This window comes from Scyliorhinus canicula, chromosome 9, assembly GCF_902713615.1.
Source record: "Scyliorhinus canicula chromosome 9, sScyCan1.1, whole genome shotgun sequence".
Lineage (NCBI taxonomy): Eukaryota > Metazoa > Chordata > Chondrichthyes > Carcharhiniformes > Scyliorhinidae > Scyliorhinus > Scyliorhinus canicula.
The window spans coordinates 5,133,051-5,265,317 of NC_052154.1; the positions used below are offsets into that span (position 1 = coordinate 5,133,051).

The following is a 132,267-nucleotide window of genomic DNA, read 5'->3' on the forward strand; positions in this document are numbered from 1 at the left end:
AGGTGGATCGGACATGCTAAATTGCCCCTTAGTGTCCAAAGACGTGTGGGTTAGGTGGCGTTACGGGGATAGGGTGGGGCAGTGGGTGCTGTTTCAGAGGGTTGGTGCAGACTAGATGGGCTGAAAGGCCACCTTTTGCACTGTAGGGATTCTATTGATGATTATGGTATTTAATTGCTCCCCGGTATTTAGTATTAATGGGAAGTTTAAAATATCTTCCACCGTGAAGACTGATGCAAAATATCTTTAACTCCTCTGCCATTTCCTTGTCCCCATAACCATCTCCCCAGATTCATTTTCTATGGGGTCTATGCTTCTCTCTTCCTCTTTATATATTTAAAGAAGCTTATATTGTCCATTTTAGTATTCCTTGCTATTTTACCCTCGTAGTTTATTTTCTTTCTTTATTATCTTTATAGCCCTCCTATGCTGGATACTGAATTCATCCCAATCTTCGAGGCTATCACTAACTTTTGCCTTCTTATTTGCTTTTTGTTTCATATTAATACTCTCCTGAACTTCCTTGGTTAGCCATGTTTGGTTCATCCCTCTGAGAATCTTTCCTCTATACTGGGTTATATTTTTGCTGAGAGTCATGAATTACCTCCTTAAATCTCTACCACTCCTTGTTTACTGTCTTTCCTGCACATTTATCCGCCCAGTCCACTTGTAGAAGCCAGGTATTTCTAATACACATAATATAGGTAAAAGATAGATGTTTAAGCGTAAATATTAAGCCCCAGTTTTAAATTAAGGATTAAAAAACACATATCCTGCCGACTACGCTAGTTGTAGGATTCGTCTGTGTCGAATTGAGGGATTTTGAAAAACCATTGGGGGTTACCAGGTGCACTTGTGATTACTGGAACTCAGTAGAAATTTAAGTTAAAACTTGTCTGGTGCAAATAAGAATTGTTTTATTTGTCTTCTATTGATTACAATTTGAAAGTCATTTAAAAGGCAACTCGTAGACAATTTGAAGCTTTCAAAGAATCACAGAAATGATCTTGCTTAGGCAAAACTTTAAAAGTCAAAGTCTGAAAATGAAATATGAATACAGAGAGACAGTGAATAGTTCCGATCAAAGTATTGATGATTCTAACCTACCAACAAAACGGACCAAAAACTAACTGAAGCTACCTACCCACCTAACCTGAAAACTAACCGCCAAAAAGCTAAAACTAAAACTAACCCTAAAAATGGCAGAACAAAAACTCTTCAGTTATACTGTTTGATATCTGTCTTAAGTCATCTAATCACACCCCAATATAATCCTAATTGGTTTGGGTTAGACTCAAACACATTTGATTTGACGGCAAGCTGTCCATCTTCAATATGTAACATTATTTCTAATTGTTGCGTATCTGCATACTTGTGCAGTTTAAAGAATGCGATATTGTGCTCTATCAAAGCCAGCAAAAACTGGTTTTATGCTGACTTGACTATTGTAACAATGGAGACTTCATGTTATCTCGTCATGCCATGCTGGACAATGACTTGAAAAATGTAAATCAAACTGTTTTAATCTAGTAAAGTGAATTAAGCGGCTTCTATGAAATTGTTATGTTTTGAGAATGTTGCAATCAAATATATTTGATTCAATGTTCCAACTGTCCATTTATTAAAAACAAAGCAACATAGTCTAAAATGTTTCAGCCTGTATAAGTTATGGAATGTGGTTCACGAGCTGTAATCACGAGTGGCGTGAAATCAGAACAATAGAGCCTTTGCTCCTGCCACCTCGTTGCCATGGATTCAGCCCCTGTCCTTGGAGAAATGTAATGAAAAGTGTTTGTCTTATCAGACTTCTGTGTTACTTTAAAACTATGTCAATGAATTTGCAGAATATGTGTTTTTTAATCCTTAATTTAAAACTGGGGCTCAATATTTACGCTTAAACATCTATCTTTTACCAATATTAGGTGTATTAGAAATACCTGGCTTCTACGCCACTTTAGCTAACTCTATCATTTCATTGTAATTCCCTTTATTTAGGTTTAACACAGTTGTTTCTGACCCACATTTCTCACACTCAAACTGGACATTAAATTCTAGCATGTTATGATCACTACTGCCTGGGAGATATTTTACTCTGAGGTAATTTATTAGACCTGTCTCATTACCCATTACCAGATCCAAGATAGCCTGTTCCCAAGTTGGCACTATGACATATTGCTCTTGGAAACTATTCCTAATGTACTCCAGAATTTGTTGTAGTAGCAACCCTTTCCAATTTGATTAACCCAATCAACATGGAGATTAAAGTCACCCATAATTATTGCTCGAGTCTTTTCACATGCTCCTGTTATTTGTTGATTTATACCCTTTCCTGAAGTGTGGCTATTGTTTGGGGGTATGTACACTACTTCTACCAATGTCTTCTTTCCCTTGCTGATTTTTACCTCCACCCAAATGGACTCTACATCATCCGAGTCTAGATTGTCTCTCACAACTGTTCTCATTTCAACGCTTATTGACAGTGCTACCCCACCACCTTTTCCTTTTCTCCTGTCCTTCCGCAAGGTCAAATATCCCTGAATATTACGTTCCCAGTTTGGAGCTCCATGTTTCCGTAATGGTTCTGAGATCATATCCATTTACCTTGATTTGCACCGTCAGTTCGTCTACCTCATTCCGAATGCTTTGTGCATTAAGATGCAAAGCCTTTTGCCATTTTTAATCATCCTAATTTTTCTATGTACTGTGCCCCTCCACTCAGTAGAACACAAGAATGTTGAATACCAAAAGATCACAACTTAAACTGTAGAAATAAAAGGTGCTGAATGGTCAGCCAATTCTGACCATTGCACAGCCAGCCCTGGGGAGATGTCCGGTGCACCAGCTGTTTGTTCCAGTGATTGGCTAATAGATCAGCGGGTTCGTTTGTAACGGGCAGCGTACAGACCGTGCTCAGTCAGCCCGCGCTGGCAAAACCCAAAACAAAGCAACTTCTGGTAGTTGCGATTCTGCAGCACTTGCTGAACACTCATGAGTGTGCTAACAGCTATGCTATTTGAGATAATCAGTCGAGCTTTTAATGCCATTGAGGCTTGTTTACCCTTGCTAAAAGTGGCACATTTTCATACACAGGCACCCGTTGCGCCCTTTTTTATTGAATTATGGGGGAGCTTGTGCAGCCTTTAGTTCTCCGTTGCTTTCTCCATGTCAACACCATGGCCAATCAGAGTCAACTTACCATCGACTTGCCTTCTCAATAATTTTTGGAAATTTAGAATTCTTGTGTTTGCCCTGATGAGTGCGCGGTGAAAAGTTTCGGCAACGCTCACGTTAGCGAGATTCAAATTATGTACGGCCAAGCTGTTATCTGATTGCTATCCTGTTGATCGTGGGATCTTGCTGTGCACAGATTGGCAGCCGCGTTTCCTTCATTGCAATGGTGACTACATTCCAAAAGGCTCATCATTGGTTTAAAGGGCTTCGGGATGTTCTGGGGCGGTGAAAGGCGCCACAGAAATGAAAGTCTTTATTTCTGCATTCGCCAACCGTTTCAAACAATGAGGTCATTAATATTTGTGAATCAAATTGGAACAAGATCAGATTTTTTGTTCCCCATGTTCCATTGCTCACATCAAAACTGAAAGAGCAGAACTTTCTCATTCCTGCCCCACAAGAGCCTCACTATCTGTTGAAGTAATTTCCTCCTCCTGCCTGCTCCAATGGATAATTTTAGCAACTTATGTGTTTGTTTCTGTTCCGTCTGATGTTCGTGCTTTTTTTTTCAGCCTTTCGATTCCGAAAAATTCAAAGAGGCATATCACATCATTCACCAAACTCAATATGCTGGGGTCATGCTAATTAAACAACACTTCAAGGCAAGAGTGTTACATTGTCAAAGGTCAGCAGTAAAGGAGTGCGTCACTGTCTGAGCGTCAGTACTGAGGGAGTGCCGCACTGTCAGAGGGTCAGTACTGAGGGAGTGCCGCACTGTCAGAGGGTCAGTACTGAGGGAGTGCTGCACTGTCAGAGGGTCAGTACTGAGGGAGTGTTGCACTGTCAGAGGGTCAGTACTGAGGGAGTGCTGCACTGTCAGAGGGTCAGTACTGAGGGAGTGCTGCACTGTCAGAGGGTCAGTACTGAGGGAGTGCTGCATTGTCAGAGGGTCAGTACTGAGGGAGTGCTGCACTGTCAGAGGGTCAGTACTGAGGGAGTGCCGCACTGTCAGAGGGTCAGTACTGAGGGAGTGCCGCACTGTCAGAAGGTCAGTGCTGAGGGAGTGCTGCACTGTCAGAGGGTCAGTACTGAGGGAGTGCCGCACTGTCAGAGGGTCAGTACTGAAGGAATGCTGAATTGTCAAAGGGTCAGTACTGAGGGAGTGCTGCATTGTCAGAGGGTCAGTACTGAGGGAGTGCTGCACTGTCAGAGGGTCAGTACTGAGGGAGTGCCGCACAGTCAGAAGGTCAGTGCTGAGGGAGTGCTGCACTGTCAGAGGGTCAGTACTGAGGGAGTGCTGCACTGTCAGAAGGTCAGTGCTAAAGGAATGCTGAATTGTCAGAGGGTCAGTAGTGATGATTTATTACATTGCCAGGTGCTGTATATCTGATCTGATGCTAAATTCGGGCCCTCTCGCAGGTAGATAAAAAAGATCCCACAACTGCTCCTTTGAAGCAGAGCCAGGGTAGTTTGCCTGGGTGTTCTCGCCAATATCTATCCCAGAACAATCATAATTTTTGAAAAATGGTTTATTCAGTCATTTTATCACTTTACAATTGATGTGATCTTGCTGTGCACAAACTGATTGTCATGTTTCCAATATTACAACAGTGACTACATGTCAAAAAAAATACCTCATTAGCTTTAAACCATGCTGAGGTGGAGAGAGATGCCAAATAAATGCAGGTCCTTTCTACCTTCTTGAAGAGAGCAAACTGTGGGACTCAACAGGGGCAGGGTGTGGGGTGGGGAGGACGTGTGGCAATAAAATGTATGCCTCACCTGGAGTTCCCTTCCTGTTCCTCTCCAAATCTCCATCCTCCTTCATGCGGCATCTTCAAATTCCCTCTTTGTGCGAGGTTCTGGTCACCTGTCCTAGTGTCTGTCCAGGTGACTCAGTGTCATGTTTTTAGCATATTGCCATAAAGAATCTTGGGATCTTTGACTATGTTAAGTGTGCTATACCAAAGGCAGGTGATTGTATATTCACAATATTTTGCTTTTTGCGTGATTTGTTCAAAGTTGCGTAGACTCAGATAGAGAGCAGGTCTGGAGACGGGAGTGAAATTTGCATTGACATTCGATCAACAATTTAACGAGAACGTTCCCTGTTTAAAAATGGGATAACGGTCCGCTTCCCAGGTGCGAAGAGAGCTTGGTTCCCGTCGAAAAGGGGTCTGTGCAGCGGGAGTAAAACTCCGCGGGGAAAGGATCAAAATGCAGGATGCTGGGTTGGGGAGCGCAGGTTCTTGAACTCCGGGAGCAGGCGGCGGGAATGTCCCACAGCGATCGATCCGACAGCGCAAAGGTCGCGGTCAAAGCTCTGGAGTCGAGAGCAAAGTTGACTTTTCAGGTCGACGACCTTTCATGAGGAACTGGGAAAACTTCACGAGATGGAACAGGTTTCTTTAGGAAGCGCGGAGGCAGGGAAATGAGATGGGGGCGGCAAGTCCAAAAGGGGAAGTTGACGTTGGGCTGTCATTTTAATTCTCAGCCGCACTGACTGTAAAACGAAACCCAAGTACCTCGGAGATTGGAAATAAAAGCAGAGAATGCTCGAAAAACTCAGTGGGTTGGAGGCACCTGTGGAGAGAGAAACAGAGTTAACATTTCGAGTCTAATATGATGGAAGAAGTCATATTGGGCTCGCCGTTAACTATTTTTAGTTCAGCATCCACAGTATTTTTGCTTTGGGATAAATACCTGGCCTGCGTTCACTGTGGGTGGGATCTCTCTCTCTCTGTCTCTTCTTTTACAAAGCGGTGTTGAGCTTACATCACAAAGCATTAATACAGGCCAGTGCAAAAGTGCTTCAAATTTAATACAAAGAAATGAATGGGTGGCTAGCTGAAAAGCACTGTGTAAAGTTCTTCACCTTCTTTACACCGTGCTTCATTCGGAATCAGAATCTGCCACTTCCTCTTCACCTTGAGAGACAGGGAAAGAAACAACGGTTAGAAACATTAAGGAAAATGCTTAATTCATTCTACCTTGTAAGAGTTTGGGACGGTCAGTTAGTGAGTGAGGAAATCGTAGGACCAGGTCCTGATCTGGAGATGTGAACTCTGCTGTGATTCTCCCATGGCAGCACTGAGGGAGCCCTGCACTGACAGGGGTTCCGTCTTTCTGGTCAGATTTTAAAACCATGCCCTGCCGTCTATCCTTTCAGCACTCTACTGTTCTCTCGAGTAATAAAACCGCGGCATCTCTTGCATCTGTTGGAAGGCAGTCGGGACTTTGACTCAATGTCTCATTTTGAAAGACAGTGCCTCTGACAGTGCAGCATTCCTTCAGGACCGCACTGGGTTAGATAGAACATAGAATAGTACAGCACAGAACAGGCCCTTCGGCCCTCAATGTTGTGCCGAGCTTTGTCCGAAACCAAGATCAAACTATCCCACTCCCTGTCATTCTGGTGTGCTCCATGTGCCTATCCAATAACCGCTTGAAGGTTCCTCAAGTGTCCGACTCCACTATCACAGTAGGCAGTCCATTCCACACCCTAACCACGCTCTGAGTAAAAGAACCTACCTCGGACATCACTCCTATATCTCCCACCCTGAACCTTATAGTTATGCCCCCTTGTAACAGCTACATCCACCCGAGGAAATAGTCTCTGAACGTCCACTCTATCTATCCCCCTCATCATCTTATAAACCTCTATTAAGTCACCCCTCATCCTCCTCCGCTCCAAAGAGAAAAGCCCTAGCTCCCTCAATCTTTCCTCATAAGACCTATCCTGCAAACCAGGCAGCATCCTGGTAAATCTCCTTTGCACCTTTTCCAATGCTTCCACATCCTTCCTATAGTGAGGTGACCAGAACTGCACACAATACTCCAAATGTGGTCTTACCAGGGTCATGTACAGTTGCAGCATAACCCCGCGGCTCTTAAACTCAAGCCCCCTGTTAATAAACGCTAACACACTAGAGGCCTTCTTCACGGCTCTATCCACTTGAGTGGCAACCTTGCGAGATCTATGGACATGAACCCCAAGATCTCTCTGTTCCTCCACATTCCTCAGAACCCTGCCGTTTACCCTGTAATCCGCATTCAAATTTTTTCTACCAAAATGAATCACCTCGCACTTATCAGGGTTAAACCCCATCTGCCATTTTTCAGCCCAGCTGTGCATCCTATCAATGTCTCTTTGCAGCCTACAACAGCCCTCCACCTCATCCACTACTCCCACCAATCTTGGTGTCATCAGCAAATTTACTGACCCACCCTTCAGCCCCCTCCTCCAAGTCATTGATAAAAATCACACTTGGGGGTCTCTGGAGCGAAACTTAAAACGTCTAAATGTTTGTGACTGAATCCAACAACATAACCTCGGCAATATTGGGCTGGTAGGTGGCAAATAACATTTGAACCACATGATAAATTTAGAGTACCCAATTCATTTTTTCCAATTAAGGGGCAATTTAGCGTGGCCAATCCACCTAGCCTGCACATCTTTGGGTTGTGGGGGTGAAACCCACGCAGACACGGAGAGAATGTGCAAATTCCACACAGATAGTGACCAGGGGCCGGGATCGAACCCCGGTCCTTGGTGCCGTGAGGCAGCAGTGCTAACCACTGTGCTATCTTACCGCCCTTGTTAATGAGCATCTCTAACAAGAGAAAATCTAACCATCTTCCAAAGATGATCAACTGCATTACCATTATCGAATCTCCTACAGCTGTAGGTGTGATTATTGATCAGAAACTGAACTCGACTAGCCATGTAAGTACAGCGGCTATGAGAGCAGGTCAGAGCCTGGGACGTTTGACTCCCCAAAGCTTGTCCACTAATTTAGACGTGATGGAGTACTCTTGCCTGGATGAGTGCACTTCCAACAACACTCACGAACCACTGTGCACTGTTGCTCCACAGCTCCAGGGTTCGATTCCCGGCTTGGGTCACTGTCTGTGTTGAGTCAGCACGTTCTCCCCGTGTCTGCCTGGGCTCCCTCCGGGTGCTCCGGTTTCCTCCCACAAGTCCCGAAAGACGTGCTGTTAGTTGAATTGGACATTCTGAATTCTCCCTCCGTGTACCCGAACAGACGCCGGAGTGTAGTGACTAGGGGCTTTTCACAGTAACTTCACTGCAGTGTTAATGTAAGCCTACTTGTGACACGAATAAAGATTATTATTATCCTCCGGCATATCTGCACTCCTCCAATTCTGGCTTCTTAGACGTACTCCAGTTTTTAAATTTCTGCACAGTTGGCAGCTATGCCTTCAGCTGACATAAGAACATAAGAACTAGGAGCAGGAGTAGGCCATCTGGCCCCTCGAGCCTGCTCCGCCATTCAATGAGATCATGGCTGATCTTTTGTGGACTCAGCTCCACTTTCCGGCCCGAACACCATAACCCTTAATCCCTTTATTCTTCAAAAAACTATCTATCTTTACCTTAAAAACATGTAATGAAGGAGCCTCAACTGCTTCACTGGGCAAGGAATTCCATAGGAATTCCTGACGTTCCTGACGTTTGTCCTCAGCTCTGGAAGTCCTTCCTGAAACTCCTCCACTGTGCTCGCATCCTCTCAAAGCTTGATCAAGCTCAAGGGCACCAAACCCCTGTTGTGGCTTAGTATCAACATTTGTTTGATAATCACACCTCTGGGGCACCGTGAGATGTTTTACTTTGTTAAAGGGACTTAGCTACGTGGAAGCTGTCGGGTTGCACTAAGAGGTAGGAGGGGGAACTAACGATGAGGAGGTGCATTTGCTCTTTCCTTACCTGTGGATTTTTTGATGGTTGCAGTGTGGGTGGGCAGATCCTGGGGATTGATGAGGCTGATCAGGTGGTTGCAGATGTAGTAGAAATCGAAGGCAAACACAACAGTTGCAACGAAACCAAAGACCTTTTATTAGTAAAAGGAACACAGTAAGGTATTACCTATTTGAGACCATAGTGGGTGAAGATAAAATCTAATCTGAGTCTAACTCAAGAGGTGAAGATACTCACTCCAGCTGTTTTCGAAGATGCTGAGTTCTTTGTAATGGCGTAAATCGAGATCGCAAAGAAAACGACAGCAGCAGTTACGCATCGCAGGAAATCCTGAAGGGTTTTTTTTTGCAAAATAAAATAATTGAAGTATGTTTAAGGAAATTGCACATGAAAACAGAGTTAGAAAAATTTGACAAATGAATTTACTACGACAGTTAGTGCCAGGAATTAAACCGGGGGTCACAGGGAAGAGCATGTTAAGGTAGTGCAGTGAATGTGGAAGGTCTGGAATAGAATCATCGAAGAATCATAGATCCCTACAGTGCAGAAGGCCATTCAGCCCAACGAGTCTGCACCGACCCTCTGAAAGAGCCTACCCAGGCCCACTCCCCCACCCTATCCCTGTTACCACACCTCACCTTTAGACACGATAGGGCAATTTAGCATGGCCAATCCACCTAACCTGCACATCTTTGGACTGTGGGAGGAAACCGGAGCACCCGGAGGAAACTCGGGCAGACATGGGGAGAAAGTACAAACTCCACACAGACAGTGACCCGAGGCCAGGAATCGAACCCGGGTCCCTGACGCTGTGAGGCAGCAGAGCTAACCACTTGGTCACCGTGCCGCCCTGGCCTGTTACAATGACGATGGAGACAATATTTCTGTACTTTCACACTCTCAGGATGTTGCAAAGAACTTCACAGCCATTAAAGTAATTTTTGAAATGCAGTCCTCGTCATAATGTAGGAAACGCAAAAGCTAATTTGTGCACAGCAAGCTCCCACACACAGCAATGTGATAATGACCAGGTAATCTGTTTTAAACTGGGTGAAAGGATAAATCGTGGCTAAGACACATGAGAGAACTCCCTTGTTGGTCCAAACAGTGAGGCTCAAACAGGGCCATGATTTGAACATCTCTCCGAAAGACAGTACCTCCAGGAGTGCTGCCCTCCCTCGGTACTGCGCTGGGAGTGTCAGTCCACACCATCTGCACAAGTCTCTGGACTGGGAACTGAACCCATTGACCTTTTCAAGATTCTTGGGGGATTAGGGGATGATCTAATCGAGGTGTTTGAGATGATCCAAGGATTTGATCGGGTCGATAGATCGAAACTATTTCTTCCTGTGGGGGGAGTCCAGAGCAAAGGGGCTGGACCTGAAACTGAGAGCCAGGCCGTTCCTGGGGTGATGTCAGGGGAAGGGGAAATCTGGAACTTCCCCCCCCCCCCCCCAAAAAAACATTAAGGCTGGCGATCAACTGGACGTTTCAGAACTCAACCTGCCGGTTTTCCATTAGGTGGACACATCAAGAGTTATGGAAGCCAGGTGGAGGGCAGCACGGTGGCACAGTGGGTTAGCCCTGCTGCCTCACGGTGTTGAGGTTCAATCCCGGCTCTGGGTCACTGTCCCTGTGGAGTTTGCAGATTCTCCCCGTGTCTGCGTGGGTTTCGCCCCCACAACCCAAAAATGTGCAGAGTAGGTGGATTGGCCACGCTAAATTGCCCCTTAATTAGAAAAAATGAATTGGGCACTCTAAATTTAAAAAAATGGAAGCAAGGTGGGTGAATGGGAGTTAAGAACAGTCATGATCTCACTGATAGAATGGCCTCTCCCTCCTGTCCCTATTCTGCATTCCGGAGAGAGGATTTGAACCTATTCCGAGACGGGAGTGGTATTGGCTGAGCCAAGCTGTCATGTAGAACGTGTCCCAACGCGGAGGGTTCAGATGCGAACTGTGCCGTTACCTAATGCTAGCAGTGACTGACCAACGTTGTACATCTAGGGCTACAGAGATGTCTTACTTACGATCAATGGGCCATGGAAGCCTGGGAAATAGTCGATGTATTTTGTCACATACACGTAATAGGCGCAAAGGGCCAGCAGGAACTCGATGAGTGGAGCGGTCATGAAAGCTGCCATGGGTGATGCCAAATAACAAATGAAAATGATGAAGCTCAGAACCTGAGACGAGAGAAAGCGGAGTGAGAACGGGCTGAGGGCGCACAGGTCGCTGGCGAGTGAAATCAGTCAGTGAACATTGTCCTTAGAGTTGTCAATCAAAGTCACAACCCTCCCCAGCCCTCACTCTGCACCTGGTTAGTTATAGGATCTTGCAGCACAGAAGGAGACAATTCAGCCTATTGTGTCTGTGCTAGCTCTTTGAAAGAGCTACCCGATTAGTCCCAGCCTCTCGGTCTGTACTCTACCCAATACAAACAACCGAAGGGAAATGCTGTTTGATTCAATCAACCAATCAGGATACACCTGGGATCGCAATGGCACGTGTAAATTGTTGTGACTGTTTGAAATTTGGCATTCTTGTATTTGTCCGGATAAGGGCAGGATCAAAAGCTTCAGCAACCTGTCTCTTTTTTAGCAGTGTTCACATTCTGTATGATCAAGCAATCTTCCAGTGTTCCCGCACCCCCTTTGCATCTCTCCTCTGGCTGATCTGAACTGGGGCAGTGGTTCTATGGTGGTGGGGGGTCTTGGAGTTACAATTGTCCCGGTTCCCCAGGTGGGGGAAAGGGAGCGTTCCGCGTGCGTCCCTGCCCAGGGTTGGGAGGACAGGCTTGCGATGCCCTCTGTGGAACAACAGCCCGACGAGGACAGCCCATCCATGCTCAGACGTGAGGGGGGGGGATTGGCATTTTTTGGTGTTGAGTCAAACTGGGCGGCACGGCAGCACAATGGTTAGCTTTGTTGCTTCACAGCGCCGGGGTCCCAGGTTCGATTCCCGGCTTGGGTCACTGTCTGTGACTGTCTGCACGTTCTCCCCGTGTCTGCGTGGGTTTCCTCCGGGCGCTCCGGTTTCCTCCCACAAGGTCTGAAAGACGTGCTTGTTAGGTGAATTGGACATTCTGAATTCTCCCTCTGTGTACCCGAACAGGCGCCGGAATGTGGCGACTAGGGGATTTTCACAGTAACTTAATTGCAGTGTTAACGTAAAGCTACTTGTGACAATAATAAAGATTATTAGTAAATGGAGCTCTCTTTATATATGAAGCCTGGCCCCAGCCCAAGCAGATACCCCACCCCACCCCTTTCAATGTCTTGCTGTCAAAAGATATTCAGCTCTGGCTCCTGCCAAAATAATCTCGGTGCTCAGTGTGTTTTGTTTTGATATGGTCAGTGAAAATGCAATTACAGCAGAATGATGCAGATTACAGCAATTGCACAGGACTTACCAGCTCAGCTGCCAACAGCAACCCTTTCCGGGAAGTTAGGAAAGTTTTATCCGGGATGAGAGCGCTCAGTCCCCGCGAGGGCGATGCAGCAGCTTCCGACACCTCTGACTCCCCCATGGCTGCAGCAGATGTGGAGGAGGGAGGGAGGGAGGGAGAGAGGGGGGAAGGAGGTGTGGGTCGAGGGAAAGGAAATTAACTATTTCAGGGTTCTGTTTTTTTTTAGGGTAAAATATAAGCACTTTTTTTGAAAAAAAAGGGGGGAGCTTCAGCGGGAAACGGAAATCAGTAAGTTTGCGGAAACTTGGGATCCTCCAATCTGAGACAATGGGGCCACTGCAGCGAGAGAGAGAAAATCCTCCGGACAGACAGGAAATAAAATGAACCAACACAATGAGAGAGATTCTCAAAACCCCGGGCAATTGTTTTTCAACTTTGCATCCAAAAATAATGTAGAAAAAAAAGTTCTTGAAACTTTGCAACAAAGCCTTTTGTAAAAGAGAAACTTTGCAAAAGTTTTGCCAATGAATAAAAAAAGCTATGAAAAAAACCCTTCTTTCCAAAAATCTTCGGAGATAATCAATCGCAGAGAGCAGCTAGTGCATCACATTATTTTTTGCAGCAAATTCTGTTCTGCAAAAGTTATGAAAGTTCTGCAAAAATCTTCACGACGAACTTTGTAAAATAGCTTTGCAGACAAAAAAGTCTGAAGAATTTCGCAAAGTTCAATTTCCACATTTAAATCCGCTGCAAAACGGGAAACTCTTGTGTTTCATGCAAAACTTTTGCAGCTGCAAACTTTTAATTCTCATTCAAACTTCTCGGCAAGTTCGGAAAGTTCTGGGGTTTGAAACGTGAGCTCAGTTCAGCAGCTGTCGGGCTGCAAGGTTGCAGGAGCCAGCCAGCCCATCGCTCAAGATGCTGTGAACATTGTCATTTCCTGTGACATTCAGCATAGTATGAGCAGATCGGGCAGAGAGAACGAGTTATTGAACAAGATTCAGCAGCAGAGGTCTCTCTTGCCTTAGGAGGGCAGAGTGGGCCTCAGTTCTCAGGAGCTGGCACCTGTGCCAATGCAGCATGCCCTCGATGGTGTACTGGGGGTGTAAACAGGGTAATGTGCCCAGGTCTCTGAGGTGGGACTGATGTAGAACATAGAACGTAGAACACTACAGCGCAGTACGGGCCCTTCGGCCCTCGATGTTGCGCCGACCTGTGAAACCATCTGAAGCCTATCTGACCTACACTATTACATTTTCATCCATATGTCTATCCAGTGACCACTTAAATGCCCTTAAAGTTGGCGAGTCTACTACTGTTGCAGGCAGGGCGTTCCACACCCCTACTACTCTCTGAGTAAAGAAACTGCCTCTGATATCTGTCCTATATCTACCACCCCTCAATTTAAAGCTATGTCCCCTCGTGTTGGTCATCACCATCCGAGGAAAAAGACTTTCACTGTCCACCCTATCTAACCCTCTGACTATCTTATATGTCTCTATTAAGTCACCTCTCAGCCTTCTCCTCTCTAACGAAAACAACCTCAATTCCCTGAGCCTTTCCTCGTAAGACCTTCCCTCCATACCAGGCAACATCCTAGTAAATCTCCTCTGAACCCTTTCCAAAGCTTCCACATCCTTCCTATAATGTGGTGACCAGAACTGCACGCAATACTCCAGGTGCGGCCGCACCAGAGTTATGTACAGCTGCAGCATGACCTTGTGGTTCCGAAACTCAATCCCCCTGCTTATAAAGGCTAGCACACCATATGCCTTCTTAACAGCCCTATTAACCTGGGTGGCAACTTTCAGGGATTTATGTACCTGGATGCCGAGATCTCTCTGTTCATCTACACTACCAAGAATCTTGCCATTAGCCCAGTACTCTGCATTCCTGTTACTCCTTCCAAAGTGAACCACCTCACACTTTTCCGCATTAAACTCCATCTGCCACCTCTCAGCCCAGCTCTGCAGCTTATCTATGTCCCTCTGTATCCTATAACATCCTTCAGCACTATCCACAACTCCACTGACCTTTGTGTCATCTGCAAATTTACTAACCCATCCTTCTACACCCTCTTCCAGGTCATTTATAAAAATGACAAACAGCAGTGGCCCCAAATGTATGAGGTATGATGTTTGAGGCAAGATTGAATCGGTTAGGATTGTATCTGCTGGAGTTTAGAAGAATGAGGGGGATCTCATAGAAACCTATAGGCGGAGTAGATGTGAAGGGCTGAATGGCCTCCGCCTGCTCCTATTTTCTGTGTTTCCTTGTTAACAAAAATAAGCTATTGTGAATTTGTCCAACACTGAACATCATAAGGTGAGAGTGACAGATGGTTAAAAGGGTTAAGATTTTGAAGCACTTCACGGTTGAGCTTTTAACTATTATCCAAAAGAACAGCCTAACTTCCATCTCTCTATGTCTCAATCACTACTGCTCGTATATCTGTGTCAATCTCCCTACCTACCTTTGCAACTCTAATTGTACTTTGATATAGGAGAGAACTGAAGTTGGGGGAAGACAAACAATATTGGCAGGCAGGTACACTCTAATCTTATACTCGAACAATTGGATTGGATTGGATTTGTTTATTGTCACGTGTACCGAGGTACAGCGAAAAGTATTTTTCTGCAAGCAGCTCAACAGATCATTCAATACATGGGAAGAAAAGGGAATTAAACAAAATTCAAGAAAATACATAATAGGGCTACACAAGATAAACAATGTAACTACATAAGCATTGGCATTGGATGAAGCATACAGGGTGTAGTGTTAATGAGGTCAGTCAATAAGAGGGTCATTTAGGAGTCTGGTGACAGTGGGGAAGAAGCTGTTTTTGAGTCTGTTCGTACGTGTTCTCAGACTTCTGAATCTCCTGCCCGATGGAAGAAGTTGGAAAAGTGAGTAAGCCGGGTGGGAGGGATCGTTGATTATGCTGCCCGCTTTCCCCCGGCAGCGGGAGGTGTAGATGGAGTCCATGGGTGGGAGGCAGGTTTGTGTGATGGACTGGGCGGTATTCACGACTCTCTGAAGTTCCTTGTGGTCCTGGGCCGAGCAGTTGCCATACCAGGCTGTGATACAGCCCAATAGGATGCTTTCTATAGTGCATCTGTAAAAGTTGGTAAGGGTTAATGTGGACATGCCGAATTTCCTTAGTCTCCTGAGGCAGTATAGGCGCTGTTGTGCTTTCTTGGTGATAGCGTCGACGTGGGTGGACCAGGACAGATTTTTGGAGATGTGCACCCCTAGGAATTTGAAACTGCTAACCATCTCCACCTCGGCCCCATTGATGCTGACAGGGGTGTGTACAGTACTTTGCTTCCTGGTCAATGACCAGCTCTTTAGTTTTGCCGGCATTGAGGGAGAGATTGTTGTCGTTACACCACTCCACTAGGTTCTCTATTTCTCAATATTTCTGCAACATAGTTCGAACACGGCCACAGAACTAATCAGCTACCCAGTCCTTTATTTTTATGCTCCCTTCACCCACTTAATCCTGGCCATCACGTGGGGTTCCTGCCCTCTTTATTCAGGCTCAGGCTGGGCGGTTGAAATGTTTAACTCCGGACCAGATTGACTGCACTAAATTTAGATGTGTCCCATCTGGGGTGCCCTCTGCTGGTGGCAACTGACAAAACAGACAAATCAGTCCTCACAACTAATTGATTATCATAGATTATCATAGAATTTACAGTGCAGAAGGAGGCCATTCGGCCCATCGAGTCTGCACCGGCTCTTGGAAAGAGCACCCTACCCAAGGTCAACACCTCCACCCTATCCCCATAACCCAGTAACCCCACCCAACACTAAGGGCAATTTTGGACACTAAGGGCAATTTATCATGGCCAATCCACCTAACCTGCACATCTTTGGGCTGTGGGGGGAAACCAGAGCACCCGGAGGAAACCCACGCACACACGGGGAGGATGTGCAGACTCCGCACAGACAGTGACCCAAGCCGGAATCAAACCTGGGACCCTGGAGCTGTGAAGCAATTGTGCTATCCACAATGCTACCGTGCTGCCCCACAATGCTACCGTGCTGATCTCGGATCTTTTATTTAACTCACTTAAGACTTCAGTTATGTGTTTATTTAAACAGTAAGTTTCATGACTCACAACATGAACTATAAAATACTACCCAGTAGAGAGAACTTGGCCAGGTTTACTCTGGAGGGTGTGCGCTGTGAGCCTCCAAATTCAGGGTCCTGTCTTACGATTGATGAGCCCAGAGATATCGCTGTTGAATCTCAGAAGTCCCTGCTAGTTGATAATGTATTAGCTTGTAGTTTATAGTTCATTCATATAAACAAATCCGGTGCCCACGGGCCATATTCGTCCTTGAGAGAGCCTTGCTCTCGCTGTTCCAAAACAAAGTGTTAACAAAACGAAACAAAACTCTCAATTTTTCATCCAGATTTTGTAAATCCAAAGTGTGAACAGTGGTCATTCCTGTACCCTGCAAGGTTGCCGCATCATTTACCAGATCCCTCTTTCTAATACTCTCTTTTCCCATCATCCCCGACTCCTTGGCCGAACAAATATTTTAGTCTGTCGGTTGTATAACCTCTTGATCTGGGCTGGACACCAATCCGGGCATCCTGTTCTTGCAATATTTAAAACTACTGGTACTGCTTCATGGTGTATATTATCATCCAGTGTTTTCCCAATATCCCTCAAGACAACACCATTTATAGACATTCAGCGGGTGGGGCAGGGGTTGTAGAAAGTGAGGTTGTGTGGACTATGGTCTGGGACGTTGTTGGTTCTGAAAACCCATCCCACTTTATAAACACTATTGTGATCGCATACCGGACCTGTGGGAACATTTTCTAAAGTCCGGTCCTGCTTTTCCTATTAGCTTTAGGGTCAGCCCATCCATATTAAACCTCTGATGACCAAAGCAGGCACCTGGTCCAGGTGTTAGCTGAGATAATTAGCTGTTCTGACCATTCCATGGGCATGAGTTCGGGAAATTCGAAAGGACAATTTCTACAGTTTTCTATTTAATGGGACCTTAATGGTTGTATCTACGTCTACATTAGAACACCAAGTAAGAACTTTGCCAGGTTTGTTGACTTTCATATGCTGTGTCTGTAATGGTCTATGGATTTGATGGCCTCTAACCACTGATGTTTACTCGGTTACTGCTTCCCGAGACCCGGATATTGTGACGTAATTTCCATCAATGGTTATCTCCGTCAATGCTATTGCTCCACCAGTCCCGTGAGTCACGACATTCATAATCACCAAGTATGTTTCCCAGTCCATCTTTTCGTACCTATTATTGAGATCAAGATTGTTGATGCTCTTGTTTACAGTTTTCATCTTGCTAGCCAATCGGCCAAAATGTCTCCTTCACTGGGATCCTGTCGGACTAATCGGCTCCCTGTTCCCTCTTTTTCTTTCTCAACCTGGGGTATCTCCTTTGAGATTTTGCCTTTTGGCAAGCCTGTCACCTGATTAACCGTAGTGCCTGCAGACCCTCCATTCTCTACTAGGGGAGGATCGGAAAGTGGAACTACATCTCCCTCACCCACATCTACCAACACATGGTGCTGGTAATTGCCCTGAGAGTTAAATAGCTTTAACTGGTTTACATGTAACCATCTGGTTTTACCAGCGTCTAACAAGACTTTGTACACCGAGGGACCTGATTTGTCTACTACAGAAAGTGGCCCACTACATTTAGGGGAGAAAAATGTTCCAGGTTGATGAATTTGGAGCATGACTTTATTCCCAATCTCACACATCGCAGGCTTGACCTTACTTAATCTGCTTCACTGCCCTTCTTCTGTCCCACTTTAACTGCAGTGGCTATATGAGCGGCTTGGATAGTATTCCTCAATTGTTGTGCAGCTAATTCGCGACGGACAGCTGTCAATTCTGGCTTGATGACACATCTGATCCCAACAAGGGTCCCCCCCCCCCCCCCCCCCCCCCCCCCCCCCCCCCCCCCCCCCCCCCCCCCCCCCCCCCATGGGACGCCTGTCACCAGGACATGGGGAGTGAAACCTCCTGAGCGAGATACGGTCTCACGTGCTACCTTTGGGACGAAGGGCAGAACGGCATTCCAAGTACAGCTATTTTGTTCTCTGTATCATGTTTTACAAAGTTAGTTTCATCCTTTCCATTACACTGCTGGACTGTGAGGGATAGACTATGTGGAAGTTCTGTTTTAGTCCCAATGGGGTCATCCCATTCTGCATCACCTGAGCAGGGACATTAGTTCCTTTGTCTGATTCAATGTTCCGGGGGAGTCCCTATCTAGTGAACACCTTCTGTACCAACATATCGGCTCTTACCTCTGTCGTGTGCGGCCTGGTAGGGAATGCACCAGTCCATTTACTAAAGGTATCAATGATGACCAGAATGTATCTGTAACCCTCCCCCCCCTTATATGGTGGCAAGGGGCCCACAAAGTCTGTTTGCACCATAGATCTGTGCGGGCAGCATAATCAAAGACCCCTCCCACCCGGCTTACTCACTCTTCCAACTTCTTCCATCGGGCAGGAGATTCAGAAGTCTGAGAACACGCACGAACAGACTCAAAAACAGCTTCTTCCCCACTGTCACCAGACTCCTAAACGACCCTCTTATGGACTGACCTCATTAACACTACACCCTGTATGCTTCACCCGATGCCGGTGTTATGTAGTTACATTGTATACCATGTGTTGCCCTATTATGTATTTTCTCTTATTTCGTTTTCTTTTCATGTACTGAATGATCTGTTGAGCTGCTTGCAGAAAAATACTTTTCACTGTACCTCGGTACACGTGACAATAAACAAATCCAAATCCGAGACCTTCTGTCCTTAAGGATCAGACCGTCCTTTATCTCTGTGCTAGCTTTCCATTTTTAAAAGATGCTGGAAACATTCCATCCCTGATCTGTTTCAAATCCTCATCTGCTTTCTGTGCCTCAAACAAAAACATTTTTAAAAAAAGGGTGGGGGTAGAGCCCGGCCTCCCTGATCCGAGCCTTGGTGCCCCTGGCTCCCCCCCCCCCCCCCCCTTTTGATTTAGCACGAAAGGTTTCTTGGGATCGTCCGCTATCAAGATCCAACATGTGCTGCTTTGTAACTGGGATTGTCCGTGTGGAAGGTAGATGTTCCGATTCTCTAAACTGTAGTGTCACAGCCTTGGAGCATTAGTGCCCACAGACGGTTAGCGGAGACCTCTCGACTTCCTTCCCTTTGCCGTATTCTTGTGCGGCTTCGTCCAGTCCACCCCAATCTACCACAGCTGTTTTATCCGACAACTCCAAAGGTGCACATCACAGCTCTCCAGAACTCGGAGTTGCCACTTCACTTTATTTTTCTCGTGCTGCCATTTGTGGTCAGTGGTTTGATGTTGAAAGGGTTTACTCGTTTGATGCAATACTTTTACGGTTACTTGTGAATTGGCACATCTCTGATTCAAACTTTTAATTTCTCTGGCGTCATGTGAGAGTACTTTTAAGAAATGGGTGTTTATAAATGAGTGTGTATATAAATATCTGTAGTGAAAGTACCTTTAAGAAATGGGTGTTTATGAATGGGTGTGAATATAAATATCTGTAGTGAGAGTACCTTTAAGAAATGAGTGTTTATCAGTGCTGTCAGAGTATGGGTGGAGCTGGGCTGTCTGTCAGCTTTTTACTTTCGTTTTAGGCTGTTTGCTGCAGGGTGTGCTTTAGTTTTGTTTTCAGTGTTGGAGCTGAAGCCAGACAGAGCAGGTGCACTGTTGATCTCTCTGCCATGAAAAGACTATCTCTTGATCATTTGGTGAATTCAGAATTATAAATGTTCTCAGTAGTGAATGTAAACCTAATGTGCTTATGTTGAAAGGTGTTTCTTTTGTCTTCTGGATGTTGTTTGGGAAGTTATTAAGGATTACTTAGTGTTGTAGTCTTTGGGGGTTGTATTTGAATTAATGGTTGCTAAGATGTTCACTGTATGCTTTAAAAAGGTTAACTTAAGTTCATAGAATTAACATTGTTTTTCTTTAAAAAATACTTTTCCATTTCTGCTGTACCACACCTGTAGAGTGGGCCGTGTGCTCCCCATACCACAATCTATTAAAAGTTGTGGGTCAGGTGAACTCCATGATACACTTTGGGGTTCTCTAAACCCTGGCCCATAATACTGGGTTGAGCTTTTCTCACTAACAGCTTGCTCCTTTTCCACATAAGCTTTCTCAGTTTCTGTTTGGAATTGGCTCGCATGTACCAAATTCACCTGATTCTTTCGTGCCTCTGTAATTAAAGGGATCTCGCAGCTTTCAACTTTTGTTTTAACATTTCTATCTCCATTTCTTTTAACTTTTGCATGTAGATAAGTATTGCTATAGCTGTCTCACATTTGGACACACGTTTTCCAAACTCTGGGTGGGCTTCTGCCCTCTGTCACTGTCCGACGGGTCCCAAGACCTTTAATTTTCTCCCCAAATTGTCTATCCACTTGGGAAATTCACAGTTTAGATATTCCCTGAGCTTCCCATTCTGGCTGAAATTCAGCCATTTCACAGAACTCAGTTAATCAACGCAATGCTGTGGCCTTGGCCTCGGCTCCTCCCTCTGCGACTGGATCCCCTCAACACCGGTGCCCCACAAGGCTGTGTCCTCAGCTCCCTACTATACTCCTTGTACACCTATGACTGTGCGGCCAAATTCCCCTCCAACTCGATTCTCAAATTTGCTGATGACACCACTGTAGTGGGTCAGATCTCAAACAATGACGAGACAGAGTATAGGAATGAGACAGAGAATCTGGTGAACTGGTGCGATGACAATAATCTCTCCCTCAATGTCAACAAAATGTAGGAGATTATCATCGACTTTAGGAAGCGTAGTGGAGAACATGCTCCTGTCTATATCAATGGGAACGAAGTAGAAAGGGTCGTGAGCTTCAAGTTTTTACGTATACAGATCACCAACAGTCTGTCCTGGTCCCCCCATGCCGACACTATAGTTAAGAAAGCCCACCAACGACTCTACTTTCTCAGAAGACTGAGGAAATTTGTCATGTCAGCTACGACTCTCACCAACTTCTACAGATGCACCATGGAAAGCATTCTTTCTGGTTGTATCATGGCTTGGTATGGATCCTGCTCTGCCCTAGACTGCAGGAAAATACAAAAGGTCGTGAATGTAGCACAATCCATCACGCAAACCAGCCTCCCATCCATTGACTCTATCTACAATTCCCGCTGCCTCAGAAAGGCAGCCAGCATAATTAAGGGCCCCACGCACCCCGGACATACTCTCTTCCACCTTCTTCCATCAGGAAAAAGATACCAAAGTTTGAGGTCACGTACCAACCGACTCAAGAACAGCTTCTTCCCTACTGCCATCAGACTTTTGAATGGACCTACCTCGTATTAAGTTGATCTTTTCTCTACACCTTGCTATCACTGTAACATTATATTATGCAGTCTCTCCTTCCTTCCCTATGTACAGTATGCATTGTTTGTACAGCATGCAAGAAACAATACTTTTCACTGTATACTAATACATGTGACAATAATAAATCAAATCAAACAGTAATTGACCGTTCTGAGGGTCCGGCGTCGATATTCACAGAGTGGAAGAGAAGAGAGCGTCTCTCCTTAATCCTTTCAAACACCTTCCCAGGTACCTGTGTCGCTAACTTCCTGTCCGGTCTCTGCTCGTCAAGGCACTTGAGGTTTGCTGAACACCCCCCAAGGCTGATTATTGGAGGTTACCCTTGCTGTGAACCGTTAATCACTCTAATCTTTTACTCGAACAATATTTCTGCAACATAGTTCGAACACGGCCACAGAACTAATCGGCTACCCAGTCCTTTATTTTTATGCTCCCTTCACCCACTTAATCCTGGCCATCACGTGGGGTTCCTGCCCTCTTTATTCAGGCTCAGGCTGGGCGGTTGAAATGTTTAACTCCGGACCAGATTGACTGCACTAAATTTAGATGTGTCCCATCTGGGGTGCCCTCTGCTGGTGGCAACTGACAAAACAGACAAATCAGTCCTCACAACTAATTGATCTCGGTCGGATCTTTAATTTAACCCACTTAAGACTTCAGTTATGTGCTTATTTAAACAGTTACATAAGTTTCATGACTCGCAACATGAACGATAAAATACTACCCAGTAGAGAGAACTTGGCCAGGCTCAGTCTGGAGGGTGTGCGCTGAGAGCTCCCAAATTCAGGGTCCTGCCTTCCGATTGATGAGCCCAGGGATATCGCTGTTGAATCTCAGAAGTCCCTGCTAAGTTTTAGGCTGCAGGTCATAGTTCATTCATATGAACAATCTGGCGGCCCACACACCTTATTCGTCCTTGGGAGAGCCTGGCTCTCGCTGTTCCAAAACAAAGTGTTAGCAGCAAAATGTCCAGTTGTGAGCCGCCGTCATTCTGTCTGTTCCCATGAAATTCATTCTGCAGAGAGTTACAGTTTTTCACACAGATGCAAATCTGTTGGCCTCTTTTACCATCATGCCTCATTTATGTGTTTAAATAAGCACATCACTGAAGTCTTAACAATGTTGGCCATCCTTCCTACTCTGTGAAGAGGACATTGTAGAACTTCAAAAGGACATAGACAAATTGGTGGAATGGGCAGCTAAGTTCAATGCAGACAAGTGTGAGGAGATCCATCTTCATAAGAAGGACGTGGTCAGACAATATAAAATAAGGGCCAAAATCCTTAAGGGGGGGGTGCAGGTCCAGAGGGACCTGGTTGTATATGTGTAGAAATCACTGAAAGTGGCAGGACAGGTGGAAAGAGCGGTTAATAAAATATCTGGGTGGCCTAGTAGTTAGCACAACGGCCTCACGGCGCTGAGGTCCCAGGTTCGATCCCGGCTCTGGGTCACTGTCCGTGTGGAGTTTGCACATTCTCCCCGTGTCTGCATGGGTTTCGCCCCCACAACCCAAAAATGTGCAGAGTAGGTGGATTGGACACGCTAAATTGCCCCTTAATTGAAAAAAATAATTGGGTAATCTAAATTTATATTTAAAAAAAAAAAAATTTCTGGTATCCTCCTGCTTTATTAATAGGGGCAGAGAGTACAAGAACGAGGAGGTTATGCTGAACTTATACCAGACACTAGGTAGACCTCAGCTGGGATATTGTGCAGAGTTCTGCACGCCAACACTATGGGAAGGATGTGAACACATTGGGGAGAGAGCAGGAAAGGTTTACAAGAATGGTTCCGGGAATGAGAAACTTCAGCGATGAGGAGAGATTGGAGAGGCTGGGACTGTTCTTGTCTGAGAGAAGAAGGTTAAGAGGAGATTTGATGGAGATGTTCAAAATCATGAGGGGACTGGTCAGAGTAGACGGGGAGAAAATGTCCCCGTTTGGAAAAGGATCCAGAACGAGAGGGCCACAGATTTAAAGTGATTGGCAAAAGAAGCAAATGTGATGTGAGAAAAAACCTTTTCACACAGTGAGTGGTTGGCCAAATGGGGTCCTTGTGCGTCAGAACAATTCTGTGATTTTCCATAGCTTGGGAGCCTCCACTGCCGTAGACAACAAAATTCACCATCGCCTCCCATGCATCAGCTCAGCCTTCAGTCGTCTGGGGAAAAGAGCATTTGAGGACCAGGATCTCAAACCAACACAGTCTACCAGGCAGGAGCGGTCACCGTGCTCCTGATGCTTGGAGGACTTGTACAGACTGCAGCAGCCACCTGAAATCACCTCCAAGCTGGACAGTGCTTTCCTCCCCTCAGCCAACAAGCATAGCGTCAAGACACTAATTACCCAAAACCAGCTTTACTGGATAGGACACGTTGTTCAACTGCCTGGCACCAGGTTCCTGCTCTGTTCACATCTCAGTCACACACCAGTCTCCCAGGAGGACGGTGGAAACACTTTAGGGATGTCCATCCTGAAGATCATACACGCCCACCCGCTCATAGGAGACCCTGGCTTGTGACCAACCGTAATGGAGAGGGTTAATTCAGGGAGGGAGTGTGCACATCGAGAGCCTTTGCGGGGAACACGTGGAGGCGAAGTCGAGGCATCGGAGGGAGTGCAGAAACCTCCAAACGCCTCATCTGCACAACCCTTCTAACACCACCTGCCTCCCCAACCCCCCCCCCCCCCTCAATGTGGCCGAACCTGCACGTCACACATCTCATCAAAATGGAAGCTTCACCCTCAATCCCGAGGGTCTGCTGAAGGGGATGGGAAGGGACCAAAATTACTTTGGAAAGAGGGCAGATCTTCAACCCAGGTCTTCATTTCTACTGGTCATCATAAATAAAATAGAACTAAAGCCCCCTCTGGTGGTGGAATGGGTGAGGTGCTAAACTAGAAGGACTGGAACAGGAGGAGGCCATTCAGCCCCTCCAATCTGCTCTGCTATTGAATTAGATCACACGCCAATCCATTTTTCTGGCTTTGACCCCTCGGTAACTTCACTTGACATCAAAATCTATCCATTATTTGTCTTTAAAGTCTGATTTGAACCTCCTCTAGCAACTGGGGGTGAAAGTTCCAGATTTTTCACTATTGTTTATGTGAAGATGTGTTTCCTGGATTCAATAATAATAATAATAGTCATCTTTATTAGTGTCACAAGTAAATACCCAAGCTGTAATTTGAAGGTTTCCATTTTTCCTTTTACCATTTTATATCTGGACTAACGAGGTCTGGATTACTGATCAAGAAACGTTGGGCCCAGGGCAGCACGGTGGCGCAGTGGTTAGCACTGCTGCCTCACGGCGACAAAGTCCCAGGTTCGATCACGGCTCTGGGTCACTGTCCATGTGGAGTCTGCACATTCTCCCCACGTTTGCGTGGGTTTCACCCCCACAACCCAAAAAGATGTGCAGGGTAGGTGGATTGGCCACGCTAAATTGCCCCTTAATTGGAAAAAAATGAATTTGGTACTCTAAATTTATTTTTTTTAAAAGAAACATTGGGCCCGATTTTAACTCTGAATGGGTTTTGACTGAGTTACGACTGGGTCCATCGGGAAAGATTTTAACTCATTCAAAACCATTCCACTTGCAAAGTGTTAAATCAGGAACATTCATTCAAACTCCACCCTGACGGATAGGAAATTGGAGTTCCTTGTATAACGTTGGGAATTAAGGGCGCGATTCAGTGGCCTTGTCGTGGATGGGAAAGCGATGGGATTGGTGCCCTCCCTACATTACGTGTCGCCGCTCATGGGAAACATGTCCACTGGGGAACATAAAATCCAGCCCAATGTTTCTTCTTGTCGAGGAATCCAGAGCTAGGGGTCACAGTCTAAACATGAGGGGTCTCCCATTTAAGATGAAGATGAAGCAGAATCTATTTTCTCAGGAAGTCAGTCATCTTTTCCAATTCACTACTCTAGAAGCACCGGAGGTTGTGTTGTTGACTATATTCAAGGCTGAGTTGGACAAGTTTTTCATCTTCGAGGGACTCGAGGGTTATGGATTGGCAGAAAGGTGAGATTAAGGCTACAATCCAATCAGGCATGATTTTATTGAATGGTGAAGTAGGCTTGAAGGGCCGAATGGCCTACTCCTATTTTTCTGATCTGACATAGACATATTCACCAAATCATAGCCTCCAGCCCAATGTCTTCTATCACCATCCCTGGGAATATCCTGTCTCCCTGAAGGATATAGTTGTTGGACAGGGTCTGCAGCAGATGGTGAGAGAACCACTAAGAGGAAAATCTTGACCTTGTCCTAGCAAAGTACCTGTTGCGGATCCATCTGTCCATGACAGTATCGGCAGGCGTGACCACCGCACAGCCCTTATAGAGCCTTCACATTGAGGATACTCTCCATCGTGTTGTGTGGCATTACCACCGTGCTAAATGGGATAAATTCAGAACAGATCTTGCAACTCCAGACTGGGCATCCATGAGGCGCTGTGGGCCATCAGCAGCAGCAGAATTGTATTCAACCACAATCTGCACCCTCATGGCCCGGCATACCCCCCACTCTCCTTCCCTCCCAGCCAGGGGACCAATCCTGGTTTCATGAAGAGTGCAGGAGAGCAGGTGTGGAATACCTTCTGGAAAGAGAGAGAATACTTCCAGGAGTGGCATCTACCTCAAAGTTGGGTAAGCAAACCTTCAGGAATGGAAGATTGATCTCTGCTCTAAGCAAAAACCCAGGAGGGCGTTAAAAACTTTGTTGAAACTAAAATTTGAATCCTTTCATTTATTGTTGATGGGATAAATGGCTGTTTGTCATTCAAGGATTATCCAATTGGATAAGCAAAAGTCTGATCCCTTTCTGATTGGTTGGCAGGCGATACATTCCCAGTTTGGACAGACTGGGTGGCCAACGGCTGGTGTGCGTGGAGGTGAGGCTTTGAACACAGGAGGTCATGTGATAAAATCGCCAGGAATACATCCTACCAGAGGGCCCGGGCCAACCATGTACATACGTTCTAGTCCTGTCTGAAATTGGAGAAGTTTTGGGGCTTTCTTCGGCATGTTGGCAATCTTGCACCTGGACTTTGAGCCCAGGCCTCCTCGGGGCCATATTTGGGGTATTGGGCCTGTCAGGCAGCAGACGGGGGGGGGGGGGGGTGGATGTTTTAGCCTTCGCCTCGCTGATTGCTCGCAGGTGGGTTCTGTGGGGTGGAGGTCAGCCCCTCCACCCTGTGCCTCAGTGTGGCTGTGGGACTTGATGGAGTTCCTGCATCTTGGGGTTATCTTCACTCCAGCCGTTGGCCACCCAGTATGTCCAAACTGGGAATGTATCGCCTGCCACCCAATCAGAAAGGGAACAGACTTTTGCTTATCCAATTGGATAATCCTTGAATGACAAACAGCCATTTATCCCATCAACAATAAATGAAAGGATTCAAATTTTAGTTTCAACAAAGTTTTTAACGCCCTCCTGGGTTTTTGCTTAGAGCAGAGATCAATCTTCCATTCCTGAAGGTTTGCTTACCCAACTTTGAGGTAGATGCCACTCCTGGAAGTATTCTCTCTCTTTCCAGAAGGTATTCCACACCTGCTCTCCTGCACTCTTCATAAAACCAGGAGGGGTTCAATAAGGGATGGAGTCTGTTTACGCTTTACTTTAAAGAGAGTTGGTCACCGTCAGCTGCTGGTTGGGGTGGGTGGGGGGATACTTTCTGTGTGGCATGTGTATTAGTTGGTAGTGGGGGGAGGGGGGTGGGGGGGTCTTCTGTTATCCTTTCCACTTTGTGTTGATTTGTTTTATGTGTAAAATTAAAAAATACAAATAAAAATATTTTCTTATAAAAAGGGGATACAACCTACCAGAATTGGCAACCCTATGTCACCGTTGAGGGAATTGATGTCAGTGGGGAGGAGACAAGTGATTTGCCACGGGGTAAATCAGTCAAACTTGCTGTTGCAGTTTGTCCTCCAGTTGTGTGTGAATGTTGGGTGCGTGCTGAATGAGGTACAACTGTGATGTTCACCTTCAGTCCAAACACTTCGGGGATTAGCCATATAAGGAGGGCGAAAACTGAGGGAATGATTTAACAATAAGTAAAAGTGTCAGGCATGGCATCCTTGCCTGTGTCAGGGGGTTGTGGGGCTCATGTCCTGCTCTAGAAACTTTTTTAAAAATAGGTTTTGATTTTCTTCTTTCCAATTAAGGGGCAATTTAGCCTGGCCAATCCACCTACCCTGCACATCTTTTGGGTTGTGAGGGTGAAACCCACGCAGACACGGGGAGAACGTGCAAACGCCACACGGGCAGTGATCCAGGGCCGGGATCGAACCCAGGTACTCGGCGCCGTGAGGCAACAGGGCTAACCACTGCGCCCCCGCCGTGCCGCCCTTCGGCTCCAGGAACCTTTGAGCATGAAATCCAGGCCAACGCTTCCAGTGCGTTGAACGCTGCACTGTCCGAGTTTCCAGCTTTCACAGGAGACGTTAAGTCGAGGCTCCTGAATGCTGTCTCAGGCGGACAGGAAAGATCCCATGGCCAGTATACCGAAGAGGAGCTGGGAAGATCGGCATGGCGTCCTGGACAATGTTTACACCTCAATCGGCATCAGGCAAACAGAAGGAGTGCGACTTTTCAGCCGTTCTCGCTGCTAGGATCCTCTGGTCCCATCAACGGTGCGCACCCCCCCCCCATTGTGCATTGATGTTCGTGGGATCTTCCTTTCTCAAATTTTTTTTTTTACAAATTTAGAGTGCCCAATTTATTTTGTCCAATTAAGGGGCAATTTAGCGTGGCCAATCCACCGAAACCGCACATCTTTGGGTTGTGGGACGAAACCCACGCAGACACGGGGAGAATGTGCAAACCCCTCACGGACAGTGACCCAGAGCCGGGATCGAACCTGGGACCTCAGCGCCGTGAGGCCGCAGTGCTAACCACTGCGCCACCGTGCTGCCCCTTGCCTCTTCACAAAATTGGCTGCTGCCTTTAATGTAACTGCAGCAGCACTAAAGAAGCGTTGCACTGACTCTAAAGTGCTTTGGGACCCGGAGGTTTGGAAAGGTGCTATAGAAATGCAAGTCTTTTTCTTTCTCCAAATGCAGAATAATACAACAAAAGCTTTTCTTTTGGAGTTTGTTTTTTTATTAAAGAAGCTTCGACATCCAAAACATTCTGAGACACATAAAAAAATACATCCTAGTAAAATGATTGGAATGATAGTTAACCCATGTGTACATTACAGCAAGCACAGAATAAGCGTCTTAAAGCGACTGTGCCCTGGATTCACAGAACTGGCCTCTTCAGCCCTTCACCCAACATCCACACACTCAGCGTGAAGGTAAACAAAATACTGTGGAGGCTGGAATTTGAAACAAGAATGGAGGCTGCTGGAGAACCTCGGCAGGTCTGACAGCAGCTGTCAGGAGATAAGCAGGATGGTCTGGGTGCAGCATTCCGTTTATTCGGTGTGTAAGGCGATGTGATATGTGATATAAGCGTGTTTCTGAGGATGTCCTCTGCCAAATACCTCTGGCCAAATCATAGAGACGACAACAACAGGAAACTGGGTAGCTGTAAAGAGAATGTTGTGGGGGGCTTGTCACAGGTAAAATCCCTTCTTGACCAAAGCAGCAGGGTGGTCTTCCGCTGACCCGAATCCTGGCGGCTTGCTAGCTCTGAGTAAACAACACGAGTCGTTCAAGGAATGCAAGACACTGATGGTCCGAGAGAGAGCCAGGGCTGAAGCTGTGAATCTATTGTGAAATGGGTCGGACTGACATATCTCCAGTGGAAATTCAGTCATGGAGACCGGTCCCTGAGGCTTTACTGGCTGGGAGTCTTGCGTTGGTTGAATGTTATGAGCCTGCACATAACATAAGCATCAGCAACATAAAGAGCAACAGCGATGAATCCAAAGACCTGGAGATTAGACAGAAGAGAGTTAGTACCCATCCTTAGTGATGCTCAACTCTTGAACAATATTTCCTTCTTTCATGGGAAGAATGCAGGTTGTGCAGTGACACTAAAGGACGTGGCCCTCGAAATAGTAAATCCTTTGGTGGTAAATTTCCAAAATTCTTTGGGCTCTAGAATGGTTCCTACAGATTGGAGAGTAGCGAATGCAACCCCGCTATTCAAACAGGGAGCTAGAGAGAAAACAGGGAGTTATGGACCAGTGAGCCTAACGTCGGTAGTGGAGAAGTTGCTGGAGTCCATTATCAAAGATTTCATAGCGCAGCATTTGGAAAGCAGGGGTGTAATCAGACAAAGTCAGCGTGGATTTATGAAAGGGAAATCAAGCTTGACAAATCTACCAGAATTCTTTGAAGATGTAACTAGTACAGTTGACCAGGGAGAACCAGTGGATGTGGTTTATTTAAACTTTCAGAAGGCTTTCGACCAGGTCTCTCGTAGCAGATTGCTATGTAAAGTTAAAGTGCATGGGATTACGGGTAGTGTCTTGAGATGGATAAAAAGCTGGTTAGCAGACGGGAAGCAAAGAGTTGGAATGAATGAGCCTTTTTCTGATTGGCAGGCAGTGACTAGTGGGGTACTGCAGGGATGTGTGCTAGGACCCCAACTGTTCATATTATACATTAATGATTTGGATGAGGCAACTAAATACATTATCTTCAAATTTGCAAATGATACAAAGTTGGGTGGGAGGGTGAGCTGTGAGGAGGATACAGAGTTGCTTCAGTGGGATATGGACAGGCTGGGTGAGTGGGCATGTGCATGGCAGATGCAGTATAACATGGATAAATGTAAAGTTATCCACTTCTGTAGCAAAAATCGGAAGGGAGATTATTATTTGAGGCAGGTGGATACTCAGTGAGACCTTGGTGTCCTCGTGCCTCAGTCGCTGAAAGCAGGCACGCAGGTACGGCAGGCAGTAAAGAAGGCAAGTGGTATGTTAGCCTTCATAGCCAGAGGATTTGAGTATAGGAGCAGGGGTGTTTCACTGCAATTGTATCGGGCACTGGTGAGGTCACACCTGGAGTATTGTGGGCAGTTTTGGTGTCCTTATCTGAGGAAGGATGTTCTTGCTATGGAGGGAGAGCAGCGAAGGTTTACCAGGCTGATTCCAGGGATGGCGGGACTGTCATATGAGGAGAGACAGTTAGGATTATGAAATGAAAATGAAAATCGCTTATTGTCACGAGTAGACTTCAAATGAAGTTACTGTGATAAGCCCCTAGTCGCCACATTCCGGCGCCTATTCGGGGAGGCTGTTACGGGAATCGAACCGTGCTGCTGGCCTGCTTGGTCTGCTTTCAAAGCCAGCGATTAAGCCCAGTGTGCTAAACAGCCCCTGATTATATTCATTGGAGTTTAGAAGAGTGAGAGCGGATCGCATAGAAACTTCCAAAATTCTAACAGAATTAGACAGTGTAGATTCAGAAAGAATGTTCCGGATGGTGGTGGGGGGGGGGGGGGGGGGGAGGGGGGGAGAGAATCCAGAACTAGGGGTCATAGTTTGAGGATAAGGGGTAAACCTTTTAGGACAGAGATGAGGAGAAATTTCTCCTCCCAGGGAGTGGGGAATCTGTGGAATTCACTCCCACGGTAAGTAGTTGAGGCGAAAACATTATGTAAAGTGTGGCTTTGAGTGAACACATCTTCAGGATGGGTTGTGGTGATTTCGCTATGGAATAGCCCACCTGGTCTCACTTTGGCGAGTTTCAGCATGCGCCTGGGATTCACTGCAACAGTATGTGTCAGTTTCTGATGGCCACTGGCACATGTGAATATTGACCCTGGGTAAAGTGAAGCATCAGCCCCACACGTACGCCCACAAATTGAAGGGGGATTGAATATACTGATACAACCGGCACAATGTCCTCAATTCACCGGGAATTCCAGTATTTTGACCCAGCGATAGTGAAAGAGCGGTGATTTATTTCCAAGTCAGGGTGATGAGTGACGTGGAGGGGAACCTCCAGGTGGTGGGGTTCCCAGGTATCTGCAGCTCTTGTCCTTCTAGATGGGAGTGGTCGTGGGTTTGGAAGGTGCTGCCTAAGGAACCTCAGCAAGTTCCTGCAGTGCACTCTACCTATGGCCTAACCAACATTTGATACAGTTCCAGCCTAACCGCCCTGCTCTTAAACTCGATGCTTTGGCTAATAAAGGCAAGTATACCATATGCGTTCTTAACCACTGTATCCATCTCCTTTGCTGCCTTAAGAGACCAGTGTACACGGACACCAAGGTCACTCTGATCCTCGGTGCTTCCCAGGGTCCTGCCGTTTATCCTGTATTCCCCTTGCCTTGTTTGTCCTGCCCAAGTGCCCCTCACACTTATCCGGATTTAATTACGTTTGCCACTGATCAGCCCATATCTATGGACAGATGAATCTGTGCCAGGCAGATTGGCAAGGGTGTGTTCAAGTGTGTTTTTCCCTCTTGTTGGTTCCCTCACCACCTGCTGCAGACCCAATCTAGTAGCTTTGTCCTTTAGGACCCGCCCAGCTTGGTTTGTAGTGGTACTGCCCAGCCACTCTTGCTGATGGGCATTGAAGTTTCCCACCCAGAGCATATTCTGCAGTTTGCCACCCTCAGTGCTTCCTCCAAGCCGTGTTCAACATGGGCGAGAACTGATTCATCAGCTGATGGTGGCCGGTACATGGAAATCAGCAGGAGGTTTCCTTGCCCATGTTAAAGCTGAAACCATGAGACTTCATGGGGTCCAGAGTCGATGTCGAGGATTCCCAGGGTAACTCCGTCCAGACTGCATACCACTGCTGCCCCCCCACCGGGTCTGTCCTGTCTCGCACGATGGTTATGGTGGTGTCTGGGACATTGTATGTAAGGTATGATTCTGTGAGTGTGACTATGTCAGGCTGTTGCTTGACCAGTCTGTGAGACAGCTCTCCCTACTCTGGCACAAGCCCCCAGATGTTAGTCAGGAGGACTTTGCAGGGTCGACAGGGCTGGGTTTGCCGCATTCTCTTTGTGTCCCTGGCTCAATGCCGTGTGGTCCGTCCGGTTTCATTATTTGCGGTTGCTTTGTAGCAGTTCGATACTTGTTCAGCCACTTGAGAATCAACCACGTGGATCTGGAGTCACATGGAGGCCACAGACCAGGAGACCAGATTTTCTTCTCTAAAGAAGATCAGTGAACCAGATGGGTTTTTAATCACAATGGTCATCATTAGACGTTTAATTCCAGATGTTACTGAGTATAAATTGCACCATCTGCCATCGTGGGATTTGAACCGGAGTCCCCAGAGCTTTCCTCTGGGTCTCTGGATTACCAGTCCAGTGACAATACCACTACCCCACCGCCTCCCCAGGAGGACACAGTAGGATAGTGAGTGATGGGGGTGAGGGAGGTGGTGGTGTTAGTATGCAGGACAATTGGGAAAGTGAGTGGGGAAAATTCAGACTGAGGATTTTCTCTGTAACAGAGCCCCCCCCGCCCCGCGCGATAGGGGAATGGAGCGGTGTGGGACGATGTGACGGGTGATTGGATTGTGTATGATTCAGAGAACACAGTGCATTTTTAATTCAGTAAATAAAAGAGGAAAAACAATGGCATAACCTGTCACAGCCAATCAGTCACTGTTTTCACATTCATCGGTAATGTAGCAGGTTCCAGTCACAGATAGGCCCAGTCACAGCGAGGCCCAGTCACGGGGGGGGGGCCCAGTCACGGGGGGGGGGGGGGGGGGGGGCAGTCACGGGGGTGGGGGGCCCAGCAACAGGGGGGGGGGCCCAGTCACAGCGAGGCCCAGTCACAGCGAGGCCCAGTCACAGCGAGGCCCAGTCACAGCGAGGCCCAGTCACAGCGAGACCCAGTCACAGGGGGGCCCAGTCACAGCGAGGCCCAGTCACAGGGGGGCCCAGTCACAGCGAGGCCCAGTCACAGCGAGGCCCAGTCACAGGGGGGCCCAGTCACAGGGGGGCCCAGTCACAGCGAGGCCCAGTCACAGGGGGGCCCAGTCACAGGGGGCCCCTGTCACAGCGAGACCCAGTCACGGGGAGGCCCAGTCACAGCGAGGCCCAGTCACAGGGGGGCCCAGTCACAGGGGGGCCCAGTCACAGGGGGGCCCAGACACAGGGGGGCTCAGTCACAGGGGGGCCCAGTCACAGGGGGGCCCAGTCACAGGGGGGCCCAGTCACAGGGGGGCCCAGTCACAGCGAGGCCCAGTCACAGGGGGGCCCAGTCACAGCGAGGCCCAGTCACAGGGGGGCCCAGTCACAGGGGGGCCCAGTCACAGGGGGGCCCAGTCACAGCGAGGCCCAGTCACAGTGAGGCCCAGTCACAGGGGGGGCCAGTCACAGGGGGGCCCAGTCACAGCGAGGCCCAGTCACAGCGAGGCCCAGTCACAGGGGGGCCCAGTCACAGCGAGGCCCAGTCACAGCGAGGCCCAGTCACAGCGAGGCCCAGTCACAGCGAGGCCCAGTCACAGGGGGCCCCTGTCACAGCGAGACCCAGTCACAGGGGGGCCCAGTCACAGCGAGGCCCAGTCACAGCGAGGCCCAGTCACAGCGAGGCCCAGTCACAGGGGGCCCCTGTCACAGCGAGACCCAGTCACAGGGGGGCCCAGTCACAGGGGGGCCCAGTCACAGGGGGGCCCAGTCACAGGGGGGCCCAGTCACAGGGGGGCCCAGTCACAGCGAGGCCCAGTCACAGGGGGGCCCAGTCACAGCGAGGCCCAGTCACAGGGGGGCCCAGTCACAGGGGGGCCCAGTCACAGGGGGGCCCAGTCACAGCGAGGCCCAGTCACAGTGAGGCCCAGTCACAGGGGGGCCCAGTCACAGGGGGGCCCAGTCACAGCGAGGCCCAGTCACAGCGAGGCCCAGTCACAGCGAGGCCCAGTCACAGCGAGGCCCAGTCACAGGCTGGCCCAGTCACAGCGAGGCCCAGTCACAGCGAGGCCCAGTCACAGCGAGGCCCAGTCACAGCGAGGCCAGTCACAGGGGGCCCCTGTCACAGCGAGACCCAGTCACAGGGGGGCCCAGTCACAGCGAGGCCCAGTCACAGCGAGGCCCAGTCACAGCGAGGCCCAGTCACAGGGGGCCCCTGTCACAGCGAGACCCAGTCACAGGGGGGCCCAGTCACAGGGGGGCCCAGTCACAGGGGGGCCCAGTCACAGGGGGGCCCAGTCACAGGGGGGCTCAGTCACAGCGAGGCCCAGTCACAGGGGGGCCCAGTCACAGGGGGGCCCAGTCACAGCGAGGCCCAGTCACAGGGGGGCCCAGTCACAGGGGGGCCCAGTCACAGGGGAGCCCGGTCACAGCGAGACCCAGTCACAGCGAGGCCCAGTCACAGGGGGGCCCAGTCACAGCGAGGCCCAGTCACAGGGGGGCCCAGTCACAGGGGGGCCCAGTCACAGGGGCCCAGTCACATGGGGGGGGCAGTCACAGGGGGGCCCAGTCACAGCGAGGCCCAGTCACATGGGGGGGGCAGTCACAGGGGGGCCCAGTCACAGCGAGGCCCAGTCACAGGGGGGCCCAGTCACAGGGGGGCCCAGTCACTGGGGGGGGGGGGGGGGGGGCCAGTCACGGGGGGGCCCAGTCACAGGGGGGCCCAGTCACAGGGGGGCCCAGTCACAGGGGGGCCCAGTCACAGGGAGGCCCAGTCACAGGGGGGCCCAGTCACAGGGAGGCCCAGTCACAGGGGGGCCCAGTCACAGGGGGGCCCAGTCACAGGGGGGCCCAGTCACAGGGGGGCCCAGTCACAGGGGGGCCCAGTCACAGGGGGGCCCAGTCACAGGGGGGCCCAGTCACAGGGGGGCCCAGTCACAGGGGGGCCCAGTCACAGGGGGGGGCCCAGTCACAGGGGGGGGCCCAGTCACAGGGGGGGGCCCAGTCACAGGGGGGGGCCCAGTCACAGGGGGGCCCAGTCACAGGGAGGCCCAGTCACAGGGGGGGGCCCAGTCACAGGGAGGCCCAGTCACAGGGAGGCCCAGTCACAAGGGGGGGGCCCAGTCACAGGGGAGCCCGGTCACAGGGGGGCCCAGTCACAGGGGGGCCCATGGATAACCATGAAACCATTGTCGATTGTCGTAAAATGTCCTTTACAGAAGGAAATCTGCCATCCTTACCTGGTCTGGCCTACATGTGACTCCGGACCTACAGCAATGTGGTTGATTATTAACTGCCCCTGTAGGCATGGACAATAAATGCTGGCACAGCCTGCGACACCCATGTCGAATGAACATGTTAAAAAAATCCAATTCCAGTTATAGCAGCACCAACAGGCTCCAGTCACAGCAGGTGCAGGGCCCAGTTACAATAGTAATCACAGGGCCCAGTAACAGGAGGGTCCTACAGCAGGGCCCAGTTACAGGAGCGTCCTATAGCAGGGCTCAGTTACAGTAGGGCCCTAAAGCAGGGCCCAGTTACAGGAGCGTCCTATAGCAGGGTCCAGTAACAGAAAGGTCCTACAGCAGGGCCCAGTTACAGTAGGGCCCCTATATCAGGGCCCAGTTACAGGAGGGTCCTATACCAGGGACCAGTTACAGTAGGGCCCTATAGCAGGGCCCAGTTACAGTAGGGCCCTATAGCAGGGCCCCTATAGCAGGGCCCAGTTACAGTAAGGCCCCTATATCAGGGCCCAGTTACAGGAGGGTCCTATAGCAGGGCCCAGTTACAGTAGGGCCCTATAGCAGGGCCCAGTTACAGGAGGGTCCTATATCAGGGCCCAGTTACAGTAGGGCCCCTATATCAGGGCCCAGTTACAGTAGGGTCCTATATCAGGGCCCAGTTACAGTAGGGCCCCTATATCAGGGCCCAGTTACAGTAGGGCCCCTATAGCAGGGCCCAGTTACAGTCGGGTCCTATAGCAGGGCCCAGTTACAGTAGGACCCCTATAGCAGGGCCCAGTTACAGTAGGGTCCTATAGCAGGGCCCAGTTACAGGAGGGCCCCTATAGCAGGGCCCAGTTACAGTAGGGCCCCTATAGCAGGGTCCAGTTACAGTAGGGCCCCTATAGCAGGGTCCAGTTACAGTAGGGACGTATAGCAGGGCCCAGTTACAGGAGGGTCCTATAGCAGGGCCCAGTTACAGTAGGGTCCTATAGTAGGGCCCAGTTACAGTAGGGTCCTATAGCAGGGCCCAGTTACAGTAGGGCCCTATAGCAGGGCCCAGTTACAGGAGGGTCCTATATCAGGGCCCAGTTACAGTAGGGCCCCTATATCAGGGCCCAGTTACAGTAGGGTCCTGTAGCAGGGCCCAGTTACAGTAGGGCCCCTATATCAGGGCCCAGTTACAGTAGGGTCCTAGAGCATGGCCCAGTTACAGTAGGGCCACTATAGCAGGGCCCAGTTACAGCAGGGTCCTATAGCAGGGCCCAGTTACAGTAGGGCCCCTATAGCAGGGCCCAGTTACAGTCGGGTCCTATAGCAGGGCCCAGTTACAGTAGGACCCCTATAGCAGGGCCCAGTTACAGTCGGGTCCTATAGCAGGGTCCAGTTACAGTAGGGTCCTATAGCAGGGCCCAGTTACAGGAGGGCCCCTATAGCAGGGCCCAGTTACAGTAGGGCCCCTATAGCAGGGTCCAGTTACAGTAGGGCCCCTATAGCAGGGTCCAGTTACAGTAGGGACGTATAGCAGGGCCCAGTTACAGGAGGGTCCTATAGCAGGGCCCAGTTACAGTAGGGTCCTATAGTAGGGCCCAGTTACAGTAGGGTCCTATAGCAGGGCCCAGTTACAGTAGGGTCCTATAGCAGGGCCCAGTTACAGTAGGGTCCTATAGCAGGGTCCAGTTACAGTAGGGCCCTATAGCAGGGCTCAGTTACAGTAGGGCCCCTATAGCAGGGCCCAGTTACAGTAGGGCCCTATAGCAGGGCTCAGTTACAGTAGGGCCCCTATAGCAGGGCCCAGTTACAGTAGGGCCCCTATAGCAGGGCCCAGTTACAGTAGGGCCCTATAGCAGGGCCCAGTTACAGTAGGGCCCTATCGCAGGGCCCAGTTACAGTAGGGCCCCTATAGCAGGGCCCAGTTACAGTAGGGCCCTATAGCAGGGCCCAGTTACAGTAGGGCCCTATCGCAGGGCCCAGTTACAGTAGGGCCCCTATAGCAGGGCCCAGTTACAGTAGGGTCCTATAGCAGGGCTCAGTTACAGTAGGGTCCTATAGCAGGGCCCAGTTACAGTAGGGTCCTTTCGCAGGGCTCAGTTACAGTCGGGTCCTATAGCAGGGCTCAGTTACAGTAGGGTCCTATAGCAGGGATCAGTTACAGTCGGGTCCTATAGCAGGGCTCAGTTACAGTAGGGTCCTATAGCAGGGCCCAGTTACAGTAGGGTCCTATAGCAGGGCCCAGTTACAGTAGGGCCCCTATAGCAGGGCCCAGTTACAGTAGGGCCCTATAGCAGGGCCCAGTTACAGTAGGGCCCCTATAGCAGGGCCCAGTTACAGTAGGGCCCCTATAGCAGGGTCCAGTTACAGTAGGGTCCTATAGCAGGGCCCAGTAACAGTAGGGTCCTATAGCAGGGCCCCTATAGCAGGGCCCAGTTACAGTAGGGCCCTATAGCAGGGCTCAGTTACAGTCGGGTCCTATAGCAGGGCCCAGTTACAGTAGGGCCCCTATAGCAGGGCCGAGTTACAGTAGGGTCCTATAGCAGGGCCCAGTTACAGTCGGGTCCTATAGCAGGGCCCAGTTACAGTAGGGCCCCTATAGCAGGGCCCAGTTACAGTAGGGTCCTATAGCAGGGTCCAGTAACAGTAGGGTCCTATAGCAGGGCCCCTATAGCAGGGCCCAGTTACAGTAGGGTCCTATAGCAGGGCCCCTATAGCAGGGCCCAGTTACAGTAGGGTCCTATAGCAGGGCTCAGTTACAGTCGGGTCCTATAGCAGGGCCCAGTTACAGTAGGGTCCTATAGCAGGGCCCCTATAGCAGGGTCCTGTTACAGTAGGGTCCTATAGCAGGGCCCAGTTACAGTAGGGTCCTATAGCAGGGCCCAGTTACAGTAGGGCCCTATAGCAGGGCCCAGTTACAGTAGGGCCCCTATAGCAGGGCCTAGTTACAGTAGGACCCCTATAGCAGGGCCCAGTTACAGTAGGACCCCTATAGCAGGGCCCAGTTACAGTAGGGTCCTATAGCAGGGCCCAGTTACAGTAGGGTCCTATAGCAGGGCCCAGTAACAGTAGGGTCCTATAGCAGGGCCCCTATAGCAGGGCCCAGTTACAGTAGGGTCCTATAGCAGGGCCCAGTTACAGTAGGGTCCTATAGCAGGGCCCAGTAACAGTAGGGTCCTATAGCAGGGCCCCTATAGCAGGGCCCAGTTACAGTAGGGTCCTATAGCAGGGCCCAGTTACAGTAGGGTCCTATAGCAGGGCCCAGTTACAGTAGGGCCCCTATAGCAGGGCCCAGTTACAGTAGGGTCCTATAGCAGGGTCCAGTTACAGTAGGGCCCCTATAGCAGGGCCCAGTTACAGTAGGGTCCTATAGCAGGGCCCAGTTACAGTAGGGCCCCTATAGCAGGGCCCAGTTACAGTAGGGCCCCTATAGCAGGGCCCAGTTACAGCAGGGCCCCTATATCAGGGCCCAGTTACAGTAGGGTCCTATAGCAGGGCCCAGTTACAGTAGGGCCCTATAGCAGGGCTCAGTTACAGTCGGGTCCTATAGCAGGGCCCAGTTACAGTAGGGCCCCTATAGCAGGGCTCAATTACAGTAGGGTCCTATAGCAGGGCCCAGTTATGGTAGGGTCCTATAGCAGGGCCCAGTTACAGTAGGGTCCTATAGCAGGGCCCAGTAACAGGAGGGTCCTATAGCAGGGCCCCTATAGCAGGTCCCAGTTACAGTAGGGTCCTATAGCAGGGCCCAGTTACAGTAGGGCCCCTATAGCAGGGTCCAGTTACAGTAGGGCCCCTGGTTTAGCTCACAAGGGGCTGGTTTAGCTCACAAGGCTAAATCGCTGGTTTTTAAAGCAAACCGAGCAGGCCAGCAGCACAGTTCGATCCCCGGACAGGCGCCGGAATGTGGCGACTAGGGGCTTTTCACAGTAACTTCATTGAAGCCTACTCGTGACAATAAGCGATTTTCATTTCATTTCAGTTACAGTAGGGTCCTATAGCAGGGCCCAGTAACAGTAGGCTCCTATAGCAGGGCCCAGTTACAGTAGAGCCCCTATAGCAGGGCCCAGTTACAGTCGGGTCCTATAGCAGGGCCCAGTAACAGTAGGGCCCCTATAGCAGGGCCCAGTTACAGTAGGGCCCCTATAGCAGGGCCCAGTAACAGTAGGGCCCCTATAACAGGGCCCAGTTACAGTAGGGCCCCTAGAGCAGGGCCCAGTTACAGTAGGGTCCTATAGCAGGGTCCAGTTACAGTCGGGTCCTATAGCAGGGCCCAGTAACAGTAGGGCCCCGATAACAGGGCCCAGTTACAGTAGGGCCCCTAGAGCAGGGCCCAGTTACAGTAGGACCCCTATAGCAGGGCCCAGTTACAGTAGGGTCCTATAGCAGGGCCCAGTTACAGTAGGGTCCTATAGCAGGGCCCAGTTACAGTAGGGCCCCTAGAGCAGGGCCCAGTCTTGTCTCTCACCATCCACTGAGTTTATTTAATGGCCACTTACCGATCCAGTTATGACACCGGCAGTTATCCTGCTCACCACAGCAGCAATACATATAATCAGCAACAGCAGAGCCGCAAAGACAGAATTGACAGAATCCTAGAAGAAAATAAACTTCAATTCAAATTACCTCATTAATAAAATGCATCAATGTTGAAACAGAAAGCACTCAAGGATCAACAATCTGCACTCCCAGTACAGGTACAGCACGGGGTTAGATACAGAGTAAAGCTCCCACTACACTGTCCCCATCAAACACTCCCAGGACAGGTACAGCACGGGGTTAGATACAGAGTAAAGCTCCCTCTACACTGTCCCCATCAAACACTCCCAGGACAGGTACAGGACGGAGTTAGATACAGAGTAAAGCTCCCTCTACACTGTCCCCATCAAACACTCCCAGGACAGGTACAGGACGGAGTTAGATACAGAGTAAAGCTCCCGCTACACTGTCCCTATCAAACACTGTCAGGACAGCTACAGCACAGGGTTAGATACAGAGTAAAGCTCCCTCTACACTGTCCCCATCAAACACTCCCAGGAAGGTACAGCACGGGGTTAGATACAGAGTAAAACACCCTCTACACTGTCCCCATCAAACACTCCCAGGACAGGTACAGCACGGGGTTAGATACAGAGTAAAGCTCCCTCTACACTGTCCCCATCAAACACTCCCAGGACAGGTACAGCACGGGGTTAGATACAGAGTAAAGCTCCCTCTACACTGTCCCCATTAAACACTCCCAGGACAGGTACAGCACGGGGTTAGATACAGAGCAAAGCTCCCTCTACACTGTCCCCATCAAACACTCCCAGGACAGGTACAGCACGGGGTTAGATACAGAGTAAAGCTCCCTCTACACTGTCCCCATCAAACACTCCCAGGACAGGTACAGGACGTGGTTAGATACAGAGTAAAGTTCCCTCTACACTGTCCCCATCAAACACTCCCAGGACAGGTACAGGACGTGGTTAGATACAGAGTAAAGCTCCCTCTACACTGTCCCCATCAAACACTCCCAGGACAGGTACAGGACGTGGTTAGATACAGAGTAAAGCTCCCTCTACACTGTCCCCATCAAACACTCCCAGGACAGGTACAGGACGTGGTTAGATACAGAGTAAAGTTCCCTCTACACTGTCCCCATCAAACACTCCCAGGACAGGTACAGGACGTGGTTAGATACAGAGTAAAGCTCCCTCTACACTGTCCCCATCAAACAATCCCAGGACAGGTACAGCACGTGGTTAGATACAGAGTAAAGCTCCCTCTACACTGTCCCCATCAAACAATCCCAGGATAGGTACAGCACGGGGTTAGATACAGAGTAAAGCTCCCTCTACACTGTCCCCATCAAACACTCCCAGGACAGGTACAGCACGGGGTTAGATACAGAGTAAAGCTCCCTCTACACTGTCCCCATCAAACACTCCCAGGACAGGTACAGCACGGGGTTAGATACAGAGTAAAGTTCCCTCTACACTGTCCCCATCAAACACTCCCAGGACAGGTACAGGACGTGGTTAGATACAGAGTAAAGTTCCCTCTACACTGTCCCCATCAAACACTCCCAGGACAGGTACAGGACGTGGTTAGATACAGAGTAAAGCTCCCTCTACACTGTCTCCATCAAACACTCCCAGGACAGGTACAGGACGTGGTTAGATACAGAGTAAAGTTCCCTCTACACTGTCCCCATCAAACACTCCCAGGACAGGTACAGGACGTGGTTAGATACAGAGTAAAGTTCCCTCTACACTGTCCCCATCAAACACTCCCAGGACAGGTACAGGACGTGGTTAGATACAGAGTAAAGTTCCCTCTACACTGTCCCCATCAAACACTCCCAGGACAGGTACAGCACGGGGTTAGATACAGAGTAAAGCTCCCTCTACACTGTCCCCATCAAACACTCCCAGGACAGGTACAGGACGTGGTTAGATACAGAGTAAAGTTCCCTCTACACTGTCCCCATCAAACACTCCCAGGACAGGTACAGGACGTGGTTAGATACAGAGTAAAGTTCCCTCTACACTGTCCCCGTCAAACACTCCGAGGAAAGGTACAGGACGTGGTTAGATACAGAGTAAAGCTCCCTCTACACTGTCCCCATCAAACACTCCCAGGACAGGTACAGGATGTGGTTAGATACAGAGTAAAGTTCCCTCTACACTGTCCCCATCAAACACTCCCAGGACAGGTACAGCACGGGGTTAGATACAGAGTAAATCTCCCTCTACACTGTCCCCATCAAACACTCCCAGGACAGGTACAGCACGGGGTTAGATACAGAGTAAAGTTCCCTCTACACTGTCCCCATCAAACACTCCCAGGACAGGTACAGCACGGGGTTGGATACAGAGTAAAGTTCCCTCTACACTGTCCCCATCAAACACTCCCAGGACAGGTACAGCACGGGGTTAGATACAAAGTAAAGTTCCCTCTACACTGTCCCCATCAAACACTCCCAGGACGGTACAGCACTGGGTTAGATACAGAGTAAAGTTCCCTCTACACTGTCCCCATCAAACACTCCCAGGACAGGTACAGCACGGGGTTAGATACAGAGTAAAGTTCCCTCTGCACTGTCCCCATCAAACACTCCCAGGACAGGTACAGGACGTGGTTAGATACAGAGTAAAGTTCCCTCTACACTGTCCCCATCAAACACTCCCAGGACAGGTACAGCACGGGGTTAGATACAGAGTAAAGTTCCCTCTACACTGTCCCCATCAAACACTCCCAGGACAGGTACAGCACGGGGTTAGATACAGAGTAAAGCTCCCTCTACACTGTCCCCATCAAACACTCCCAGGACAGGTACAGCACGGGGTTAGATACAGAGTAAAGTTCCCTCTGCACTGTCCCCATCAAACACCCCCAGGACAGGTACAGCACGGGGTTAGATACAGAGTAAAGCGCCCTCTACACTGTCCCCATCAAACACTCCCAGGACAGGTACAGCACGGGGGTTAGATACAGAGTAAAGCTCCCTCTACACTGTCCCCATCAAACACTCCCAGGACAGGTACAGCACGGGGTTAGATACAGAGTAAAGCTCCCTCTACACTGTCCCCATCAAACACTCCCAGGACAGGTACAGCACGGGGTTGGATACAGAGTAAAGTTCCCTCTGCACTGTCCCCATCAAACACTCCCAGGACAGGTACAGCACGGGGTTAGATACAGAGTAAAGCTCCCTCTGCACTGTCCCCATCAAACACTCCCAGGACAGGTACAGCACGGGGTTAGATACAGAGTAAAGCTCCCACTACACTGTCCCCATCAAACACTCGCAGGGAAAATACAGCTCCGATAAACCACAATGATTAGAGAGGGAGAAATTGTTCCTTTTGGTTGAAGGATCAAAAACCGGGACACTGGCGTTCGATCCCGGCCCTGGGTCATTGTCCGTGTGGAGTTTGCACATTCTCCCCATGTCTGTGTGGGTTTCACCCTCACAACCCAAAGATGTGCAGGGTAAATTTCCCCTTAATTGGAAAAAAAATAATTGGGTACTCTAAATTTATTTTAAAAAAGAAGAAAAAAACAAGTGCTTCGGATTTGGAACACATTTCTTGAGCATCTGCTGGGGGCAAGGTCAATCCTGCCTTTTGGAAGGGAATTGGGTCTGAAAAGGAAACATTATCAGGGCTCTGGGGAATAGACTGTAATATGGGGCTTGGCGAATGGTTCTTGCAGAGAGCTGGCGCAGCCATGCTGGGCCGAATGGTCTCCTTCTACCACAACCGTTCTATGATTGTATAAGTTCATTGGTCCGATTTTTCCAAACCCTATCTCAATGACATGTTGAGTGGTATTCGGATGGTGAATATTAGCGATGGCGATATCTCTGCTTGCGTACAGGCTAAAGTCCAACAGGTTTGTTTCAAACACTAGCTTTCGGAGCACTGCTACTTCCTCAGGTGAATGAAACAAACCTGTTGGACTTTAACAGGGTGTTGTAAGACTTCTTACTGTGCCCAATCCAGTGCAACACCGGCATCTCCACATGTTTGCAGGCTGCAAGAGGTGGGGTTGCTGGTTTTGTATGATATGGAATGTTGATCTGTGAAGATGATTCTAATAAATGAATGAAGACTGATTTCACTGTCCGTCTCCCGGAGGTTTGACTCTTATCACCGTAACACACTGGGTCCTCCTCCTCTGATGGATTGGCCACTGTTTAACCACGTCTGTCCCAACCCATATTAGCTTGAATTTACTCACCATCAGTGGCCAGAACAATAAGGTCGTTTTGGTGTCAAGTTTGAGCAGGTACAAGATGTAGAAGCCCAGCGTGATGATTATTTCCATCAGGGGAACAGCTATGAAAACCCCAGAGGAAGATGCAGCAAATGAAACAAAAGCCACAAAGGCTATAATCTGTAAATGGGTGAAAACAAATATATACATTATCCACTCAGTATCGGGGATCCAACCTCCTGTTTGTCGAATTTGCTGGCACTTTATATCCAATTTACTCCTCCTCTGAACAGATCAACTATTATCCCTCAGGTAGGACATCACCCAAATGCAGCAAGGCCTAGATAATGTTTGTGCTTGTACTGGCATTTGGCAAGTAACATTCATGCCACACAAGTGCCAGGTAATGACCATCTCCAAGAAAAATGTAACTACCTCCCCTTGACCTTCAACGGCTTTAGTGTTCTTAAATCCCCCACTATCGACATCCTTGGGGTTATCTTTGACCAGAAACTGAACTGGACTAGTCTTTCAAACACTGCGGCTGCCAGAGCAGGTCAATGGCTGGGAATCCTGTGGCGAATATCTCACCTCCTGACTCCCCAAAGCCTGTCCACCTATGAGGCACTAGTCAGGACTGCAATGGGACACTCTCCACTTGCCTGGATTAGTGCAGCTCCAACAACACCCAAGAGAGACAACATCCCAATCAACACCCTCCCTCTCAGCACTGTGGGTGCACCTACAGAACATGGACTGAAGCAGTTCAAGAAGGGGGATGAACACCACCATCTCAAGGACAATCTTTGAAATACTTTCATGGAGTGCGGACCGTCATTGGTTGGGTCAGCATACCATTGCCCATTCCTAATTGCCCTTGAGAAGGGAGGTACGGAGCCACCTTCTTGAATTGCTGCAGTCCACGGGTGGCACAGTGATTATCACTGTTACTTCACTGCGCCAGGGTCCCAGGTTCGATTCCTGGTTTGGGTCACTGTCTGTGTGGAGACTGCACGTTCTCCCCGTGTCTGCGTGGGTTTCCTCCGGGTGCTCCGGTTTCCTCCCACAGTCCAAAGATGTGCAGATTAGGTGGATTGGCCACGCTAAATTGCCGCAAAGGTTAGGTGGGGTTCCGGGCTAGAGTGCAGGAGTGGGCCTAGGGAGGGTATTCTTTCAGAGGGTAGGTGCAGACCCGATGGGCCGAATGGCTTCTTCTGCACTGTTGGAATTCTATGATTCTATGTAGGTACACCCACAGCCCCATCTCAAACAAGGGAGGCCATAGACAGATCTGCACCATATTCTCAGTGCACTTCGAGGTAGTGAATGTCCAGAAATCTTTTTGGAGCCCTAGTACATGGCACTCATGAGGTGGGCCTGTTGCAAGGTTGATCTTCACTAGGAGTTTCTTCAGAGTGTTGAATGGCAGGGGTCACTGCTGTGACAGTCGGTGTCATTAAATAGAAGCAAAGACAGAAGCAACAAGCAGCTTCAAAAATCTGACAGCTGGAAATAGCCGAGGAAACGAAGAGCTCGCACGTGGAACAGAAACCCGAAATGGTGGAGCAGGATGAGATTGTTGGACCAGAAGTGGGAGAGTGATTGAAGAGGTAATTTACTGTCACAAGTAGGCTTACATTAACACTGCAATGAAGTTACTGTGAAAATCCCCTGGTCGCCACATTCCGGCGCCTGTTCGGGTACATAGAACATAGAACATAGAACAGTACAGCACAGAACAGGCCCTTCGGCCCTCGATGTTGTGCCGAGCAATGATCACCCTACTCAAACCCACGTATCCACCCTATACCCGTAACCCAACAAACCCCCCTTAACCTTACTTTTTTAAGGACACTACGGGCAATTTAGCATGGCCAATCCACCTAACCCGCACATCTTTGGACTGTGGGAGGAAACCGGAGCACCCGGAGGAAACCCACGCACACACGGGGAGGACGTGCAGACTCCGCACAGACAGTGACCCAGCCGGGAATCGAACCTGGGACCCTGGAGCTGTGAAGCATTTATGCTAACCACCATGCTACCGTGCTGAGGGAGAATTCAGGATGTCCAATTCACCTAACAAGCACGTCTTGTGGGACTTGTGGGAGGAAACCGGAGCACCCGGAGGAAACCCACGCAGACACGGGGAGAACGTGCAGACCCCGCACAGACAGCGACCCAAGCCGGGAATCGAACCTGGATAGCTGGCGCTGTGAAGCAACAAGGCTAACCACTGTGTTAACGGTGTAAAGGAAACACACCCACCCATTCGAAAGCAAACGTAATTCTGTGTGGGCAGTTAGTGCTGGCCTTCCCAGCGACACCCACCTCCCACAAGCGAATATTAGTAAAATACTCTGAAGGACTGAAGCACTCCCACCTGACCCCCTACCCACCCAGAGCTGGTAAACCCTCCAGCCCAAAAAACTGCCCCGCCCGGCCCTGTGAGTACTCTGAACCATCAGAGGTGGGGGTGGAGACAGAACCCCACCACCCACACACACACACATTCCTAACCAAGGGGATACCCAATTTAAACTATTAGTTTGGACACACTTTCTCCCCCTCGCTCACCATCTCTGCAATCTTCAGCGCACTCCGTTTGGATTTCACGAACAAGAAATTAACCTCCATGTCTGGGCTCTCTGGCACACAGGAAAGTTTAGCATTTCCTGGTCGCTACAGCACACCTCCCTCCTGTTGATCTGATGTTGCGCGGTTTGGCTGCTTCCTGCTTTTGCTCTGACCTGGGTTGGCACCCCCCTCCCCCTGATCCACCAACACAACTGGCTTAATCCTTGGGGAGAAATGTATGCAAATCACTTTCACTCAGTTTCAAAAACTGAGTTCCATTGATCAAAGCAGGGCCGCGCAACAGAAATACACTGGAACAGTGGAGATCAATTACCGCTATTCTCAGTTTATAACAGGCAGTCATGTATAAGGCACAGTTTTTGGCAGGAGTTTTCCGTAATGCTCAGTCATTCCCACCGTAATTAATGCAAAGCCATAAACTTCACTGGGAATCCGGAAATCCCTGATTTGTAAGGAGTCTGCACAATCAGGCCTGGCTTTGAACCTATTTGTCCTTGGCAGTAGATAAGGAAGAAAGTGCATTTATCTAGTGCTCTTCCTGACCTCAACGCTGTCCCAACGCGTTTTTTTTTAGCCAATGAAACACTTTTCCGAAAAAAAGTTCAACCCCCAATTCAGGATGAGCAAACTCCCGCAAAGACCAGGGATACAGATGAACAGGTTTTGGTGAGGTTGGGTGAGGGATTACTGGAATCTGGGAAATCTACCCTGCTCGTCTTCAAATTCGTGCCATAAAACCTTTAAAAATCCCCAGAGAGGGCAGGTCACTCACCGTCCTGACTTGGAATTATTGTTGTTTAGGGAGATATTAGGAGTTTGGGACCAGAAATGGGGTTCACAATGTAGCAGCCAATTTAGGGGTTAAACAGACTGAGGGAAAAGACTGCTAACAGCAGGGTCAGAGGGATTCCCTCACAGCCTGAATTACCTTGTCCCATTTAGACTTAACCTCGCTAGTGGGAATACACAGCCAGGATGATCCACTCAAGATCCATTGTCATTCGGCACAACATTGTTTGATTAACTATTAGCCCATCACAGAGTCCGATGACCTATTTGTCCATCCATGTAAGGTTAGTTGCGTAGGAATGGCATAGCTCTGTTCCTTTGTCGAGATGGGAGTGGGGAATCAGACAGCCAAGGTAACCAATGCTTTTCAAACTCTTTTGCCCGGAACACATCAACAGGCCATCCTTCGCGACCCACGCCACCCGGACCTCGCAACCCACCATTTTCACTTACCTTTAATGTGACAGGTGAGCCTGCTTGGTCCTCATGATCTCACTTGCTTTGTCATTCAATGTTGCATTTCGGCGAAGGACTTCAGCTGATTATTTAAGTTCTCACGTAAAAAATCAACAGGTTTGTCCTCAAACTCACCATGCTTAGTCTTCAAATGAAGTTCTGAGGGTTTTGATCTTACCCTTTCTAGTACTTCCCTACATATAACACACATGAGCTTTGTATCCTGATTTGTATTGGCACAATTAACAATGCCATACCTCAAGAAATCATCTTTATGCTGCTTTGTTCCTGATTTCAGCTTCTTCTTCATGGGTTGTTCACCAGAGGCCCTGGAATTCATACCAGCACTGCTGGCAGCTTCAAAATTGGAGGAATCTCTCTCATGTCCAGAGCATGTCACGTCTGTATATGAGGCGCGTGACCTGTTCTCTTCCGCAGCTTCTGGAGCTAAGACTCTATCTATCTTTAAAAAGAATCTGCTCCTGGGTCAACGCGCTGATGGCAGGAGAAAGCGGTCTGCCTTGCTGGGCTCTGGGTCAGCTGAGGGGACACGCATGCACGGGCCGGCCAGCATCCTGAAAGTTGGTCACGGCCGGCATTTTTAAAAGCAGGCTCACCTGTCACATTAAGTGGCCGTTGGCCACTTCATCCCGCGATTGGGAACATTGTGACCTCCCGACACCTGCCTGCCACACACCTGTGGATCGTAACCCTGATTTGAAAATGACTAACGATAACAATAATGGAATCAAATCTGGCCACCTCGGAGGAAAATCTTTGTTTGACGGCTGGGCTGAGCTTAGACAGAGAGAGGGGGGAATGCTGTTTTGAACAGTTACATACAGAAGGCTGTGGAAATTGACTGGAGAGGCGCTAATAGTTGCCACCGAGGCAGGCTTTGGAAAAGGGTTCTGAACAAATGTCCCTAACATAAGAAAAATTGCTTCGTAAACACAAATGTTGCCTTGGCCTGTCTGTGTAAACAGCATGAGAGTGGCATGTTTACTTAAAGTGATGTTTAGTGGGAACTAGTGTGTTAAGGTTAAGAAACTGCATGTAATCTGTTAGTGTTACAGCTGAAGTAAAAGTTTAAATATTGTTTTCCTTTCTTTCATTGTGGTAAAGTTTGTTTATAAAATAACCAAGCCCTATTTCTTATTATCACTCTTGCAATGAATCTTTTTAAAACAAATTTCCAGTTATGGGGCAATTTAGCATGGCCAATTCACCTGCCCTGCCCATCTTTGGGTTGTTGGGGTGAGACCCACGTAGAATGTGCAAACTCCACACGGACAGTGACCCGGGGCTGGCATTGACCCTGGGTTCTCAGCGCTGTGAGGCAGCAGTGCTAACCACTGCGCCACCCTACTCTTGGTATGAATCGATCTTTCCGCACCGCATTAAAACTTAAAAGCATTGTGGGAATCTGGGCTAGTCTCTTAGCCACTGCTGCGAGCTGATCGGACATCCATCAGCATATGTCGGCCATTCCTTCAGTGCCACTGGGACAGAAACCCGGAACTCCCTCTCTAACAGCGCTGTGGGTGTACCCGCACCATATGGACTTCAGTGCTTCAAGAAGGCAGCTCACCACCACCACCTAGGGCAATTAGAGATGGGCAATAAATGGTCACCTAGCCAGAGAGGCCCACACCCCATGAGAGAATAAAGAAAAACATTGGGTTAATGCATCATCCAAAAGACACTCTCACAACAATGCAACACACCCACAGTACCATGTGGAAGTGAGTTTGAACTGTAATTTTGTGCCCAAATCTCTGAGGTGCGTAATAGTCTGACTCTCAGGCGTGAATTGCTACTCACTAAATGATGGATTACATTAACCACAACAACAAAGTCAAGACCAGCAATAACAATGCTGAATTCCTGTCAATCTCGGAGAACAATTCATTGTTGTTTTTCTTGTATAAATTTAGACTACCCAACTCATTATTTTCCAATTAAGGGGCAATTTAGCGTGGCCAATCCACCTACCCTGCACATCTTTGGGTTGTGGGGGCGAAACCCATGCAGACACGGGGAGAATGTGCAAACTCCACACGGACAGTGACCCAGAGCCGGCATCGAAACTGGGACCTCGGTGTCGTGGAGGCAGCAGTGCTAACCACTGTGCCACCATGCTGCCCTGAGAACAATTCATTGTTGATGATTTTGATACCCCACCCCATACAATATGGTTATGGCCATGTGAGGAGGGATAGCAATGACACCCTTATCCTAAGGCTCCAGTTTGACCATAACAGGGTTTTTGTTTGTGAATTAATGAGGATGAAGGTATTTGCTCAATGACTGTGTTTAACCATTCACATGCTGATGGCAAATAAACTAGTTTGTGGAACAGCCCTTCCTGTTTATTTCCTTTGTTCCCATTTGCTTTTCTTCTATTTTACTATTTTTAGTCCGTGGACTCAAAGTCGGAATGTGCCTTTACGCAGAGGACTCAAGCTGAAGCAGCCTGTTAGACAGGACAGTGTGTTCCCAGGTCTTGTTTTGGAAAGTAGAATTCAGACTCGTCAGCGTCAAGTGAATCTTAGGAACCAGCTTTGGACGTTTCTCCGGTTGGAGAAGATCAGATTTGCCTTATGGTTGGCGTTTGGAATAAAATATCTTTTTGAAAAAAGCTACCAGCTTTGGAGGAAGTCGGTTTGATTGGTTGGCTGGCAACCTGTGGGTTGGCCAGAGACAGTATTCTGCCTGGCAACAGTCAGTGACCGGTTCCTGCATGATGCTTTCTGAGAGAGCCTGGAAGGAGAACCTCTTTGTTGCTGAAAGAACTATTTTATTTTCCAAAAACCCAGTGGAGCGCCTGGCATATCTTGGTTGTAAACTTGAAAGGATTCTGGAATCTACAGGAAAAGTAGACAACCTTGCCGGAGAAAACCATCTGGAGTTTCCAGACCCTGGAAGGAAGAGGAGTTGTGTTTCTCCCTCTTTCTGCCCCCAGTTGCCAGCTGTCTCTGTGAGTCTGCAGTGAAGGTCATTACAAACTGAAGGAGAAGAAAGAACCGAACTGAGGACCTAACCTTGAGAAAGAAACTAACTGGAAGGCATCAAACTAACTGAAAGATCCTTTATCCTTTTATTTTATTAATATTTACTTTACCTCTCAAGCACCCTTTCCCCTCTGTGTTGTTTGTCTGTGTGTGTCTGTGTGTGTGTGTGTGTGTGTGTAGAGTGGGGGTAGTTAGAGAGGTGGGGGGGGGGGGGGCGTGTTGGGAATCAGATAGTCGATAATCAGGTGTAATTTGTTGCCTAATTAATTATAATTACTGTTTTAAACAAAATATGTAAATTCAAATTTTCAAAATTTTTACAACAATACGCAACACCCCCCCAGGGGACCCGACTCCAAATCCTCACGCAGGACCTCGGACATGGTGCTGAAAAACGACCCCCAAAATTTCTCCAACTTTGGGCAGGACCAGAGCATATGGACCCCCTCAAACAGCCGGCCCATCCTCGCCTTCATTACGTGCGCCCCATGGACCACTTTTAACTGAATGAATCCCAGCCTCGTACACGAGGTTGAGGCATTGCCCCTTCGCAGCACTCCGCACTGTAATCCCTCTTCTAACACCATCCCCAACTCTTCCTCCCACTTGGCCTTCATCCCTTCCATGGCCTCCTCATCCTCCTCCATAATCCTGCTGTAGATCGCTGAAACCGCCCCACTCTCCAACAACGAGGAGGGCGGTTCCACCAGGAAGTTTGGGAAAACCTTTCTTGCAAAATTCCACACCTGCTTATACCTGAAGCTCTCCCCACCCGTACCTCACCCTGGCTCCTCTACACTTGCAAATTGCCCCTCAACAAACAGATCCTTCATCTCTTTTACCCCTCTCTCCTCCCATCCCTGGAACCTCGCATCAACCCTCCCTGGCTCGAACTCATGATTCCCTCTTATTGGCATCACCCTCGAACCCTCCCCTCATCTTGAAGTGCTGTCAGAAATGCCCCCAAATCTTCAGCGTGGCTACCGCTACAGGATTCCCCGAATACTTCCCTGGGGTGAACGGGAGCAGTGCCATTGCCCAGCAACACCAACCCTTTACAAGAGCCCTCCTCCATCCACACCCACAAAACCTCTGATTCCTTACTCCAGCTCCACATCTTCTCAGCATTGGCTGCCCAGTAATGGTGCAACAAATTCAGAAGGGCCAGCTCCTCGACTGCCACCCCCTTTAGAGCACTGCCTTCCTTCTCCTCGCTACCTGGTCACATAATGGGGTTGCTAAGGAAATGTGGGGTGTTTCCGGCGTATAAATTAAATTTAGGGAAGAGTGAGTATTTTGTGGCGTCTTCTCCAGGAGGGGGAGTGGGGGGGGGGGGGGGGGAGGGGGGGGGGGAGGGTTGCCATTTCGGGTAGCGACAACTCACTTAAGGTATCTGGGGGTACAGGTGGCACGGGACCGGGCATGACTTTGTAAGCTAAATGTCATGCACCTGGTGGGAAGGGTGAAGGAAGGCTTGACAAGATGGGGCATTCTCCCCTTGTCACTGGCAGGTCGGGTGCAGGCAGCAAAAATGAATACTTTGCCACAGTTTTTGTTTCTTTTTTAAAAATAATTTTTTTCCAATTATGGGGCAATTTAGCGTGGCCAATTGTAGTATCTTAGGATTTGAATCCAGTTTTGTTTAAATTACGGTTGCCGGTTGTTGTTGAGACATTGCTGAAACTCAGTAGAAATTCAAGTTAAAAACTTGTCAGGTGCAAATAAGAATTGTTTTATTGAAGTTCATTGGTTACAACTTGAAAATGATTTAAAAGGTAGTTTGTAGACAATTTGATTTTCTTCAAAGAATCACAGGAATTATCTTCTGAGACAATAGCCTGAACACAACTTTAAAAGTCAAAGGCTGAAGTCAAAGTATGAAAATGAAATAGGAATACAGAACTCTTTTCTAATTCTCTTCCTTTACTCTCTCTCTCTCTCTCTCTCTTTCTGTCTTGTTCTCTTTGTCTCTTTCCTGTCTCTTTCTCTCTGTGTCTTTCTGACTTTCTGTCTTCTTGTCTTTTCTCTTGTCTTTCTGACTTGTCTTTCTTCTCGTCTCTCGTCTAAAATGGTGGCCAAATCATCCATGGATATACTCTTTGATATCTGTCTTGAGCGATCCGATCACACCCCAATATAATCCTAATTGGTTTAAGCTATATTCAAAACACATTTGATTTGATAAAAAGCCATCCATCCTCCCAATGCAACGCCACTTCCAATTGTTGCTTATCTGCAACAATTAAAACATTATGTCATCTCATCATGCTATTATTTCGAAAATATAAATGAAACTGTATTTTGACACAGTCTAAAATGTTTCAGCTTGCATACGTTATGGAATGTGGTTCAGGCTGTTATCACAAGTGGCCAGAATTCAAAACAATGGGTCCTTTGATTATACCACCTTAAAACCCATGGGATTTTGCTGCTGCCCTTGAAAGAATGTGATGTTTTTATCAGTGGTTCTGTTTTTCCCAAACACATGTCTGAGTTTGGAAGTTGTATATTTCTTTCATTTTAAAACTGGGATTTAATATTTCTGTCTTAAACAGTCTTCTTACCTATATTAAGTGTATTTAAAATACCTGACTTCTACACCAATCCACCTACCCTGCACATCTTTGAGTTGTGGGGGTGAGACCCACGCAGACACAGGGCGAATGTGCAAACTCCACACGGACAGTGACCCTGATGCTTTGCCTGACTGTATCTTCTCTATTGCTGCCTGCACTTCCTCCACCCACAATGGTTCCTGCAACCCAGGTTCCTCATCACCCACCTCCGAACACTCCAGAAACTCCCCCATCTCCGACTCATCCTTCAGCATCTCCAACTTATACAAGCCCCTATAAAAACCCTCAAACACCTTATTCACTTGCTGCGGTGCCACCACCATCCTACCTGTTCCACCCCTAATCCGCATGATCTCCCTCGCTGCTGCCTGCCGATGGAGCTGGCCCAGCAGCAATTGACTGGCCTTCTCTGCATACTCATACCCAAACCCCCGCACTCGCCTCAATTGCTGAACTGCCCTCTCCATGGACAGGAGATCAAACTTCGCCTGTAACTTCTTCCTCCTCCCCAATGGCTCCGGCTCCATGTCCCCCACATATGTTCCATTAATCTCCAAAATCTTCTCTATCAGTCCCTGCCACTCCTCCTGCGCCTCCCTATCCACCTTCACCTCAAATGAGATGACCTCACCCCTCACTACCCCCTTCAACATCTTCCAAACCACCGTCGATGAGACATCCCCATCTCGGTTAAACTCCACATACTCCTCAATCACCATCACAATCTTACTGTAAAAATTCACCTCTGCCGTCAAACCCACACCCAGCCTCCAGGACGACCTCTGGGCCAAACCCTTCGCCACAACCTCATTCGCCCGGTGCGGAGCATGGTCCGATACCACGATCGCTAAATACTCTGCCTTCTACACCCCAGCTAGCAGCACCTTCTCCACCAGTATATCTGAAGTGATCCACGCGTGATAATAATAATCTCCATCCGTGTCACAAGTAAGCTTACACGGGGGGAACGTGAAGACTTTGCACAGACAGTGACTCAATCTGGGAATCGAACCTGAGACCCTGGCGCTGTGAAGCACCAGTGCTAACTACTGTGCTACCGTGCTGCCCATAGATAATAATTATAGAACTATTACCAACTTCAAATAGTTAAAACAGAAGAAATATTTACACTTTGGACGCAGGGGGAGTGCACGGGTCTCACAGTCAATGTTGTGAGCAATCAGCACGCTCCAAACTTCACTCCCCCTCGCGTATGGTTAGCACTTCCAGGGTCCCAGGTTCCATTCCCGGCTCGGGTCACTGTCTGTGCGGAGTCTGCACGTTCTCCCCGTGTCTGCGTGGGTTTCCTCCGGCCGCTCTGATTTCCTACCACAAATCCCGAAAAAGTGCTTGTTCGATGAATTGGACATTCTGAATTTCCCCCTCTGTGTACCCGAGCAGGTGCTGGAATGTGGCAACTAGGGGATTTTCACAGTAACTTCATTGCAGTGTTAATGCAAGCCTACTTGTGACACTAATGAAGATTATTGTTATTACACGTGGATCACTAAAGATATAGATAGGAAAAAACATGGATGGAAATTAGCGGAATGTGGCAGCTTTGCGTGCGGGTCACACTCAGAACCCTGATGGGCCACATGTGCCCGCCTTTCCGCCCAGGCTGCAGATTGCCCACCTTTGCCCAATCCCAGATGTATGGCCAGTATTCCACTCCCTGTGATAGCAAGTTCCACATTCCAATCATCCCCTCTAGACATTTCTCCTGGATGCTTTACATCAAAACAAGTGACTACGGTATACTTCTGAAGTGGAATTTTGGAAATGCAGGTATTCTTGCTGTACATTTGGAGAATGACACTCTTTAAACAATGGTAACTTTATTGTGGTGTTCTCTCTGACACCCGCTGCTTTTTTTCTGTTTCCCCACTCCACATCGCATTTCAGCACTTCCTTGCACACATTACTGAAGCAGGACTGGACAGTCAGCCAACAGGGACAAATCTGTGACAATACTCTTCACGATGACCCTTTCAGAATTATGAAGACTTCTATAATGTCACTCAGCATCAAGCTCCTCCTTTGTGGAGACATCATTGTTAGCAGCTACCAGTGCAGCAATAAATAATTTGATAGCTGCAAAGCAATATTTTCTTGCAAAATAACAATTCCTCGGATGCAATATTGCGAATGTAGTTTGGGACGATTTCATGGAGTCGCACCCCCTCCTTTAAAGAGTGAAAACAACACACAATTCAGGAAGTTACATCTGAAGCTGGTGACGGTGGAGGAGGGATATGTTGGAAACGTTTCCGAGTCAGAGGTGCAGCTTTCTGTGAGCTCCCTCTCTATGCAGAGAAGCTGTTATGTCGGTGACTGTTTGGGGAGTCCTGGGTCTGTCCGCCTGGTGTTGGAATCACTTTCAGCGGCTTTTCCTGTCCTGCAAAGCCCAGCGTTACCCAGCAGGTAGGAACCAGAGAGACTGGAACAAACCCCAGATTGTAACAAACCCCAGAGAGACTGTAACAAACCCCAGATTGTAACAAACCCCAGAGAGACTGTAACAAACCCCAGAGTGTAACAAACCCCAGAGAGATTGTAACAAATCCCAAAGAGACTGCAGCAACCCGCTGAGAGACTGTAACAAACCCCAGAGATTGTAACAAACCCCTGAGAGAATGTAGCAAGCCCCAGAGAGATTGTAACAAATCCCAGAGAGAATGTAGCAAGCCCCAGAGAGATTGTAACAAATCCTAGAGAGACTGCAGCAACCCGCTGAGAGACTGTAACAAACCCCAGAGATTGTAACAAACCCCAGAGAGATTGTAACAAATCCCAAAGAGATTGTAACAAACCCCAGAGAGATTGTAACAAACCCCAGACATTGTAACAAACCCCAGAGAGATTGTAACAAACCCTAGAGAGACTGCAGCAACCCGCTGAGAGACTGTAACAAACCCCAGAGAGATTGTAACAAATCCCAAAGAGACTGCAGCAACCCGCTGAGAGACTGTAACAAACCCCAGAGATTGTAACAAACCCCAGAGAGATTGTAACAAACCCCAGAGATTGTAACAAACCCCAGAGAGATTGTAACAAACCCTAGAGAGACTACAGCAACCCGCTGAGAGACTGTAACAAACCCCAGAGAGATTGTAACAAACCCCAGAGAGATTGCAACAAATCCTAGAGAGACTGCAGCAACCCGCTGAGAGACTGTAACAAACCCCAGAGATTGTAACAAACCCCAGAGAGATTGTAACAAACCCCAGAGATTGTAACAAACCCCAGAGAGATTGTAACAAACCCTAGAGAGACTGCAGCAACCCGCTGAGAGACTGTAACAAACCCCAGAGAGATTGTAACAAACCCCAGAGAGATTGCAACAAATCCTAGAGAGACTGCAGCAACCCGCTGAGAGACTGTAACAAACCCCAGAGAGATTGTAACAAACCCCTGAGAGATTGTAACAAACCCTAGAGAGACTGCAGCAACCCGCTGAGAGACTGTAACAAACCCCAGATTGTAACAAACCCCTGAGAAATTGTAGCAAGCCCCAAAGAGAATGTAGCAAACTCCAGATAGATTGCAACAAAGCAATGGGATGAACTGTGATGGTAAATTTGCAATAATTTTCCATTGTTAATTCGCTGTTGGGCATGATGCTTTTAAATTCGGAAACGGAGTTGTGTTGCTTTAAAGGGACTGGGTTGCTGGGTCGGAGCTGCTTTGCGTTGAGAGGGTTGGGGATACCAATCACCTGAGTTTTTGGCACAAAGTTTTGTTGTGAATTGAATTCCTTATTACACTCTTGATGTATCTCTCTCTGTGTAACCGTGCTCACTCTGTGCCCCTGTCTGTCTCTCTCAATCCCTGCATTCTTTTAGCAATAACGGACTTCCATGTTTTATTTTCCTAGCTCGCCTCTTCAGCAGTAAGTCGAAGGAGGGTAAGAAGTTGGTGGTATGTATCATGGGGTAATGGACATAAGTGTGTTTAAGTATGCAAAGTACCGATGCCGACAAGTCAGCACACGTAATGTGGCAGCATGTAATATATAAACTGGAACAGACAGACAAGTTACTGTACAATGGGGTCTTTCTCACTTTCCCCAAGTGTTTGAGCAGTTTAGGGTGCTTGCCGGGAACATGGGGGCTGCTATCAACAATAGCTGCCCAAGCTCAACCCAAGAAGCAGAAAAATCTTAAATCCAGGAGGCTGGTGCCACCGAGCTGTTTTCCAGATGGACAGGACTGAAGGCTGCAATAAACTTTGGTCAAACTTTCAACAGTCCCTCAGAAATTGGGGCTACCAGAGAAATTAGGAAAACTAAAATCAGCGAGCATTGAGATAAGCACTTGAAACGCCAGAGCCCACAAGGCTATGGACCAAGCTGGGAATCGAAGCTGAGACTCCGGTACTGGAAAATGGGATTAGAAAAGATAGGTGTTTGGTGGTCAGCACAGACACGATGGGCTGAAGGGCCTGTTTCAGTGCTGTATGACTCCAGGACTCTGAAAGCCAATCCCAATTCTTTTTGTTTTCCAATTTAAGGGACAATTTAGTGTGGCCAATCCACCCAGCCTGTACATCTTTGGATTGTGGGATTGAGACCCAGGCTAAGAAAGGATTTCATGTCAGAGTAATGCCTAGGACGGGCGGCACGGTGGCACAGTGGGTAGCATTGCTGCCTCACTGCAGCGAGGACTGGGTTCGATCCGGGTCACTGTCCGTGTGGAGTTTGCACATTCTCCCCATGTCTGTGTGGATTCCACCCCCACAACCCAAAGATATGCAGGGTAGCTGGGTTGGCCATGATTCCGGTGCTGGAAAATGGGATTAGAAAAGATAGGTGCCTGGTGGTCAGCACAGACACGATGGGCTGAAGTGTTAGAGCACAGAACAAAGCTATTCGGCCCATTGTCTGTGTGCTGGCCCTCTGAAAGAACATTTCATCTAGTGCCCCCCCCCCGACCTTTCGGTGTGTGAAAAATGTTCTCCTCGTACTGATGTTACGTGTGTCAATTATCTTAAATCTGTGCCCTCTGGTTCTTAGAATCATAGAATCCCTACAGTGTAAAATGAGGCCATTCAGCCCATTGAGTCTGCACTGACCGTCCAAAAGAGCACCTTAACCTTGGCCCACTACCTGCCCTATCCCTCTAATCCCACCTAACCTTTGGACATTCCATTGCACATCTTTGCTACTGGTGACGGAGAATTAAAAACCTAAACATCAATTTCCCCTGCTGCCAACCCCATTAATCCTGAAAAGTAACAGAATTTGGACCTTTCTTTGTTGCAGAAACAGATTTTTGAGCAGCAGCATAGTGTAACTATCTGTAAAACCGTGTGCAGTGAGCACGAATGCAGCAGAGATTTGAACAGTTAGCCTCAGTCTCCTGGTCAATATTTGCCCCTCAATCAGCACCCTCCCCCCCCAAAAAACAGATTATAATAATTAACACTGCAGTGAAGTTACTGTGAAAAGCCCCAGTCGCCACATTCAAGTACACAGAGCGAGAATTTAGAATGCCCAATTCACCTAATGGATTACAATGGTCATTATCACTTTGCTGTATGTGGGATCTTACTGTGCACATTGGCTGCTGCATATCCTACATTACAACAGTGACGACACTTCAGAAAGCACTTCATTGGTTGTGAGGCACTTTGAGATCTCTGAATATCTATTTCAACACAGGTCTTTTTTATTTCTTACCAAAAATCGGAGCAGTGCAGGATGGGCGGAGTTAGCAACTTCAGTGAGGTTGAGGTAAGATGATAGAGCACCACTTCCACATTCAAGGAGTCACTTTGACTTTCAAAGAGAATCTATTTCCCCAGCAACCACCCAGTTGTGATATTCTTCCACTTCTCACACTTTGTGACCTCAAAGTATGACCGACAGCCAAGGGCTCGTGTGTGTGGTCCGCATCCAATAGGGGCCGTGTTGAGTTTCCCAAACTCTTCTTCGATTTGAAGTGCAGGGCAATTGACGTAACCTTTGTGGCAGGAAACAAACATTTGTCTGCTTTTATATTTCATTTCAGATTTGTGTTGAAGGGAATATTGCGAGTGGAAAGACTACATGCCTGGAATACTTTGCCAAATATTGTAATATTGAGGTAAGGAGCAAACTGTGTCAATCCTTTTTCTAATTTAAAATTTTTTCCAATTAAGGGGCAATTTAGCGTGGCCAATCCACCTACCCTGCACATCTTTGGGGTCTGGAGGTGAAACCCACGCAGATATGGGGAGAATGTGCAAACTCCACACGCACAGTGTCAGCACCCTTTAAAATTAATTCTGGGTCTTGCTGCCATTTATTGTCCACCACCCATTTCCCTGAAAAGGTGATGGTGGAGTTTCTTTGTGAACCACTTCACTCTCTGTGGTATAGAGGTTTGATATAGCTGAGAGGCTTACTAGGTTAATTACACACTTGAAGATGTTTTTAATGAACAAAACTCCTTCTCATCCGCTCCTATTGTACACAATCCCAATGGGCCAAACCCATCCCATCCTCTCCCACTGTACACAATCCTAATGGACCCAAACCTCTTCCCATCCTCTCCCACTGTACACAATCCTAATGGACCCAAACCCCTTCCCATCCTCTCCCACTGTACACAATCCTAATGGACCCAAACCCCTTCCCATCCTCTCCCACTGTACACAATCCTAATGGACCCAAACCCCTTCCCATCCACTCCCATTATACACAATCCCAATGGACCAAACCCATCCCATCCTCTCCCACTGTACACAATCCTAATGGACCCAAACCCCTTCCCATCCACTCCCATTATACACAATCCCAATGGACCAAACCCATCCCATCCTCTCCCACTGTACACAATCCTAATGGACCCAAATCCCTTCCCATCCTCTCCCATTGTACACAATCCTAATGGACCCAAACCCCTTCCCATCCTCTCCCACTGTACACAATCCTAATGGACCCAAACCCCTTCCCATCCACTCCCATTGTACACAATCCCAATGGACCCAAACCCCTTCCCATCCTCTCCCACTGTACACAATCCTAATGGACCCAAACCCCTTCCTACTTGCACCCATTTGACCCAAACCTCTTCCCAATCATTTGCACTTTCTGAAGCTCAGGTAAAGAATTTTCTCCTGATTTCTTTATAGGATCTTTATAGGGCAGCACGGTAGCATAGTGGTTAGCATCAATGCTTCACAGCTCCAGGGTCCCAGGTTCGGTTCCCGGCTGGGTCACTGTCTGTGCGGAGTCTGCACGTCCTCCCCGTGTGTGCGTGGGTTTCCTCCGGGTGCTCCGGTTTCCTCCCACAGTCCAAAGATGTGCGGGTTAGGTGGATTGGCCATGCTAAATTGCCCGTAGTGTCCTAAAAAGTAAGGTTAAGGGGGAGTTGTTGGGTTACGGGTATAGGGTGGATACGTGAGTTTGAGTAGGGTGATCATTGCTCGGCACAACATCGAGGGCCGAAGGGCCTGTTCTGTGCTGTACTGTTCTAAATTCTTCTAAATCTGTTGGTAAATATCTTACATTTATAGCCCAAGTTTTGGTCCTCCAACTGTGGAAACATCAGAAACCATATGTAATCCTTTCATAGTTGTAGAGATTTCTTGTATTTCAGATGATTCCTGATTTCCACTCGCTCCTATTGTACACAATCCCAATGGGCCCAAACCCCTTCCCATTCGCTCCCATCGTACATAATCCTAGTGGACCCCAACCCCTTTCCTACTTTCTTCCATTGTACACAATCCCAATGGACCCAACCCCTTTCCATTTGCTCCCATGGTACACAATCCCAGACCTAAACCCCTTCCCATCCACTCCCATTGTCCACAATCCCAATGGACCTAAACCCCTTCCTCTTTGCTCCCATTGTATACAATCCCAATGACCCAAACCCCTTCCCATCCACTCCCATTATACACAATCCCAATGGACCCAAACCCCTTCCCATCCACTCCCATTGTACACAATCCCAATGGACCCAAACCCCTTTCCATTCACTCCCACTGTACACAATCCCAGTGGACCCAAACCCCTTCCCAACCACTCCCATTGTACACAATCCCAATGGACCCAAACCCCTTTCCATTCACTCCCACTGTACACAATCCCAATGACCTAAGCCCCTTCCCGTTCACTCCCACTGTACACAATCCCAATGGACCCAAACCCCTTCCCATCCACTCCCATTGTACACAATCCCAATGGACCCAAACCCCTTCCCATCCACTCCCATTGTACACAATCCCAATTGACCCAAACCCCTTTGTATTCACTCCCACTGTACACAATCCCAATGACCTAAGCCCCTTCCCGTTCACTCCCACTGTACACAATCCCAATGGACCCAAAGCCCTTCCCATCCACTCCCATTGTACACAATCCCAATGGACCCAAACCTCTTTCCAGTCACTCCCACTGTACACAATCCAATTGGTCCCAAAGCTGTTCCCATTCTCATACTTTCTGGAGCTTGGGTAAAGAATTTCCTCCTGAATTGTTTATTGGATCTGTTGTTGAATATCTTGCATTTATCACCCCAGTTTTGGTCTCCCCCTGTGGAAACATCTTACAAAATCTTACCCTTTCATAGTTGTACAGACCTCTTGTATCTCGACTCTTGCTTTTGACACTGTCTGGCCCAGAGCTTTGTAATTGGGAAGATCACTGGAATACCTGGGGCCTGCACATGCCACTTGATTTTGATTCTGTATTTTTATGCTCAACTTTTTTAAGACTAAATATATCAGTCCTTTCTGGATTACTATATCATCTTCCTTCTTAACTAGTTGGCCACTCTAAGGTCTTCGATCCCTTAGACTTCCTTGCTGATACTAGATGGGAATTAATCTATTTCAAACTATATTTCAAGTTATTATAGGAACCAAATCTACAAGGAAGAATTTTAACTCACTTACCACTCAATGTCCTTTAAGGGCCTGGATCTGTTGAGAATATATAGGTGAGTTATTTGGGTAAACTGCTATTTCAGGTTTTAAATTTTGGGCGTCATGTATTTTTATCACCAACTTCTTTTCGAAATCTTCCCCCTAAACCTAAGGGTCAAAAAGAATCCGTATGGTGCAAGGATTTGCTCCTCGCCTCTTTAATGCAGACTTAAGTAGGGACTATTCAGGTCAAACTAATATTTCAAGTTATTCCCAGTATAACCTATATCTACAAAGAAGATTCTATCTACTTACCACTCAGTAGCTTCGATCCTGAGTCCCACCTTGCTGAGGTATAGTATAGCAGACTTTTCGATATTTTATAATAACTACTATTTCAGGTTAGAGTGAGTTTTTAACTTATTTTATTTTGCTTCAAAAGATTACATCACTGTCTTTACAACAAATAAAAAAGACCTTGCTCCTGGAATTCCATTCCGGTTGATCAGACCTTCCTGGCGTCCTTCACAATCTTTCTTTATGGGTTGATTTTCTCCCGGTAGTTTCGATCTTCTGTTCGGTTCCTCCGTCCAGCTTTCCCCATGCACCAAAGCAGCCCTGAGAGCTGACTGCCGTGGCCACTAGCCATTCAGGATATTTTTTACCCTTCTAGCAGCCTTACTGTTTACATGAGGATGCTTTGGTGTACAATATGACCTGAGTTTGTCAGATTTTAATATATCTGATGGCTGCTTTCTCCCGCGGATGGGGGTGGCTAGCACGAGGGGACATAGCCTTAAATTGAGGGGTAATAGATATAGGACAGAGGTCAGAGGTGGGTTTTTTACGCAAAGAGTGGTGAGGCCGTGGAATGCCCTACCTGCAACAGTAGTGAACTCGCCAACATTGAGGGCATTTAAAAGTTTATTGGATAAGCATATGGATGATAAGGGCATAGTGTAGGTTAGATGGCCTTTAGTTTTTTTCCATGTCGGTGCAACATCGAGGGCCGAAGGGCCTGTACTGCGCTGTATCGTTCTATGTTCTATGCTTCTTGGGGAGAAGCGGTTAGCTGCGGTGAATAGTCAACTCAACCATAATCTCCAGATTTCCACTTTTACCTGGTGTCATTAAGTTTCTATCATTCACAAATAAACATTATTTCAAGCAATTCAAACGTAAGATTCTGGCAATTCTAATCAATTGCTTGCTACAATAATTAACTTCTATCAAAGGGTGGACAATTTGTTCCCTTTGTGCAACTTTAGAACTTAATTTGCTAGAATTTCTCTGATTTGAATGAAAGCAAGGTATCAGGTTACATCATGAGCTGTTTCCAGCTGTTATCTTAAAGCCTGTGTGATAACGTCTGTCTGCATTCTAAAACCGTTTTGCAGCTATTAACCCTTTGAGGGACTTCTGATTGCATTTCCCCATATTCCTTCAGCTAGGCTGATTATCATACCTTCATGTTTCAAATGACATCTTTGCCATTTGAAAATGAAATGAAAATCGCTTATTGTCACGAGTCGGCTTCAATGAAGTTACTGTGAAAAGCCCCTAGTCGCCACATTCCGGCGCCTGTCCGGGGAGGCTGGTACGGGAATTAGATTTTACAATTTTACATTTGATTTTACAATTCCCAGGAGGAAGTGTATTGTATTCAAACCCCTGCCATTGCAATTAGCTGAAACAAAGGAATTGATTGATCTGTACCTGCGCGATTTGAATGAGTCTGATAGGACAGTCTGGATCCAATCAAACTAGGTTTGAGATCTTAAAAATAGCTAGTTGCCGAAGGTGCTGAGCCTGATGAGCAGGTTTATTTTATTCTCCATAGAAGTGTAAAAACGAGTTCCTCTGGTGGCCAATCCAGAACAATGTCACATAAATTAAAGTTAGAACCAGATCGTTCTGGAGTAAATTCAGAAGACGTTTTCTGGACTGTGGGACTCTTTTTGGGGGGCTGATGTGGGGTAAAGAAGGGCTGTAGAAGCTGGGGGGGGTGGTCAAGGGTTTTTTTTGAGACTGAGATTGGTTCCGGGAACTGAAATGAAAATCGCTTATTGTCACAAGTAGGCTTCAAATGAAGTTACTGTGAAAAGCCCCTAGTTGCCACATTCCAGCGCCTGTTCATGGAGGCTGGTACGGGAATTGAACCGTGCTGCTGGCCTGCCTTGGCCTGCTTTAAAAGCCAACTCTTTAGCCCCTGTGCTAAACCAGCCCCTATGGGTAAATGGAGTTGAGTTGTAGACCAGCCAATGATCTAATTGCATTGTGGAGGGGCTGAATGGCTTCCTTCTGTTGCTAATCCATTATTATTAATGTTACTGTATCCCACCAATCGCTGAAGGGTGCAGATGACCAATATTTGGCCTTATTTTGTTGTTGGTGACATGAGTTGCCTGAGGTCACTTGAGTCGAACATTCGATTAGACCATGGCTGAGCTGTATTTTTAAAAAATAAATTTAGAGGACCCAATTCATTTTTTCCAATTAAGGGGCAATTTAGCGTGGCCAATCCATCTACCCTGTACATCTTTGGGTTGTGGGGGTGAGACCCACGCAAACACGGGGAGAATGTGCAAACTCCATACGGACAGTGACCCAGAGCCGGGATCGAACCTGGGACCCCGGCGCCGTGAGGCAGCAGTGCTAACCACTGCGTTACCGTGCTGCCCCTGGCTGAGCTGTATTTGAACACATTTACTCTCCTTAGTTCCGTTTCCTTTACCAACTTTATCCATCAAAAGTCTTATCAACTTTGGTTTTGAAATTTCCAATTGGACCCCAACCTCAGCAGCTCCTGCTGGGGAGAAAGTTCCAGGTTGTGCTCCCCTTTGTGTGAATCAGCGCTTCTGATCTGTTTTTTCAAGTTTTACCCTCAACTCGTGTACTCTGAAAGAGCATGGGTAGATCACCCCATTCCCGCAGGAATACAGGCCTAGTCTATGCAGTTTGCCCTCATCACTTAACTCCGTTTGCCCAGGTCTCACTCTGTTGAACCTGCACTGCACGCACTCCAAGGCCGATATAAACCTCAGCTTCTGGTAGCAGGAGCTCTTTTGCTGTTCAATCTTTCTACCCTGACCATTCCAGAGAAAAAGTCCGGCATAGCCAGACCCTTGTGGTCACTCACTCCCAAGGGCCGGTACAAACACAATGGGCCAAATGGCCTTCTTCTGCACTGTAAATGTTATGATTCTGCGGGTTGTCCTTCTAAAGCTTCATTTTTCTATCCCATGGCAGACCTCGACGGAGCCGGTATCGGAGTGGAGGAATATCTGGGGCCATAACCTATTGGTAAGAAAAAGGATTTCCAATCCCTCTATTGCACAGTGTCTGAGCTTGCAGGTGGAGGAGCCGAATCCTGAGGAGGAAAAGGTGTTTCAGATGGAAGGGAAGCGGGGTTAGGTTTGAGCTCACCTTCTGAGTAAAGGGTTCTCAAAGGTGAAGGAAAGGGTGTGAGTTACACCATTGAGGGATGGTGGGGAACCACAGAATTCCTGCAGTGCAGAAGGAGGCCACTGACCCCCTGAGAGAGCACCCGACCTGGACCCACTCCCCTGCTCTATCCCCATAACCCCACCTAACCTGCACATCTTTGTGGGAGGAAACGGGAGCACCCGGAGGAAACCCACGCAGACCCGGGGAGAAAATGCAAACTCCAAAGCTGGAAGCAGCAGTGTCAACCATGGTGCCATCGTGTCGCCCTGGAGTAGGTGAGCAGGAATGTACAGCTGGAATGGTGCTGGGAGGGGAAAGGTCATGGGGTGAGTCTAAGGTAAGGATGTGAATTTCCCGATCGACTTCACGCAACTCGCCAGGCAGCAGACACATGGGTTCACCCTCTGCAAGTTCCCTTTCAAGTCACAAGCCATCCTGACTTGGAACTATTGCTATTGCTGTTCCTTCATCGTTGAGTTTAAAGTGTTCTGTGTGTTCAATTCAATGGGCGCGATTCTCCATTCCCGGGAAAAATCGGGAGGGTCGTTGTGAACTCGGCCGGGTTTCATGACGGCCTCGGAGGCCGCTCCTTGCCCCCTATTCTCCCCTCCCGGCCGGGCTAGGAGCGGCGCTCCGTAACTCTCGGCCGCGGGGGCACTCCGAGAGTGATGCGACGGCGGTGTCTAAGTGACGTCAGCCGCGCATGCACAGGTTGGCCGGCTCCAACCCGCGCATGCGCGGCTGATGTCACGACGGCTGACAGCTCAAACTCGTGCATGCGCGGTGGCGTCTTCCCCTCAGCCACCCCGCAAGACGTGGCGGCTGGATCTTGCGGGGCAGCGGAGTGGAAATAGTGCGTCCCTGTTGAGACGCCGGCCCGACGATCGGTGGGCACCGATCACGGTGCTCAGTCCCCACCAGGCCCCCTACAAGCCCCAAAACGGGCATCTCACAGCGATTTCACGACGGCAGCGACCAGGTGTGGTTGCCGCCGTCATGAAATGGTCGAAAACGGCAGGCCGCTCGGCCCATCCGGGTCGGAGAATCGGCGGTCGCCGTGAAAAACGGCGAGCGGCAATTCTTCCGAGTGGGGGGGTAGGAGAATCGAGGGGGGTGCCAGGGGGTCGTGAAACTAGTCGGGGGGGCCTCCTGCAATTCTCCCACATGGCATGGGGAGCGGTGAATAGCGCCCAATGGGTGCGATTCTCCGCCCCCCACGACGGGTCGGAGAATAGCGGGAGGGCCTTCCCGACATTTTTCCCGACCTCCCGCTATTCTCCTCCCCCCACGGCCGCCCCACGACACGAATCGCTGCTCGCCGTTTTTTTACGGCGAGCAGTGATTCTCCCCTATCCGATGGGCCGAGTTCCCAGGCCTTTACGGCCGTTTTCACGAACTCCAACACACCTGCTCTCACCGTTCGTGAAAACGGCCGCATATACCTAAACATGTTCCCCGGGGGGAGCCCAAACTTCCCCTCTAACTCCCCCAAGCTCGCGAACCTCCCCTCCACAAACAGGTCCCTGTCCGTGTGCGTCTTACCCCCACAACCCAAAGATGTATAGGTTAGGTGGATTAGCCACGCTAAATTGCCCCTTAATTCGAAAAAAAAAGAATTAAAATTTAAAAAGAAGTTTGGTGACCAATGATGAGCTTTTTGATTGGGGCACATGAACTCTTCCCTTTTCCCTGGGACCCTGTTTTCCAGTTGGGAACGTTGCTGAACGTTATTCCTCGCATGCCTCTTTGCTGTTGCCATCTCTCGGGGATACGGATGCCGACACAGATCAGCAATGAAAATACATCGATAAAAAATGAGCCATGGGAAGGCATTGCATCCAAGGTTTATTCACATCAAAATAACTTTATTGGCAGGCACTGATGTATGAAAATCCCTCACGCTGGGCAATTACACTCCAGACCTACGTACAGCTCACTATGTTGCAGCAACACATGCGGCCTCAGGTATGTGCATCGAATGGAAAAGAACCGAGTGTCTTAATTTTGAAGAAGAGAAATCATTTATACAACACTTAAACTTGTACAGAACTTTGGTTGGACCACTCTTGGAGTACTGTACACTGATTGATCTCCGTATATCAGAAAGGGTACAGAGATTCTGAAAAATGTACAAGAAAGGATTGACTAGGATCATCCTAGAATGGAGAGGTTACAACTATTGGAGAGGCTGAATCGGCCAGAGCTCTTTCTCTTGGAAAAGAGAAGACTTGAGGGGTGACTGAGATTAGAAAAGGGTTTGATAGAGTTGATCAAGAGATTTGTCATTTGTTTAGTGGAGTGGTAATCCCTAAAAAAAAAATCCTAAGGGAATTCAGGAGAACCTTATTTACCTAGAGAGTGGTGGGAATGTGGAATTGTAACCACAATTGGTAGTTAAGACAAATAGTATAGATACACTTAATAATAATCTAATAATCTTCATTATTGCCACAAGTAGGCTTACATTAACACTGCAATGAAGTTACTGTGAAAAGCCCCTAGTTGCCACGTTCCGGCGCCTGTTCAGGTACACGGGGAGAATTCAGAATGTCCAATTCACCGAACAGCACGTCTTTCGGGACTTGTGGGAGGAAACCGGAGCACCCGGAGGAAACCCACGCAGACACGGGGAGAACGTGCAGACTCCGCACAGACAGTGACCCAAGCCGGGAGCTGAAACCGGGACCCTGGCGCTGTGAAGCAACAGTGCTAAGCACCGTGCTATCATGTCGCCACTTATGGGAAAACTAGTTAAACATGGAGGAGAAAGGAATAGAAGGTTATTTTGATGGGATCAGCTGAAAGTGGGAGCAAGCTCAAATGGAGCACTATTACTGGCACAGATGTGCGGGGCTGAATGGCCTGTTTGTGTGTTGCATCCTCTCTCCAGTTCTTTGTGGCATTTTGTCTTTTGAAGCTGGAGCCGATCCGAATGATCGAGAGGTCCATTTACAGTGCAAAGTACGTCTTTGTGGAGAACCATTATCGAAGGTAAGCACTGTTGCGCATGACCAACCAAATTGATGCTAATTCTCCTCTCAAGTTAACATCACTCTGCTCCCATGTCTGGCAAAGATAAACAGGTTTATTATTATTGTCTGGTAGTTTTCACCTTCCAAGGAAATGAAGACAAGAACTGAGTTAAGAGGGAAGGTTAATAATAGATTAATCTGTACAGTTTGGAGGTCGGCTGATTGACAGTTTACCTTTGCCAAAGTGTGTAATATACTTTAAAAATAATATTATTGCAGCTATTTGTTATTAAACCCCTCAATGGTCTCTTCCTCCTCTTCTCTCTGTGATCTCCTCCCAGAATTCTGCATTCCTCCAATTCTGACTCCGACATGAGAACAGTGACCACGGCCTGGATTCTACCCTACCTGGCGGGGCGGGGGGTCCCGGCGGGACGGGGTGGCGTGAACCACTCTGGCGTCGGGCCTCCCCATTTCTCTGCACCTTTAGGGGCTAGGCCCGCGCTGGAGTGGCTCCCGCTCCACCGGCTGGCGCGAATGGCCTTTGGCACCCCGCCAGCCGGGGTCGAAAAGCCTTCGCCGGCCGGCGTAAGTCCGCGCAAGCGCTGGAGCGTCAGCGGCTGCTGACGTTATACCGGCGCATGCGCAGGGGAGGGGGTCTCTTCCGCCCCCGCCATGGTGAAGGCCATGGCGGGGGCGGAAGAAAAAGAGCGCCCCCACGGCACAGGCCCGCCCGCCGATCGGTGGGCCCCGATCGCGGGCCAGGCCACCGTGGGGGCACCTCCCGGGGTCAGATCGCCCCCCCCATCCAGGACCCCGGAGCCCGCCCGTGCCGCCAATCCCGCCGGTACCAGAAGTGGTTTAAACCACGCCGGCGGGAGAGGCCTGTCAGCGGCGGGAACTCGGGCCATCGCGGGCCGGTGAATCGCCGCAGGGGGCACGCCGACCTGCGTGCACGATTCCCCCCCCCCCCCCCCCCCCCCCCCCCCAGGGGTCGGAGAATTCCGCCCCACGTTTCAAAAGTACTACATTGACTCCAAGGCATTTTGTGATGTCCAGGGGACACGAAAGGCGCTATATAAATGCACAGCCTTCTTTCGCTCTACCATTAGCGGCTATGCCTTCAGCTGTCCAGGTCCTCAACATTGGCATTCCCTCCTCAAACCCCTCTGTCCCCAAAAAAACAACTGACCACACTGCTGTTGCCTGTTCCTGAATGGCTCGTTAACAACACATTTAATCCAGATGAATGAGTTACTATCCTGAAAGAATCCCATCACAGGAGAGAGGCTAAAACCGTCAACCGAAACAAAAATAATACAGGAGGGAGTGGGGGGGCTAAACTGGAGGAAAATGCCAGCATAGGTTCGATGGGCTGAGTGGTCTGCTCTGTGACACTTTAATTGGAGGTGAAGGTCCCTCGGAGTTTAAAATCCAGAGAGAATGATTGAGCTTTGGCAACAATGATTGGTTTCAACTCCAGTGAGGATGTAGTGAGTTTTTATTTTGTACCTTTTTGCTTTTCCCTCTGGAGGATAGACTCTGACTCGGCCTGTGAATCCTGACAGGCTGCAACATGGACACACCTGTGGCTTGAATGACTTTACGCAAATTTAGGTGTTCGGCCCATATGGTGGAATGTTGACGCCAACTCACAACAAAATACAAGGAGGGTAACCACGCCCACCTGATGTGAATAACTCACTGGATGGTGGTTAGGAGGTGGGGATCACTGAATATTTTTAAGGTGGAGGTAGTTGGTTCTTGTTAGGCAAGGGAGTTGGAGGCTATCGGCGGAGAGCGGGATGTGAAATTCGAAACACAACAGATCAACCACGAATGGCGGTGCAGGCTCAAGGGGCCGAATGGCCTATTTCGTATGGAATTCCAAGCCGGAGCTCCGGTCTCCACTTGCTGGGACTGTCTGAATTGAGGTCTGAATCCTGAACACTCTGACTGAGATAGGGGACCAGAGCTCACTCTGCAATTCAATCGGATCATGACCGACCCATCCCTCAACTTCATTTACCTGACCCTGCTCCCCTTGCCCGACAGGAATCTATAGATTCTCACTCTGCAAACCTCCAGCTGACCTCTCAGCATTCACAACCTTCTCTCAGGGGGCGAGATCCAGACTTCCATAAGCCTTTTCTTCCTGAACCGCCTAATTATAACTTTAACATTGATTCCCGCTAGAGGAATATAACACTCGCCTTTCCTCCCCCCCCCTCAGCTCCATCATGCCAGCTGTGGATTATGCCGTGCTGACGGAGTGGTTTAATTGGATCGTGACGAACAACGATATTCCAATTGATTTGATTGGTAAGATTCGCTAACAGTTATGGGGGAGGGGTGTAAAAAATCTGTTGGGAAACCGGACCTGACCTCAACTTTTGTTCGGATACCGGATGGGAACCCTAAACAATTTTTGAATTTGTAAAACTGAGGAAAGGAAACTTGACCCCAAGGAGCGATGACTCCAACCAATAGGTACCTTTATGTTAAAACAAACTTTAATTTAAACACGGAACTAACCACGTTAACATCAAATAAACAGCTTTACAATTCACAGTTAAACAGTTATTAATTAAAAGGAAAAACATTAACTTTCTATCTGCGCCTGCCACTGATTCCAATTAAGCAACTCAATACAGTTCAAATGGCACTTATAGATAGATAGAGAAATACAGCACAGAACAGGCCCTTCGGCCCACGATGTTGCGCCGAACTTTTGTCCTAGGTTAATCATAGAATTTTGGACAATTTGTCATGGCCAATCCACCCAACCTGCACATCTTTGGACTGTGGGAGGAAACCGGAGTACCCGGAGGAAACCCACGCAGTCACGGGGAGGATGTGCAGACTCCACACAGACAGTGACCCAAGTTGAAATCGAACTTGGGACCCTGGAGCTGTGAAGCAATTGTGCTATCCACAATGCTACCGTGCTGCCCTTAAGAAGTTAACCTACACTCCCTTATTCTACCCTAATCCAAGTACCTATCCAATAGCCGTTTGAAGGTCCATAAATTTTCCGACTCAACTACTACCACAGGCAGTGCATTCCATGCCCCCACTACTCTCTGGGTAAAGAACCTACCTCTGACATCCCCTCTATATCTTCCACCATTTATCTTAAATTTATGTCCCCTTGTAATGGTGTGTTCCACCCGGGGAAAAAGTCTCTGACTATCTACTCTATCTATTCCCCTGATCATCTTATAAACCTCTATCAAGTCGCCCCTCATCCTTCTCCGTTCCAATGAGAAAAGGCCCAGCACCCTCAATCTTTCCTCGTATGACCTACTCTCCATTCCAGGCAACATCCTGGTAAATCTCCTCTGCACCTTTTCCAAAGCTTCCACATCCTTCCTAAAATGAGGTGACCAGAACTGCACACAGTACTCCAAATGTGGCCTGACCAAGGTTTTGTACAGCTGCATCATCACCTCACGGCTCTTAAATTCAATCCCTCTGCTAATGAACGCTAGCACACCATAGGCCTTCTTCACAGCTCTATCCACTTGAGTGGCAACTTTCAAAGAACAATGAACATAGACCCCAAGATCTCTCTGCTCCTCCACATTGCCAAGAACCCTACCATTAACCCTGTATTCCGCATTCAGATTTGTCCTTCCAAAATGGACAACCTCACACTTGTCAGGGTTAAACTCCATCTGCCACTTCTCAGCCCAGCTCTGCATTCTATCTATGTCTCTTTGAAGCCGACAACAGCCCTCCTCACTATCCACAACTCCACCAATCTTCGTATCATCTGCAAATTTACTGACCCACCCTTCAACTCCCTCATCCAAGTCGTTAATGAAAATCACAAACAGCAGAGGACCCAGAACTGATCCCTGCGGTACGCCACTGATAACTGGGCTCCAGGCTGAATATTTGCCATCCACCACAACTCTCTGTCTTCTATCAGTTAGCCAGTTTGTTATCCAACTGGCCAAATTTCCCACTATCCCATGCCTCCTTACTTTCTGCATAAGCCTACCATGGGGAACCTTATCAAATGCCTTACTAAAATCCATGTACACTACATCCACTGCTTTACCTTCATCCACATGCTTGGTCACCTCCTCAAAGAATTCAATAAGACTTGTAAGGCAAGACCTACCCCTCACAAATCCGTGCTGACTATCCCTAATCAAGCAATGCCTTTCCAGATGCTCAGAAATCCTATCCCTCAGTACCCTTTCCATTACTTTGCCTACCACCGAAGTAAGACTAACTGGCCTGTAATTCCCAGGGTTATCCCTATTCCCTTTTTTGAACAGGGGCACGACATTCGCCACTCTCCAATCCTCTGGTACCACCCCTGTTGACAGCGAGGACGAAAAGATCATTGCCAACGGCTCTGCAATTTCATTTCTTGCTTCCCATAGAATCCTTGGATATATCCCGTCAGGCCCGGGGGACTTGTCTATCCTCAAGTTTTTCAAAACGCGCAACACATCTTCCTTCCTGACAAGTATCTCCTCAAGCTTATCAGTCTGCTTCACGCTGTCCTCTCCAACAATATGGCCCCTCTCATTTGTAAATACTGAAGAAAAATACTTGTTCAAGACCTCTCCTATCTCTTCAGACTCAATACACAATCTCCCGCTACTGTCCTTAATCGGACCTACTCTCACTCTAGTCATTCTCATATTTCTCACGTAGGTGTAAAAGGCCTTGGGGTTTTCCTTGATCCTACCCGCCAAAGATTTTTCATGCCCTCTCTTAGCTCTCCTAATCCCTTTCTTCAGTTCCCTCCTGGCTATCTTGTATCCCTCCAGCGCCCTGTCTGAACCTTGTTTCTTCAGCCTTACATAAGTCTCCTTCTTCCTCTTAACAAGACATTCAACCTCTCTTGTCAACCATGGTTCCCTCACTCGACCATCTCTTCCCTGCCTGACAGGGCCATACATATCAAAGACACGCAGTACCTGATCCTTGAACAAGTTCCACATTTCACTTGTGTCCTTCCCTGACAGCCTATGTTCCCAACTTCTGCACTTCAATTCTTGTCTGACAGCATTGTATTTACCCTTCCCCCAATTATAAACCTTGCCCTGTTGCTCGCACCTATCCCTCTCCATTACTAAAGTGAAAGTCACAGAATTGTGGTCACTACCTCCAAAATGCTCCCCCACTAACAAATCTATCACCTGCCCTGGTTCATTACCAAGTACTAAATCCAATATGGCCTCCCCTCTGGTCGGACAATCTACATACTGTGTTAGAAAAGCTTCCTGGACACACTGCACAAACACTACCCCATCCAAACTATTTGATCTAAAGAGTTTCCACTCAATGTTTGGGAAGTTGAAGTCGCCCATGACTACTACCCTGTGACTTCTGCACCTTTCCAGAATCTGTTTCCCAATCTGTTCCTCCACATCTCTGCTGCTATTGGGGGGCCTATAGAACACTCCCAACAAGGTGACTGCTCCTTTCCTATTTCTAACTTCAACCCATATTACCTCAGTAGGCAGATCCCCCTCGAACTGCCTTTCTGCAGCTGTTATACTATCTCTAATTAACAATGCCACCCCCCCACCTCTTTTACCATCCTCCCTAATCTTGTTGAAACATCTATAACCAGGGACCTCCAACAACCATTTCTGCCCCTCTTCTCTCCAAGTTTCCGTGATGGCCACCACATCGTAGTCCCAAGTACCGATCCATGCATTAAGTTCACCCACCTTATTCCTGATGCTTCTTGCATTAAAGTATACACACTTCAACCCATCTCCTTGCCTGCAAGTACTCTCCTTTGTCATTGTTACCTTCCCTACTGCATCACTACGTGCTTTGGCGTCCTGACTATAGTCTACCTTAGTTGCTGGACTACAGATCCGGTTCCCATTCCCCTGCCAAATTAGTTTAAACCCTCCCGAAGAGTACTAGAAAACCTCCCCCCCAGGATATTGGTGCCCCTCTGGTTCAGATGCAACCCGTCCTGCTTGTACAGGTCCCACCTTCCCCAGAATGCGCTCCAATTATCCAAATACCTGAAGCCCTCCCTCCTACACCATTCCTGCAGTCACGTGTTCAACTGCACTCTCTCCCTATTCCTAGCCTCGCTATCACGTGGCACCGGCAACAAACCAGAGATGACAACTCTGTCTGTCCTGGCCCTTAACTTCCAGCCTAACTCCCTAAACTTGTTTATTACCTCCACACCCTTTTTCCTACCTACATCGTTGGTACCAATGTGCACCACGACTTCTGGCTGCTCACCCTCCCCCTTCAGGATCCTGAAGACACGATCAGAGACATCCCTGGCCCTGGCACCCGGGAGGCAACATACCTTTTGGGAGTCTCGCTCGCGACCACAGAATCTCCTATCTATTCCCCTAACCATTGAATCTCCTATTACTATTGCTTTTCTATGCTCCCCCCTTCCCTTCTGAGCCCCAGAGCCAGACTCAGTGCCAGAGACCTGGCCGCTGGGGCCTTCCCCCGGTAGGTCATCCCCCCCAACAGCATCCAAAACGGTATACTTGTTTTGAAGGGGAATGGCCACGAGGGATCCCTGCACTGTCTGCCTGTTAGTTTTCTTTCCCCTGACTGTAACCCAGCTACTCTTGTCCAGTACCTTTGGTGTGGCTACCTCCCTGTAACTCTTCTCTATGACCCCCTCTGCCTCCCGGATGATCCGAAGTTCATCCAGCTCCAGCTCCAGTACCTTAACACGGTCTCTGAGGAGCTGGAGTTGGGTGCACTTCCCGCAGGTATAGTCAGCGGGGACACCAGTGGTATCCCTCACCACCCACATCCTACAGGAGGAGCATGCAACTGCCCTAGCCTCCATCCCCTCTTACTTTACAGAATTAGCTGCCCTGTGGACCAACTGGACCTCCGCCCTCCGACTCTGCTCCCAGTCAGCTGTACTCTAAACTCCTGGTTCCCTTCACGCTCTTTGATAAATATAGGAAATGAAATGTAAGGAGCACCTTACTCCCTCCTCACCTAACTCCCTCAGTCACCAAACTCTCACTGTAGCACTCAAATGCCACAAGCTCAGCACTCCCTCAGTCACCAAACTCTCACTGTAGCACTCAAATGCCACAAGCTCAGCACTCCCTCAGTCACCAAACTCTCACTGTAGTACTCAAATGCCACAAGCTCAGCACTCAGTGCAAACAAAGTCTGCACTGTATCTAGCCCCTATTATTATAAATAAGGTTAGCAATCTTCTCTGACTCCAATCCTTTGGTAAACTTGTGTTCAACTTAAAATCTTAATACAGACTGCAAAACTACAGGCAGACCTGGCTCCTCCCATTAATTATGTCACCTGTAACCCACTAAGATGTCCCATGCTCTGCTTACCTCGGACTAAACACACTCCTTCATGATTATCTACACCCCAGGGAATCTCCAGCAATCAAAACAATGTCCCATTAACCATCTATATGTAAACAAGTAAATGGTTAAAATCCAAATTTAATAATTATGTCACCTTTTATAGCACCTTAATTATTTTTAAAAAATAAATTTTAGAGTACTCAATTGTTTTTTGCCATTTAAGGGGCAATTTAGCGTGGCCAATCCAACTACCCTGCACATCTTTGGGTTGTGGGGGTGAGACCCACGCAGACACAGGGAAAATGTGTGTCCGGGGCCGGAATCGAACCCGGGTCCTCTTCGCCGTGAGGCAGCGGTGCTAACCACTGCACCACCTTGCCACCTTATAGTACCTTAAGTATAATTTTAGTGGACAGGCTGCCTGTATGTATTTTAAACCAGTAAATAACAATACTGCCACAAATATGAAATATAATATATAACAACTTCTACATTCCATCACAATTCAAAGCACCATTCAATGTTGGCTGAATTGTGATGTAAACTATGCGATGTGTTGACAATGTACTCCATGCATTGTAAAAGCTGTTGAGATTGGTTGAGCATAGGTATAAAATGCATGGAAGTTTGATGTTTGTATTATAGACAGGCGAGGTGAAAGGATTTACCCATTGTCCAGACATCATTTGACTGAGTATGGTACCAAAGAGTCCTTAAAGTCCTGAGGCTGGCGAGGTCGCTCCACTGGTTAGACTCGCATCGAGCAGCATGGAAAATGGTTGTGGTTTCCTGAGGCCAATCATTGTAGTCGTGGATCATCGCTGCAGGAGTTCCTCGGGGCTGTACCATCCTAGGCCCCAACCACCTTCGCCTGCTGCACCTTCCCTTCCATTGGAAGGCCGAGGTGGGGCTGTTCTCCAAGTGTTCAGCTCCTCCGACATTGCAGCAACCTCCACAGACAGTAGGACCTACATAATATTTTCATTCTTTATTTTTCATGCTTTTATGTATTCTAAGTACGTGCTAGGCCGAGGACTCGGAATCCGTAAAATCCCCAAATCCAGCACACGTCGCGATCCCAAACTACCCGGATACGGTGTCTGGTACCTGTATATATTTTAGCTTTCTATATTAATCTGTTTTGGGTATTGTATGTGAACATGACAAAAATCCCAAGTTAAGTAGGAACAATCCCAGCTTCTCCCCTCTCCAGAATCGAAATGATTTGGAGGTGGTGGGGGATGCGGGATTTGACAGCACTATTTAGGGTGGTGGGGGGGGGGGGGGAGTTGGGGGTGAGGTGGGGGTGTGGGGGGTGGGGGGGGTGGTGGGGGTGTGGGGGGGGTGTGGGGTGGGTGGTGTGGGGTGTGGGTGGTGGGGGTGGGGTGTGGGTGGTGGGGGGGTGGGGGTGTGGGGGGTGGGTGTGGGTGGGGGGGGGGGGGGGGGTGGGGGGGTTTTGGGTGGAGAGAATTGTTTCCATTGACCAGGAGGACCGGTAACCAGAGGAGACACATTCAAGGAAATTGGCAAAAGAAGAAGATTGAACGATGAGGCGTATGTTATACAGTGGGTTGTGAACACGTTGCTGGGAAAGATGATGGATAAAAGGTCAGACTGTGTTTATCAGAGAGCGTCGCTGAGTTAACTGCGGTCTGGCATAAGGGACCTACAATTAGCCTGAATTAGGAAATCTCCTAGTTATTTATAATTAAATAAATCTCGTTACAAATGGTAATAACTCATAGAATCATAGAATCATAGAATTTACAGTGCAGAAGGAGGCCATTCAGCCCATCGAGTCTGCACCGGCCCTTACAAAGAGCACCCTACTCAAGCTCAGGTATCTACCATATCCCCGGAACCCAGTAACCCCCACTTAACATTTTTTTTTGGACACTAAGGGCAATTTATCATGGCCAATCCACCTAACCTGCACATCTTTGGACTGTAGGAAGAAACCGGAGCATCCGGAGGAAACCCATGCAGACACGGGGAGAACGTGCAGACTCCGCACAGACAGTGACCCAAGTAGGGAATCGAACCTGGTACCCTGGAGCTGCGAAGCAACGGTGCTAACCACTATGCTACCGTGCTGCCCAACTAATAAGGAACGCAAGTTAACCCAGCAACGCCCTCTCGTGACTTGAGTCTTACTATTCTAATGCTCCGTTCCAAATCATGTCCTTCCTTTTAATATCCTGGAACTGATACAGCACAGGGGCCCTTTGGCCCAATGTGTCGGTTCCATCTCTCCTGAAGAGTAATTCGATTGGCCCTGCTTTTCTCCCCACAGCCCCGCTATTTGTTCTTTTTCAGATTTTTAGCCAAATCCTCATGTTGAAAGTCAGTATTTCAGTTAGACCCCGCTCCCCCACCCCCCACCCACCACCCGATCGCTGGAAAATGTGGGGTAATCGGGTGAGTGCAGTATCTAGCACTAAATGTGATGCTCTCTGTGGTGGAATATCTCCCACTGTCTCAGCTTGAGGAAACACGGCCATGCACCGAGTCTGAACATCAAGTGACCCCGGTACCAGTTGAAGTGTTCACCCACAATAGGCCTTGAATGAAGGTCGGGTGCGGGAAGAAATTGGCTCGATGGGGGTGGGGTGGGGGGGTGGAGGCTACCGTTTATATTTTACAAGAATCCTAACACGCCAACTCTTCAATCTCCTTCCTTCTCAGTGTATCTTCAAACCTCTCCTGAGACCTGTTACCAAAGACTGAAAACCCGGTGTCGGAATGAGGAAAAAGTGATTCCCCTGGTGAGAAAGGGTCTGGTTGGGGGTGGACAGGAGGAGGTGCTCCCTTCCCTGGCTGGAGAGTTCCTAATGAGGGATCATCGCTGTCTGTTCATTTGTCAGCATCCTCACATTTATTCAGTGGCTGCTAAAAAGCGAGGTGTTGCTGGACTGGAGTTCAGTGTCGGTCGGGAGCACAGGGCTGGAGGGGGAATGGTATTGATGCGAGTTCGGAGGGCTGCACAGATTAGTTTAAGTGTACACGGGAGAGGGAGACTAGTGTTGAAAGCATTGGAATAGTTAAATCTGGCATTGGAAACGCGATGGGTGGGAGTTTCAGCAGCAGATGGTTTGAGGCAGGCAATGTTGGGGGAGGGGGGGAGGTGGAGTTTTTTATGTTGGGAGATTGGAAGCTGAAATGTGGCGATGGTGGTGTGGTGGTACTGTCACCGGGAGGGCAATGCTCTGGGGCTCATGGTTAATAAACCTGGAAGGAAGCTAGTCTCCATAATGGTAACCACAAAAGCATTATGGATTGTCGTAAAACCCAATTGGTTCACTGATGCCCGTTAGTGAAGGAAATCTCCCGCCCTTACCCTGTCTGGCCTACATGTGACTCCAGACCCACAGCAATGTGGCTGACTCTTAACTGCCCCCTGAAATGGCCGAGCCGGTCACTCAATTCAGGGTCATTTAGGGATGGGCAGAGAATGCTGGCGTAGCCAGAGACACCCACATCCCAAGAAAATAATGAAGAAACAAAAGATTGGGGTTGAATCGGACACTGGTATTACAAACTCTGTGGCTCAGGTTATGACTTGAGGATTATTGAATCGGAAATGTGGGCACAAAGCTTGTGGTTTGGACAGGAGGCAATGGCTTCAGTTATTTAGATATTCTCCAGGGCTTAGCTGGAGGAAATAGCAGTTAGCGTGATTGGAGGCCCCGGGGTCAGTCTGTTGTCTGTGCTGGGGGTGAAGTGCTCTTGGACTGAAGGGTTTCTGCTCCTTAATGCAGAGTGCCTGTATGTGTGGCGCCATCCAGTGAGAACTGTGATGTCTGTCACAGTTGAATAGCTAGCGGACAGATATGAAGAATGACCACGCGGGCAGGATACCAGAGAGAGCACCTGATGCAGGTACTGTACCCCAGGAATGATTTGGCACTGGCTGTTGAGGATTGGAGGAATAGGGGAGGAGCATTGCTTTCATTTCATGGATTTCTCTCACTGCTGTCTGTGTCCCATTCACCAGGAGTACTTACACGCTCTTCATCAGCTTTATGAAGACTGGTTGATCAAACAGACTTCCTTCAAAGTACCTGCCCCAGTCTTGGTGAGTAATCTAACTGGAAAACATATTACTAACTCGTAGCATAAAAGAGGTTGGAATGGAGCTGGCTGTAATAGCTGGTTTTGCAATGAAGGGGAATTGGAGCTGGTGTTGTAATGAGGGGTGGGGTAGTGCTTGTGTAATGCGGGGTGGGGTAGAGCTGGTGTAATGAGGGGTGGGGTAGAGCTGGTGTTGTAATGAGGGGAAGTGGAGCTGGTTGTAATAGCTGGTATTTTAATGAGGGATGGAGTAGTGCTGGTTGTAATAGCTGGTATTTTAATGAGGGATGGAGTAGAGCTGGTGTTGTAATGGGGAGTGGAGTAGAGCTAGTTTTAAATTGATGGGAAGCGGTGTTGTTTGTAATGAGGGGAATAGTAGATCTAGTTTTATAATGAGTGAAGGTGGAGCTGGTTGTAATGGCTGGTGTTGTAATGAGGGGAAGTGGAGCTGGTTGTAATGGCTGGTGATGTAATGAGGGGAAGTGGAGCTGGTTGTAATGGCTGGTGATGTAATGAGGGGAAGTGGAGCTGGTTGTAATGGCTGGTGATGTAATGAGGGGAAGTGGAGCTGGTTGTAATGGCTGGTGATGTAATGAGGGGAAGTGGAGCTGGTTGTAATGGCTGGTGTTGTAATGAGGGGAAGTGGAGCTGGTTGTAATGGCTGGTGTTGTAATGAGGGGAAGTGTTGAGTGTCCTCTACTTGTGTAGTGTGTCCTCGACTCATTATTTTAATACTCTTTTTTTTCCAGGTGATTCCTGCTGACCACGACCACCAGAATATGATGAAACAATACGAGAGCCACCGGGAGAAGATTCTCTATCCCATTTGGACAAAATCCACTGAAAATTGCACATAACAGGAGAGTCATTAACTGAAACCGTTTATCCGACAATCACACTCTGCGACCTAAGGCTGACAACCATCCCATTACAATTTTAAATTCCATTCGCCATAAAGCCCAATTTGGACCAATTGGAACTACTGTTGCACTGTCGGCAATTTCAAACTCTCTCTATGGGAGCTTCACTGAAAGGCCCTATCCAGTTGATAGTTCCAGTGAATCTCTTCACCCTCGGTATTAGCCGTGTCCTGTGGCTGCTCTTTGTGCTTGAAGCTCGTCACACCTCGTTTCATCTCCCTGCATCGTTCCTGTGCTATTCCTGACCCTGGGATCGGTTACATTCCACACTTACTCTGGGGTCAGGAGATTTCAGGAATTCTTGACCGATACTCAGTATCGGTCATGAGCAAATCGCATGCAACTTGCAAATTTAAAAAAGAATGAAACATGTATTTGCCAGTCGAGCTCAATGTCTACTGGTGTAGCTACACAGAATTTACAACACTAGAAACAGGTCATTTGGGCCAATTAGTCAATGTTTACGCCCCGCATGGGCTCTAATTCATCTGTCAGCATAATATTTTCTCCCTCATATACAGGGTATTAATGCACATGGGATATGGGGGTTTTGTTAATTGCTGCATAGATTACAAAGACCAGGCAGTATGGTTTGACCTGATGTTGAGTTATGGGTGGCACAGTGTTTAGCACTGCTGCCTCACAGCACCAGGGACCAGGGTTCAATTCCGGCCTCGGGTGACTGTCTGTGTGGTGTGTGCACGTTCTCCCCGTGTCTGTGTGGGTTTCCTCCGGGTGCTCCGGTTTCCTCCCACTGTCTAAAGATGTAGAGGTTAGGTGGATTGGCCGTGCTAAATTGCCCCTTGGTGTCCAAAACGTTTACTGGGGTGGGAAAGTGCCGTGGGCCAAGACAGGGTGCACATTCGGAGGGCTGGTGCAGACTCAATGGGCCGAATGGCCTCCTTCTGCACTGTAAGGATTCTATGATTCTATTCTATGACCCAGTTGGTGTATTGCGTCCAATGTTGGCCGTTGCTCTTTTATTGGCGGCTTTGGTGAGAGTGCAGAAGAGATTTATGTTGGGGTTGTTCCCGTGCTGGGTGGGGAGGTGGGGGGCGGTGGGGGGGGGGGGGGGGCGGTGGGGGGGGGGGGGTCGTTACACACGCGTGCGGGTGAGCTGAAAATCTGGGGTTGTTTAAAGTGGAGGATTCCATGGGGAGAGGACACTGCTACTGAGCCACCTGTTCGTGTCACCAGGTTTGGAGGATCTTGCGAAGGTGGTACCTCTCTGGTGCTTATCCCTGCAAAATACATCTGTGCTATTCACATCTGCTGTCTGTGCTAGTGATCTCCACAGTCTCACCACTGGATAAGGTCGATTCTCCAGAATTATTTATTGGATTTGTTTACAAGTCTCTTATTTAAATGGACTCTGCTTCACAAGTGAAAAACCTTCTCCACATGGTGAATGCTGGAGTAATTATTGGTTTTTTTAATGTTTTAAAGTTCTTCTTGTCTGTGCGCGCAGAGCTGACAGCGAGATACTGGGCTTAATAGGTCAGGAGTTTAATCCCTAAGCTGTGCTGTCAAGGAGAGAAGGCACCTTTTACAACTTCAGGATTGCTGTGTGTTACAACCACTTTAAAAGCTTTGTGCACAAACTGTTATAATGCAGGAATCTTGGCAGCCGGTTAAAACACAGCAAGCTCCCATAAACAGCAACGTGATGATCACCAGAAGTCTTTTTTTTTTAGAAAAAGAAGTGTTGGTCGTGGGATAGATGTTGGCCAAGTCTCTGGGGCAAACATGCTGCTTTTCAGGTTGGGAGATTTCACACCCGCCTGAAGAGGCGGACTGGCTTCGCTTCAATGTCGGGTCAGCAATGCAGCAACTCCAACAGTGCAGCACTCCGTCAGCACTGCAGCTGGTCAAGCGGCCTTGATGGCCTGCTCCAGCGGCTGGAGCAGGACGCGAACCCATGACTTTTCCGCCTCTGGAGCTGAGTGCCACCCGCTGTGCCGCGGCTGAAGGGCAATTGTGCGCCAACACCAGCAAATAAAGGGCAAGGTAGTGGACGGGTGGCGCAAGCTCCTATTGGAGAAGACCTAGGGGTTGTGGGCGGGTGGGATGGACAAATGAAAATGCAAGCGATGGATGTTTAGTGTTTGTGTAACAGGTTAACGTCTGAGCTTGTTGTATTTACCCTCTAAGACTTTTAAGTGTTCGATATGATATTTACATAATTTATTGTTAAAGCTAATATCTAATTGTTACATAACCGTTCATTTTCCAAGAGAATGAATTTTCTCCTTGGACCAGATGAAGTCATGGTACTGAGCCTCACTGAGCAGGAGGTTCCTGCTCTGGGATTTGGGTTTTTTCGGCGGGGGGGGGGGGGGGGATGCGTTGGAGATGCGTCTGGTACAGTTTAACTACATGTGTTATCGGATTTAGTTCGGCACAGTCGGACTGCCTGGTCTGGGAGGGTCAGTGGCGTCAGGAGAGGAAGGGAAATGATCTTTACTGGGGAGGGTTGAGGATCAGTGACTGTAAAAGCCCCGGGTCGAAGATGCCCGACTCACTGAAGCTCATTAGTTATTATCGTGTGGTACACTAGCTGGATCTGCAGCCTGCCAGGCTGCGATACGTCCTGGGCATCATAGAATTTACAGTGCAGAAGGAGGCCATTCGGCCCATCGTGTCTGCACCGGCTCTTGGAAAGAGCACCCTACCCTCTACCCAAGGTCAACACCTCCACCCTATCCCCATAACCCAGTAACCCCACCCAACACTAAGGGCAATTTTTGGACACTAAGGGGAATTTAGCATGGCCAATCCACCTAACCTGCACATCTTTGGACTGTGGGAGGAAACCGGAGCACCCGGAGGAAACCCACGCAGACACGGGGAGGATGTGCAAACTCCGCACGGACAGTGGTCCAAGCCGGAATCGAACCTGGGACCCTGGAGCTGTGAAGTGATTGTGCTATCCACAATGCTACCGTAAGGTAGAGGGGTTCTGGTGGGCAGTCCTGGTCTGCACTCCCTTCTGCTACTGTCTCATTTGCCAACTGACTTTGCTCCACACTGGAGACCCTGGGACGGTGAGCTTCCCAGGCAGGAACAGTCCCTGTTGTGGGCAGTGCCCGATCAGGGAGAAGATTAGGTGGTGAAGTATACTGAGCTTCTGGTGTGTATTTTTTTAATAAACAGTCCTTTTGTTTCTCTCACTGGCACAATTTACCTTATTTGATGTATATGTTAAATATTAAATAAAGAAAGTATTCCAGTAATGATGGAGATAATTCAGTGATCTAGTTGTGATTTATTTGATAACTGCATGAAGAAGTAAATTTACTAAAAATTGGTGCATTGTGACATGAGACTTGGCTTAAAATTCAGTCCAAATCCACCTTGACCTGAAAAGGGTTCCACATGAAAGGAGTTTGCAAAAAATTTAAACTCCACACCAGGAGATATTGGTCCAGCACTTCTGTTTAAAAAAAATATACATTTGTATTAAAGGCGTTTTGAAAATATCGGAAGATCAAACACCAACAGGAACAAAGATGGGAAGGTTCTGGAACACGGACAAGAGTCTGGACATTTTCACCATCTGCACGCGCCCAGCCATCGACAGCGGCAACACATCCCACCTCTTAAAATCCACCCTCATCCCCTCCTCCAGCCGTGCCAAATTCAATATGCAACTGCACCCAGCTCCATGCTACCTGGATTCCTAGATACTGAAAACCCGCCTCCACTACCCGGAATGGCAACTCCCCTAACCTCCTCTTGAGCTTCTCCTTCCCTCGAGCATCAATTGGGAACAGCTCGCTCCTCCCCATGTTCAATTTATACCCCGAGAACTGGCCAAATTACCTCATGATCCCCATGATCCTGTCGAAGCTGCCCACCGGGTCCGAAATACATAACAAAAGATTATCCACATACAGAGAGACTCTGTGCTTGGCCACCCCACCCCGCTCAATCCCTTCCCAACCCCTCGAAGCCCTAAGCCAGAGCTTTTCAAACTTCTTTGCCCGGGACCCATTTTTGCCGAGCGGCCATCCTTCGGGACCCACACTGGCTGACTTCTGCGACCTTCGCCGGCTGACCTTCGCGACCCACCATTTTCACTTGCCTTTAATGCGACAGGTGAGCCTGCTTGGTCGTCACTTGCTTCAATGTTACATTTCTGCTAATGACTTTCGCTGACGACTCTGATCTCATTGCATTCGTTAAGAGAAAGAGGTTTGTCCTCAAATTCACATTGTTTAATCTTCAAATGTCTTTGAAGCTTTGAGGGTTTTAAACTTTCATTTGCCAGTGCTTCCCTATTTAAAAAAAAAATTTAGAATACCCAATTCATTTTTTCCAATTAAGGGGAAATTTAGCATGGCCAATCCACCCACCCTGCACATCTTTGGGTTGTGGGGGCGAAACCCACGCAAACACGGGGAGAACGTGCAAACTCCACACGGACAGTGACCCAGAGCCGGGAACAAACCTGGGACCTCAGCGCCGTGAGGCAGCAGTGTTAACCATTGTGCCACCATGCTGCCCGTGCTTCCCTATTTATAACACACATGAAGTATGATTCCTGATTTGCAGTGGCACAATTAATAACCCACACCTCAAGTAATCATCTCTATGCTGCTTTGTTCCTGTTTTCAACTCCTTCTTCATGCATTGTTCATCAGAGTCCTAGGAGTTTACACCAGCACTATTGGCAGCTACGAAATGGAGGAATCTCTTTTGCGCCCAGAACAAGTCACGTCAGCGTACGGGGCGGGTGACCTGCTCTCTTAGTGGGTGAGCATTTTGGAGGTAGTGACCACAATTCTGTGACTTTCACTTTAGTAATGGAGAGGGATAGGTGCGAGCAACAGGGCAAGGTTTACAATTGGGGGAAGGGTAAATACAATGCTGTCAGACAAGAATTGAAGTGCATAAGTTGGGAACATAGGCTGTCAGGGAAGGACACAAGTGAAATGTGGAACTTGTTTAAGGGACAGGTACTGCGTGTTTTTGATATGTATGTCCCTGTCAGGCAGGGAAGAGATGGTCGAGTGAGGGAACCATGGTTGACAAGAGAGGTTGAATGTCTTGTTGAGAGGAAGAAGGAGACTTATGTAAGGCTGAGGAAACAAGGTACGGACAGGGCGCTGGAGGGATACAAGATAGCCAGGAGGGAACTGAAGAAAGGGATTAGGAGAGCTAAGAGAGGGCATGAAAAATCTTTGGCGGGTAGGATCAAGGAAAACCCCAAGGCCTTTTACACATATGTGAGAATTATGAGAATGACTAGAGCGAGGGTAGGTCCGATCAAGGACAGTAGCGGGAGATTGTGTATTGAGTCTGAAGAGATAGGAGAGGTCTTGAACAAGTATTTTTCTTCAGTATTTACAAACGAGAGGGGCCATATTGTTGGAGAGGACAGTGTGAAACAGACTGATAAGCTTGAGGAGATACTTGTTCGGAAGGAAGATGTGTTGGGCATTTTGAAAAACTTGAGGATAGACAAGTCCCCCGGGCCTGACGGGATATATCCAAGGATTCTATGGGAAGCAAGAGATGAAATTGCAGAGCTGTTGGCAATGATCTTTTCGTCCTCGCTGTCAACAGGGGTGGTACCAGAGGATTGGAGAGTGGCGAATATCGTGCCCCTGTTCAAAAAAGGGAATAGGGATAACCCTGGGAATTACAGGCCAGTTAGTCTTACTTCGGTGGTAGGCAAAGTAATGGAAAGGGTACTGAGGGATAGGATTTCTGAGCATCTGGAAAGGCATTGCTTGATTAGGGATAGTCAACACGGATTTGTGAGGGGTAGATCTTGCCTTACAAGTCTTATTGAATACTTTGAGGAGGTGACCAAACATGTGGATGAAGGTAAAGCAGTGGATGTAGTGTACATGGATTTTAGTAAGGCATTTGATAAGGTTCCCCATGGTAGGCTTATGCAGAAAGTAAGGAGGCATGGGATAGTAGAAAATTTGGCCAGTTGGATAACGAACTGGCTAACCGATAGAAGACAGAGAGTGGTGGTGGATGGCAAATATTCAGCCTGGAGCCCAGTTACCAGTGGCGTACCGCAGGGATCAGTTCTGGGTCCTCTGCTGTTTGTGATTTTCATTAACGACTTGGATGAGGGAGTTGAAGGGTGGGTCAGTAAATTTGCAGATGATACGAAGATTGGTGGAGTTGTGGAGAGTGAGGAGGGCTGTTGTCGGCTTCAAAGAGACATAAATAGGATGCAGGGCTGGGCTGAGAAGTGGCAGATGGAGTTTAACCCTGACAAGTGTGAGGTTGTCCATTTTGGAAGGACAAATATGAATGCGGAATACAGGGTTAACGGTAGGGTTCTTGGCAATGTAGAGGAGCAGAGAGATCTTGGGATCTATGTTCATAGATCTTTGAAAGTTGCCACTCAAGTGGATAGAGCTGTGAAGAAGGCCTATGGTGTGCTAGTGTTCATTAGCAGAGGGATTGAATTTAAGAGCCATGAGGTGATGATGCAGCTGTACAAAACCTTGGTGAGGCCACATTTGGAGTACTGTGTGCAGTTCTGGTCACCTCATTTTAGGAAGGATGTGGAAGCTTTGGGAAAGGTGCAAAGGAGATTTACCAGGATGTTGCCTGGAATGGAGAGTAGGTCTTATGAGGAAAGGTTGAGGGTGCTAGGCCTTTTCTCATTAGAACGGAGAAGGATGAGGGGCGACTTGATAGAGGTTTATAAGATGATCAAGGGAATAGATAGAGTAGACAGTCAGAGACTTTTTCCCCGCGTGGAACAAACCATTACAAGGGGACATAAATTTAAGGTAAATGGTGGAACATATAGGGTGGATGTCAGACGTAGGTTCTTTACCCAGAGAGTAGTGGGGGCATGGAATGCACGGCCTGTGGAAGTAGTTGAGTCGGAAACTTTAGGGACCTTCAAGCGGCTATTGGATAGATACATGGATTAGGGTAGAATAATGGAGTGTAGATTAATTTCTTCTTAAGGGCAGCACGGTAGCATTGTGGATAGCACAATTGCTTCACAGCTCCAGGGTCCCAAGTTCGATTTCGACTTGGGTCACAGAGTCTGCACATCCTCCCAATGTGTGTGTGGGTTTCCTCCGGGTACTCCGGTTTCCTCCCACAGTCCAAAGATGTGCAGGTTCGGTGGATTGGCCATGATACATTGCCCTTAGTGTCCAAAATTCTATGATTAACCTAGGATAAAAGTTCGGCACAACACCGTGAGCCGAAGGGCCTGTTCTGTGCTGTATTTATATATCTCTATCTCTGCTGCCCCATCCTGTGGGAGGACTCTATTGTTTGCTGAAGAAAACTGGCCCTGGTCAGCGCACTGACGTCTGGAGGAGACGTTCCTCCCCCCTGGGGTCCCAGCCTGCGCACTGTTTGATCCGGCACGCATGCGTGGGATGGCCAGCAATCCCAAAGGTCCGTTGCTATCAGACCGAGCGCCGTGACCCTCTCGAAACCTGCCCTGATTTGAAAACCTCTGCCCTAAGTGCCATTGCCAGCGGCTCTATCGCCAAAGCAAAAAGCAATGGGGAGGGCGGGCACCTCTGCCTTGTCCCCCGATGCAGCCCGAAGTAACCTGACCCTGTCCTTTTCATCTGGACTTTAGCCATCGGCGCTCTGTACAGCAGCCGATCTCAATCGATGAACCCCTCACCAAACCCAAACTACCAAACACCTCCAACAGATACGCCCACTCCACCCGATCAAAACCCTTCTCCGCGTCTATTACCAGCACCACTTCTACCTCCCTCCCTCAGAGGGCATCATAACGACATTAAGCTGCCTCCGCACATTCGCCGACAACTGCCGCCCCTTCACAAATCCCGCCTGGTCCTCGCCGATCACCCCGGCACACAATCCTCCAACCACGACACTAACACCTTCGCTAACAACTTCACATCCATATTAAGCAGCGATATCGGGCGGTACGATCCACACTGCTCTGGGTCATTATCTTTCTCCAAAATTAGCGAATTGGACGCTTGCAACTATGTGGGGGGTGGGGTGGGGTAGGTTCTCTGGGTAAAGAACCTACGTCTGACATCCCCCCTATATTTTCCACCATTTACCTTAAATTTATGTCCCCTTGTAATGGTTTGTTCCACCCGGGGAAAAAGTCTCTGACTGTCTACTCTATCTATTCCCCTGATCATCTTATAAACCTCTATCAAGTCGCCTCTCATCCTCCGTTCTAATGAAGGGAGCACCCCCTCCCCCCCTTCTTTCCTCTTGTACGTCCTCACCAGCAGCGGCCCCAGCTCCGCACCAAACATCTTGTAAAACTCCCCTGGGAACCCGTCCAGCCCCGGGGCCATCCCTTCCTGCATCAATCTGTCCGACCAGAGGGGAGGCCATATTGGATTTAGTACTTGGTAATGAACCAGGGCAGGTGATAGATTTGTTAGTGGGGGAGCATTTTGGAGGTAGTGACCACAATTCTGTGACTTTCACTTTAGTAATGGAGAGGGATAGGTGCGAGCAACAGGGCAAGGTTTATAATTGGGGGAAGGGTAAATACAATGCTGTCAGACAAGAATTGAAGTGCAGAAGTTGGGAACATAGGCTGTCAGGGAAGGACACAAGTGAAATGTGGAACTTGTTCAAGGATCAGGTACTGCGTGTCTTTGATATGTATGTCCCTGTCAGGCAGGGAAGAGATGGTCGAGTGAGGGAACCATGGTTGACAAGAGAGGTTGAATGTCTTGTTAAGAGGAAGAAGGAGACTTATGTAAGGCTGAAGAAACAAGGTTCAGACAGGGCGCTGGAGGGATACAAGATAGCCAGGAGGGAACTGAAGAAAGGGATTAGGAGAGCTAAGAGAGGGCATGAAAAATCTTTGGCGGGTAGGATCAAGGAAAACCCCAAGGCCTTTTACACATACGTGAGAAATATGAGAATGACTAGAGTGAGAGTAGGTCCGATTAAGGACAGTAGCGGGAGATTGTGTATTGAGTCTGAAGAGATAGGAGAGGTCTTGAACAAGTATTTTTCTTCAGTATTTACAAATGAGAGGGGCCATATTGTTGGAGAGGACAGCGTGAAGCAGACTGATAAGCTTGAGGAGATACTTGTCAGGAAGGAAGATGTGTTGCGCGTTTTGAAAAACTTGAGGATAGACAAGTCCCCCAGGGCCTGACGGGATATATCCAAGGATTCTATGGGAAGCAAGAAATGAAATTGCAGAGCCGTTGGCAATGATCTTTTCGTCCTCGCTGTCAACAGGGGTGGTACCAGAGGATTGGAGAGTGGCGAATGTCGTGCCCCTGTTCAAAAAAGGGAATAGGGATAACCCTGGGAATTACAGGCCAGTTAGTCTTACTTCGGTGGTAGGCAAAGTAATGGAAAGGGTACTGAGGGATAGGATTTCTGAGCATCTGGAAAGGCATTGCTTGATTAGGGATAGTCAGCACGGATTTGTGAGGGGTAGGTCTTGCCTTACAAGTCTTATTGAATTCTTTGAGGAGGTGACCAAGCATGTGGATGAAGGTAAAGCAGTGGATGTAGTGTACATGGATTTTAGTAAGGCATTTGATAAGGTTCCCCATGGTAGGCTTATGCAGAAAGTAAGGAGGCATGGGATAGTGGGAAATTTGGCCAGTTGGATAACAAACTGGGTAACCGATAGAAGACAGAGAGTTGTGGTGGATGGCAAATATTCAGCCTGGAGCCCAGTTATCAGTGGCGTACCGCAGGGATCAGTTCTGGGTCCTCTGCTGTTTGTGATTTTCATTAACGACTTGGATGAGGGAGTTGAAGGGTGGGTCAGTAAATTTGCAGATGATACGAAGATTGGTGGAGTTGTGGATAGTGAGGAGGGCTGTTGTCGGCTTCAAAGAGACATAGATAGAATGCAGAGCTGGGCTGAGAAGTGGCAGATGGAGTTTAACCCTGACAAGTGTGAGGTTGTCCATTTTGGAAGGACAAATCTGAATGCGGAATACAGGGTTAATGGTAGGGTTCTTGGCAATGTGGAGGAGCAGAGAGATCTTGGGGTCTATGTTCATTGTTCTTTGAAAGTTGCCACTCAAGTGGATAGAGCTGTGAAGAAGGCCTATGGTGTGCTAGCGTTCATTAGCAGAGGGATTGAATTTAAGAGCCGTGAGGTGATGATGCAGCTGTACAAAACCTTGGCCAGGCCACATTTGGAGTACTGTGTGCAGTTCTGGTCACCTCATTTTAGGAAGGATGTGGAAGCTTTGGAAAAGGTGCAAAGGAGATTTACCAGGATGTTGCCTGGAATGGAGAGTAGGTCATACGAGGAAAGATTGAGGGTGCTGGGCCTGTTCTCATTGGAACGGAGAAGGATGAGGGGCGACTTGATAGAGGTTTATAAGATGATCAGGGGAATAGATAGAGTAGATAGTCAGAGACTTTTTCCCCGGGTGGAACACACCATTACAAGGGGACATAAATTTAAGATAAATGGTGGAAGATATAGAGGGGATGTCAGAGGTAGGTTCTTTACCCAGAGAGTAGTGGGGGCATGGAATGCACTGCCTGTGATAGTAGTTGAGTCGGAAAATTTCTGGACCTTCAAACGGCTATTGGATAGGTACTTGGATTAGGGTAGAATAAGGGAGTGTAGGTTAACTTCTTAAGGGCAGCACGGTAGCATTGTGGATAGCACAATTGCTTCACAGCTCCAGGGTCCCAAGTTCGATTTCGACTTGGGTCACTGTCTGTGTGGAGTCTGCACATCCTCCCCGTGACTGCGTGGGTTTCCTCCGGGTACTCCGGTTTCCTCCCACAGTCCAAAGATGTGCAGGTTGGGTGGATTGGCCATGACAAATTGTCCAAAATTCTATGATTAACCTAGGACAAAAGTTCGGCGCAACATCGTGGGCCGAAGGGCCTGTTCTGTGCTGTATTTCTCTATCATAACCCCATCATTCACATTTTGATCATTAGTGCACTCCAACAGCAAGGACCTAGCACCAATCCCTGCGGTATACCACTGGGCACAGCCTTCCAGTCACAAAAACAACCTTCGACCATCACCCTCTGCCTCCCGCCACTAAGCCAATTTTGGATCCAATTTGCCAAATTGTAAGCTCATAAGATATAGGAGCAGAATTAGGCCATCGAGCTGATCTCATCTTGGCCTTAACTCCACCGTCCTGCCCATTCTCCATAACCCTTCAACCCATTACCAATTAAAAATCTGTCTCACTCTTCCTTAAATTTACTCACTGCCCGGTAATCCACCGCACTCTGGTGTAGTGAATTCCACAGATTCAAAACCCTTTGGGAGAAGTAGTTTATCCACAACTCTGTATTCAATTTGCTACCTTTTATCTTAGGACTATGACATCTCATACTAAAATGCCCCACGAGAGGAAACATCCACTCCACATCTACTTTATCAATATCGGGTGGCGCGGTGGTTGGCACTGCTGCCTCGGAGAGGCGGGGACCCGGTTTCGATTCCGGCCTTGGGTGACTGTCTGTGTGGAGCTTGCCCTTTCTTCCCATGTCTGCATGGGTTTCCTCCGGGTGCAGTTTCCTCCCACAGTCCAAAGATGTGCAGCTAGCTGGACTGGCCATGCTAAATTGCCCCTTAGCTTCCAGTGCTGTGTGGGTTAGGTTAAGGGTTATTAGGATAGGGCAGAGGAGTGGCTTGGATGGTGTGCTCTTTCAGAGGGTCGGTGCAGACTCGATGGGCCGAATGGCCTCCTTCTGTACTGTAGGAATTCTATGAATTCTACACAGTCCATCACCTCCCTCAGCCCAATCGGGGCCCACAATCCCTGCACCCTCCCCTCCTCCACCCTAGGGAACGCCAACCTGTCCAAGAACCGACTCATCACGTCCCCAGGTGGAGGTTCAGCATCATACAGCCTCCTATCGAATGCCTCAAATACCCCATTCACCCCTTCTGGATCTGTCACCACCTTGCCCCTCTCACCCTACATGTCTCCCTCATCGCTACCTGCTTCCTCAATTGGTGGACCAACATCCTACTCACCTTTTCCCTGTACTTGTACACTGTCCCTCCGCAATTGCCCCACCGCCTTCCCCAATCCAAACTCCACCTGGAGCCGCCACGGGTCTGCCAACCCTATATGGTCCATGAACCCCATCAACTCCATCGCCAAGGTATAAACATGCACCAGGAGCCCGGCACCCTCCAGCTTCCCACTGGACCTCCCTCCTGGGTCAGCTACAATACTACTCACCTTGAAAGCCACTTTCTTACTGACCAGCAGCAACATCCCCTTGTCTTCATGTCCAAGCCTGAGTGGAATACTGACCCCACCCATCCCTTCCTCAGCCTTGCCTGGTCCCCCAACTTCAGGTGCGTCTCCTGCAAGAACACAAGAGTCTGCCTTCAAACTCCTCAAGTGTGCAACAACACGTGACCATTTAACTGGCCCATTCAACCCTCGCACGCTCCAAGCAACCAGCCTGGTCGTCGTGCGCCCCACCCCTCCTCCCCTGCCAATTAGCCAGAATCCTTTCTTAGCCAGCTCCCCCCCAGCCTGCATCACTCACTTTTCCTGGCCCGCCCCAAGCTGTCCACCGCCATCCCTGCTTACCCAACTGCACTATACCAACTGCACCCATGTCGGCAACCCTCCCCACACCACTCCCTCCCCATAACCACACCAATATCTGATCCTTGTATATCTGCAGCTCACTCTCCTCCCAGGTACAGTCTTGGTCTGTCTTGCCCACCTCAGGAGCTTCTACTTATTCTAGAACCGATGCAGCCTCACCACCATCACCCTCAGCAGCTCCCCCACCTGTGGCCTCCTCCTCAACACCCTGTGTGCTCGGCCCACCTCTAGGGGCCGGTCAAAGGCTCCCTCCTCCAGCAGCTCCTTCCAGCATGCTTGCTGGCCTCCGTGCCTTCAGGCATCCCCACGATCGGCAGATTCTGCCTCCTGGAGCAGGTCTCAAGATCCTCCCGATCCTCCCGCAGCCTTTTCTGGCTGCTCATCACCATCCCTACCTCCACCTCCAGCGAGGTGAGCCGATCCTCGTGCTCCCCCAGTGACTCCTCCACCTTCTGGATCGCCAGGCCCTGGGCCTCCTGCCTCTGCTCCACCTGCTCGATTGGTGCCCTAAGTGGCTCCACCGCCTTAGCCAAGCCCTCTGAGGCCTCCTTCTTCTGTGCTGGAACTTGCTCATGAGGAATTCCATCAGCTGCTCCGTGGACCACTAGATTGGGGGGAAGGGGGGGGCAGGCAGCCCCCTTACCCTCCGCCATCTTCTCCTGTGACGCCACACAAAAGCTTTCTTGCTCAAGTCGCTGTCTCTTCCTCATTGTACTTCTCGTCTGATGGGGCATAAAGCAGTCGCACCAGAGGAGTATCACATTCCCTTGACACTCAATACACCTTCTGCCATCCAACACCACACAATTCGGGTGGGGAAGGAGCGCAGAAAGCCACCTGGGGCGGAAGCCACCAAATGTGCGACCGCTCCCGGCCATTGGCCATTCCCGGAGGTCTGGTCTAGAACATCTGTTGAGTGGAAACCACCACTCCTCGGATTTTTTCTTATCCGGGTCGGAAGCTGCACATTTCTCGCCTGGAATATGATGTGGGTCATGTGAGAAATCCATAAAATTCCGACAGTGCAGGAGGCCATTTGGCCCATCGGGTCTGCACCGACCCTCTGAAAGAACACCCCATGTAGGCCCACTCCCTCAACCTATCCTCCTAACATGTACATTTTTGGACTTTGGACGGAAACCGGAGCACCCGGAAACCCCTTTTTTCACGGCGCCGAGGTCCCAGGTTCGATCCTGGCTCTGGGTCACTGTTCGTGTGGGGTTTGCACATTCTCCCCGTGTCTGCGTGGGTCTTGCCCACACAACCCAAAGATGTGCAGGGTAGGCGGATTGGCCATGCTAAATTGCCCCCAAAACAGAATGCAGTAGCTGTTTAAAGTGGGTACGTTTAAACATCCCAACCTCTTTGAGAAACAAAGGAGAAGATATGTGGGGTGGGGAATGGGTGGTTAGGGATGTTGTGGTAAAGGGTGTGGAGTATAATTGGGGGTAGTGCTCAGTACCTTAGGTATCCAGGAATCAGAATTGGTTTGAATCTTTCGAACATTCCCCGAGTAACTATTCTGCTGAGAGTCATAGAACCCCGACAGTGCAGGAGGCCATTTAGCCCATTGAGTCTGTATCTACCCACGTCCACCCCGCCTTATCCCCATAACCTAACCTGCACATCCCTGGACACTAAGAGGCAATTTATCATGGCCAATCCACCTAATCTGCACGTCTTTGGAGGAAACTGGAGCACCTGGAGGAAACCCACGCAGACACAGGGAGAACGTGCAGACTCCACACAGTCACCCGAGGCCGGAATTGAACCCGGGTCCCTGGCGCTGTGAGGCAGCAGTGCTAACTACTGTGCCACCGTGCCACCCCAACCAATTGAAGTGCCTGATTTAAATTTAAAAAATTTGGGGGGGGGGGGGGTTCCTGCTCTCAGTGATTTTGCTCCTTGGACGTTTGAACTCCTGGGTAATTTCTGTGCTGTGCTGGTGTGGGTACTTTGGGCAGGGAGGGGCAGGGGTACCACCCCCTGGGGTGGCAGTTCTGGATCCAGATGACAGGTAATCAGAAGCTTGGTCAAAGGTCGGTTTAAGGAGAGTTTTAAAACAATGTTGCCTGATCTGTGAGGACGTACAGCTCTGAATCTAGCATGCAGGGAACAGGTCATCCACAAACAAATGCCTTGAAGCTGTGCACATGCGGGATCGTCAGCCATGTGATACACATAAAGGTGGAAGTAACCTTGGTATGGAAGAAGCATAGAGGCAGAGCGGATTAGTAATTCCAGTGCTCTGGACCTGTGCTTGGAGGGGTTAATGTGATCTGATACATGAAAATACCCCATGCAAGAAATGATACAATCTCGTAATCTTCCTCTCCCTTATCGACCGAAAGCCACTGTAAGAGATGTTCCAGTAAAGTTAATGTTTTCCTGTTGTGGGAAAAATTTGTGTTTTACAATGTATACTGGATTATTAACTATGTCTGTAGGAATAGTGTGTACACAATGCTTGTGATTTTGTAACCTAAGAAGTACTAATATCAAAAAGAACACAAAGTGGCTTTTAGCAGAACTAGCCACATTCCTGAACAATCATTAGCTGGGTTTAAGTTACAAACTGTATAAACAACCTCATTGAATAGGAACCAGACGCACGTATTTCTAGGGAGTATTTTAACAGCCACTGATAACAGCTCCACAGGACAACGGTCACAATGTATCCTCAATAGCTTAACGTCTCCAGATGCAGGCAGGAGACATAACTTTATTAGTTTTGAGTGACTTCTGCATGAAGTTAGAGGCTGTTAAGACACCAACCCACTTTAACCATATATGGCCTAAACTGGGATACTCAGAAAATTGATTGACTGCATGTCATGAATTGTGACACAAATAGAGTTGATTGATTGTATGTAAATGAGAATGCGACTAATTCCACCCCTTGAATCTGTATATTAACCCAATGTGAACCTTAGCTCAAGCGAGAAAGTACGCTAACAAATATTGCGGAGTCTAGGGCCTTTCTCCCAGAGCTCCGACATAATAAACTGCTTCTTTACTCATTCAAAGGTGTACCGGTGAATATTTCCACCCAACATTTCCTTACTCTACAAACTGTAAATATCGTGTGTTAGCATGACAAAAGATTAGAGCATCCAGGCAGCTGACGCTGGAGTGATGAATGAAGCCATGCAGGGTGCCAGAATTGGAGAGGGGGTTGGGGGGGGGGGGGGGGGAGAAAGAGTAGGACTGGAGGAGGTTAGAGAGATAGGGAGGGAAGATGAGGCAGCAGAGGGATGAGAATGGTCATTATACCAACGACAATAGTTCAAGAAGACTCCCCATTATTTTCTCAAGAGCAACTCGGGGTGGGCAAATACTGACCGTCTTGCTGGTGACACATTGAGTACAAGACGTTTTGTACATTTGTTCATGTCAGTTGCTTGTGAATTTCCTCAGTTTCATGAGTGTGAATCTGGCTGGGCTCATGGTGTTTCCCTTCTACCCTGCCACCTCAGTTAAGTGGTTGTCCCTGTGCCATTATTGCTCCATGGCAGAAAATCGCATCTGTGCCAAATTCCTTCTAAACTTGACACCCACATGCACCTTGTTTCCATCAAGCAGAGACTCAGGTCAACGAGCAGGAACTGATTTCTCCCATCCTGCACCACTCCTTGCTCCAGTCAAACTGAGTTCCAGCAGGGCACCGCTATGCAAAAAAGTTGACGTGTTGGTTCCCATTTCCAACCCAGTGAGTATTTCCAGCATTGTCGAATTGTCGACCTTCTGGTTCCATCATGAATTGTGATGTCTATACTGACTGGCTATTCAGACACACCTTCTCCATACAGTACCTGGCAGGAGTGAACTGGTTCCTTTACATACTGTGTGGGAGTTGATACTGGCAATGAATTGTGAACCTTTTAACTCATCATTTACTCTGTGGTATTTATGCTCCCCAAGGATGGGCTCAATGGCCGACTGCGCTCTGACCATGGGTGTCATAGCTCCCATTACCTCACAGCAATCAGATTTTGAGACAGAAACTCTAAAAACAACAATCGCTTCTAATATTTATTGAACAAAATTAACTGTTACAAATATACAGAGCATATCAGCAGAATTCAATCCCTTGAGGTGATTTACACACACAATTACACGTGTTTAATCTAACTCCCGCCCACAGACTGCCTCCATTCGGCATGGGTACAGACAACAGGGTAGAAACAAAACTGCACAAAATTGTTGAAGATTCATCCATTGAAACAAAAAACAATTGTGCCTCATGATATCTATCTCAGTTCAGGGTCTGATTGGACAGAACATTAAACGGTGGGAGTTTTGTGTGTGTGTATGCATTTTGGAAGCTGGTGTCTACACATAACCTGGTGTTACAGATGACCTGGCTCTTTCTGCCCCAAGTTTCAATCAGGAGAACTTCTCCCAGAATCCATCCGGTGTGTGGAGAATTGGGAAAGAGTTAATTTTCCTGCCCTATCCGTTGGTCACACGGTGAAGTAGAGGCAGTGAGCTAGGCTGGGTGGGGGTGGGTGGGCAGTCACTCTCCTGCGCAGTGGCCCCTCCTCCCATCGTCACAGGTGGATCTTTTCGACTGGCGGTTGCGAGCTTGGCACAAGAAGCAAACGAGCTGCATTTAGACAGCTCCTTATACAATGTCAGGACCTCCCAAAGTTCCTCGCAGCCAATGAGACACTTTGAGAGGTGCAATCACTGCTGTAACGTAGGAAACAGCCAATTTGCACACAGCAGGCACCAAATATTGGCAATATGAAAACAACCAGATAATAATCTGTTCCTTGATGATCTCTGCAGAGGGATAAATATTGGCCAACACACCGTGTCTTGTCCAAAGGTTTAGGGAAGGAATTCAGAGTGGGATAGGGTGAGGGGTGTGATGCCAACGTTGAAGAAACAATACAATCAACTGGAGTTAGACTAGGTGAAAGAAGGCAAACTGTGGTCAGGAGTGCAGTCGGAGGGGACAAGGCCAAGGAGGAGAAGCCCTGTGGGAGAGGGATGTGGGAATCTCAACTCCAGAATCTTCTGTTCCTCCTCAGCATGCCGTGTCTCAAATTATATACCATGGCCCAGAACAACTTCACTTCTTTTTACATATTATTGACAGAGTGCAGACGATGACGAACCTCAATTGCATAGACACGGAAAGATCTGGGATTATTCCCTTTGGAGCAAAGAAGGCCAAGAGTAGACTTGATAGAAATTTTGAAGTCATGAACAGTAAATAAGGTGGAAGAGTTTCCATTGGCGGAAGGTTCAGTCACCAGGTCAGACAGATTGAAGGTCAGAGAACCAGATGGGATATGAGGAAATTAAGAGGAGTTGGGATGATCTAGAATGTGCTTCTTAAAAGGGCGATGGAAGCAGGTTCAATAGTAACTTTCCAAACGGAGTTGGATAAATATTTCAAGAGATTTTTTTTTTTTTTTAAATAAATTTAGATTACCCAATTATTTTTTCTATTAAGGGGAAATTTAGCATGGCCAATCCACCTACTCTGCACATTTTTGGGTTGTGGGGGCGAAACCCACGCAGACACGGGGAGAATGTGCAAACTTTCAAGAGATTTTACAGAGTTACGGGAAAATAGCAAGGCAGTGGGACTAGCTGATCGCTCTACCAAAGATCCACCACAGACACTGTGCTGCATGGCATCTTTCAATGGTCAGACTGAGTGACATCACTGATTGGACGCCGCCAGGTCAAGTCAATTGCACTTTAAATTTAAAGTACCCAATTATTGTTTTTCCCAATGTGGGAAATGGTCCATTGTGACAGGAAAAATACAAAAGAAGCGCATCATCGAAATGGTGAGAGATTGCAGAGCTTTGAGAAGCAGAGGGATCGGAGTGTCCTAGTGCATAATTCACAAGAGGCTGATCTACAGATGCAGCAAGTGATTAGGAACGCTAATAAAATGTTATAATTTGTGAGGGGAATGGAATAAAAAGTAGGGAAGTTTTGCTTCAGTTGTACAGGCCACATCTGGTGTATTGTGTGCAGTAGTCTCCTTATTTAAGGAAGGATGTAAATCCATTGGAAGCAGTTTGGAGATGTACCAGACTAATACCAGGAATGGGCGGGTGTCTTACCAGGACCAGCTGAACAGGTTAGGCTTGCATCCACTGGAGTTTAGAAGAGTAAGAGGCAACTTGATTGAAACATACAAGATCCTGAGAGTGGATGTGGAGAGGATGCTTCCACTTGTGAGAGTATCGAGAACTAGGGGTCACTGTTAAACATAAAGGGTCACCCATTTAGACCAGAGATGACGAGAATCGAGTCTCTGAAACTCTCTCAAAAGGCGCTGGAAACAAAGTCTTTCAATATTTTTAAGGCAGAAGTAGGTAGATTACTTGACAAGCAAGAGGTTTAATGGCTATCGGGTGTAGGCAGGAATGTGAAGGCGAGGTTACAATCAGATCAACCATGTTATCACTGAATAATGGAGTAGCCTCCCTCCGCTCCTAATTTGTATGTAATGTTCTTTTTTTAACTCTTTCTTGGGATGTGGGCATCATTGACACATTCAACAATTTAACGTCAATCGTAATTTTCCTCGAGAAGTGGTGGTGAGCTGCCTTCTTGAACCGCTGCAGCCTATCTAAGTTCTGTGGTGCATCTTACAGGTGCCACACCGTTGCCACTGTGCGTCAGTGGTGGAGGGTGTGGATGTTGAAGATGGTGACTGGGGTGCCACGCTTCTTTGTCCTGGATGGCGTCGAGCTTCTTGGGGCGTGGTTCGAGCTGCACTCGTCCAGGCAAGTAGAGAGTATCCCATCGCAGTCCTGACTTGAACCTTGCCGACGGTGGACAGGCTTTGGGGAGTCAGGAGGAGAGTTACTCACCGCAGAATTCCCAAACTCTGAACTGCTCTCGTAGCCACTGTATTCATACAATCTTTGGTCTCTGGTAACTAATGGAGGGGGGGCATCATTGATGAAGTAGCTGAAGATAGTCAGGCCGGAGACACGGCTAGTCCTGCCGTAACGTCCTGAGACTGAGATGATTAACCTTCAATAACCGCAACCATTTTCCTTTGTGATAGATATGAATCCAGATACATTTACAAAACAGGAGCGCTAATCTAATTGAGGAAAATAAGTTTGTTACTATGAGTGATCCATTACCCATCTCCATTGGTCAAGCGGTTTGGTTACTGGCTTGTCGTCTAAAGGATGTACGCTTAAATCCCCATTCAGGAAAAAAAAAGTTTTGATTCCATTTTTCAACAAATGTCTAGAAATAAAAAGCTGTTTCCAGCAAAGGTGGGCACAAGGTGTTCGTTTGTTGTACAATCCTAACAGGTTTGGTCCTGTCCTTTGGGAGGGAAAACTGTTGTTTATATCCAGTTGGGGCTGATGGGGATTCCAGTCCCACATCAACACAGATGAATCTTATTGCGTTGCTCAGCCACTTCAGGGGGCAGTGGAGTTAAATTCCGTTGCTACTGCCGAAGCAGGAAGATCCAAGCATGGGGTATAAACGTTGACCGTACCAGAAACGCCCACATCCCAGGAACCACGTTAAAAAGAAAAGGTTTATGGTTCCTCACTCAAAGGCACCATTGAACTCGCCCCCCTCTCTTTAACACGGCCGCTGATTTTGCTCTGGGTTTCTCAATCAAAGCAAAGTTGTCTCCTTAGCACATATTGAGGGGTTATCAGTGGAGCAAAGAACCTCTTTTACAGCAATGGAAATAAAAGTGTCCACTCACTGAAGTATTCAACAGTAATCGGCTTTCATATTTGGATCAGTTTGTGGTCATTATTATCTCCCATCTCTCCTGAAGATGCTGGGGGTTGCAGATCCCCTAAGAACGTCAATCAAGTGACCATTCCTCTTGTGAAAGATCAAAGAGAACACAATTTGCCTCTGGGTGGCTCAATTGCTAACCACAATCAGGCACTTTCCAAAGACCCTTCATTTTGTTAGGGAACAGGAGGAGGAATCCGGGCCAGCTTTCCCCTCCCAATGGTAGCATCTTGGCGATTAAGCAGGTTATGGTTAGCTTACTCAGCACACCTTGAGACTTGACCAGTCAGCTTGGCTCAGTGTTGCCTCAAGCACAAAGGCGCCGCCATTGAAGAGCAGGATTTAAATGTCTTCCTCTTCCTTGCAATGATTGCATCTGACAGACTTGTCACCATCAAGGCCAAGGCCAACATTTTCAGGTAGCTTGGTCACGTAGAGATACGGGCCGGTGCCTCCTTCCTCGAGTTCCTGGGTTTCAAGGCAATCCCTGGATGTGACCTGGCACTGGCCTGCGGAGAGCTTGGAGCTGCAGTTAGGACAGATCGGAGACATGCAGATATCACAAGACTTGGCTGAGGGTGACCTACCCTCCAGGCTGCGGGGCGGGATGTAGAAAGACTGGGGGGGCTCTCGGACAATCTGCTCCTCGATATCCTGTGGGGCGTTGCCCATGTGCTCGGCATCGTCCAACAGCGGGTTCACCCTGAGAAGCTCTGTTGGGGTGCACACACAGCACCCAGGAATGTTGGGAGTTTGACAAGCTGTAACCTGACGGAGTATCTGGGTCTGTCCTTGAGGTTTCACTGCTGTTGGTTCAGGATGTGTGAACTCCCCACTCTGAGACGCTTGGGTACGGAAATGGTTTGCTTGATGGAAGGTAGATGGCCCAGCAGTCTCGGCTATTGGATAGGGCAGTTTCTCCTTATCCATCTTCTTCAATTCAATTTCCACATGATGCCTTTTCTGGCTGTTGGCATTCCCATTCAGGAAGCTCCCATACTTAACAGACGAAGTGCTCTCTAATTTATGAGAGCTTTTGCTAGACTTCCTGTCCTCTGGATATATTGGGCTGGCAGCATCTAACACACTGTGTTTCAGTGTGCATTTTGGGTCTACGGTATCGAAAGATGCCCTGTCTTTATTGTTCACATTCTTATCTTCTGATGAATTCATGGGGAAGGGGCTTAAGGAGACAGGTCCAGTTTGACCCGGGGACAGTTTGACCAGAGATTCTGTTCGAGCATCTTGCATTAACGATTCGTCCAGCTGAATTGGATAATCACACGACTCCAACTTCTTGGCTCTGAAGGTGATATCAGTGTATTCTTCGTACAGGTCAAGGCTTTCTGATGGTATCGTTACGGAGGTGGAAAATGGATCATTTGGGATACTGCCACGGCTGTCATCAGTGAGTGGCAATGGCATACTGGAAAACTCAGATTTGGCAGGATGTCCCTCAGAACACAGGCCCAATTTCGATGCCCCCTCGCTTCCCAGAGCCATTTCTTCACCTAGTCCTCTGGATCCCATTTCTCTGCCCTTCAAGTATTTGATGCAGTCCGCCTGGTTAAAAGACATATTAGACCTTAGCTGCAGAACATCCTGACAGTCACCATGCATTACTTGGTCCAAGGTTTCCTGCATCAGTTCACATTCTGCCCTGGCCAAGAAAAACTCAAACCCAAGTTGGCCAATTTCCTCTTTGTTGACCCTCTTTGACATCACATAGTCGCTGGTTCCTTTCCGAGTGTATCCCATCTTTTCCAAGATGTCTTGCAGCACATCAGGAGGAAACACGGGCTGGATGAAGTAGACAAAGGCTCCTGTGAAAGTCTGAAAGAAATACGATTGCGTTAGTTTTTTTGCCAAGAAAACAAATCACAGTTTCATCTCCAGCATCTTCTCTTCCTCCCCCTGACAGCCTCCTCTTCCCCTCAGTTTTAACCTAAGAATATAGGAGATCAATGCAGGAGACTATTCTGTCTCTTCTGCCTGCTCATAGCTGACCTTTTAACCAAAATTCCACTTTCACACGCCAAACCCTTGATATCAAGGGCTTGGATCAGTACCTGGGAATATGATGCTATTGGTATTACTGAGACTTGGTTGAGGGAAGGGCAGGACTGGCAACTGAATATCCCAGGGTATAGATGCTTCAGGAGGGATAGAGAGGGCGGTAGAAGGGGGGGACGAGTTGCATTACTCGTCAGAGATGATATCACAGCTGTGATTAAGGAGGGCACGATGGAGGATTCGAGCACTGAGGCAATATGGGTGGAGCTGAGAAATAGGAAGGGTGCAGTAACATTGTTGGGACTTTACTACAGGCCTCCCAAAAGCGAGCATGAAGTAGAGGTACAAATATGCAGACAGATTATAGAAAAATGTAGGAGCAATAGAGTGGTTGTGGTGGGAGATTTTAACTTCCCCAACATTGAAGGGACTCATGTAGTGTTGGAGGCGTAGATGGAGCAGAATTTGTAAGGAGCATCCAGGAGAGTTTTTTACAGCAGTATGTAAATAGTCCAACTCGGGAAGGGGCCATACTGGACCTGGTATTGGGGAATGATCCCGGCCAGGTGGTTGATGTCTCAGTCGGTGGTTACTTTGGGAATAGCAATCACAATTCCGTAAGTTTTAGAATACTCATGGACAAGGACAAGAGTGGTCCGAAAGGAAGAATACTAAATTGGGGAAAGGCAGAGTACTGTATAACAAAATTCGGCAGGAGCTCGGGAATGTGGATTGGGAGCAGCTGTTTTTTTTAAATTTTAGAATACCCAATTTTTTTTTTCCAATTAAGGGGCAATTTAGCATTGCCAATCCACCTATCCTGCACATCTTTGGGTTGTGGGGGTGAAACCCACGCAGACACGGGGAGAGTGTGTAAAGTCCGCACAGACAGTGCCGGGATTTGAACTCGGGTCCTCAGCACCATAGGCAGCAATGCTAACCACTGTGCCAGGTGCCGTCCCGGGGAGCAGCTGTTTAAGGGTAAATCCACATTTGAAATGTGGGAGTCTTTTAAGGAAAGGTTGATTAGAGTGCAGGACAGACATGTTCCTGTGAAAATGAAAGATAGAAATGGCAAGATTAGGGAACCATGGATGACGGGTGAAATTGTGAGACTAGCTAAGATGAAAAAGGAAGCATACATAGGATTGAGGCAACTCAAAACTGATGAAGCTTTGGAGGAATATCGGGAAAATAGGACGAATCTCAAACGGGCAATAAAGAGGGCTAAAAGGGGTCATGAAATATCTTTGGCTAACAGGGTTAAGGAAAATCCCAAAGCCTTTTATTCCTATGTAAGGAGCAAGAGGGTAACTAGAGAAAGGATTGGCCCACTCAAAGACAAAAGAGGGAATTTATGCGTGGACTCAGAGGAAATGGGTGAGATTCTTAATGAGTACTTTGCATCTGTATTCACAAAGGAGAGGGACAAGACGGATGTTGAGGCTAGGGATGGATGTTTAAATACTCTAGGTCAAGTTGTCATATGGAAGGGGGAAGTTTTGGGTATTCTAAAAGACATTAAGGTGGACAAGTCCCCAGGACCGGATGGGATCTATCCCAGGTTACTGAGGGAAGCGAGGGTCGAAATAGCTGGGGCTTTAACAGATATCTTTGCAGCATCCTTGAGCACGGGTGAGGTCCCGGAGGACTGGAGAATTGCTAATGTTGTCCCTTTGTTTAAGAAGGGTAGAGGGATAATCCAGGGAATTATAGACCTGTGAGCTTGACGTCAGTGGTAGGCAAACTGTTGGAGAAGATACTGAAGGATAGGATCTATTCACATCTGGAAGAAAATAGACTTATCAGTGATAGGTGGCATGGTTTTGTGCAGGGAAGGTCATGTCTTACAAACCTAATAGAATTTTTTGAGGAAGTGACAAAGTTAATTGATGAGGGAAAGGCTGTAGATGTCATATACATGGACTTTAGTAAGGCGTTTGATAAGGTTTCCCATGGCAGGTTGATGGAAAAAGTGAAATCGTATAGGGTTCAGGGTGTACTAGCTAGATGGATAAAGAACTGGCTGGGCAACAGGAGACAGAGAGTAGTGGTGGAAGGGAGTGTCTCAAAATGAAGAAGGGTAACTAGTGGTGTTCCACAGGGATCCGTGCTCGGACCACTGTTGTTTGTGATCTACATAAATGACCTGGAGGAAGGTATAGGTGGTCTGATTACCAAGTTTGAAGATGATACTAAGATTGGTGGAGTTGCAGATAGCGAGGAGGACTGTCAGAGAATACAGCAAAATATAGATAGATTGGAGAGTTGGGCAGAGAAATGGCAGATGGAGGTCAATCCAGGCAAATGCGAGGTGATGCATTTTGGAAGATCAAATTCAAGAGCGGACTATATGGTCAATGGAAGGGTCTTGGAGAAAATTGATGAAAAGAGATCTGGGAGTTCAGGTCCATTGTACCCTGAAGGTGGCAACGCAGGTGGATAGAGTGGTCAAGAAGGCGTACAGCATGCTTGCCTTCATTGGAAGGGGTATTGAGTACAAGAGTTGGCAGGTCATGTTACAGTTGTATAGGACTTTGGTTTGGCCACATTTGGAATACTACGTGCAGTTCTGGTCGCCACATTACCAGAAGGATGTGGATGCTTTGGAGAGGGTGCAGAGGAGGTTCACCAGGATGTTGCCTGGTATGGAGGGTGCTAGCTATGAAGAAAGGTTGAGTAGATCAGGATTGTTTTCGTTGGAAAGACGGAGGTTGAGGGGGGAACCTGATTGAGGTCTACAAAATTATGAGAGGTATGGGCAGGGTGGATAGCAACAAGCTTTTCCCAAGAGTGGGGGTGTCAGTTACAAGGGGGTCACGATTTCAAGGTAAGAGGGGGAAAGTTTAAGGGAGATGTGCGTGGAAAGTTTTTTACGCAGAGGGTGGTGGGTGCCTGGAACGCTTTACCAGCGGAGGTGGTAGAGGCGGGCAATATAGCATCATTTAAGATGCATCTGGACAGGTGTATGAACGGGTGGGAACAGAGGGAAGTAGACCTTGGAAAATAGGAGACAGGTTTAGATAAAGGATCTGGATCGGCGCAGGCTGGGAGGGCCGAAGGGCCTGTTCCTGTGCTGTAATTTTCTTTATTCTTTGTTTGTCACTCAAGTCCCCTTGAAGTCCAGAAATCAGTCGACGCCTTGAATTTACTCAGCGGCCGAACACCCACAGCTCTCTCAGGTTAGAGAATTCCAAAGATTCACAGTCCCCAGTGAAGAAGCCAGTGTCCAGTGGCGTACCACAGGGATCTGTGCTGAGGCCCCTACTGTTTGTCATTTATATAAAAAACACAGATGACTATGTGGGGGGTAGGATCAGAAAGTTTGCGGATGACACAAAGACTGGGCGGTTCATTAACAGTGCGGTTGAGTGTCTTGGGTTACAGGAAGATATCGACGGGATGGTCAAATAGGCAGAAAAATAGCAGATGGAATTTAACCCTGGAAAGCGTGAGGTGATACACTTTGGAAGGAGCAATGTGACAAGGAAGTATTCAATGAATGGCAAGACACTGGGAACAAAGAGATCTTGGGAGTGTTTGTCCATAGATTTTGAAGGCAGAAGGGCAGGTTAATAGGGTGGCAAGAAAGGCAAATGGGACCCTCGCTTTTATCAATCGAGGCATAGATTACAAAAGCAGGGAGGTCATGATGGAGCTGCATAGACCTTTGGTGAGGCCACAGCTGGAGTACCGTGTGCAATTCTGGTCACCACATTATAGGAAAGATGTGATTGCACTGGAGGGGGCGCAGAGGAGATTCACCAGGATGTTGCCTGGGATGGGACATTCAGGTTCCGAAGAAAAGCTTGGATAGGCTTGGGTTGTTTTCGCTGGAGCAGAGAAGACTGAGGGGCGGCCTGATCGAGGTGTACAAGGGACGGCACGGTAGCACAGTGGTTAGCACTGTTGCTTCGCAGCCCCATTGTCCCAGGTTCGATTCTCGGCTTGGGTCACTGTCTGTGTGGAGCTTGCACATTCTCCCCGTGTCTGCGTGGGTTTCCTCCGGGTACTCCGGTTTTCTCTTTTTTAAAAAAAGAGAGAATATCCAATTCATTTTTCCAATTAAGGGGCAATCTTAGCGTGGCCAATCCACCTACTCTGCACATCTTTGGGTTCTGGGGGTGAAATCCACGCAAACACGGGGAGAATGTGCAAACTCCACACGGACAGTGACCCAGAGCCGGGATCGAACCCGGGACTTCGATGGCATGAGGCAGCAGGGCTAACCCACTGCACCACTGTGCTGCCTGGGTGCTCCGGTTTTCTCCCACAGTCCAAAGACGTGCAGGTGAGGTGGATTGTCCATGCTAAATTGCTCTTAGTGTCCAAAATGTTTAGGTGGGTTACGGGTATACGGTGGAGGTGTGGGTTTAAGTAGAGAGCTCTTTCCAAGGGCTGGTGCAGACTCCATGGGCTGAATGGCCTCTTTCTGCACTGTAAATTATATGAGTCTATGTTCATGAGGGGGCATAGACAGGGTGGATGGGGAGCAGCTGGTCCCCTTAGTTGAAGGGTCAGTTACGTGGGGACACAGGTTCAAGGTGAAGGACGGGAGGTTTAGGGGGGATTTGAGGAAAAGGTTTTTACCCAGAGGGAGGTGACGGTCTGGAACGCACAACCTGGGAGGGTTGTAGAGTTAGGTGGCCTCACATCCTTCAAAAAGTACCTGGATGTGAACTTGGCACGTCATAACATTCAGGGCTATGGGCCAAGTGCTGGCAAATGGGATTAGGTGGGCAGGTCAGGTGTTTTACATGCATCAGTGCAGTCTCGATGGGCAGAAGGGCTTCTTCTGCACTGTGTGATTCAGTGAAGAGATTTCCCCTCATCTTGGTCCACAATGGCTGCCCCTCAGGGAAGCCAATCTCTCAGTTTACCCTCTGTCAATACCCCGAGATTCTTAAAAGTTTCAGTGAGATCACATTGCATTCTTCAAAATGCTTTTCCTGTAGGAAAACCTTTTTATCCCAGAAATCAATCTAACGAACCTTTGTTGAAACCCCTCCAAAGCAAATATGACCTTTCTTTGGAATAGAGATGAAAACTGTACGTGGTGTGTGGTCTCAAAGCCCTGTAAATTCATCAAGACTTCCTGATTCTTGTAATCCACCCCCTTTCAATAAAGGCCAACACGCAATTCGCCTCTCTAATTGTGTACTGTACTTGCATGTTAACTTCGACTGTTTTTTGTACAAAGACACCCAAATCGCTCTGATCACGTTTCCCAATATTTTAAAAAATACAGTTTTTCTATATTCTTCCTAGCAAATCTTACATTTCCCCCACATTATATCACAACTGCTATCTTATTTTCCACTCAAGTAACCAATCCATATCCATTTGCAGGTACTTTGCATCCATCTGGGGGCATTTCACAGTCACTTGATTGAGCTTACTTGTGACAATAAGCTATTATTATTTTTCTTATCTCACAGCTTACTTTTCGCACCCAGCTTTGTACCATTTGCAAAACTGGATACATTAGCTCTGTGCCTTTATCAAAGTTGATAACAGATTGTAAATAACGGGAGGCCCCAGCATTGATCCTTGTCTCACATTCACCAGCCAGAGCCTGCCAGCTCAAAAAATGACCTGTTCAATTCTGCTCTGTTTTCTGAGAGTTAACCAATCCTCTGTCCGTGCTAACATGTTATCCACAAGCCTTTATCTTGTGCAACAAACATTTTATGCGGCACCTTATCAAATGCCTTTTGAACAACCTAACATACAACATTGATTAGTTCCCCTTTCTTTAACCTGCTAGTTACATCCTCCAAAACTCAGGTATATTTGTCAAACATGATTTCCCTTTCATCATATCATAGAATTTACAGTGCAGAAGGAGGCTATTCGGCCCATTGAGTCTGCACCGGCTCTTGGAAAGAGCACCCTACCCAAGGTCAAGACCTCCCCCTATCCCAATAACCCAGTAACCCCACCCAACACTAAGGGCAATTTTTGGACACTAAGGGCAATTTATCATGGCCAATCCACCTAACCTGCACATCTTTGGACTGTGGGAGGAAACCGGAGCACCCGGAGGAAACCCACGCACACACGGGGAGGATGTGCAGACTCCGCACAGACAGTGACCCAAGCCGGAATCGAACCTGGGACCCTGGAGCTGTGAGGCCATTGTGCTATCCACAAGACTACCGTGCTGCCCTTCATAAAGCTGTGCTGACTCTGCCTAATCATCTGCCGTTTTCCAAGTGCCCATGAACCACTTACTGAATAACAAATTGCAACTTCTGAGGGAGAGGTGCATAATAGTTCCTCTTTACTTGCTTAATAAATGTTTTAATCTTTTGTGAAAATTTAATTGGCAGTCCTGTAACTCTATTCATCCATGTCCGTAAACAGAAACTAAAAATTGCAATCTACCGAGCTGGGATCGCAACAATCTAAAATAGCCTCTTCCCTGGTTGGTTCCACAATATATTACCTCCTCAACCATCCAGGGTCTCCCGTGAAGACTCCAACCCGTATATTAACTTGAATTCTGTTCACTTATCCCTTCACGTGCTTGCTGACCTACATTGGGACCTGGTTCAGGAATGCATCAATTTCTAAATTCTCATCCTTGTTTTCATATCTCTTCATTGTCCCGCCTCCTCCCTATTTCTGTAACATCTCCCAGTCCTACAGCTACTGTGCTGCCCTGCCGCCAGTGATCCCATGGCGCCATTCTGAAGGACAGTGGGTGAGTCCTCTCTGATGCTCTGTTGAATCAATCAACAGCGATAGAAAGATTAACCATTCATCATCATAATGGCTTGAAGTCTGCAGTCAGTTGCAAACAAACTCTGCCCACTTGGTAAGTTTTTTTTTAGGTTACTGTCACTAAATTTACTTTTGTGTGAAATATTTTTATTCTCCTCCTTTTTCACAATTTTCCTCCCGAATTTACACCCACCAACAACAAACAATAACCAACAACAAATATCTCAAACCTCATAACAGTAACAACGATCCCATCCTCCCACCATGCCCCAGACAATCAGCCCGCATGTTAACATAAACAAATGACAAAAAAGGAATCAGGGATTACCCATAGCCATCTTTAACATACATAGCCCCCCCCCCCCCCCCAACTAATGTTCGATGTTATCCAGTTCTTGAAAGTGCATAATAAAGTGTCCATGACTTGTAGAACCCCTCCGAGCTTCCCCTCAGTTCGAACTTAACCTTCTCAAGGGTCAAGTATTTCAGCAGGTCCCCTCGCCACCCCTCAGGCATAGGGTGGAGAGGTTGCCCTCCATCCCAGCAGGATCCGCCTTCGGGCGATCAACGAGGCGAAGGCTATGATATGTGCCTCCGCACCCGTTTCCGACACCCCGAATATGGCCTCCCGGGCACCCGGGCCCAGTTTCACATGCACCACCTTGGAAATTACCCTAAACACCTCCTTCCAGTACTCCCCAAGCTTTGGACAGGACCAAAACATATGAACGTGATTAGTGGCGCCCCCCCCCCCCCCCCCCACCCACACAACATTCACACACATCTTCTACCCCTTCAAAGAATCGGCTCATCCTCGCCCTCGTGAGGTGTGCCCTGTACACCACCTTCAGCTGTATCAGCCCCAACCTCACACATGAGGTGGAGGCATTCACTCTCCGGACCCCCTCCTCTATAACCTCTCCCAATTCTTCCTCCCAGTTCGCTTTGATCCCCTCCAGTGGTGCCTTATCCTTTTCCAACATAGCTCCGTATACCGCTGACACTGTCCCCTTCTCCAGTCCACTTGCCGCCAGCACCTCCTCCAACAACGTGGAGGCCGGTTCCTCCGGGAAGCTCTGTATCGCCTTCCTGGCAAAGTCCCAAACCTGCAGAAATCTAAACATTTCCCCCTGCTCCAGCCCATACTTCACTTCCAGCTCCCTCAATCCTGCAAATCGATCCCGAGGAAACAAATCTTTTAGAGTCTTAATCCCCTTCTCCCATTTCCGAAAGCTTCCGTCCCACCTCCCTGGTTCAAATAGTGGTTCTCCCGAATCGGCATTTCCCTCGAGCCTGCCCCAACCCGAAGTGTTGGCGAAACTGCCTCCAGATTTCCAATAAAGCTATTATTACCGGACTCCGAGTATTTCCCCGGAGCTATCGGGAGCGGGGCTGTTGCTAGTGCCTTCAGCCCCGACCCCCTGCACAAACTCTCCTCCATTCTGACCCACTGGGAATCAACCCCCCCTGACCCAGTTCCGCACCTTCTCCACATTCGCCGCCCAGTAGTAGTGCATCAGGTTTGGGAGACCCAAACCCCCTGCCTGCCTTCCCCTCTGTAGCAGCACCTTCCTCACTCTGGCCACCTTCCGTCCCCAGGTGAACGAGGTAATCCTTTGCCCATTTGGTAAGTTGACGTCGTTAATGGGTGGAGCTAAATTAGCAGGGATTCTGCGCAAAACAGGTCAGTGGAGTTCTAGATTAGGCTGTGAACAGAAGTCAAGCAGTTTGCTCCATGCAGTTCAGTTGAAGATAATAGCAGTCTTTCAAAGTAATTTCAGACTTGTCCGATTAGAAGGGGAGCAGAAGCGACCACTGGAGAAATACAGCCAGAGTTTCTGCTTGGTTCTGACAGGTATCAGATCTCGTCTTTAAAGCAGTGGCATAAGATCTCTCTTTCTCACAGAACAACTCTGTACAGCAGATATTTCCATGAGCTTCTTGTAATTAAAGTGGATTGAGAGCTGAGATGGTATTTCTTGTTTGAGTGGGAATAAAGATAGCAGTTAAGGGTACTGTATTCAGTAGTATTGTTTAAGGGGTAATTGCAAGCTACTTTCTGGTGTGATGTTAAAGATTTTAATGCTGTGTTAGTAATAAAAGTTTGTTCACCATAAGCCTACTTATTTATGTCATCACCCCTGGAGCGAGGTAGCCTTTCCTCACAATCTTACAAAATTAACATATTGGGATTCCTACCCACTGTTGGGGACTCGTCTGGGATTGTGATAATGTAAAGAATACAAAACAAGAGAGGGAAAGAAAGATATGATTAAGAGACAGAGAGATGAAAAACAACTTTTTTTGAAAATTCTAATCAATAATGAATACATGGCGCTGAGAGTCCACACTTGTAAATAGATAACTTTCAGTGCTGGAGAGGTGATTGGGCAGTAATTAACATTACCATGCTATTAAAAATGACCTTTCTCTGGAAGGGATAACCTGAATCTTCTCTCGCAGGTTTACCGATCATCCAATAGGGAAGTACCTCAAATTCACCGCTGTCCATGAATCTAACTTTGGTGAGATACTGATGTAGCAAGGTTTGAGGAGGAGAACATTAGCGTGGACTTGAACTGCACACGTTGATGTCCGAATAATGGTGAGCTGATAGGCTCACTAATCTTACCACAAAATCCAGATCATTCCTGTTTGTGTCTTTTTATTTGTTCCTGGGATGAGAGTGTCACTGGCAAGGTTCATCTTGACTGCCCTCATGGTGATGGTGAGCCCTGCAATGCAAAATTCTGGAACAGCACCGCTGATGTACCTACACCACACGGACTGCAGCGGATCAAGAAGACAGCTCACCACCACCTTCTCAAGGGCAATTAGGAATGGGCAATAAATGCTGGCCCCGTCACAGCCCGGAAAAATGAATAAAAAGAAACATGCACATTTGTTTCTATTTTCACCAGCCATCTCGATGTAGAGAGGAATAAAGGGAGAGGAATAAAGGGAGAGGAATAAAGGGAGAGGAATAAAGGGAGAGGAATAAAGGGAGAGGAATAAAGGGAGAGGAATAAAGGGAGAGGAATAAAGGGAGAGAGAAATAAAGAAGCAAAAGAGAAAGAAAGAGAGAAAGAAAGAAAGAGAGAGGGAGAGAGAAAAGGAGAGAGAAAGAAAGAAGCAAGAGAGAAAGAAAGAGAGAGAAAGAAAGAAAGAGAGAGAAAGAAAGAGAAGAGAGAAGAGAGAGAAAGAAGAGAGAGAGAGAGAAGAGAAGAGAGAGAGAGAGGAAGAGAGAGAGAGAGAAGAAAGCAAAAGAGGAGAGAGAGAGAGAGAAAGAGAGAAGAAAGAGAGAAAGGGCTAGAAAGGGAGAGAGAGAGAGAGAGAGAGAGAGAAAGAGGGGGAAGAGAGAGAGAAAGAGAGAGATAAGAGAGAAAGAGAGAGAGAGATAGAGAGAGAGAAAGAGAGAGGGCTAGAAAGGGGGGGGGGGGGGGGGAGAGAGAGTGAAAGGGCGAGAAAGGGAGAGAGAGATTGATGTTCAGTGATCCCCATGGAAAGTGCGTGTGTGGAAAACCAAAACAGACAACATTAAAGAGATAAACAACACGATTAAGAAAAATAAGCAAAACACTGCAGATGATGACGGAAATCAACCTGAAATAAAAGCTGGAAAATGCTGGCAGTCACCCAGCAGCTGTGTGGAGAGAGAAACAGCGTTCATGTTTCAGGGTGATGACCTTCCATCAGAGCTGGGTCACAGTGAAAGGTCATTCAGCTGAAACGTTAACCCCTATGATTCCCTCTCCATTGATATTTAATGTGCCTCTGCTGACTTAGCTGTCAGTGAGGCGGCAGGGTCCAGTCTCAGCTGATTCAGCCTTCAAGTACAGGGTGTTAGCCACCTGAATTATAACAGTCAGCAGCTTGCCAACCCAGTCCCCCACGCAGCCTGGCAGCCCAGCGGCCGGTCCACAGCACAGCCGGGCAGCCCAGCGCCCCGTCCACAGCCCAGCGCCCCATCCACAGCACAGCCCAGCGCCCCGTCCACAGTGCAGCCTGCCAGCCCAGTGCCCCGTCCACAGTGCAACCTGCCAGCCCAGTGCCCCGTCCACAGTGCAGCCTGGCAACCCAGTGCCCCGTCCACAGCCCAGCGCCCTGTCCACAGCACAGCCCAGCGCCCCGTCCACAGCACAGCCCAGCGCCCCGTCCACAGCACAGCCCAGCGCCCCGCCCAGGGCCCCGTCCACAGCACAGCCCAGCGCCCCGTCCACAGCACAGCCCAGCGCCCCGTCCACAGTGCAGCCTGCCAGCTCAGCACCCCGTCCACAGTGTAGCCTGACAGCCCAGCACCCCGTCCACAGTGCAGCCTGGCAACCCAGCGCCCCGTCCACAGCGCAGCCTGGCAGCCCAGTGCCCCGTCCACAGTGCAGCCTGGCAACCCAGCGCCCCGTCCACAGTGCAGCCTGCCAGCCCAGTGCCCCGTCCACAGTGCAGCCTGGCAACCCAGCGCCCCGTCCACAGTGCAGCCTGCCAGCCCAGCGCCCCGTCCACAGTGCAGCCTGGCAACCCAGCGCCCCGTCCACAGTGCAGCCTGGCAACCCAGCGCCCCATCCACAGTGCAGCCTGGCAGCCCAGCGCCCCGTCCACAGTGCAGCCTGGCAGCCCAGTGCCCCGTTCACAGTGCAGCCTGGCAACCCAGCGCCCCATCCACAGTGCAGCCTGGCAGCCCAGTGCCCCGTCCACAGTGCAGCCTGGCAGCCCAGTGCCCCGTTCACAGTGCAGCCTGGCAACACAGCCGTTCACAGTGCAGCCTTGCAAACCCAGCGCCCCGTCCACAGTGCAGCCTGGCAACCCAGCGCCCCATCCACAGTGCAGCCTGGCAGCCCAGTGCCCCATCCACAGTGCAGCCTGATAACCCAGCGCCCCGTTCACAGCGCAGCCTGACAACCCAGCGTCCCGTTCACAGTGCAGCCTGACAGCCCAGTGCCCCGTCCACAGTGCAGCCTGACAGCCCAGTGCCCAGTCAATTATCGCTGGTACAGGGAGCTGTTGCGATGAATAACAGAGACATTCACAAATGGAAACTAGTTGAGTGCTTGGGAGGAAAAGGAATGGAAAGATCAGCTGAAGATGGAGTAGATGGATTGGGAGAAGAGTTGTGTGGAGTATTTACAACAAGAGTCTAGTGCAGGCCAGATGACCTGTTTCTCCGTTGTCTATTCCAGGTAACCACTGCAGATTTTAGAAGGTTTTTGATCAAACGGAGTGGTTTACTCGGCAGTTAAGAGTTAACACATTGGTGTGGGACTCGAGTCACATCTAAGACAAGAGTGTTCTGCCCGGAGGACATTTGAAAGTTTTTGTTAAAAAATGGCTTCATCAATGACCTTCCCTTCATCATACAGCACCATTCGTGACTCCTCAGATACTGAACCAGTCCATACCCACATGCAGCAAGACCCGGACAACATCCAGGCTTGGGCTGATAATGCAGAATTCGTGCCACACAATTCTTGTCTGGTAATGACCATCTCCCACAAGAGAGAATTCAGCCATCGCCCTTGGACATTCAATTCCATTCCCATCACTGATTCCCCCACTAGCAACATTCTGGGGTGCCTGAACTGGGCTAACGATAGCTACAAGTGCAGGTCAGGGAACTGGGAATTCTGCAGCACCTCCCATCTCCCCAAGGACTGTCCACAAGGCACATGATGAGATACTCTCCACTTGCCTGGAAGAATGCAGCTCCAACAACATTTTAGAAATCTTGATACCATCCAGAACAAAGCAGCCCTCTTGATTAGCACCCTATCTAGCACCTTAAACATTCACTTCCTGCACCACTGACACAAAGGGAGCAATGTGCACCATCCACAAGATGCACTGCAGCAACTCACCAAGGTTCTGTCAACAGCAATTTCCAAACCCACAACGTCCCCCATCCAGAAGGACCAGGGCAGAAGATGCAGAACCCCAGCACCTGTAGTTCCCCTCCTCCCCCCAAGTCACTCACCACCCTGACTTGGAAACACATCGCCGTTCCTTCACTGTCGCTGGATCAAAATCCTGGAACTTCCTCCCTAACAGCATGGTGGGTGTACCGACACCACATGGACCGCAGCGGTCCAAGAAGGCACCTCACCATCACCATCTCTAGGGCAACTAGGGATGGGCAATAAATGCTGGCCTAACCAGCGACGCCCACAACCATGAACAAATAAGTAAACAAAAACTTCATGGCAACTTTACTGACATAGTTTCCAAATATATATTTTTTGCACATGTGGATTGTCATAGAAACCCAGGTACATTAGAGCTAGAATCCTGCAGTCCTAATTCAGCCTGTGCTTCCGTGCAACACGACAGACTCTTAACTGACCGTTACTTTTTGCTTTCCCATGTTGCGAAACAGCCTGGAACGTTATCAGTTACATTAAAAGTGCTGTATAATGGGCAGTAAAAAAAACGATGATCACATCTGGAGACTGAATAAGGTAAATACTCCAGGTTGAAATTCCAGGCAACCCACAAGACAGGATCACCGAGTGCTATCCAGACATTAATGTGCAGAATCTTCAGCCAGAGGCTGTAAAGGAATAAGCATTGGGGCTGGAGATTACTCAGGGTGATTGCATGCCAAAACCTTCAGGGGAGGAGGGGGTAGAAACTGGGGCAATAACAAAGAAACTCCCCTGTGGACGGGGCACTATTTGTAAATTATAACATTTGGAAACTTTTACGCATTAGGAGTAACACAGCACAATGGAGGATATTGAGTTATATTTTGAATTTGTTGAAAAATTGTATTGTTTGTGGGGAGCCAAAGCAGGAGGTCATTCTCATATTTGAAATGACCAAATACCAAGTAGGTCCCTCCCTCTCCTAGTTAAAAAATGATTACCCTGGTCACCAGTACCTGGGTGGGTGAGGGGAAGGCATCAGATATTTACCAGGAACTTTTGGATGTGGAGGAGCTTAAGGGCAAATGGGAGGACGGGCTAGGAGAGATAGCGGCGGGTCTGTGGGCGGAGGCCCGAAGCAGGGTTAATACATCCTCATCATGTGCCAAGCTTAGCCTGATACAATTCAAGGTAGTCCACCAGGCACACATGACGGTGGCCAGGATGAGCAAGTTTTTCGGGGTAGAGGATAGGTGTGCGAGGTGCGCAGGAAGCTCAGCAAATCATGTCCACATGTTTTGGGCATGCCCGAAGCTTAGAGGGTTTTGGCAGGGTTTCACTAAGGCAATGTCTACGGTACTCAAAACACAGGAGGTGCCGAGTCCGCAGGTGGCCATCTTTGGAGTGTCGGAAGATCCGGGAGTTCAGGGGGCGAAAGAGGCCGACGTCTTGGCCTTTGCCTCCCTAGTAGCCCGGAGACGGATTTTATTAATGTGGAGGGACTCGAAGCCCCCGAGTGTAGAGACCTGGGTTAGTGGCATGGCTGGGTTTCTCAGTCTCGAGAAAATAAACTTTGCCGTAAGAGGGTCAATGTTAGGGTTCACCCGGAGGTGGCAGCCGTTCGTCAACTTTCTCGGGGAAAAAAAAATGTCAGCAGAAGCAGAATTCCAAGGGGGGGGGGGGGGGGGGGGGGGGGGGGGGGGGGGTGGGGTGGGTGATGATGACGGACTGTTGTTTTATGGTTGGAGTGTCTGAAAATTGTGATGGGGTGGAAATGTTTATTGTACCATGTTTATGTCGCTCTGATTGTTATTATTATAAAAACTTGCAATAACCTGATAAAAATTTTTTAAAAATTATTACCCTGAATTAACATCATCCAGTTACATGGGGAATCCCCAGCCCCTTCAGAGATCACAGCCAACCACCCACACATCCTACAGGCACCCAATGCCCCACCCCCCCAGAACGCAACCAACCCAAACACCCCAAGCACCTCACCCCAACACCCCCTCCCCCAAATCCTACAGGCACCCCAACACCCCACCCCCAGAACGCACCCCAACACCCCCGGCCACCACCCCCTACCACCACACCGTCCCCACCCCCTACCACCACACCATATCCACCCCCACCATCACACCCCCACACCCTACTCACCATACTCCCCACCCCTACCACACCCCCCCTACCAACCACCCCCACCCCCCCCATTCACCACCCCCACCCACCACACCCCCACCCCCTACCCACCACACCCCCACCCCCTACCCACCACACCCCTCCTACCCACCACACCCCCACCCTCCTACCACCACACCCCCACCCCTCCTACCCACCACACCCCCACTACCCACCACCCCCCCACCCCTCCTACCCACCACCCCCCCACCCCTCCTACCCACCACCCCCCCCACCACACCCTCCACCCACCACCCCCCCCCACACCTCCTACCCACCACCACCACCACCCCTCCCCCTCCTACCAACAACCCCCACCCCTCCTACCAACAACCCCACCACACCTCCTCAACTCTCCACCCACCCTCCTACCCACCACAACCCCACCCCTCCTACCCACCACACCCCCACCCCTCCGACCCCACCACACCCCCACCCCTCCTACCCACACCACACCCCCACTACCCACCCCCCCCCACCCCTCCTACCCACCTCACCCACCCCACCCCTCCTACCCACCACATCCCCACCCCACCCTTTCCCCCGCACACCCACCTTGATGGATTTGATCTCTTTCCGCCAGGGCCACAGGTACAGGTTGAGGGAAATCAGCTCCAGAACCTCGAAGGCTTTGCTGAGGCTGCGGAGGAGCCGCTGTCCCGCGGCCCGGTCCCCGGCCTGAGCCCCGGGCTGTCCCGCGGCCCGGTCCCCGGCCTGAGCCCCGGGCTGTCCCCCCAGGTAGTCCCGGGCCAGGCGGTAGAAGTCCAGGGTGTGGAAGCGGCGGCCCGGGGCGGCCTGGGAATCCAGCCAGTCCTTCCCCGGGCGGAGCTGCTGCCCGGAGCCGGGGGCCAGGCTCCCGGAGCCCGAGTGCTGCAGGTGGAAAGCCAGGAAGCTCCGGTAAACCTCCTCCTTCCGCCGGCTGCCCGTGGCCGCCCGAGGCGGGGGCGAGTCCCGGGGACACGGGGAGTCCATTCAGCCGGTCCCGCGGGGCCTGGGCCGATACACTGTATCCCGGGCCGGGGCCGCTACACTGTATCCCGGCGCCGCTACACTGTTATCCCGGGGCCGCTACACTGTATCCCGGGCCGGGGCCGGGGCCGCTGTATCCCGGGGCCGATACACTGTATCCCGGGCCGGGGCCGCTACACTGTATCCCGGGGCCGATACACTGTATCCGGAGCCGGGGCCGCTACACTGTATCCCGGGCCGGGGCCGGGGCCGCTGTATCCCGGGGCCGATACACTGTATCCCGGGCCGGGGCCGCGGTGTGACTGGGGAGGGAGTCGGTCTCGGGCAAAGTGAAAGTGAAACTGCTGCCGCTCCGCCTCTGCTTCACTCCGGGCCCTGCGCCAGGAAAACGGCTCCGGAGGCCAGAGAATGTACTGCTTCTCTCTTTCTCCCCACACTGTCTCTCCCTCACACTCTGTCTCTCCCTCACACTCTCTCTCTCCCTCACACTCTCTCTCTCTCCACTCACTCTGTCCCCCCTCACTCACTCTGTCCCCCCTCACTCTCTCCCTCACACTCTCTCTCTCTGTCTCTCCCTCACACACTCTCACTCACTTTGTCCCCCTCACTCTCTGTCGCTCACTCACTGTCTCCATCACTCTCTCTCCCTCACACTCTCTCTCTCTTTGTCTGTCTCACTCTCTTCCTCACTCTCCCTCTCTATCCACTCTCTATCTCTCCCTTACACACTCACTCACTCTGTCCCCCTCACTCTCTGTCTCTCACTCACTGTCTCTCTCACTCTGTCTCCCTCACACTCTCTCTTTGTCTGTCTCTCACTCTCTCCCTCTCTATCCACTCTCTATCTCTCCCTTACACACTCTCTCTCACTCACTCACTCTGTCCCCCTCACTCTCTGTCTCTCACTCACTGTCTCTCTCACTCTGTCTCCCTCACTCTCCCTCCCCTCACACTCTCTCTCCCTCACACTCTCTCTGTCTCTCTCTCACTCACTCTGTCTCCCTCATCCTCTCTCCCTCACACTCACTCTCTTTGTCTGTCTGTCACTCACTCTGTCTCCCTCACTCTCCCTCACACTCACACTCTCTCTCTGTCTGTCTCTGACGCAGGGGCCTCTGAAGCTCAATCCATCTGCCCTGCTATCCCAAGGTGACCCCTGGTGGATCGCGTAGGGGGGTGTGGGGGGGGGGGGGGGGGGGTTGGGAGGCGGTGGGTGGGATGGGGAGAGAGGGTGAGATGACAAATTCACGCCCTATGAGAAGCGGGCGAGGATGAGGGCCTCCTTGGCATTCCGGACATGCCGCCAGGACATCTTAGTGAGCTTGGTCCAGGTCAAAGTTTATGTCGTCAGCTGCCCCGACTAACAGGGCATCCCTGATGGGGGGGGGGGGGGGGGGGCGGCTGCTTCGACAGGCCCTTCCAAACCCATGGCCTCTAGGACAAGGGCAGCAGACACCACTACCTGGAGGTTCTCCTCCAAACCACTCACCATCCTGACATGGAAATATATCATAGACATAGAACATACAGTGCAGAAGAAGGCCATTCGGCCCATCGAGTCTGCACCGACCCACTTATGCCCTCACTTCTACCCTATCCCCAGTAACCCAATAACCCCTCCTAACCTTTTTGGTCACTTTGGGCACTTTATCATGGCCAATCCACCTAACCTGCACGTCTTTGGACTGTGGGAGGAAACCGGAGCACCCGGAGGAAACCCACGCAGACACGGGGAGAGCATGCAGACTCCGCAAGCTCAGTGATCCAGCGGTGAATCGAACCTGGGACCCTGGAGCTGTGAAGCCACCATGCCATCCACTCATGCTACCGCGCTTGCCCCTGTATCAGCTGTCACTGGGTCAAAATCCTGAAACTCCCTTCCGAGCAGCCCTATGGGTCTACCCACGACACATGGAAAGTAAGTTGTGAAGAGGACATAACGAGAACACAAGAGGACAGAGATGGGTTGGGTGAGTGGGCAAAGATCTGGCAAATGGAATATGATGCAGGAAAGTCTGAGGTTGTCCATTTTGACAGGACAATTAAAAAAGAAGCTTATGACCGAAATGATGAGAGATTGCAGACTCGGAGAGGCAGAGGATCTGTGTGCCGTAGTGCATGAATCACAAAAGGCTAGTTTGTGGGTACAACCAGTAATTAGAAAGCTAATAAAATGTTATTATTTATTGCAAGAGGAATTGAATACAAGAGGAGGGAGGTTATGCTTCAGTTACACAGGACATTGGTGAGACCACATCTGGGGTAGTGTGTACAGAAGCAATTCAGGATGGTTTACTGGACAAATACCTGGAATGGGTGGGTTGACTTATCAGGAAAGATTCGGCAGTTGGGCTTGTATCTGTTGGAGCTTAGAGGAGTAAGAGGCAACTTGCTTGAAATATATAAGATCCTGAGGGGCCTTGGTAGGGTGGATGTGGAAAGGATGTTTCCTCTTGTGGGAGAAAAAGCTCAGTAGGTCTGGCAGCGTGTGTGGCGAGAGAAAGCGAGTTAACGTATCAAATCCAATCTCATCCTTTTCGGATCTCCAATTAATTTGGCGACTGTAACAACAAAATAAAGGAGATAATAAAACAACAGGTGTTTTAATAGTCAGAACAGCGTGGGGGACTTGCCGGGAGAGGTGCCTGGCAGGATTGCTGAAAAGCAGGGTTGTTGAATCTGTTCAATGAGATACCGGCCATGGGTCCACTGTCTGTGCGGAGTCTGCACTTTCTCCCCGTGTCTGCGTGGGTTTCCTCCGGGTGCTCAGGTTCCTCCCACAGTCCAAAGATGTGCAGGTTAGGCGGATTGCCTATGCTAAATTGTCCTTAATGTCCAAAAAGATTGGGTTGGGTTGGGTAGGGTTACTGGGTTATGGGGATAGGGTGGAGGAGTGGGTTTAAGTAGGATGCTCTTTCCAAGCGCCACTGCAGACTGGATGGGCCAAACGGCCTCCTTCTGCACTGAAGGGATTCTATGATTTCATGAACAGGGATAACGAACTGATAGGGATTATACAGTGAATGGTAGAACCCTCAAGAGTATTGACAGTCAGCGAGATCTAGGTGTACAGGTCCACAGGTCACAGAAAGGGGCAACACAGGTGGAGAAGGTGGTCAAGAAGGCATACGGCATGCTTGCCTTCATTAGCTGGGGCATTGAGTATAAAAATTGGCAAGTCATGTTGCCGCTGTAGAACGTTGGTTAGGCCACACTTGGAGTATAGTGTTCAATGCCACACTACCAGAAGGATGTGGAGGCTTTAGAGAGGGTGCAGAAGAGATTTACCTGGATGTTGCCTGGTATGGAGGGCATTAGCTATGAGGAGAGGTTGAATAAACATGGTTTGTTCTCACTGGAGCGGAGGAGGTTGAGGGGCGATCTGATAGAGATCTACAAAATTATGAGGGCATAGACAGAATGGATAGTCAGAGGCTTTTTCCCAGGGTAGAGGGGTCAATAATAGGGGGCATAGGTTTAAGGTGCGAGGGGCAAGGTTTAGAGGAGATGTACGAGGCAAGTTTTTTACACAGAGGGTAGTGGGTGCCTGGAACTCGCTGCCGGAGGAGGTGGTGGAAACAGGGACGATAGTGACATTTAAGGGGCATCTTGACAAATACATGAATAGGATGGGAATAGAGGGATATGGACACAGGAATTGTAGAAGATTTTAGATTAGACGGGCAGCATGGTCGGCACAGGCTTAGAGGGCTGAAGGGCCTGTTCCTGTGCTGTACTTTTGTTTGTTCTTTGTTCTTAGTGAGCTTGGTCCAGGTCAAAGTTTATGTAGTCAGCTGCCCCTGTAGCCACCTGGGCTGACCACTGCCCAAACACAAAATGGAAGATTGCAAGGAATGCAGGGAAAATGGACATGTTGTAAAAAGCAAGCAGCTTGCAGAGCGCTTGTATATTTGGACTGCTGCAGAAACCAGTTTGGCTGTTGCAGAAACCAGACATCACTATGAAAAGAAACAAGTTAACATATTAATGAGGCGATACCGGGCGATCACCAGGCACAAAAGAAACAAGTTAACACTAATCGATACATTCAATGGAAGGCCAGACTTTTCGGCGCCGAAGAGGCCCAAAACAATAAGTCCCAAGAACCGCCCCAGTGATCGAGATACTGCCCCGTTATTGGGGAATTCAAATCAATCGATTGGGAAGAGACCCAATCGATTGTGAGAGTATAGAGGGTCCGCCCAGGTGGGCGCAAGACCCTGAGAGGAGTATAAGACAGAGACCCCGACCCCAGCTCACTCTCTCTGCCAGCCTCTCCTTGACCAGCTCTCTCTGCCAACCTCTCCTTGACCAGCTCTCTCTCTGCCAGCCTCTCCTTGACCAGCCAGCCCTCCCAGCAGAACACCGTTGCAGCAGAAGAACCTTGAGGAGGAGAGGTCTGGACAGCAGCCGCCAACAAGCAAGTGTCACAACGCACGCTAAGGGAATAGACACTCCTGACCCCCTTTCGACCAGAACTACTGGAAGCCTGCGGACCCCGGACAAAGCTAAAAGCTGTTGTTCCCTGATCCGGCAGTCCCCTTGTCCAGATAAGTATTTGGCCTATTAGTGGTAGGATTAGCCTAGTCTTATAGTTTTATATGCATGATTAGTAGATTACTGTAATATAATAAACGTGTTTTGTTTGAACTTACTAATTGGTGTATGGTTTTATTGCTTTGAACTTGAACTTGAAACTCGTGGCGGTATCTTAACGATATCTGGCGACTCCAAAGCTAAGTAATGAAACAGAGCCAAATTGGGTGTTAAGCACACTCACCCAAAACGAGCAACGCCGCCTCACAGGACATCTGTGACTTAATGGATACACATGTGGGCTGTTGGTTAGGAAATACTGCACAGGTCCCCGCTCGAGCCCTGGAAAGCACCCGAGGCGTAAAGGTTCAGGGCTGTGGTGCCCACTGTGAGTGGGTAGCTCCTCCTCCACATGGTGCCAAGTCCGCAAGAACAGGCCCAGGTGCCACACTGTCCCCTTGTCGAGGCGGAGCCTCCCATGGCACACGCTCTCCGTCATCTGTTCAAAAGACCAGTGACATTTGTACACACTGGGCCATCGCCCCCCCCCCCCCCCCCCCCCCCCCCCCCCCTCTGGGTTCATCCCCGGCCTGATGGGTGGCTGGGTCCTCGGGGGGCAGGACCTGCACATCGGCTGCCTCCTCGAGCCTCTGCCGACGCTGCTGCCGCCCGCTGGCCGCCTGGACTGTCACCGCCATTGCGAGGGCAGCTGCTGGGGGTCCACAATATCATCCAAACCGTGATGTCTGAGTAATTGGAGAGGATTGGAGAGGATGAGAGATCGACTATGAGTTATGGCTTCTACCACGTTACCTTCTAATCCCCTGGGTGGAGACCCCCCCCCGCTCCCGGCCTCAGCGGGGGCCCCTGGGCACTGAGACCCAGACCCCAGCCGGGAACAGAACTGGGACCGGGCCTGTGTACCGCCCCTGACACACATACCTAGCCTCTGGTTATGGGATGTCCCCAGTGCTGTGGCCTGGCTCTAGGGTGTACGGTTGTTGGCTGCTGCCCCTGCTGTTGTGCCGCCTCCAGTGTTCAGGCAATGTGTCCGGCCCGTAAAGTCTGATTGGGGTGCGGGCAGTAACACCCGCCTGCGATGTGGCATGTCTACCCATGGGTTATCCACCTGGGAACTCTGCAATGCGCCCATTACTAACGTTGCCAATTGCTTACTAGCGATAGCCGGATGGCCAAAAGCCGCCATGGTCAGTGGGGGTGAAAGTGTACTCCTCCACCGGTGACGGCTGACATCCGTGACCGGGCCCGACCACCCGGGGGACCCTCATATCATCCACGAGTGCTGCCCCAGTGCCCCCGGGCTGTCTGCCCATTTACCAAGAGGGCTACTCATCTCTGCCGCTCCCCTATTGCAGCCATTTTGCTAGCTTCACATCTTTAAGTAAGTGTGCCAAACGGTGCCCGCGTGACTGCTCGCTGGGGAGCGGTTAGACCGCGGGAGGTGGTTCGATAGGGTTTCCTTCCAGTTAATGAGATGCCGATTGACCTTAATTGGCGATTGTTCGTTTCTTGCCACATCGCAGTGGGATCCGGATCACAGCCAATGGGAGCGGGCTGGTTAGATTGGAAACTGAAGGGCGGCATGTGGCGCAGTGGTTAGCACTGGGACTGCGGCGCTGAGGACCTGGGTTCGAATCCCAGCCCTGGATCACTGTCCGTGTGGCGTTTGCACATTCTCCCCGTGTTTGCGTGGGTTTCACTCCCATTCTAACTACTCTATACACTTTGTACCCCTCTGTAATTTCCCTGCAGATGTGCTCTTCTGCATCCTTCTCGCTAGTTGGTGGTCTATAGACTTCACTGGGCATCATTGTCATTGCAGCCTTTTTATTCCTTAGCTCCAGCCTCGTTGATTCTGTCTTTGAACCCTCTGGGACATCCTCTTTCTCCATCACTGTAATACTCTCCAGGACCATCTCTGCAGGTCTGACAGATCTGTGGAGAGAGGAGGGAGCTGATGTTCCAGTCTGGATGACTGTCAAAGCTGGATAGAACTGGAAACAGGGTCAGATTCGCACCTTGAAACGTTTGCTCCGATCTCCCCCCCCACAGAGGCTGTCAGACCTGCTGAGATTGTCCAGTATTTTCTGTTTATATTTAACACCCAGTTGAACCACAACATCATATATTTCCACAACAGTGGGAGTGTTGCTGTGGTAAACTCTGACGTTGTAAAAACATAATGTTAACCTGGGACCCTGGAGCGGTGAAGCAATTGTGCTAACCACTAAGCTGCCAGCACGGTAGTGCAGTGGTTAGCACAATTTCTTCACAGCTCCAGGCTCCCAGGTTCAATTCCCGGCTTGGGTCACTGTCTGTGTGGAGTTTGCACGTTCTCCCCGTGCCTGCGTGGGTTTCCTCCGGGTGCTCCGGTTTCCTCCCACAGTCCAAAGATGTGCAGGTTAGGCGGATTGGCCGTGAGAAATTGTCCTTAGTGACCAAAATTGCCCTTAGTGTTGGTTGAGTGGAGTTACTGGGTTATGGGGATAGGGTGGTATGGGCTTGGGTAGGGTGCTCTTTCCAAGAGCCAGTGCAGACCAGATGGGCCGAATGGCCTCCTTCTGCACTGTAAATTCTATGATTCTGTAATCAAAGCAGCTCTGAGCAGAATGGGCTGATATCGTTGGAGTTGAGGAGAATGCGGAGGGGGAGCTTCAAAAGGTCAGCCTATTGGGACCGAGATGGGGGATATTTCGACACTCAGGAAGTTGTGAATTTTTGGAATTCTCCACCCGAGAGAGATTTGAAAGGTCAGTCGAAGGGGCGTTTAAGATCGAGTTTGGTACATTATTGAGGTACTAAGGAAAGTAAGTTTAGGAACTCTTGTGGGCAGTGTCCATGCCTCTGAGCTAGAAGGTCCAGGTTCGAGTCCCACCGCAGGACTTAACAGCCAAGGAAAGTGCGTTTATTTTTTAATATAAATTTAGAGTACCCAATTAATTTTTTCCAATTAAGGGGCAATTTAGCGTGGCCAATCCACCTACCCTGCACATCTTTGGGTGGTGGGGGTGAAACCCACACAAACAGGGGGAGAATGTGCAAACTCCACACAGACAGTGACCCAGAGCCGGGATCGAACCTGGGACCTTGGCGCCGCGAGGCTGCAGTGGTAACACACTGCGCCACCGTGCTACCCTGGAAAGTGCGTTCATAACGCCCGTGGTCAAACAGGTTGAGCTTGTCAACTTGCAAATCCTTCCAAACACACCACCGATAATGCTGCAAAATGGAGTCGAGGTGGGAGGTGAGCTCTGAACGGTGCAGCAGGCTGGGTGGGGGGGGGGGGGGGGGGTGGGGGGAGGTGGTATGGCCTCCTTCAGCTGCCATTTCTGACATTCTGAAACCCCTGTCAGTGCCTGCACCCCTCCCACTGTGTTGGGCTTGAAGGCCTGCAGTTCCATAATACTGCCACTGGGGGGTGGGTGGTGCCGAGCTCCCCGTCCTGTGATAAGCCTATCAGTGCCAAAAGGAGCTGGCAGGTGCTTCGCAGAACACGACATTTTAAATAAACCTACAAATCAGGATAGCACATGAATGAAAATGCTCCGCATCGTGATTCACATCGCAGACAGCTGTTGCAGAGGCTGATTCTAAGTCATTTCATGCACAGCAAGATCCCAGATTGGGCATTGTTAATTTGTTTTGGTTTGGAGGGGGTGAGGGAGGAATATTGAACAAGAGGGCAGAGGGAATTTCCCACTCTCAGCCGAGGGCGAGGCAGTGTCAAGCCCGATCCTCCGCCTGGCCCACACAGTTAGCGATTTGACTTGGTGTCAGATTTCCATCCTGCTGGACAATGGCTCACACCGTCACTGGTCACCTCCGCATTAAACACGGAGGGCCTGGAGTGGCTCCGGACTCCCACTCCGGAATGCCAGTGTTGACTCCACTTGTTGCAGAGGAAGACAGTGGGCCAAGGCGGTGCGCAATCCTCTGCTTTCCCTTCTCGCCCAGCTGAGATTTTAGCTTCTCTTCCAAGTAATCATAATCCAGAGGTCAAAGGCCGCCGGCGACGGCCTCCCAGTTGACAATATCGCCATCTCCATATCTCGCTTGCTGGTTTGCATGTAGCGGAGTTGGGGATCCCCAAGAGGTCGCGACCCCAAGAGGTCACCACTCAGTGGTCAGTTCACCGAGCAGAGGGTCTTTGGGCATCTGGTCACCGTCCATCCAGTGAGCATCTTCGGGCTAACACAGACATTGGTGCAGCAAAGCATTTATGCCGACAGAGTTATTATGCTTCTCTGAGCTGGTGACGTTGCCCTGCCGACAGTAGGTGAGGATGCTTGAGGCAGTGAAGGTGGAAGCTGTACAGCTCTGCCTCCTGCCCCATGGGTGTTGTGCAGGTCTCGCCACTGTCCTGGAGTGCGCTGTGGATGCTGGGCTGCAGTGTGGTGTTCTCAGCCAGCCTGCTCTTCCTCAGCTTGCACACAGCAGATGCAGCTTTTGTGATGCGGTGTGCTGATTTCAGCATCGAATGACAGATTGCTGGTGACTGTGGAGCCTCAAAACTACCAACAACCTCCAGTGTCAGATTGTCGGTGCCCATAGATGGCAGCACGGAAACATCCTGGACCATAATATCTGTCGCCCTGATGGTCAAACCAAACTGTTTCCAGGCATGAATGAGTCTGGCCATTTTCTGTTGAAGGTGTTGCTAAGTGTGGAATATTAGAGCAGCAACGTTACTGCAGCATCGTTACTGCAGCATCGTTAGTGCATCATCGTTACTGCAGCATCGTTAGTGCAGCATCGTTACTGCAACATCATTACTGCAGCATCGTTAGTGCAGCATCGTTAGTGCAGCATCTTTACTGCAGCATCGTTAGTGCAGCATCGTTAGTGCAGCATCGTTACTGCATCATCGTTACTGTAGCATCGTTACTGCAGCATCGTTAGTGCAGCATTTTTACTGCAGCATTGTTAGTGCAGCATCGTTACTGCATCATCGTTACTGCAGCATCGTTAGTGCATCTTTACTGCAGCATCGTAGTGCAGCATCGTTAGTGCATCTTTACTGCAGCATTGTAGTGCAGCATCGTTACTGCAGCATCATTACTGCAGCATCGTTAGTGCAGCATCGTTAGTGCAGCATCGTTACTGCAGCATCGTTAGTGCATCATCGTTACTGCAGCATCGTTAGTGCAGCATCGTTACTGCAACATCATTACTGCAGCATCGTTAGTGCAGCATCGTTAGTGCAGCATCTTTACTGCAGCATCGTTAGTGCAGCATCGTTAGTGCAGCATCGTTACTGCATCATCGTTACTGTAGCATCGTTACTGCAGCATCGTTAGTGCAGCATTTTTACTGCAGCATTGTTAGTGCAGCATCGTTACTGCATCGTTACTGCAGCATCGTTAGTGCATCTTTACTGCAGCATCGTAGTGCAGCATCGTTAGTGCATCTTTACTGCAGCATTGTAGTGCAGCATCGTTACTGCAGCATCATTACTGCAGCATCGTTAGTGCAGCATCGTTAGTGCAGCATCGTTACTGCAGCATCTTTACTGCAGCATTGTTACTGCAGCATCTTGACTGCAGCATCTTTACTGCAGCATTGTTACTGCAGCATCTTGACTGCAGCATCGTTACTGCAGCATCGTAAGTGCAGCATCGTAAGTGCAGCATCGTTACTGCAGCATCATTACTGCAGCATCGTTAGTGCAGCATTGTTACTGCAGCATCGTTAGTGCAGCATCGTTACTGCAACAACATTACTGCAGCATCGTTAGTGCAGCATCGTTAGTACAGCATCGTTACTGCAGCATTGTTGGTGCAGCTTCGTTAATGCAGCATCGTTACTGCAGCATCATTAGTGCAGCATCGTTATTGCAGCATCGTTACTGCAGCATCGTTAGTGCAGCATCTTTACTGCAGCATCTTTACTGCAGCATCTTTACTGCAGCATCGTTACTGCTGCTTCGTTAGTGCAGCATCGTTACTGCAGCATTGTTAGTGCAGCATCGTTAGTGCAGCATCGTTACTGCTGCATTATTACTGCGGCATCTTTACTGCAGCTTCGTTAGTGCAGCATCGTTAGTGCAGCATCGTTAGTGCAGCATCGTTAGTGCAGCATCGTTTGTGCAGCATCGTTACTGCAGCATCGTTACTGCAGCATCGTTACTGCAAAATCGTTACTGCAATATCGTTACTGCAGCATCGTTAATGCAGCATCGTTTCTGCAGCTTCGTTAGTGCAGCTTCGTTAGTGCAGCATTGTTACTGCAGCATCGTTAGTGCAGTATCGTTAGTGCAGCATCGTTAGTGCAGCATCGTTACCGCAGCTTCGTTAGTACAGCATCGTTAGTGGAGCATCGTTACTGCAGCTTCGTTAGTACAGCATCGTTAGTGGAGCATCGTTACCGCAGCCTCGTTACTGCAGCATCGTTAGTGCAGCATCATTATTGCAACATCGGTAGTGCAGCATCGTTAGTGCAGCATCGTTCCGGCAGCATCGTTCCGGCAGCATCGTTACTGCAGCATCGTTACTGCAGCATCGTTAGTGCAGCAGCATTAGTGCAGCATCGTTAGATTGGATAGAGTTTGAGATGGGAGAGGTGCGGGACCAGCGCCCGTTGTGGCGGTTGGATGTGGGGTTGTTGGCGGAGGAGGAGGTGTGTAGGAGGGTCCGGGCAAGTATTGAGGGGTACCTCGAGGTGAATGATACGGGGGAGGTTCAGGTGGGGGTGGTCTGGGAAGCCCTGAAGGCAGTGATTCGTGGGGAGCTGATATCCATCCGGGCACACAGGGAGAGGAGCGAGAGGAGTGAGAGGGATAGACTGGTGGGAAAGATGCTGGAGGTAGACAGGAGGTACGCAGAGGCACCAGAGGAGGGACTGTTAGGGGAGAGGCGCAGCCTGCAGGCTAAATTTGATTTGCTGACCACTAGAAAGGCGGAGGCACAGTGGAGGAAGGCACAAGGGGCAGTGTACGAACATGGTGAAAAGGCGAGTAGGATGCTGGCTCATCAGCTCCGCAAGCGGGATGCGGCTAAGGAAATTGCTGGAGTGAGAGACAAGAGTGGGAATGTGGTGCGGAAGGGGGTAGAGATGAATGAGGTCTTCAAGGACTTTTACGGGGAACTGTACCGGTCGGAGCCAACGGGGGAGAGGAGGGGAATGGAGAGGTTTCTCGACGGGCTTTCTTTCCCGAAGGTGCAGGAGGAGCAGGTGGAGGGGTTGGATGCGCCGATTGAGCTGGAGGAGCTAGTTAAGGGGATCGGGCAGATGCAGTCAGGGAAGGCACCGGGGCCGGATGGGTTCCCGGTGGAATTTTATAAAAAGTTTGTGGACCTAGTGGGCCCCTTGCTGGTGCGGACACTTAATGAAGTGTGGGAAGGGGGGACTTTGCCCCCAACGATGTCCCGGGCGCTGATCTCGTTAATTTTAAAGAAGGACAAGGACCCCCAGCAGTGTGGTTCATACAGGCCCATATGTCTCCTCAACGTAGATGCCAAGGTGCTGGCAAAAATCCTGGCCACCAGGATAGAGGACTGTGTGCCAGGGGTTGTGCATGAGGACCAGACAGGTTTTGTGAAGGGAAGGCAGCTGAACACGAATGTGCGGAGATTGTTGAATGTCATCATGATGCCGGTGATTGAGGGGGAGGCAGAGATAGTGGTGGCGCTGGATGCGGAGAAGGCCTTCGATAGAGTGGAGTGGGGGTACTTATGGGAGGTGTTGGGGAGGTTTGGATTTGGTGAAGGGTTTATTAGATGGGTGAGGCTGCTTTATGAGGCCCGATAGCGTGCGTGGCCACGAATGGGAGGAGGTCGGAGTACTTCCGGCTTTACCGAGGGACCAGGCAGGGTTGCCCCCTGTCCCCCTTGTTGTTTGCACTGGCGATCGAGCCGCTGGCGATGGCGTTGAGGGATTCAGAGAGGTGGAGAGGTTTGGTGCGAGGTGGGGAGGAACATAGGGTGTCGTTGTATGCCGATGACCTGTTACTGTATGTGGCGGACCCGGTGGGAGGGATGCCGGGGGTAATGGAGCTGCTAGCTGAGTTTGGGACCTTTTCTTTTCTTTTCTTTTTTTTTTTAAATAATTTTTATTGAAGAGATTTTTTACATGAAAATATTTACCCCCCCTAACCATAGACTATTACACAATATTCCCTCTTAACAGATATCCCCTCCCCGCCCGACCCCCCGCGCGCGCTGTCCCTCCCCCCCCCAAAAAACAAACAAAGCAACAATTAACATCAAACATGAACTGCGAACAAATTTGTCCGCATTACAACCTTAAATAACCCACCACACCCGTTGTTGCCACCCCCCCTCCCCCCCCCTCCCCCCC

General features: G+C 49.0%; 4 protein-coding genes across 5 annotated transcripts; 1 reads left to right on the forward strand and 3 right to left on the reverse strand.

Moving 5' to 3' along the window:
• Window positions 1–4,683: 4,683 nt before the first annotated feature.
• On the reverse strand, window positions 4,684–12,779 carry cmtm3 (CKLF-like MARVEL transmembrane domain containing 3). Its single transcript, XM_038806230.1, has 5 exons — window positions 12,303–12,779; window positions 10,921–11,076; window positions 9,128–9,220; window positions 8,900–9,023; window positions 4,684–6,098 (listed from the first exon to the last, which is right to left on the reverse strand). The coding sequence occupies exons 1-5, from the start codon at window positions 12,417–12,419 to the stop codon at window positions 6,064–6,066; spliced, it is 525 nt and encodes a 174-aa protein (XP_038662158.1). The 5' UTR covers window positions 12,420–12,779; the 3' UTR covers window positions 4,684–6,063.
• A 16,000-nt stretch (window positions 12,780–28,779) lies between these two features.
• Window positions 28,780–47,239, reverse strand: LOC119971081 (chemokine-like factor). Its single transcript, XM_038806231.1, has 4 exons — window positions 46,961–47,239; window positions 44,408–44,563; window positions 40,180–40,275; window positions 28,780–29,579 (listed from the first exon to the last, which is right to left on the reverse strand). Exons 1-4 carry the CDS (start codon window positions 47,018–47,020, stop codon window positions 29,484–29,486), a joined length of 408 nt encoding a protein of 135 aa, XP_038662159.1. The 5' UTR covers window positions 47,021–47,239; the 3' UTR covers window positions 28,780–29,483.
• Window positions 47,240–55,924: 8,685 nt separating this feature from the next.
• tk2 (thymidine kinase 2) lies at window positions 55,925–81,740 on the forward strand. Of its 2 annotated transcripts, none has more exons than XM_038806232.1 (10): window positions 55,925–56,240; window positions 57,694–57,737; window positions 59,828–59,902; window positions 65,922–65,975; window positions 67,995–68,084; window positions 69,037–69,110; window positions 71,325–71,413; window positions 79,084–79,163; window positions 80,393–80,473; window positions 81,219–81,740. In XM_038806232.1, the coding sequence occupies exons 1-10, from the start codon at window positions 56,141–56,143 to the stop codon at window positions 81,324–81,326; spliced, it is 795 nt and encodes a 264-aa protein (XP_038662160.1). In that variant the 5' UTR covers window positions 55,925–56,140; the 3' UTR covers window positions 81,327–81,740. The 2 variants fall into 2 exon arrangements, with proteins under 2 accessions (XP_038662160.1, XP_038662161.1); XM_038806233.1 differs by having other exon boundaries at window positions 56,112–56,240; window positions 57,694–57,723.
• A 17,746-nt stretch (window positions 81,741–99,486) lies between these two features.
• LOC119971084 lies at window positions 99,487–119,471 on the reverse strand. The gene is made up of 2 exons (XM_038806234.1): window positions 119,002–119,471; window positions 99,487–103,507 (listed from the first exon to the last, which is right to left on the reverse strand). Exons 1-2 carry the CDS (start codon window positions 119,416–119,418, stop codon window positions 102,017–102,019), a joined length of 1,908 nt encoding a protein of 635 aa, XP_038662162.1. The 5' UTR covers window positions 119,419–119,471; the 3' UTR covers window positions 99,487–102,016.
• Between the last annotated feature and the right edge of the window lie 12,796 nt (window positions 119,472–132,267).

Coding starts and splice junctions, on each gene's coding strand:
- LOC119971081 (XM_038806231.1), bottom strand. CDS start 47,020: ATGGAGGTTAATTTCTTGTTCGTGAAATCCAAACGGAGTGCGCTGAAG. Junction 44,564..46,960: donor CGCTGAAGATTGCAGAGATG/GTGAGCGAGGGG, acceptor ACCCATTTACAG/ATTATAGCCTTTGTGGCTTT. Junction 40,276..44,407: donor TATTGTTCTGGCCACTGATG/GTGAGTAAATTC, acceptor ATTTTCTTCTAG/GATTCTGTCAATTCTGTCTT.
- tk2 (XM_038806232.1), top strand. CDS start 56,141: ATGTCGGTGACTGTTTGGGGAGTCCTGGGTCTGTCCGCCTGGTGTTGG. Junction 57,738..59,827: donor AGGAGGGTAAGAAGTTGGTG/GTATGTATCATG, acceptor ATTTCATTTCAG/ATTTGTGTTGAAGGGAATAT. Junction 80,474..81,218: donor AAGTACCTGCCCCAGTCTTG/GTGAGTAATCTA, acceptor TTTTTTTTCCAG/GTGATTCCTGCTGACCACGA.
- cmtm3 (XM_038806230.1), bottom strand. CDS start 12,419: ATGGGGGAGTCAGAGGTGTCGGAAGCTGCTGCATCGCCCTCGCGGGGA. Junction 11,077..12,302: donor TGCTGTTGGCAGCTGAGCTG/GTAAGTCCTGTG, acceptor CTCTCGTCTCAG/GTTCTGAGCTTCATCATTTT. Junction 6,099..8,899: donor AACCATCAAAAAATCCACAG/GTAAGGAAAGAG, acceptor CTGTCTCTCAAG/GTGAAGAGGAAGTGGCAGAT.
- LOC119971084 (XM_038806234.1), bottom strand. CDS start 119,418: ATGGACTCCCCGTGTCCCCGGGACTCGCCCCCGCCTCGGGCGGCCACG. Junction 103,508..119,001: donor AAGAGATCAAATCCATCAAG/GTGGGTGTGCGG, acceptor TATTTCTTTCAG/ACTTTCACAGGAGCCTTTGT.